This window comes from Fringilla coelebs (assembly GCF_963513975.1).
Source record: "Fringilla coelebs genome assembly, chromosome: 7".
In the NCBI taxonomy this organism is placed as follows: domain Eukaryota; kingdom Metazoa; phylum Chordata; class Aves; order Passeriformes; family Fringillidae; genus Fringilla; species Fringilla coelebs.
In genome coordinates, this window is record NC_140035.1 from 26162296 (window position 1) to 26295004 (window position 132709).

The 132709-nt window shown below is 43.6% G+C and overlaps 4 protein-coding genes across 5 annotated transcripts in view; 1 reads left to right on the plus strand and 3 right to left on the minus strand.

Moving 5' to 3' along the window:
- Positions 1-7816: 7816 nt before the first annotated feature.
- METTL21A (methyltransferase 21A, HSPA lysine) lies at positions 7817-10915 on the minus strand. Its single transcript, XM_084209025.1, has 3 exons — positions 10617-10915; positions 9297-9408; positions 7817-8292 (listed from the first exon to the last, which is right to left on the minus strand). Exons 1-3 carry the CDS (start codon positions 10761-10763, stop codon positions 7895-7897), a joined length of 657 nt encoding a protein of 218 aa, XP_084065151.1. The 5' UTR covers positions 10764-10915; the 3' UTR covers positions 7817-7894.
- Positions 10916-20876: 9961 nt separating this feature from the next.
- CCNYL1 (cyclin Y like 1) lies at positions 20877-57719 on the plus strand. The gene is made up of 10 exons (XM_084208960.1): positions 20877-21178; positions 33158-33232; positions 35459-35493; positions 37133-37233; positions 42127-42162; positions 42886-42937; positions 46306-46425; positions 48439-48605; positions 53028-53190; positions 55978-57719. Exons 1-10 carry the CDS (start codon positions 20935-20937, stop codon positions 56092-56094), a joined length of 1110 nt encoding a protein of 369 aa, XP_084065086.1. The 5' UTR covers positions 20877-20934; the 3' UTR covers positions 56095-57719.
- Positions 57720-63681: 5962 nt separating this feature from the next.
- Positions 63682-65412, minus strand: FZD5 (frizzled class receptor 5; the record flags this gene model as incomplete). The annotated part of the gene is made up of 1 exon (XM_084209229.1): positions 63682-65412. The coding sequence occupies one exon, from the start codon at positions 65410-65412 to the stop codon at positions 63682-63684; it is 1731 nt and encodes a 576-aa protein (XP_084065355.1).
- Positions 65413-85972: 20560 nt separating this feature from the next.
- Positions 85973-132709, minus strand: part of PLEKHM3 (pleckstrin homology domain containing M3) — a 72399-nt gene continuing 25662 nt past the window's right edge. For both annotated transcript variants that reach the window (XM_084208952.1, XM_084208953.1), the window contains 5 exons: positions 130184-130329; positions 125354-125547; positions 114148-114211; positions 97165-97322; positions 85973-87480 (listed from right to left, as the gene is read on the minus strand). In XM_084208952.1, coding sequence (XP_084065078.1) covers positions 87303-87480; positions 97165-97322; positions 114148-114211; positions 125354-125547; positions 130184-130329 — 740 coding nt within the window. In that variant the 3' untranslated portion in view covers positions 85973-87302. The remainder of the gene's footprint in view (positions 87481-97164; positions 97323-114147; positions 114212-125353; positions 125548-130183; positions 130330-132709) is intronic.

Consider the following 132709-nt stretch of genomic DNA (forward strand, 5'->3'; position numbering starts at 1 on the left):
CTCCAAGTGGCCTGTAGCGGTTTTAGCCTAGACTTCATTAGCAAATAAAGTTCCACTAAGAAAAGGAATGTAATTCAAAGTACATAGGGGTCTGCAAGAATCTTTATCTTTATTTATGCTGCACTGAGGATTATGGGACACAGATTTATTTAATGAAAATTATAGATTACAATAAGAAAAAATGTATTAGACCAAGTACAGGGCTGGCTAGGCTACCCATACATGCTTTACTATTCATACTGACCCAAAAAGGGAAAGAATATGACACAGGAATCCGTTCCTATGTTATTTACCAAGTAGTGAGGTTGGGGTGATAAGCTTCTATAAACTAAGGTCATTTGGAAGTAGGATGGAAATGATGCTGACAAGGGGGAGGGAGGATTAGTTTTATATCTCACAGTTGTGAGTTTTCAAGAACTGATAGACTCTTTTACCTGAAGAGAGGGTTAGAAAGGGCTAGATCCGTTATGTTCATAATAAACAAGAATTGGTTTGAAATATAATTTTTGTAATGTCATTATTTTGCAAAACAATAGCACCAATCAGGCAGTTAAGATATTGTCAAAGGTGCTCTTTTAATTTAGATATTCTTGGAAAATACATATGTATAATATATGTACATATATATATATACACACAGTATATAATCTACAGCTCTGAGAGCTTTTAAGTCAGGAATGCTGAGTATTATAGTATATGGAGGTCAGAAAAAGAATTTTTACTTTTCTGTGTGTCTGGGTGTGTGTGGATGTGCGTGTGTGTGTGAAAGCTTCCCCTCACCCCAGTAGCTCTGGGCTGCGTTATTCTAGCGCTTAATTACTGATTTGTTTTGTGCTGTCTCTCAGTTATCCATTTTCAAGAATTTTATTTCATCTTTCGTGGCTTTTGTGAAGTTTGTTTTATATTGATGAAGATTTTTGAAATTACGTAAACAGTTGTTTTACAACCACCACCACCCAGAGTAATTCACTTCTGTGCTTTTTTTTCTCTTTGGCAGCTATATATCAAAGGCAAAACATTTGGAAAGGTTGTTAAGGTGTTATTTTCTAAAGGAACCACTGGTAAGACTTCTGTTTTCCTCCTGGGGTAGTGGTGATGCATTCTTCCTTAGGCAGCAATTTCACCAGCACTGGGTAGTTGCCGGCACCGTTGCTTGTATTTGAAAGCACAATTTTAGCCTGTTGTGCTCGTCAGGACTGCTCAGACACCTGTAGTTCTGGCTAGCCTGGAGCTGGCATTTGCATTGGAGATCACTGTCTTCTCTGGTACTTGTACATTGGTCAGAAAATTGGTGGGGTGTTTGGAATCATTAAGAGGCTCAGGAAAAAAAAAGATTTAATAAGGAAAAACAGCCCTAATAGTTTCTGACCTAAATTTGTACCACAGGTTGCTTTTTTTAAATCTGGGCTTCCAGTAAACTGCAGCAGCAACTAGTCATCTGTTAGTGAAAACTGGCACCTGCTTTTTTATTTTGTTTTTTCATTTATGGCAGACAGTGCTTTTTGTGGCTTAAAGACAAATCCACCCATCAAAGCAAGTTTGATATCAGTGGTTGTAAATCTATGATAGTTCATAGAGGATTTAATTGATTTTGTAAGACCTTGTTTTTGTAATTTTTTTACCCTGGAGCCTGGTTAATGATGTAACATTTGCCAATGATCCAACCAAAAGGTCATGTATTTATTTTTGTTACGCTATGTTCTTTGTAAATGTTTAATTAAAATGTGCACTTTTAAAGAAAAAAAAAAACAACAAAACATAGAGAAAAAAAAAAAGAAGGTAAATTTGGTTTGCTTGAGAAGATTTCTGGCATAATTATTGTGGTCCTGCTGCCTGCACACAATTCACTCCTCCACAGCAGTTGACTCCTTGGCTAATTGAACTTGCAGATCAGCACCTGGTGCCCAGCAGGCATTGCTTCAGGAGGGCAGGAGAGCTGAAGGGGCAGGAATCAAGCGTGTGGTGTCTGGAGCAGTATGTAGAGGATGGCTGTGAAATTATTTTTAGAGTAGAACTAGTTCAGTGATCCCATGTGGGAAAGGGAGGTTAATTTGGAAGGAAGGCTGAACTATTTTTCTGCCACTTTATTCCCCTTTTCTTAATTTGAGATTTGTCTGCAGATTTGACAAGCTGCATTCCAAGAAAATAAATCGAAAGGCTTTCCAGTAATTTGGCACCAGGAAGTAAAGGTACATTGACAATGTGTCACCTTGCTTGAAAAGAAAAACACAGCACAACCACCTTTCTTTAGCAGGAATGATCACAATTTAACCCTGAAGTCTGTCATTGTGAGCAGGTTTTAAGAAGCATACAGTGCATTGATGGTTCTCTGTTGTCTGCCTGGGAACTCGTTTTTCTGAGCTGTGTCATTTGCTAGCTGGTTTTACGAAAGCCTGAAGCTCAGTTGGTCTGGAAGGAGCCAGACTGGTGAAGAGAGGGTGCTGAAATCCACCTTCTGTGTGCTTGTGACAGGTTCAGGTCTGTGGATAGATAGACTTAAGTGTGAATCTTTGGGGAAAAGGGACCAGATCCAGGTGGTGTAAAGAGGGTTTGCATTTCAAGTGTTTTGCCTTGGAATGTGTTTTTAAAATGTATTTAAGCTGTGGCCTGCAGAGGGATGTGCTTGGGCTAGTTGGCATAGCACAAATTGAAGAGAGTGACCTGTTTGCTTTCTGGCACTGCAGGTGCAGGTTTGTGACTTGCTCTGTGGTGAGTTCAGGGCTGCTTTCAGCAGCAGAGGCAGGAGCAGTCAGCTGTCCTCAGGAGCTGCGTGCTGGCAGGGAAAGGGCCAGGGCAGGCTGGAATGACCCAGGGCTGGCACACTCCGTAAGCTGAGCATTCACTGCACTCAGGACTCGAGCAGTTCACTCAGCCTCAGCTGCATGTTCCTCTAAATTAGGGGATAGCTGAGTGAGAGCATGGGGATGGCAGGCCTTGAGCCAGTTGCTTATCTGGAAATGGCCACTCTTAGGAACTAAGGATGTTTGGGTGCTCTCCACAAGTTGTGTTTTATCCAGGTGCCACTCCATTTTTTGTGTGTTTAATTACATTTATTTATATTAAAACATTAACTTTAAAACGTTCTACAACTTCAAGTTTATACGAGATTTGCAACTGTGCTGCTTATAATGGACTTCTTGGGATGGGAACAGGACAGGAAGAGGTGCTAGTTGGCAGCCAACCCCTTCACAGACTTTTTTCCACAGATTGGTTGTTCGCTTCAGAAATGAGTTGTTTCTACTCTGGATTTATAATTTGAAATTGTTTTGAAACAATGTTTTTCAGGGAAGCTTCCAGAGCGAGGGTATTATTCTCCCTTTGTAGTGTAAGCTGGAAAGAGTATGTTCACCTCATCTGCATTTCTGATTCTTTACCCAAACCATGTCAGCACAGAACAGGGTATTTGAGCTTCACTCCCACATACTTGTGGAAGTTAAAAGACTAAATGAAAATCCATCATTGGGGGAAAATAAAGGCTTTTTTACATCTCCCCAAAAATCTAGAAACATCCCTGTTGTGTTTTTTTTCTTTTTTTTGTTCTTTTTTTTTTTTTTGTGCTTTATCTGTGTTTAAAAGGAATTGTACTGGGTTATAATGCATTTTATTAACACTATGTACATATTAGCTGCTTTGTGTTTCAGAATGGTAGTAATTGCTTTGTATATTAAAGTGATTCTTGTGAATTTGTGAATTATTGTCATAAAAAAGTGCTTTTTCTTACTGTAACCTTTGTGGTATAAACTGTCATAACTCCCTTTTTACACAAACATTTATGTGCAGTCACATAAACATGCTTTAAAAAACTCTACAAAGTCTCTTTTTTGAGCAGGGTGTTCCATTTACACTAATTTAATTTAGTGGCAAATGGCAACTAGAAGAATATGGGAAAAGGTGTATTTTGAGCAGTGTATGGTATCATCTCAATCGGTGCCCTGCCCTAAGTATTCATAAAGTATTCTCCCCAAAGAGAAGGCTCTTTTTAATCTTAATTGAATTAGATTTAGTTAGAGGTTAAGTCCTGAAAAACAAAGTTTCTCTTCCTCCTGATATTTTAAAACCTGCTTTCCAGTACCCATTCTGGTGGCAGTTCTGTTGTTTAATAATGTTGGAAAGGCTTATGCCATTCACAGTTTAAATATGCTGCATGTCTCACTTTTAGGCATTCCTGTAAACCATGTACTACTGGTCTTCAGAACAGAACAGAAACAGAAGGCAGCAAACACTGCAAGGATCGCAGCCCTATTATGTAATCTGCTAGGCTGGATCCAAACACTGGGATGGAAGCCAGGAGAACAAATTAAGCACCGAGGTAAACACACCTCCAGTGAAATCAAGGGGAAGCAGTAAGGTCAGCTCATTACGGCTGGGATTTTCTAGTTTTTATAACGCCATTGACATTCTTGCTCAGAAAAATCTACAGTAATAAGAGAGAATCCAAACAGGGTTAGTCCCTGAGATAAAAATGCAGTTTGGCTTGAATTTTGCACTGAAAAGAAGTGGGTAACACAGATCCCTGTGTAGTCAGCTATGTATCTTAATATCACTCAAACATTACCTTGGCTGCAATGACATTTCAGGAAAGCTTTTTCTCTTGCACGTGTTTCAGGGATGGTTTCTCAGTGTCACAGCATGGCTGTGTCTTAATTGGTCGTTCCCCTGTGGCTGAGACCCACTCCCTAGAGCGAGTGAATTTCTCAGGAGACTATTTGTGCATTGTCCCACCACTCAGGGATGCATGCCAAACACATCCTTCTACAGATGAGTCCAGATCACCTGTTACAAAAGAGAATCAGTGCAATGGAACCACCCAAAGGAGTGGGATTCTCTAGTGCTGGGATGAACAGGGTGACAGAAAGTGCTTGGGCAGGGTATTGGTATAATTGCCAAACAGCTGCTGGCAACAGCTGTTGTCATGCATCATCTTGTAGTAGATCAGGAGCTCCCGTGGGACCCGTGGGCTAGGACACCCGAGTTTGCAGGTGTCACTGCAGAGGGCTGCTCCCTCTGCTCCTCGCCAGCACTTACACTCTGCTGCTTGTCCTGCACGCCTGGCATGATTCACTTGCAGCCTGACTCACTCCTAACCTCTCCCTGAAGGTAAGTAGGTGGGAATACAAGACACTTGAGAAGCCAACCTGGGACAACAGAAGGCAGCACTCACTGCCTGGTGCACGTGGGTGTCAGCCCTGCCCGGGGGGATGGACTGCGGCTTTCAGCTGAGCTACGTTCTCACAGCTGATGGCTGCTCCTAAACACTGTAGCTTTAAATGCACACGGTTGTGGCCTAACTGCGGTATTCCTGCCTCTGGCCTCCTGAGTCTAACAGGACATGCACCCCAGTGGCAGTCAGAGGAGCAGGTGTCCCCTTGAGGGATGCCACTTGCTGGGCTGGGGAGGGGCCACAAGAGCTCTGCAGGTCAGGGGCAAGGCACTCACCTGAGCTGCCAGTGCCAGCTCGTGCTTTTCTCCAGTTATTTATGGGCAGTAGCATCGCTTTAGCCTTCAAACACACTCCCTTGGGTGTGCATGCAGCTGCTGTGTAACAGCAGCACGGAGAAGGAAGCCAAGCCTGGTCTCCACTGGCACATGCCTGCTCTGGCAGGATGGCTGTGGGCTGTAACAGCAGCAATGGGAAATCTGACACTGAACAACTGTCAGAACAATTGACAATTAGATGGAATTAAACTGCATTGGTTTAAAAGTACAAAACTGTTTGTATCATCAAAGCAAGGCCTGCGGCAAAACCCCCTTCTTAGAAGTGTGCAGGTTGCTGCACCAGCCTTTATTCTGTGCTTTATTCTCTGCTATTTGGAGATTTCTGCAACTTGAAGCAGTTTCAAAAATTAGCAGAATTTTTAGCATGTTCCTGCTATGGCAACAGTGCAAGCTGCCATGGCTGTCAGTGCTGCAAGCTCCAGCCTCTTGCAAGGGCCGAGTGCTGCCAGGCTTTTCCCACAGGGAAGTTCCCCCGGGCACTCAGGAGCCCAGGCACAGCACCCTGCTTTCTGCCAGCTCCAGCCCAAGGGGAGCCTGAGCTACACATGAGCCTAATGCTTCATCCCAGGTGAGTCTGGAGACAAAGGTACACCAGTGGGGAGGAAAAGGGAGAGGAGAGGTGAGAACTTACAGCCACACTCCCAAAACTAGAGCCACAGAGAGGGGGGAGAGCTCATAATTCTTTTCATCCACTGCTCACCCAGCTGATAGGACAGAAGGAGCTACACCTGACACATGAGAGCTCATCTCATGATCTGTTTTCAATTAAAGGTGCTGTCTTCCTTCCCCCAAACTGACTCCAACTCGTTTCAGGCTGCGAATTCCCAGCCAGCTGCCTAAGCACTGTTTTAGTGACACCATGTGGCTTCTGAGGATACTGTTACAGCAAGTGTTCCAGAGCAGCAACTCCCCGAAGGTCCGAAGCCAAGCAAGGAAATTCGCTGAAAACATCCGAGAGATGTGCCAGGGATGAATCCCAGACCTTAATGACAAATGTGTCATTTCCACATTACAGTCAGCACAGCACTTCTGGACCACTGACCAGGAAGTATGATGGAAGGAAAAGTGACAAAAACTTCCAAAATGCCCATGGCCCAAAGCTGCTTTGTTCTGCAAAGCTGTTTGCTGTTGCCAGTGTCAAATACATACACATGGCTCAAAGTCTGAGCCTGACCTGAGGCTTTTTGAGTTTAAATTTAAAGCAAAAAAAAGTTCCACATCCACACACAAAAAAAAGGGTACTAAAGCAATTCCTGCGTTTAGAGGTGTAGCTGTCTTCTGTTAGACCATTGTTTTCATCAGTTTCATTCTTCCACCACTAGAAAGAGAAGGAAGTCTGCTGCTGGTGTGAGATGGATTCCCAGATCTTTTGGGATAAATACACAGATGTGTTTTACAAGCTCAAGGTATGCAATCTGTTACTTGGAGCAGTGTCTTAACTACCACTGTGCACTGAAAGCACACTGAAACCTAGATGCTGCCCCAAGGTCCCAAGCAATGCAAGAGTAAGTACTTCCCCTGCTGCAAAGACTTTACAGGGCACCCTCCTGTCCTAAGTAACAGCTCTCAGAGACAGAGGGAGCACAAACAAAGGCACAAAGCAGAACATTATCTAGTGGTACTTTGAGAGTCAAGGGCTGATTTGATATTTTAAGAACAGCTTGAGTTTCCTTGTTGCACTTTCCCAGCGGCACATGTGCACATTTTTCTCCTCCAAGGAGCCTTGATCTGTGTGAGGCAGACTTGTTAGGGACAACTCAGAAACCACAACTGCTTCAGTACTGCAGGTGTAGCCCACTCACTTGCAAATCAGGTTAAAATAACACTGATTTCTAAGCTGGCTTACTTGGTAATCCCTGTTCCCAGTGCCCCTCCAGATTTTGTTCTTTGTTTCGCTGTGCCTCCTCAATGCAGCAGTGACAGCAATTTTATAGCATCTGCCTTTGGTTCTTTTTGCCTTTTAAGTGGTTTCTTTTATTGCAACTTCTAAGATGCAGAAGTCCTGAAGAGTTAAAGCATTTAGAGCTGGAGCATTAGCTTTTATTTCACCCACTCTCCTACTTTTCTAGAGTTAAGGAAGCGATAAAGTGAAAAAACCCCATTGTAATATCTTTAAGTTTCCCCCAGAAGTTAAAAGTGGTTTGATTTCAGACAACAGACCTTTTGATATAACAGTTTTGATGTTGGATATGACTCTATTCAGATATGAAGCAGAGGTTCAGTATGCAGAACAGAAGTACAATCCTTGCTGTATCAGACCCAGTGACCAGACAAGACCATCAGAACAAGAAGCCAGTGAAATAACACAACTGCAACTTCATGCTTAGGAACAAGTGTATTGAGTAGAAACAAAGGGGAGAATTGAACAGCATCAGTGGCTTATTAACAAAGCAGAGAGTCACAAGTCATCCTTGCGACTACCCCTCTGTGCTTTGTAGATATGAACATCCTTGCTGGAGTCATAGTGCACCTCGGACACAGAGAAGCGCTCTCTCAGCATCCTCAAGAACTTGAGGTCGCGCTCGTAGCGGATGCGGCAGGAAAGGAGAATCACCGTTTGCTCCGAGCACAGGTGCTCCAGCGTCTGAAGCAGTTCTGCAAATGTTTCTTCCAGATAAACAATGTCTGCACCCAGGATTAAGTCAAATGCTCCTGGAGAGAAGTTGTCCAGGTCTTTTCCCCACGTCAGTTCCTTCACCACAGCTCTGGGACGTAGTTCAGGGGGTAAGTTCGCCTGCACGTTTGACTCCAGGAGCTCCAGTGCAGCCGCCCTGTCTGTGAGGGTAACATGGGCACCTAAGGGGACAGAAGGACATGGCTCACACTCACAATCCACATCCCTCAATACAGCATGTGGAATACAATGCTTAACTCCAGCAGGCTCCTTAGTTCCTGTTAAACATTATCAGCTCCCCTGAGCTGCCTGATTAAAAACAAACAAACAAACAGAAGAACAAAACAAGCTAAACTCTCCTGTCTACAGACATCCTACCTTTCATCAGTCACTTAAGAATATAAAGTGTATTCTACGTGAAGATTAAGTTGGGTAGGGAAAAAAACATCTTTTCTGGTACTTTCTCTTAATGCATAAAAGTCAAGGAGTTACTTTTGGCCTTTCCATATGCAACAAAAGAATAAATTACAGGAGGCGTTACAATTAGCCTGCTCCAATTCCATATTTTTCTGTAGGAGAGAGGCAACCAGAGAGCCTCTGTCACAGGTCAGACAAAAGTTATGCCTGTATGATTTTTCATGGCATGACTGTATTTTGTCTAACTGGTTTCTATTATTTCAATAGGCACCTTTCACAGCTACTAGAGCTTTGAATTACGAAGTTAACCTGGGAAAGATTGCACAAATTTAGTACCCAGTTCCTGCTTCAGCCACAGACAGATCAGCAGCAAATCACTTCATTTCTCCATGCCCTGTCTGCAAGATGAAAGGCTTATGCAAGCTCAGAAAGTGGTTTCTGTCTGTAGCTTTATCTGCATCGGAGGACAAGGGGAAGAGGGGAAGCACAGCTCTTGTCCCTGGAGGGGAATGCTGCAGAGCTGCCTGCCATGGCAACAGGCAGAGCCTCAACAGGGTCCCGCCACAAAGTAAACTGCAGGGGCACCATAGCTACAACAAATACCACAGCAGGCTCTGAGTCTAACGAGGAAGGAAGATGACTCAGAGAACCATCACAGTCACACATGCAGCTTTGGGGCTCAATTCTACACCAGGCATGTACATGTAAAAGAGCTAAGTTTTACTACAGTTGGGATTTGCTTTGAACAAGGCAATGAAAAAGCCCTTACCTAGTAACGTGACCACTATTCCCAGCAATCCAGTTCCAGCTCCCAGCTCAATCACAGACCGATCCCTGAGATCAATGCCTTCCATCTCCAGATAAGCACACAGAACAACAGCCTAAGCCAAGAGACAAGGGCACAGGGTTTCAGTCATACTGAACACAGGGCTTCTGGTTTAACCTGAGGGAGAAGGTTATGGGAAGGGTCAGGTGCCTCAGGTCTGCAGCAAACTTTGTTCAGCACTTCTCCATCCACCTCCTGTGTGCACCTGTAGTCTTTTTATGCTTTATGGAAGTTTTTTATGGAAGAGTTTTATGGAAGACTCCTACTGACAAAAGGAAAAAAGAACCACAGAGGTTACAACTTGGATGTGATAACTGCTCCACGAATCCCCAAACAGGAGGTAGAAAGAGTTGTACTTTGGAAAGGAAAGTTGTATTGGAAAGGAAATACAATAATTGTATCTGGAAAAAATTTCCTCAAAGAAAATTTGAGAGGTTATCAAACACTAGTGAATGAACCCCGTATTGCAAAAGTCCAGAATAAGGTTTCATAGTACCTTGTATGGTATTTCAAAAGGTTTCTGCACAACACTGGTATGCCCTCGGGAAGGACAAAGGGAAAGTAAACCAATGACACTTTTAGCTGGTTGTATATAGTATGTTATATGTTATATAGATCTTGATAAGGATCTCTCCCACAGCAAGTTCTGTCAAAGCTGATGTCCAGAATGATCAGCAACCCTGTACACCAATTCATTTGGGAAGTTTGCTAAAAATGCTACACTTCTTCTTTTAAACTAGAGGTAAAAGTGCAATCTGTGTGTGCACTGAAATCCACCCTGATGGGAAGCCCTTGGATTCCTGCAGTGATGCTGTGAGCAACTGCACTGTGGCCTTAGACCACCACAAACCCCTCTGTTTTGGACGGTTCTTATCCCCAAGACAAAGTCTATCGGCAGTCCTGCTGGAGGCTACAAGCAGTGGGATCTATGCTGTGCTCTGAAGGGTGCCAAGCTAACATCACCAGGCACTGTAAAGAAAGAGGTGAGAGTTATCCGGAATATTTCTAGTATTGGGCACGGCTGTGCAGGGTTTGGGTGGTGCATCTCTCTTGCATTCCTGCAGGATCTCTTATGGGGGAAGAGGGACAAGTAAAGCACAATTTAACATATTCTTTCCTAACATGAAAAAAAAAAAAAGCTATTTAAAAGCCTTCCCTTTACAATTCTACGGTAAATAATTTTCTACGGTGAATCCGAAAGCTCGGCAAGAGCCACAGGAAGCCAGCGAGTGCAGAAAGGCTGCGCTTGCCATGAACACCTACCGCGTCCCAGACCACGGCCGCCACCCCCAGCCGCCGCCAGTCCTGCTGGAGGCGGATGGTGCGGCTGGCGAAGTGGAAGGTGGCCGAAGGGCTGTGCAGCTGCCGCGCTGTCCAGCCGCCTCCCTCCTCGTAGGGCACCAAGGCCATCCCGCCGCCGGCGACCGCAGCCCCAGGCCCCGGCTCAGCGCGGCCCCGGGCAGGCCCTGCCCGAGCCGGCGCTGCCCCTTGCCGCGGCAGGAGAGCCCCGGGGCCGCGGCGGGGACAGGCCCGGCCCCTCGCCCGGGCCCGGCCCGCCCGCTCCGCCCGCGCCGCGGCCCCGCGGCCGCCTCTGCGCAGCGCCCGAGCGGGAAGGGCTGCGCTCAGCCGCCGAGGCAGCGCGGTCGCTGCTCGGGTACGCGGGGCTGGGCTGGGCTGGAAGGTCCGCGGAGCGGTGCTGCCCCCCGGCCGCCGCGGGAGCGGGGAACAAGGAGGCGGGGAGGCTGTGCCGGGGCCGGCGGCGCGGTGAGGGCCCCGGGGCGGCCCGAGGGGAGAAGCGCCGCGCTGCCTCCGGCGGGAGGCCGGGGCCCGCAGGGGCTCCTCGCCCGCTCACAGCCGCACGGAAAGGCACGGGGGGAAAGGTCCCACGCCTTTGGGGCATTGTCAGGTGTCCCCGCAGCCTCCCTGCGGTTCCAGCCTTGAGCTTTTGCTTCGGGGGGTTGGAAGGCAGTGCCCGGGAAAGGCATTTGTGCAGCGCAGCGAGCCCCGTCCTCCATTGCCGGCACGGTGTCTCCGCAAGGGCTCGTCCCGGCCTGGAAGCGCTCCCTCAGTGGCTGGGTACCCAGCGCAGACACAGCAGTTCTGCATCTCAGTCGAGCACCGACCAAGGCAGCACGGCCAGGGCTGCTCTCGGCCGGCCGTGTGGCAGGAACGCTCCCCGGCGCTGTTTGTGCAGCGGTGTTTCTTCACCTTTGGCTCCATTTAATCTCTTGTTTGGTAAAACAACACAGTGCTCCTCTCCTGTGTTACTTGAACTAGCTCCAAAGACTGCCAAAGGCCATGGGAGAGGCGGGGAAGTGTCCTGGCAGCTCTCCGCTCTGGCTGCCTGGAGGCACTGCTGCAGGACCCCCACAGAAAGGCGCAGTGCCTGCGGCCGCCTCCTGAGCCCCGAGAGCAGCACGGGCCAGCAGAGGCACGGCACACATCTCCTCTGCCCCATCTCCAGTGGCTCTGTGCCCTGACAGCTCCCGGTGACACCACCGATGAGGCAAGGCCGGCCCCTCGAAGGTGGGACTGTAACCAGCTCCAGAAAGCATCCCCTCTCTTTCCCACAGGGACCGGCAAATCTGTCTGGCAGTCAAAGCCAAATGTGGTTACATCTAAAAGCTGTCAATTTCAACAGAGTGGCTCAAGATTCGTGAAAACCTCTCTGAACGATCATTACAGGTTGCACGGGGTAACAGTGAGTAAAGCTTGTTTTCAGGGTTCTGCTTCTGTAGGAGAATGGAACCCACAATTTCACTTGCCCCAAACCAGTCCATACTTGTCTAACAGCAACTCAGACTTCTCCCTATAAACATGCCAGAACACGTGTGATGATTCAGTTTTCTGTGGTTTTATGTCCTAAAGTGCTGGTCCCTTGCCACTATTCCTGCTTTTTGAGAGTTTGAAATTGCTTGTGCTATTATCTCGATTATTTTTAAAATTATTTATATAGGCAGTATGGGGAAAAAAGTAATGAGAGTCATTACATTTGAAACAAGAACTCTGCTTGAATGACTTTTTGTGTCACCTACATTCTGCCTAAACTACATCAGCAGGCAAATAGAGGGAAACTCCCATATGCCAGCCCTGGGATCTCCAACCAGAATATGGAGAAGTGTGGCAGGGCTCCGGTGCTCCCAACTGCCCCCTTTCTATCCCCAGATGAGTTTTCTTCCCCTGCAGTATTTCATAAGACCAAGTGTCTGGCTGAATAGCAACTAGAGTAAAAAAAGGCTGCATGTGAAAATGTATTGTTCCTGAAGATCATAATGCAGTGAGTGCTTTTATCCCAATAATGTGATTTTATTAGTCAGATATCCCTGAATATCTCAGGAGCGCAGCAGGCTCTCTACCAATCCTGCCCTGCTTCCCAGAAATATTTCCCCTTCTTCCCTGATAAAGCTGCTCTGGCACTGATTTCCATGAGCCTTAGACAGAAGATCAGAAATGACTTTCTGGATCATAACTGGTTAGTGAAGCTATTAAGAGAGAAGCAAGTCCACTAGAAGTTCAGTAAGGGCCCTGATTCCCCGTATTCATTCTGAGCCTACGTTTATCTTCTCTTTCCTTTCCACATCCATTTTCTAAGAAAATGGAGTACCTGGGTATTAAAGTGGCAGAGAGACACACTTGGTTTCTTCTACCTTTCCTGACGGTAAAAGGATAAGAAAAACACAACAACACGGACTTGTGGCTAAAACAGATGTCCGGAGCTGGCGTGCCTTTCTCCCGGCAGGGCTAAAGCTCAGCACAGCAGTGCAGTGGTGAGAACGTAGCCTGGTTTGGCTTTTGAGCACTGCAGAGGGCTGTAAGGACACCTAAGCTGCAGGTAATCTTGTCAAATAGGAAACAGCTGGTTTTAAGGGAAGAAGAATGATTTAAAGTATGAAGAAACACCAAGTCCATTCTTACCTCATTCAACCACTTGATAAAGCAGGCATAATGTAGCCAATTATGAGTAAATCCCACCACCTCGGATTTGGGTAAGCTGCTCGGGGTGATTAACAAAAAGTGTTTAAGCGCAATGGTCCTTGAAATACTTAAAAGATCAAAGAACAAAGTAGGCAAGATAGAAATTACTACAAATTATTTTGAATCTATGCTAATGTAACTCTCTTACTGCAATCTTCTCTTTGCTGCTTAGTATATAAAATCCTCTCTTAGAAATGAATGTGCCAGTTCTTGTGATGGCTCTGCAGACACTGGGTGCACTGCATGTCTGCGCATGGATTTTGGAGACATCCACGATGGGAAAATACTGCATCCCTCACACAGTCTCTGGTTACCAAGGCAAAGGCAGATATAAATAGAAACAATCTGATTTTTTTTAAACTCTATCTAGAAACCTGTGTTGTTGATAACCCTCTGACAGCAACGCCTTATTCCAAATGGTTCTGTTCTGCATTTGTGTGGAAACTTCTGGCTTAATCCTTTCCTCCCGAAATAAACAGCAGCTACTTCTGGTTGTCATTCCACTGAAATATGAAAATTGTCTTGGAAGTAAAGTTTGGACAAATATCTGTTTTGCTAAGAGCTTTCATCAACCAAGTGAACAAGAGCTAACACAAAGCATGGAGGAAAACCCAGAAAAGAAAGCAGTCTTTCTCCCTATGTATCACTGTAAGTAGCCATTCAAATTACTAGCACTGAAATGATTTAACAAGTTTTACATTTTCATCTTCACCAGTAGAAGAATCTTCCAGATTCTCCACACCAGTAAAATAGATGGGGTGGTGAATCACTTGCTGTTAAATACAAAGGGAATAAAGCAGAGATTAATTTGGTTGATGACAGCTTGCAGTTGCAGAATCAAGACAGCCTCAGCTTGAAGTGATTTGGACCATCTTTGAAACTGTTGGGGTGAATTAAAATGAAAATTTCTGTTTCTGCAGAAACTGGTGGGTTATCAGTAGACCTTAGAACTTGCTGCTTCTGCAAGATCCTTGCAAAAGAAGTGAAATCTTGAAATAAATGTAAAATCCAATCTAGCATTTCATTTCCTTTACACACAGAGTTACATTAAACAGTGGAAGTAATGATCAAAAATATGAAGATGTATCACTTCATAAGTGCTTGAGCTGAAACACAGGAAGTTTCTGAAAACTCTGAAGAGGGAATTGTTCCTATCAGTAATAGTACATTTATGCCTTCAACCTTGCCTCTTGATAAACTGCTATATATAATTGCCACATTTATTTAAATGTCTTGTTGCAGAAGGATCACTTAGCTTTTAGTAAATTATGTGAGTGAGTTCTCGAAGGCCTTGCAGGTCTGAAAGCTGACATTGTTCTGAAGTTTTAGTTAAGGAACAAAAAGCAAACTGAGTAAACTCTTCTTCACAACTAACCACTAGATTTCCAGCTGCACTTCATTTGCTGGAAACCTCCTCCCACTTTCAGATGTTCACAGACCTACAGCCTTACCTACATCTCCAGCTGCTGAACTTCCAGGCCACGAGATGCCAGTGTTGGGTCTTGGGAAGGGAGAGTCCATAACCCACAGAGCAAGACTGACACGTGAGCAGACATGGGGAAGGCTGCTCCAGCAGCCCTCCAGGGGCACAGGGCTGTGGTGGGGAAGTGGAACAGACATGGGGTAGGGAAAATGCTGCAAAAACCTTCCTTTTGTGGAGTCTGAGTAAGGATCCAGAGGCTTAACATTAGGTGGAAAAATTTATTATATGCTCTATAGGTGCAGTGTTTTGCAATTTGAGAGGAAATTACAGTGCAAGCAATGCACTGTATTAATTTAAAACTAGTAGCAACAACTGATTTTAAACAATTTAAAAACAATTATATGGACAGGCAGACAACAGCTATAACATTCATATAGATGCAAAGGCATTTCTCTCAGTGCAGCTGTTACCCTTTTAAAAGAAGGAAGAATCCAAGCATATGAAAGATGTGGGGGATTTAGTGTCATTTCTAATGGTATTGTCAGTGTTTCTCTTCTTGAGTCCTTAGAAAGAAAATCCATCAGATGACAGAGAAGATGGAAGAGTTGAGTCTAAGCAATTTCAGGTACCTTAAAACTAACAGGGAAGGTCCCTTAGCACCACTGTCCAGGCTTTGGTGGCCCAGAGTTGGAATTAGAACTGCAGAAGGTTACCCTAAATAAGCTCGCTGCAGGACTTACACGTGCACAGTTAGACTTTTCTGAGAAAAACTATTAGTGTTAAAGTTTGTGTTAAAATACTGAAAAGCATTTTTCTTTTCCACAGAAGAAATCTGTATCCCTGACCTGCAGCAACAGCTATTTCTAATTTCTAATATGTGTTGGTTCTGCCAGCCCAAAGTACAGCTTTGCAGGCCTCTGTCTTGGCTCCAGCACATCTTAAATTTTCTTCTCAGGTACTAAGCCTCCATTAACATGAACTTAGTCTTTAGTAACTGTCAAGCTGGTTTTATTTTACCTGAAGACAAAACAGGTAGGAGCAGAAGAGAGAAGCTAAGATAAAGAAAGGTTTACTCCCACATGCCTGTGCTGTTGGTATCCCTGCAGCGATCCAGATGCTCGCATACCAGCCAAGCAGCTTCTGCATTGCCTGTAATGACATCTTAGATTGCAGCAAAGGCAAAAGGAGGGATTTAATCAATGACAGCAGCACTGCAGTCTGTCCTTATGCTATCAAACACAGCTCCCCAGCCCTGGTTTGCTTGTATTCACTGCTAGCCAAGGTAGTACAGGAGATTTAATAGTGTGTGAAACATTAGGGCTACTAAAAATCCACCTTGGGTGTTCTGAATAACCTCCCTGGTTACTTTTCTCCCCCAAACATTGGAATATTCTATTTCCCTAACTACTGTTTAGCTCAGGGATTTTTCCCTTAAATGGCTGTAGTCTTAGGTTACTTGTCAGCTTCAAAAGACATCACATGTGCAACATTTTTGTCCTGTCAGCTGGTAGTGGTTTTCAAAACAGGATGCCTATTTTTCCCCCGATTATTTCCAAGTGAGACACAGAAGTCTGAGCTTTTGTTTTCAGTTGGTTATACAGGTTCAACCTGGTGATTCATTCTTCCTGCAGCTACATTTCCAGGAAAAGACAAAGCCCTGGCTCTTCTCCAAGTTACCCAAGTAAGATCAGAAAGCACTCCTCCCCCAGCTGTGACACTTTCTAAGAAGGGAGAAATTGAACAAAACACATCCCAGAGTTGGTGTCATCACCCTGCAGATAGGCAAGGAGCTGCATGACCTTGGAAAGGCATGTGCAGTACCCAATCAGGGTGAAGATAACAGCAGTTTACTGGATTTAAGATTCTCGGCCCTGTAAAGCACAACCAAGTGTGTGCAACGAGCCTATTCTCTATTTCTGGGACTGATGGTGACTGTGAAGCTAGATGGTTTACAGGAAATTCTGCAATTTCATTTCAAGCCTTTTAGAAGACTTTCATCTTCTTGTTTGCAGTTGGTGTGGACAAGAACATATGCTTGGAGTTGGGAATTTTTCAAGAGTTATAAAGAAGCTGGTAACTTTGGCTTCAGACATCTCCTCTTAGGGATACTGCTGCTTACAGATGAAGGGAAGCCTGGTTTTGCATAATGAGGCAAAGGACGACAGGATTGTGTGGTTGTGAATGCAAGTGCTGAGATTTCAGAGAGGGACTTAAATAAAAACCTGCACCACTCTGCCTACAGGGAAATGTAAAGACTTGTCTGAGAAGTGCAAGCAGACAGCAGCTCCCATGTACTCAGCAAATGGGCCAAGTAAAGAGACAGAATTACCTCCCCTTGTAAGCCCACAAGCCAAAACACAGCTGGTAGCACTAATATTAGTTGTGTCAAGCCTGGTAGTCTTCATTTATTATGCACCCTGCAAATAATTATACATATATTTAAGTTTATAGCTCAGAAGCTGCATTTAGTGGTTGGCAGGGTGTGCTCCTCACTTGGAGTAGTTGGCAGGGTATTGCTTCTCTGACCTCATTAGACTAACATGAGGAGCAAGTCTAGTCCTTTGTATATTCAGAATAAACCACAGGTCTTTCTAATCTCTGCATATTAGTAGCAAAGGTCACTACTCCTTTGGCTGTCATCACAATCTGATTTAGGGTTTGTTTCAAGATGCTGTCTGGCCTTTCTTAAAGGCTGTGTGGAGCTCTGAAGTTTGCAGCAACTTCCCGAGAGGGCTTAAATTAGGATTTGTTTCCCACATTTTTGAAAATTAGTTTGCTTTCCCTTTTGTGAAAATTAAAGCACCTGAGGGTTTCTGCCCACTGGGTGCCCTGCTCAGAGACAAGGGGTGGTAATTGGGAGACCCATGGCACACACATCTCTTTCTGGAGCAGGAGGAAAAAAGGTTGAATCCCAACAGTCTGTAGTAAGCTATTTTCAGCTCAGGCATTCATTATTGCCACAATCCACCACCCAAAAAGCCTGCTTATGCAAAATGTGGATCTAGGTACGTGCTGCCCATTGTACATCAAAGTAACTGATTTTTTTAGTAATGGAAATCTGATGATTCACTGGGGTAAATCAAACAGAACAGTAGAAAGATGAGACAGAAAATAGGAAGAGGACCAGGAGCAGTAGTAAATCATGATAGATTTAGAGGGTATTCAGTGTATTACCATAGCAGTAAGTCAATAGAATGTTAAACTGAATAAGAAGCTGAATGTTAAGCTGAATGTTATCTAAATAAAAGATAATGTGTTTCATTTCTGCAGGGTGTTGCTCAGACTACACCTATTAACAGGATCACCTGGTTCTACAGAAAATACACACAGCAACAGGTTTTGTCATATTAACCTGGTAAGTCAGATCTGAGTTAAGTCTTTAAGAGTTACTTTGCCAAAATAGAGCAGGAAATTATTATTCCTCATCACTGCAGCTAAATGAAAACATGCACAGATATGGAAAATTACTCTTTACTGTTGTACAGAGGTATGTGGAAGCGGAAGCTCAACTTCTCCTGGAATGACAAGGAGGTGGGACAGTTTGCTGTTTCTGTGACTTCCAGGGATTAAATTCAGCTTCCTCTTGTTTAAGACCTACATGAATAAGTCCTCACATGGAAACAGACTACTGATTTCTTTCCTCCCTCTGCATGTTTGTATAAATCCTGATCCTTTACCACAGCAGTAGCACAGGGGAAGAGCAGCCTTCATCTCTCCCCCTTTGCAGAATTACACACTGAGAACAAGTATGAAACCCATGGGAAACTTCAGCCTCTGTGAGGCAGAGGAACCAAAACCTTCACACCCAAATAGCAGTGAGGCACATCACATACTCCAGCCACTCTGAGTTCCCAGCATTTTTCACCTATTGGCACAGGTATGTGGGGTTTTGGCTCTTGGCCCCAAAGGCTGGGTCCTGGTGCTCAGCTGCCCAGTGAGCCACTCCTGCTCACTTCCTCACCCTTGAACAAGGATTTTCCACTGCCCAAACCCACAGCTTTCACAAAGGATTTCCTTGAGGCTGCTCCAAAGCTGAGAGTTAGTAGAGGTCCCAGCTTGCTGCTGGGATGCCCTGAGGCACTTGCTGCAGCTGCAGCTCCCTTTCTTTGCTGAAGCCAGGCAGCCCCACAGCCCAGGGCTGCAAGGAGCAGACAGACTTGGCTTTAGGCACAGACACTGGCCATGGCTGCTGTCCGGCTGAGGTGTGCACATTTGCCTGTGCCTTCTAGCACTGCTCTGGATGGAGCAGCTCACCTCCACTGGCATGGAGCCCCTGGAGGGGGCCCAGCAGTGCAGCAGGAGTGCAGCTTGCTCAGCCTCTCCAGCTTCTTAAAATAGTCAGCCAGGTGCAAAGAGTGAGGGAAGGTACTGCTCTTCTCGTGCAAGAGGAAATTATGCCAGTTTTCATATTAAATAGTGCAGATGCAAGCCAACTCTTATTCTTGCTTGAGAATCAATTACTTCAATAAGTCACGGCAACCCTCTAGCTTCTTCTTTTTCCCCACCATGCTCACAAAAAAACACTGGGTGCAATGCCAGAGGGAAGAAAACACCAATCTCTCAATGGCTATTTTGCATGAAGCCCCTTCTTCTCTCCCAGGTCAGTCTCCTGTTCCACCCAATGGTTATCGCCTGGCCTTTCCTAGGACTGGGAGCAGGACTGGCTGGCCTACAGCTTTCCGAGCAGACTGCAGAGGCTGCAGAGGGACTTCAGTTGACCTGAAGAGGTTCAAGAAGAGCTGAAAGCAAATCTTCCCCAAGGCCCTGGTGTAATCCACAGCAAGGTCAGATTCCTCTGGAGTAACAAGGCTTTGCTAACTGTCAGTAGCATGTAGACAGGCTTAGCTAACACAGTTTAGAGAAATTGCTGGTAAGTGAAAAGGTATCATTCATCAGTCTGAGGGAATAATCCTCATGTAAGACTATAAATCATTTGGTTTATCACTTTATTGTGCCTGGGATTAAGCTGTACAAATTCTGGAAACACAGCATCTCTGACTTCCTCTCTTCAAAGAAACTACACATGGTTTGCCCAAAAACTCCATGTTTGTCATCACATGGGAGAGCCAACATGAGGATTTGTCCTACAAAACAGAGTAAAACCCTGAGCCTGCTTATCTTTGGAATAACTGCCAGCATGATAGCAGAGTTTTGTAATACTTTTGTGTGTTCTTAAGTCTTCTGCAGAGCCATTCTTCTTATCAGGGGCCAGAGTTAAATTTTTGTAGCGATAGCGGGTCATTTCATTGCGGAACAACGCATGTTTGCCTTTATCAGGGCCTCTTACTGCTGTGGGTATCTCGCCCTCCAATCCATCTTCCCTGGAGTGTATTTGAACATTCCAGTCCCCTGAGGAGATCTCAGGTAGCTGAAACTCATCAAGCAAATACGCAGCTGCTGGGGACTTTCAGGGCTCCCTGGGGATGCAGTGTCCCCGTGCAGTGTTGCTTTCCCGGACTGCCGGCAGGCACCGCGCACGGCAGCGAGCTGAGCGCCCGGCGAGCGGCTCCCCCGGGACGGGAGCCCTTCAGCCCTCGGGAGGGAGGGGAGAGGCCGGCCACGAGCTGCTCCAGCTCGCAGGAGCTGCGGCGGGGCAGCGCTGGCGTTGTGGCTCGTGTTCCTGCGAGTGGCTGTCCCCCGGCTGTCCCCCATTCCCGCACGGCCGCTCCCGCCGCGCCCGTGGCACGTGCACGCCGGGCCAGCGCGAGCCCCCCGGGGGCGGGGCCGAGCGCACGGCGCCGAGCGGGCGTGGCCATGGGGGCGCGTCCGAGGCCTCGCGGCCGGCGGTGCGTGTGCGCGTGCGCGCGTGCGCGTGGGGAAGGCGAGGGGAGGGAAGGGCGGAGACGCGGGCCAGGGGAGGGCGCGGCGGCGGGCGCGTGACGAACCCCGCGCCCATTGGCGGAGCGGCCGTCACGCGGCGCCGCGGCGGGAGGCGATTGGGCGGTGGCGGGGCGGGGCCCGGGCTCCCCCCGGCGGGCTCTCGCGCGAGACCTGTGCTCGCCGCGTGCAGGAGGCGGCGGGGCGGTCGCGCGGCCGTGGGGGCGGGCGGGGCCGCGCGCGGCCGGGGCGGGGGCGGAGGCGCTGAGCCCGCCCCGCGCTCCGACCCGCCCTGCGCCCGCCTCCCCTCCCCCGGCCCAGCCCGGAGCCGCGCAGCCGGGGCCCGGCGGGGGAGCTCCGAGCTCCATGGGCAACACCGTCACCTGCTGCGTATCCCCGGACGCCAGCCCCAAGCTCAGCCGGGCTCGCGGCGGCGGCGGAGGGGCAGCGCCGGGGCCCGATCGCTGGGCGGACGCGTACCAGGCGGCGGCAGCGGGCGGCGGCGGCGGCGGCGGCTCGGGGTCGGCGGAGGCCGAGTCGGGGGACTCGGATCCCGGCGGCGGCGGCGGCCCCCACCTCCAGCACATCAGCGACCGGGAGTTCCCGGATGGTGAGCGGCGGGCGGGCGGGGAGCGCCGGGCACCGCATCCCTGTGCCCTCGGTGCCCCCGCTCCGCCCGGGTGGGCACTCGGGGGGCACCGGCGGCCCGAGGCGCGGCCCCTTTGTCCGGCGGCGGGGGCAGCGCGGTCCCGCCGGCCCCGCGGGGCTCGGCCCGCGCCGCGCCCCAGCCAAAGTTCCCCGCGGCTGTCAGGGCGCCGGCACAGCCCCGGCGGGTCCGGCTGCGGGCCGGGACCTCCGCCCGCGGGACAAGCCTGGGGCCGCTCGGCGAGTCCCCGCCCGGGCCAGGAGCGCCTCCCCTGCCGGGCAGCGCCCGGCCCTGCCCGGATCCCGGAGAGAGGGTCGGGGAACGAGCAGAGAACGTGGCAGAGCCCCCGGCTGCTCCTGGCTGAAGCGGAGAAGTCTGGCTGCTCCTTTCTCTCTAACTATGGAGTCGTGACTCGGTCGTAGTGTTCGGGCAGATCGCAAAAGCTGCTGCATTTCCAGTCTCTGTTGAACAGGAGGAAGGAAGAGGGTGTGTGGGGAGTAAGGGAATTAAGAATTACAAAGATTGTGTGCATATGACATCACCGTGGCTGGACGTGAGTAATTTATACTCTGGCTGTGCAGGGTTGTAACTGTGGACTCATGACACCGGCGTTCCTTGTCGCGTAGCTCTCGGTGTTCCCAATTTGCTTTCCTTGGCCTCATGGGAAGAAGGTACGTGTGTGCTGCTCAGATTGCTTGCAGTGGCGCCCGGAGCGCTGGTACCTCACAGAGCCGCTCGGTAAGGCATCTCCTCCCGGGCCGGGAGAGCCGCCGGGCTGTGCTGCCGGGAGGGAGCTCCCCGGACATGTAACAGGTTCGGGGTGCTCCTGCCTGCCTGCCCGGGCGCTCACGTGGTGCTGCTGCTGCTGCAGCCGCACGGCGCAGCCTAGCACCTCATGATATTCAAAACTTAGTTTAATTAACAAACATCTTGCTGTTCCTCTTCGCAATTCTAACCACACCTATGGGAAATATATTCGCTTGGAAAAAGATAGTCTGCCTGACATCTTTAATGTACGGTGCTTACAATAACAATAATCACTGTAATCCATACTCTTCTTGAACTTAAGAAAAAAATTTTTGCTGTCAGACTCGTTGCAGAAGAGCGTGAGGAGACCTTCAGAAATGGAATTATTCAACTTGCAGGGTTCTGCACAGCACCATATGGTGCAGCTGTTCCAGAAATGAGATGGAGCAGTCAGCCCCTTGGATCTCCTCTGAGACAGCTGTGCGGGAGTAGAAATTATGTTTGCTGCCTAGGAGAAATAAACCTTTATTTTTGCAGGAAGATTATTACAGAACTCTCTCAACTCATTAGGGGAGGAGGAGCTAAACTCCCTAAAGATTCTAATAAGCCATGCAAAAATGCCTAAGCTGAACAAATCTCCTCAGGAGTAAGGGTTGTATTTGTTTGAGTCTTTAGTATGTGATCATGTCAGCTGTGCTAAGTAACAGATTTAATTGTGAATTCATCCATGTTTCAGGACTGGCCTTGAAGTAGAGGAGTATTAATTTTTTTTTTTTAAATTTGCAAGCCTGAATAAAAGTGTATGGTCCAAGAATAAGATACTAGCTGTCTGTTACAAATTTTACTTTTGTAGTTATAGAAACCTGAGCCTTCATTAGAACTGCATAAGTGGTATACGTTTAAGATGATTTTAAAGATCACTTTTACAGTGGTTCGCTATAGCCCTCCAAAGTTGATCTGCTGCAAGTGATAGATGACATTTGAAGTTTTCTGATGGATACAACTCTTCAGAGGTGCAGAAAGTATCAAATTTTGATTCCTTTATTAAAATAAATTCAGGGTAGTCAATCTTAAAAGTAAAACTTCTTGTGTTGATTTTTGAATGTTGCAAAGCGCTCCCTGGATAGAATTGAAGAAGTTATGTTCAAAATGTAAAGCACTATTTGTGAAGGCTGAAATCCAGTGTTATGATCCAGGCTTTATGAAGAAGTTAGAAGTGAGACAGCTATTTGTTCAATTTAATACCTTCTATGAAAGAATAAATCTGTAATAGGCCAGATAGCTATGCTTATTCCTCTTAAACTCTAGGATGTTGGCATACCCAAACCATGCAGACAGCCTGCATGTGTCTGTGATCTTGACTACTAGAAAGTATTGGTTTCATGTGGGGGATAAAGCATATTTCTGTAATAGATTATTGTATAATATCATGGGCTAGCTAAGATGCATACTTACTCTGTAATGGGAGGCTGAGAACCTACTGATTGCCCTTTTCTTGAATCCTTTGGCAGGGAGAAAGGAGAAAGCTGCAAGGAAAAAAGACAAGATCATTTTGGCTATTTTTGTTCCACACTGTTCAGTTCTAGGAGTTTCTAAGAAAATTGCTAAATATATCAGAAAGCTAGCATCCAAATGGGATGGAGATGCTTCATTCCTTAAATTTCTACCTCCATGTTGTTTGTTGTTCTACAGTCTGTCTTAAGTACCTTTGCACTTGTTTTGCTAAAATTGAATGTTTTGGTTGTATCAGGAATGCAGAAGTTACCAACTGAGCTTTGGACTTTTTGTTTTATATTGTTTCGTAGCTTCGTGTTGCTCTTCCATAGCAAGTGGAATGTGTTCCTCGCAGGTCTGTGCTCTTAAGTGAGGATTATTCTGTAGCTTCTTCAGCACTCTCCTTAACAGGCACTGCTTTCCAGCCAGCACTGCTTGGATTGTCTGTATCAGATCAGAAGGAAACAAGAAAATTCTCACTCTTTAAAATGGACAAATTGCAATGTGGTATTTATGTATGACAAAAAATCAGTGGTAGGTGGAATGGAGGTAAAACACACTGTAAAACCGAAAGACTCATGTTTCAACAAAGGTTAATTCAAACAGGAAAGGTTTGTCAGATCCTCTTCTAAGAGAATTTAAAGCATGACCTTGTATTTTATGGCTCTCAAGATCCTGAGCCGTAACCTGTTTGGTGCACGCTTTCTCCAAATGAGAAATAAGCCTGTATTTGTGGTTTGATATGCTAGGGCAAGTTGGATTAAGTAAGCAGGGAATAAACATAACTTTGAAAGCAGAAGTTTTTTCCAGATAGGTTCATGCCTACTGCTAATATTAAATATCAAAGTCTGCCATGAATCTGAAGCAGCTAGTTGACTTTTCAGCTGAGCATTAAGTGTTCCTTAAATCAACAGTTCAACACAGTTTGCATTGACCAAAAAGGCTTTCCTATCTAGTTTTAGTGATGGTAGCTCTTTGATCTTAGTGTGCCATTTAGTGGGCTGTGGTGATTGGTTTGGTGTTTAGTGTGGTTGTTTGGGTTTGTTTGGTTGTTTGGGTTCCCCCCCCCCAAATGAGTGTCTGCTAATCTTTATTTTGGGCTTCCTTTTTTTTGTTTTCCCTGAGATTTTTTTTTCTTGTTATTTAGGGGAAGAACTTACAGCTGACACTTTCTTGCTAGATCCCTATGTTTAAACATAGATCTACTTCAAAAATTCTTTGATCCTTGGATAAAAGAATGAGACCTTGCTTAGCAGATGTTTCTCACTTGTACTTGAAATCATCTCCCTGCACTGCTGCTGTTCACTGAGTTTGAGCAGAGGTTTGCCTGATTCCCTTGAACCAAGGGGAAGAGTACTGCCCTACTGAAGTGGTGGGACAAAGTGATCTGGTACCCTCAGCTGAATAACTGGGGCATGGAGAATGACAAGGGAAAAGGCAGGGATAAGAGGGAACAGCAAATGGGATCAGGAGAGGAGCTGATTGGGATGTGATCATCACACACTGGTTAGATGGGAAGGCAAATGGAAGAGAACTTTGAAGAGGGATGTAGTGAGTGACGTTTACCTGGCTAGTGCCTAGAGTAACTCTTGAAAGCTTCAGGTTGTCTGCATGCTGAAATTACTAAACAGTGTTGAAGGTGAACAGACATTTGGATATATTGATTGTCTGTGATCTGGTTGTCTCTATCAGTTTGTCTGTAAATCTCCTTGCAGAAGGTCTAAATACTGTTCATTTGTTTCTCTTATATAATTTCATCTTATTTCAGGCATGTGGGTGGAGGTTTTTTCCTGGTTGTTTTTTTTTTTTTTTAGTTTGGTGTTGGTTTGTTGTTGGGTGTTTTTTTAAATCCTAGTTAAAATGTTAGTTAAGTTAAAACATTTTGGTGCAAAGAATAGCTTTTTGATGCCAGCAGTTTTATCACAGGGAAGGCTTAACCATCTTGTGTTGGTTTTTGTGCCTCTCTGTTTGAAGATCTATAGCTGCATAGGTTGATAAATACTGTTGTCTATGTGGACAAACATGAAGCCAGAGCTAAAAACCAAATTATGCTCTGGTGCCTTTTCTTAGTATTCCCTCTCCTTTTTTCCTTGTAGTCACCGAGTTTTTCACCTTACTTAGACTGACTTTTGGTTCCCCATAACTGTGTTTGTAGCAGCTGCAGATAGTCTGTGATCTTGACAAATATGAAGTATTGCACTTTCTGTAAGCCTGAAACACCTTCCACGTTGTTACCTTAAGAAGCTTGATGCCATGGCTTCTAGAAACAATCTGTGAAGTACCTGTAGTGGAAATCACTGAATCATAAAGTCATCCAGGAACAGCAATAAAATTTACCTATAAAATTGGGAATTTGCTATAAAATAATTTGTTGTGGCACTATAATATTTGTATTTCTATATTTATGCTTGGATGCTGCTGGCAACTAAAGAATCCTCTATCCTTTTTTTTTCTCTTCAGTAAGTCTTGGAGACTTTCACAGCAGGCAAGTAAACCTTAGGTTTTTAAGAATAGTTGATATAGACCATATGTACATGAAGCTCATGTGGAGAGAGACTGATTTTGTTTCTGGTGTGTTTCTTCAGGCTTTCAGCATAACAGCTATTGAAAAGAAATATATAATCAGAGAGGTTTGATGAGACTTTTAGAACTAAGGAAACTGAATTCATTTTAATCTGAACTTTTTTTTTTTTTTTAAACTGATTCTGTGTGACTTACCTCTGGCATCCTTATCCTCTGCTGGCTTTCTTTAGGAGATTTGCTGTTTTCCCTCCTACCTGCAGGGTAGATGTTGAACAGCAGAAGTTCAGTGGCTAGAAGTATGTGCTCTCTCAAGTGTGATCATTGTGGTGAGGTCATACCAAAAAGCTGACTAACAGGGGAATGAACTCTTGCACAGCCAACAAAACACAAAACCCTACTCCTCCCAGATTCATATTGCACATTAAATTAACATTTCTAGCTGTGTTTCTTCCATATGCAGGGAGAAGGAAGAAATTACTATGGGAGGCGGGAGGAAAGTTCTACCAAACATGAAAAACCCAGACCTTGCATCTGTAGATCCTTGCCAGCAAGTTTATGTTGAGATTTCTAAACCTATCTGTTTTTTTCTTTATTACATCTAGAGTTTGAGTGTGCACTTTTATTTCACACTTTAGAAAAATAATGTTTTCAGAAGAAAATTCTGAATGCTTTGATTTCAAGAGATAAGTGAGGATGGTACTGAGTTTAAAAAAATTTGGTGCTATTTATTTAAACATGTAGTAAAGCCAGATGAATAAAATTGAATATCTTCCTTGCAGGTGATATGAATATCAGGATTACCTTGACAGCTTACACAAAAATCCCCCTGTCAGCCAGGTAGCATTCTACAGTGTTTGATGAGCAGTGTGTGTATAGCACAGCTTTGCTTCTCTTTGGACTTCTGAAAGGGTCTGGAATCATTGCAATAATCAAACATTGTTGATTTTTTTCCAGTTTAGTGAAAACTAACACTGGCTTGTTATGAAATGTGTCAGTCAGGCTCAGATAGTAAAATGCTGAATGCCAGTATATTTCAAAGACTAAAACAAGCTTTCCTGTAAAGCTCTTGGACATGTTTTGTTATGTGAGTAGTTATTTTTCTTTTACAGAACAAACTGCAGGTAAGGTCCAGGCTTCATTTGAAGTTTGCAAATGCAAGCAACTGGAAGAGGTGAAAAACGTACCACGTGCCAGTCCTTCAGGTGGCATGTGACACCAGCAAACACTGCAGTGTGTCTTGCTTTGGTCACCTGCAGACACAACCTGAGACTGGAATTTCTGGTACTCGCCTGTTCTGCTTTCTGAACCATGGCTGGAAGTCAGGCAGAGAAGGTGTGAGGAATGTTATGGGAAGGCTTTCCTTAGGCCTGCTGTTGTCAGCATAGATCTAAGAGTGTAAAATTTGGTTACTCTATATATAACTCTATATATGTTAAAATATACCAAAATAGGTTTTTTTGGTATGGTTTGGTGGTTTTTGTGGGTTTTTTTTTGTTTGTTTGTTTTTAGTTTGGTTTTATTTGGTTTTTTGTTTTGTTTTGTTTCATTTTTCATTTGGTTTTTTTGGGAGGACATTTGGTTTTTTGTTTTGGTTTGGTTTTGAGTTTTTTTGTTTTGGCTTATCAGTTAGAAAATTAGAGCTGTGGACTTCCACTTTAACCTCTGGTGATAGTGAGTTGTGTTATGTGTGAAGGTTGGTGTGGGGAATAAAAAGTGACAGCATAGAACGAATTCTTTCTCCTTGTCCTTTAAATGATCCTAAATTAAATGCAGTGCAGGAACACATCCCTAACAAAACATTAGTTACTTCTACAATCTAGCTTGTGAGCTACTGTTTTCCTTCCAGTCCAAAGATAAAATCTTAAGGGCATCTTGTTTACCACTGTTTTAACTCGTCCTGCTTTTGCTGTGGAATTTGGGGCACTCCTGATAACCTGCCTTGGCTAAAATCTGTAGAAATGCTTATAACCCTGGCAGGTACATCAGGAAACGTGTGGAAGCCTCCTGGCTCCGTTCGGTCCCAGAAAGGGAGGGTGGGTGTGGTGGTGTGTTGTGTGGAACAAATATGTATTGGTAATGGTATAACTGTTTCTGTAGTAGTGCCATAAAAATTAACTGACAGCTATTAAATAGCTTTAAAATATCCCTCTGTGTCTATTGTGTAAATTCACAATCTTTCTAAATAATCTTTTAACAATCTTTCAAGAAGGGGAGTTGCAAATAGAAAGCAACCTATGCATGTTGGGCTCTCTGGTGCAGTTGGAGTGGCTGGGACAAATAAACAAAGCAGGTTAAATGTAGAAACCAGAGTTGTAACTTTCCTAAAAGGTTTGGGGAAAAGAATTAGAGTAACATAATTTGAAGGAGAAATAATTTTATATGAAATTATTGTTAGGAATAACAGACTTTCTGAAATGGATTGGCAGATTTGCTCATCTAATTTGTTATCATTTTTACATTTTTACTGGGAGTGTTAAGGGGCTTGCATCTTTCCAGCACAAGGTAATACAAGGGAAACTCAAGCATTAGTCACAGCTAGTAAATCATTGAGCAAGTGACAAAACACAATTTACAGCAAAGAGATTATTGTATTATTTAATGCTTTAAAGTTGTGCTGTATCAAAATGTTGCTGCTGTCTAGTGAAGCAAAGGATGGGACTAAAACTGTTGAAGAAAATGCAGTAGTTTATTGTTCTGAAGTAGTGAAATTGTCAAAGGGCTGCTACTTAGTGTCATCTTTGACTGTCAGCTTTATTCACAGGATAATACATGTAGCAGGATGCAATGTGTAAAACGTGTTTGTAATAATTAGGAGTCACCCGTGGAGGTGTGTAAACCATAGATAAGTAGCTAGCCTAATAAATTCCTAAAACCTACACAGTCTTACATGGCATGGATAAAAGTGAAGTCTTCATGTGGATTTTGTGTTGTGGAAAGGATGCAAGATTTTGAGCTAGGGCAGAGGATTGCCTTTAAAGTTGATGTGATCTGCCCTGCAGGGGACTGTGTGCACAGCAGCAGCAGCAGCAGAGGTTGCTGAGATTGTCTGGAGTGCAAGTGAGCTGCAAGGGATTCCTCAAAGGGGGAGCAGTGGCAGAGGGAAGCCAGTTCAAGCTTCTCTCTGCTCCACCTGGAGGCAGGGTTGATCTGACAAGCTTGCTAGTGCACATGAGTAAATGTCTCTGAGAGATGCAGAGAAATAAGGGGGAAGGTTGTTTTTAACTCCCAGTTCTCAGATTGGTGAATGGCCCTTGTGTAGCAGCATTATTGTCCTGTTCTCATGGACCTGATTTCTGGTGGGAATCTTCCCTTCTCACCTCTTTATCACTAAGTGTGAGGGTCTGATAGAAATTGTTTTGATTTCTATTGAGTTTATAGCCTCTAGAACAAAAATATTCTGGAGCTGTTTTCTTGCTTTTTATATCATCCTTTTGTTCCTCTCATTTCTCTCATTCTTGTTTCTGCATGTTTTAATTTCCAATATTCCTGTTTATCCTGTGCCATACATGCTTTCTTTTTCTGTTAGCTTAGTGTGAAGCTTGAGTTTTCTGTCATACAACTTCTGATGCAGCTCCTACTCACCCTTACCCTTACCTTCAGGGCTTGTATCTTGGCTTTGGACTCCTAAGTGCTGCCAGGATGAAGTATTAGGAGTTGTGCTTGGTCGTGAGTCAAATTGTTTGCAGACAGATTTATCTCTTCCTCTGCCTTTTCTTTTGCTGTTTCCCATTATATTTTACCTCTGCTCATGCCCTTATCTGCCTCTTGCCTTATGTTTCCTTCAGCTGTATTGCTGTTGCTTTTTGGTATTTCATGAGCAACATTGGCAGTTCAGGACAAGCAAATCACATGATTGTTTTTTCCATTGCTTAGAAAAAAGCATCGTCCAGGGAAAATGGCACAGGCAGGATGGTTAAAGTTCTCTGGCAGCTTCTAAGGGGAAGGCTACAGGAAGGTGGTCTGTTAAATGCATCTTTCTTTGCAGTCTCTTGCCAGACCAAAGCAGGTACACTGTGTCTGCTCGGGCCATGGTACCTGGAATAACAAACCCAGCTACGCTTGGTCTTGGTGGTTTCTGGTGGGATTTTGTACTGGGAGCTGTGTGATGTGTCTTGGACTATTAGTACCTTAACTCTGGTTGTATAATCTGTGTGGTGGGTTTAATGTGCTGTGGCTGCTGATACACCTGGCTTCTTCCAGCAGAAAGTGTCTGGCAGAGCCAGTATGGAACTGGTGCCAGTGAAGTCTATGATCCTTTCAGTTCTGATCCTCTCCTTAAAAGTGTGAGTCTGCTTGGCTCAGGGGTTGATTCCTGTGGCCTTGTCAATTTTGTGTCACTCAGTGCATGCTGCAGTGCTGTGGATCTTCTTGCCTGGAATGACAGGAAGACATTGCAGATGCTTCTTGTCTGGGATGAAAGTTGGTTATGTTCATTCTTGTGCTTTTATCCTAGACCTGATTTCTAACATGTGAGAGGCATGGATATAGGGACTGGCAGAGCAGGAGGAGAGGCAGAAACAGTGTAAGAAGTGAGCATTAACAAGTCACATGGTTTCAAAGTAAATCAAAACCACAGGGAAGTCGAGATAGTAGTGTATTATTTTAATGAGGTGAGGGAGGATGGATGTTATCCTGTATTGTCTCTTCCCTGGGAGAAAAAGCATCTGTCCTGCTTAATATTTATCAGTGACCTGGAGGAGGTGACAGAGGATGCCCAAATTGCAGATGACAGCCAACAGTCAGTGTGCTGGAGGCTGCTTATTCAGAGGGACCTGGACACTGGGCCAACACCAACCCTATGAAATTCAGCAAGAAGAAACATGGAGTCCTGTGTTAGGAGTTACTGACTTCAGTGCCCTTTTCCTTCAGTTTTCCTATGTTTTTTCCTCCCCAGTTTTCCTTGCTGTTTTTCCCTGAATATGGCCCAAGACTTGTACAGTCCTACAAGCTCTTCCCTCCCATTCCATAGGGAGTCTCATAGCCCTGTAGGCATTAGTCCCCCAGATGGAAAGGTGATCTAGGCTCTATGGACCCTCATTGGAAGTTTTCAAGGCTCAGCTCAGTAAAACCTTGAGCAGCCTCATGTTCTCCTAAAAGCTGTTTCTGTTTTCAGCAAGAGGTTGAACTGGAGACCTCTGAGATCCATTCTAGCCTGACTTACCCAGTTATTCAAAAAGTTGCTGCTGAACTGTAAGTCAATTCTCGGTCATTTGCTCTGTTTGCGCCATAACTTGCTGATAATAGTCTGTATTTTAAGTCTGCATATTGCAGTCTTGATTGGCCTGTTGATGATACTTCAGTTACTTACAGGCTGGCAAAATACTTCCACTTCTGAATCACTGTTTGTGTTGAGTTTGTTAATGCAGTGCTAGCATTAGAAGCTGTATACTGTCTCTTAAATGTGATTTTGTTTAATCAGTGTTAGAAACTTGTCAGACTTGTGGACAAGTTTTAAACAAGTTATACTATTTTGTTAAGATGCTACAACTGGTACTTAAAATGTGGCAGTATGGCATGCTATTGCATGCTGGGTTTTTTATTTTTTCAGAGAATTAACTGTGTATCAGAAGTACTTGAGGTATGTGAGGCAAATTCCACTCTAGGGCATCTAAGACAGGACTTCTTAGAATTTACTGCATGAATAAATTCAGCTATCTGTTCACTGTGTGCTGTGAATGAGCACAGTAAGGTGACAATGGAAATACTGGTTTTGTAAATTAACTTTTTAGAACTTTACAAGATTGTCTGCTTTCAGGCTGACTCTGGTCTTTTTGAGAGGAGGGGGGAATTCCCTTTTGAACAGTCTTGGTGTGCCTAAACAGATGTTGGCTACTTAAACAGTAGAGATCCAGAATTACAGTGGTCCACATCCTGGACCAGTGCCAGAGCAAGGGCTGGACTAAGATCAGCAGTGTTGTAAAGCCCAGTACCTGGCAAATGTGGCTGTCTGGACAGCAGTGTTGTGCATTGCCAGTGGGAACCTGGAATGAGGAGTTCTGGGGACTCTGCAGTTCTGCAGTTCCATTCCCTTGCTGGTACATGGGGCTGGGGCTGTGTTGTGGGGAGGTGCAGTAGCACAAACATTCACACAGTTCATCTTCAGCACCCAGCCAGTTTGTGGTCTGGCAGAGTTCTCTTGGTTGGGTGCATAAAAGATTATGGTTTTTTTAAATTAAAAGTTGATGGTGATTCTTAGATGGCTTTTTTTTTTTAGGGGTGTGGCAGCTGTGCTGGTGTCCCAACTTAAACACTTCAGAGTGCAAGTGCTTATGCAAGTGTGTGTGCTTGTATGGCTGGCATGGCATAAGAGTGACAACTGTATATGGATGCAAAATTGCTCTTCCCAGGACTTAGAGGATCACAGTCCTGGATTATTCTGTTCATGTGTTCCATAAGTCACTGTGTCTGTAGCATGACTTCCTCAGAACAGCTGCTTCTTCTGTCAAAAGCTAAGGCAGCTCAGAATTTCATCATGATGGTCGCAATTTCATCAACAAACTTTTGTGATCACCTCCATCTTAATCTAAGGGAGTAATAGATCCTCTTCTAAAGCCATCACTGCTCTGTTGTGGCAAAGGATGAAAGCAGTCATTTGGTTCTTCAGTGACTTCATTTTAGGTTTACGTGGTTTTATTTGAAATTCCAAAAGAACTGAATAGTGTAAGCTCCATGTTTTGATATTTATCAGCACTGTAAGTGTTACTTATTAGGTTCTTTTGCAAGACTACAGAGATTGTTTCCTGCTGTATTTGGTACATAAAGCACACAGGGAAAGACCACAGAGGGAAAGACCAGCAGTGATAATTTTTTGTTGTTTTGGTATGATTTTTTAAAATTATCCTCTTGATAAAGTTCTAGCTTTCTGCTCACTACTGAGCACATGCCCCACAGCCAGCTACCCTACCATGCAGGGGCACAGATTGACTTCTGAAGATTGATTTTTGAGATCTCCCTGTCAAGTTGGTTTTTTTTTCTCAGAGGGAAAAATGTAAAATTTTTATTCATCTTGGCAAAAGTGCAATTCTGTTTCAGAGAGACAGCCCATTCTACATGGGTTTGGTCATGTTTCCATCACTGTGCTTGAGCACTTTGAGGATGGGTGGGAATTGTTGCAGTTATCATTTTTATTAAAGGTATCTCCTTTTTTTTTTTTTTTTTTTTTTGTCCTTCCTATTTCAGATTTAGCCTTGGAATCTAATCCATCTGATCATCCCAGAGCAAGCACAATTTTCCTGAGCAAGTCACAAACAGATGGTAAGCTAAGGGTTTTTTCCAATTTAACAAAAAACAGGAAAAAATTGGAAAAGTAACCAAAAGTAATAGCTCAAGAACAGTGCTTCAATTCTTTCAAAGCCTAGGGATTAGTAATTTATGTATTTACACAGAAACTTGTTTGTAGACCATTTTACTTAACACTTAAAATCACTTGATCTTTAAAATGCTTAAGTATCAGATTTCAGAGTGCAGATCCTAGTAGTCTGAAGGAGCAAGGCTCTCTTCATTAGTGTAATTCAAGTTTCAAGCAATGGTCGGTTTTTTAATGACCAAGGACTGTTTCAAAAATTGTTTTAAAGTAATAAAGTTGTAGTTGAAAAAAACCTAATTTTTCTGTAATAAATAATAAGCCTGAGCCATTAGTCTATATCAGTTGCTTTGGGATATGTTGTTTTAAACTGTTTTAATAGTTTCAGAGGATACATATTCTCCAATCCCAGCTTTAATTATATAGATGTATTGGGATGCTCAATTTCTTTGCAGATTCTGTATTTAAGTAATAACTCAATTTTCAATTTCTTTGCAGATCCTGTGTTTACCTCATAACTCAGTTTTGAAACAATTGCTGTAGCTTGTGCATTCCAAAAGACTGTTAAAAAGTGGAGGCATTTCTATATTGCAGATATAAAAATCCTGTTGTCAAATCCTGACAATAGGACATTTTGAAGTTGCAACTGAAACAAAGTCTAAGATAATATTTTTTTAAATGCTTCTGTTTCTTTTATGGCTGGTTCTTGTTTGAAGCAGTTTTGCTAAGAAAGTGATGCACTCGAGGTTGGATGTGTTGATGGAAAGCTGCAGTGTGTCTTTTAACTTGGCACAGCTTTGCCACAGGAAAGAATTATTTTGACAGGTCTGTCAGTTGCTGTCCTGCTGTTCAGTCTTGTGGCAAGTGGTAGAATTGTCAGTTGTATCAACTTTGCGGTGCTCAGATAATCTGTGAGCAGTGGGAACTAGCATCTCTGCAGAAGAGATGATACCAAAGAGATGTGAAGACCTCTTTTTTGGGGCCTCTGAGGTCAGTCTTCAAACAGCCAGAGGGCCTGACCTGCTCATTTCAGACACCTCTGGGACGAGCAGTGCTGGAGGTGGAGCTCACACGCTGACAGAGTTCATGAACAGGCACTGTGCAGCCTTCCAGCCTTGCTCTGAAATGCTCCAGCAGCCTTCTTGGGGCTAGTATTGCTTCTGAATGGCATCTGGATTTCTTCCAGGGAAATGTATTGAATTGTGTAGACTTGTGTTCGTGTAGAAAAAGGCTTCTCTAGCTGAGGTAGAAACTATTAAACTATTCTCTGAAGTTTGTATTAAATTAGTTAATTCTTGTGGAGAAGTCAGGCAGAATAATTTATTTTCTAATGTCCCTTGTTCTACTTCAGTTGACCCTCCATAGAATTAGCAGAATTAATATCTATAAGTTCTCTCTCAGTGAGATGTTATCAGGATTATGAGTTTTGATTTATGAAAAAAGTCTAAAAAATGTGGATATTCTTTTCCAATTGTGAGTTTTTCTAAAAATGTAAGAGAATGTGTCCTGCTAAAGAGTGGTAATGATCTGGGGTTAGCACTTTGGAGAGGTGCCTGTCCATGCTGGTCACATTTGTATACTTTGTGCACGTGGGCAGCTCTCCCCAGCACACTGTTGTATTGCTGCTGTCACAGCTGGAAGTTTAACCTTGCAGTCTCTTTTGAAAGACTAACACAGTTTAAAATTATCAAATAACATGGTTGCAATTATCTGATTAATAGGTGCACAGCTTGTGCCAGCATCTTCTGTACAGTGAAATACCCTTTTACCTTCTGCTAATGGGAGGAGGGAGAGCACCTAAATAATGCTGGGCACCTCACTTCCTCCTGGTGTGCTGCTTTTGCTGCTGTTGGATGTTGGACACTGGTTGTTTGAACTATCTGAAATCATCCTGGTTTTCATGATACACAGCATGTTTTCAAAGCTGAGACCTTTCTCCCCTTAGTGTTTTGGGAAGTAGTTGTTCCTAAATGTACATGTGGGTAGACAGAAGGAGTATGTAGCTTACTAGCTTGATAAAACATGGGATTTTTTCTTCAAACTACTTTTCCAGACACCTAAAAGAAAATTTAAAACTTTTAATACTTCCATACTTTAGAAAACTAGGTTAATAGAATTACTTTATTGAATGTAAATTGTGAAACCTTTCAGTTCACATTACTTTTCCTTCTTTCTAGTGCGAGAGAAGAGGAAGAGTAACCATATAAATCATGTAAGTAAACCATATGTATGTATGTAAATATGTAAATAATATTAGGGTATTGGAACAAAGACACATTCAAGGAAACAACTGTAGTAGTTCTAGGTATATAGTCTTACACATGTTCCAAATCTTCCTTAGAAGGGGAAAACTGAATTATCTTTGCCTGTCTCTAAGCAATAGCAGGCCCAATATCACAAAGCATAGAATGGCTGATGTCAGCCAGAAGAATAAAAGAATAAAAAATGAATTTTTTTGTTGTCAGTTTTAAGTATTTCAGAACAGTAAGAAAGAAAATATAAGCCAACCTGTCTGTATTTTTTTTAAACAAAAAATAAAACTGCATTAATTTCTCGGCCGAGATGGCAAGTCTTGAATGACTCTCTGATTGAGTATTGCTACAGGACTTATTTTAAAAAGTGTATCCAGTGTGAAAAGAGAACAATGAACAAATATCATCAGTATGATAAACAAGTGATTCTCTGTGCTCTGAGCTTCTTCCACAAATATTAGTTGGTTTGGATACTTCACTTACCAAAAAAACAGCCAAAACAAAAAAACAAAAAAGCAATGTCATTAATAGGTGGATAAAAAAATCATTGACTAGTGAAAGTAAGAATGGAAGTTAGTAACAAAGCTTAAAAATATCAAGTGTCTACTGATAAAGTACTGATAAGATAATTGTCTCTTATTTTGCATGATTATGCAAGTAGTGGGGGTGATTCTTTTCCTTTTTTCTCTCTCTCTTTTTGTTATAATTCCAGCTTTGCTCTGCCAGTACCAAGGTGAAGTGTGATTGGAGTGTTTTTGCTGGCAAACTTCAGCTGGAATGGGAGATATTCCCAGGCAGCTGTTGAGTTTTGAAGGGTGTCAGCATTTTCATATTTAAGACTTTCAAGTTTTAGACAAGGAATTAAAAAAAAATCTGGTGAAAACTAGTGAATCTTGAATTGTTTTATTAAAATTCTTCACTCAATTATGATGTCTTATCTCTAGTGCAAGGCATTCTCTGAAAATGCTCAGGGAAGCCTGGGTAGGGTTATATTGGAAGATTTCTTACAGTACAGAATGGACAGGATTAGAATGGATGGTGGAGCATATTGCTAGCTCTAAATAATAATAATAATAGTAAAAGTAAGGGTAATAGCAGTACTCTGCTTCCAGACTCCAGATGCTAAACAAGATGTGTGTGAAGGGAGCCATGTCAGGAAAAGGTTTCTTTTTTTTTTTTGAAACTGTAACATGACAAACCCCAAATGTTAAACTGGATAACCAGAAACTGGAAAGGTATAGGGTGTAAAAGAAGGGAGAAGGTGATTATGGAGTCACAGGGAAATCTACTAGAGTATGTCACAGAGAGGGAAGACTGGGACACAAACTGAGAAGAATGGAATGGGAAAGAACTGGAAATCAGGACTTGCTGCTTTAGCTCAGCTCTTTCTGGTGTAAATTATCTAAATTCACGTTGTGTATTATAAGGGATGGTTTATAAATTTATCATACACAAAGGAGCTAGATGGCTGCAGGGTAGCTTACATTGCAGCAGCAACCACTTGAGGTGTAAAGCCAGTGTTCAGTGTTCTAAACAAAAGCTAACAGAATCCCTCTTCTTGAATGTATTTCAGTTCTTTTTTTCTTTTTTTCTCCCAAGGTTTCTCCTGGGCAGCTTACGAAAAAATACAGCTCATGCTCAACAATATTTATAGATGACAGCACCGTCAGTCAGCCTAACCTTAGAAGCACAATAAAGTGGTAAGGACCCTTGTCATCAACGAGGGCTTGTAAGAGTGGCATTGCAAGGGTTATTTGGGATTCTCTGGGGTCTTGTCACTTCCAAAGCCAGCTGCACCCTTGAAATGAGAGAAGCACAGCACTGCTTCTGCAGGTTGGTCATGGAAGAGCTCTGGGTAATTGACTGCTGGAGGGAGCTCTTGTTTCAGTCACAGAGCTCACGGACTGTCCTGTTTCAAAGCTGTTCTCATTGTGCACTTGAGGCAGTGCAGAAGTGTGTCGGAACTGTGGTGTGGGGGTCACAGGTGTGGGTTTCTCTGGGTCTGGATTGAAGGCACTTGAGATGGCAGTTCATGTTCGGACTCAAGTGTTTATTATTTCTTATCAGTAAAACAGTCTCATCACTGTGAGTTTGGCAGCTTTTCATCAGAAGGCACAAAATGGCCAACAATCTCTTGTTACAAGGTCTTTTAAGACTAAACTATCCAATTAAGAACTGACACCTAGATTATTTTCCCTTTTAACCCAATAACTGATCCCACAGAGCCCACAGTGCAGACTTTTCTGCCCAATTACAAAATGCCACCCAAACCCATGGAGAAGGAGGAAGAAGAAGCATGAAGAAGAAACCCGGGACGACACCCTGTGTCCTCCATCTTGCTTCCATCCACAACATACTAAAAATCTCCATACCTAAATTTCTCACCAAGTGATACACCTACACTACTTTCTATAAGCTATTTCACACTTTTGTGGATTCTAGTCTATATTGAAGTCTAGGAAATTTTCTCCATGAATGAGGGTCAAAGTCAGTGCTCCCCTGTGGGTCAGGGCACCCCAGAGCAGACAGAGAAATATTCCTGGTGCCCTGGGTTTCCACATGTCCCTCTTCTCTTTGAACCAAAAACACTCCTTTGACAGCCTCATCCATCATCCATCAGATACACTAAAGTAGACATTGTACAAATGTAAAAAGGACTGTGACACCAATCAGTACATACACACCTTTCTTCAAAAATTGTCTCCATGCTGGTGCAAGATGAAATCACCTGAACACACTGTCCAGCCATGACCCATTCTCTTCCCCAAGTTTGGCCACTCCATCTGTTGTATGCTTTCATGAATAGATTTGGAATGATCAGACAAATTCATGCAACACATTCTTTCACATTCCTCACATCCATGTCCATGCACTAACAAAAGATAATCAGTTGCCACTCTGTTTTGCAGAGTCGCCTGTCTCACACCTTGAACATCCGCTAATAAATTGCTCAGTGCCAGAGAGGGAGCACAAGAGTGCTTACTCAACAACCCCCCCTTTGATCCAATTGCTTCAAGGCCACTCCTGCAGCTGCCTGTGGCAGAAGCAGAGCTGTTACAAATTTCTGGCCTTTTTTTCATGTATTAACATTGTCATCACAATTGGGGTTGTATCAACTGACAGATCTTTTGTCCCTCTCTGTCTTTGTTCTCTTACCATTGTCATGTTGGATGTCAGTAAAGAAAATCTCCCAGTGCTGCATGGACCACCTTTGACACTGGATGGGATGGTGGGCCAAATTCTGTCCCCTCAAATGAAAAAGAGTCCTTGTGGTGACTGCAGTGGAACCTTGTTGGATGGTGTGGTCATCCATGCTGTGAAATTGCACCAAGATGTTGCATTTCTATATATTATGTGATTTGGAGTCATATCTGTTATTTTGTCCTTATTTGGTTTTGACCCAGGGAGACTGAATACTATGCAGAAGTCCATCTTCACTGAGCCAAGAATTTCTAGTTCTTGAGGTTCATAAAGAGCCTCTGGGAGAAATTTGGTCCACACTCCCCTTCTTGTTTGAACCATAAACACTGCATTGACAACTTTGTCAACCATCTGTCAGACACACATTTGACCACAACCCATATTTTGCTTAAGCTGTCATCTAACAAAAATCCTACAACATCACTGATTCCCACACCCATGAAGAAACCCGAAGTCCACAATCTTCTGTGGGCAAAGCACAAGGGTTGGAATCTCTGTGCAGTCCACATCTGTGTGTCTTCTTCCCTGCTTGTGGAGTGGTCAGCATTTTCTTGCACTTGATAGTTTCACATTCTTCTCTGAAATCCACCTGGTCTTTGTACCTGTTAAAACACAAACAAATCCACATCCCTGCAGGGACTGGAGGATTTTCTCAAAATCCTGGAGGTGAAGAATGAGTCCTGATGTGAAAATAAAACATTGATCAGTTCTGTTTTGCAAAATTGCATAGAGATAAGATATCAACATAAGTTGCTATTACTAACATTCTTTGGTCATGAACAGGAGACAACATCAAGAGCAAAACCATGCATGTAGTAAAGAAGAAACTAGCAGCAATTAGGAATCAATCAGATAATACACATAATCAATAACACATGTGAAATCATACAGTTACCAAGCACTACAACACTGAACTGTCATCCCAGAGTCTGTGACAGCTGATAAACCTTAAAACAACAGAAAATGGGAGACATTATGTCCAGAGTCGTGTTTCTCCAAACTCCCTCTGAAAATAGGCTCAGCTGTCATATATAGTCAAATTGCCAAGCCAAAAGGGCTTGAATACTTTGATGCAGAAAACATCTGAGTTGATTATTAATCACTCCATCCAAGTAGAGCTAGAGCTTGGCCAGAGCCTGAACTCTAATTGGTGGGTATCACTTAGCACATTTTAAAACAAGACTCTTAAAAATAACAGTTATGTATAAGAAACCTTGGGGTTAAAAACCAGTCAAACCATCAAGTAATTGAATCCCTCCAAAGTTTCTGTCAGGATAGAGATTTTTCAAACACAGCAAATCTCTTCTTCAGAGATGTGAATTTGATTACAGTTGGGACTGGGAGCCTGGATCTGGACACTGAGAGTGGAGGAAGTGCAGCTGAATGAAAGACTGATTGCCTAGTACGAAACTGAATCTCAAATAAAAGAAGTTAATGTTACATCTGAGCTCTCTGCTGGAGTACTTCTGTAATAATAACTGAAGAAAACCATGAAACTGGCAATCTGGATAAAAAAACCAAACATGAGTAGTTAAGAAACAAACAGGCAGGATCCTGAAGAGACACGTGTCTTGTAGGTGATCACACAAAGAGATAGTAAAACACATAAAAGCTGACTGCAAATATTACAACAATACCTTAATAATAATTCTTATCACAAAAATCTGAGTATAATCAACTTATCAACAGGAAGTGTTTGAAGGGGTTAAGACAACTTTTTTAAAGCATTCATATAACATTAACCACAATCACTATTTATCAGTATTACTTAGAAAAACCAAAAATAACAAAGGTTACAAACTTAATACCAACAATCCCTAGAACTCTGAACCATTGGGGAATCAGCTGATGACCCCACATTTCCCAAATGCTCTGTCTTCAGAGATATTTTGGGTAATTGAATCATTACTAATACTTTTATCTTCACATGGTGGTTTCCCTCCCTGGGAAGCATTTTTCACAATAGAAGATTTCCATCTATATCATATTTGAAATAACATCGATTTGCATAGTGTTCCCTTCTTTCTACATCTTGGGCAAAGGCCTGGCACTTTCACACTTTCCACTGGTTCTGGACACTTCTTTTTCACGTGTCCATATCTTCTGCATCTGAGGCATGGTCCTCAGGCAAATGCTGCTGCCCTCACTGCTGTGCAGCCGGCCTGTTGGAGAGCTGGACGCAGCGCCTCGAGCGCTTCGAGAATTCTTCGCGCTGCTCTTGAAGGATTTTTCTGGCCGGTTCCGTCCAAACGCCCTGGGTTTCCACGTGTGGGTTAGAAAGTGTGCATTGAGATGGCGAGGTGAGGTCACACTGAAAGCCAAATCAAGAAATTCTTGACCTGGGAAAACTTGAACTGGATTTTGTGTGGAGTTGTAGGAAAAGTTGTAGGGCTGTGTTTGGTACTTTCCAGTGATATTAGTCTGCCCTCTAGCTGTGGAAAATCAGCATGTTGCTGACTTAGGGTTTAGCTCTGGCCTTTCTGCCTTTTCTTCACGTACTTGTTCTTTTAGGTAGGTGATAATTATGCTCTGCAATGTAAATGGCTGCTGGAGCTATACCGGAAAGTCAATTATTTGCACTTAGATGATACCAGCTGAGAATTGAGAAGAGAGTTTTATCAAGTAGATTGAGGCCCAGAAGGCTTTACAGATTTAATAGTGTAGTAGAGTTTGGAAGTGTCTAAGTTGATTTGTTACTTTAAAATTAGGTTTCAGACAAAGGTGTGCAGCATGTCACGTCTCCTTTTCTAGAGAAAAACAAAACAAAAGCCTAAAAAATTATGCTTGTACTATTCTGAAGTGACAGTGTACAGTGATTTTGTGCAGCTGACAGCAGATCACAACAGTTCATGATAGGCTCCTGTGATGGCAGTGTTCCTGTTACCACCACAAGTAAAGAATCCGAAATTTTCCGAGTGAAACCTATTGCCTCACTTAGCAGAGACTGAAATCTGTTCTTGTCCACTTCTTGGATTCTGCTGGTATAATACTATCTTTATTATTCTCTTTTTTAGACAGTTTCTAAGTTAGACAACTAGACAGGGTTAAAACATCTGCAGAATCTCTGCAATGGTATATGTAACACCAAGGAGAACTTACATTTTGGTTGGGAATAGTCTACATTTGCACTAAATATCACTTAATCAGGAAATTAAGGTATATGTTGAAAATGTCACTTAACACTTATTTTGTTACACAAGTATCTATACAGTGAATGTCAAAGTAGTTTGGCAAACAGTTAAACATCAGAAATGAGATGTGTAGTGCATGGGATGGAAGAGGAGGTCACTGCAAAACAGATTTGTAATATTCCACTGAATGACAGCTTTTGCAGTGGAATAGTGTGCATGGAAAATGCTTTGTTAAATCATTTTTTCTTTTCTTTTTTTCAGTGTAACATTAGCAATATTCTACCATATAAAGAACAGGTGAGTGAACGAACTACCTTTGCTGAAATAGAATTACTTTCTTTTGAAAGCAGGGATATAAAATCATAGAATCACTAAGACTAGGGAAAAACTCTTAAGATCATAGAGTCAAATATGGTCTTGGTCACTTCAGTGACAGGAGGTGAAAACTCTGGCATTGTATGCTGCATCTGTTTTCTCTTTGTACCCCCTCTTGAGCAGCTGTGGAAGGGTCAGTAATGCACCCATCCAATGGCACATAAAACTCCAAAACAGGGAGGGAGGAAAACACACTTAACTCATCACAAATCAGCCTTTGGGCTTTGTTCAGCTTTTCCTGAGTACAGAGGTATGGATTAGTTTTGATGGGTGAAGGAACACTCTGTCCATGTGCAAATCACTCTTGCCATTACAGCTGGTTCCAGCATATGCTTCTGAATTACAGTTGACCTTTTGAAGTAATGCTATTAATGAGTTCCACCTAGTTCACACTTTGGGGAGAACTTTAGTAAGCATAATACAAGAGCATGAAGAGCTATTAATTGTTTAGCATCTTAAATATTTAATTGTAAGGACTCATCATTAAATGCTTTGTAAAAATACAAGGTAGCTCCATACCATATTCTAGGAAAAGCTGAACAATAAAATATGTCCCTTGATTCTTTTTAATGAACAAGGAATTTTAGTAGAGCATAGTATTGCCAATTAAGTCTTATTGCTAAACCAGAGACTTTTGTTTTGTAGAGATTCTGACAGATCATTGGATATTTTTGATGAAAAATCTCACCCTCTCACAGTAAGTATTTTTTTTGTCCTCTGAGTGTATATCAGTAACATCTTGATTTATATGGTGTAAGTCTTAAAAATGTATTAGCACCAGGCCACAATCAAATTGATCTTAAATTGTGTCTTTATACATAATACAAAGTGCAAACAATGACTTTTGAGATCAGTTAGATCATGAATAGATCCCAGTCTAAATGTTACAAACTATGTTTGATTTTTATGCTTTGACTATAAACAGAAACAATCATGTGCCCGATTCTTTTGTATTCCATGTCTGAAGTTTCTTGTCTGTCTCTTTTCTCCCCCTCTTTAATAACTGCTTTATTAGAAGTGCTTTCTGTTTCTTTAGGAAGACATGGTTAGTAGGTATGTGCCTAACATTTCAAATGACTGCAGGAGAATATAATACATGAAGCATCTCACTAAGCAGGCAACAGTGAATTTGGCCTTTAAAAAACTGGAAAAGCAACATTTTACAGCAACTGTGCTTGCAGTAACAGCAAGGAGCATTCAGGATGTGATTTTCATGTGACTGGTCCTGGTACCCCTTTTTAGACACTCTTAAAGATGCAAAACCTCATAGTACAGGGAAGCTCAAGAGTAGAGTGTGTGCTTTTCACATCCAGTTTGAGCACCTCTGGCTTAATGCCTGTCCTACAGAACCACTTTCTTTGTTTTTCATGTGAAATCAATTTAGCAAAGATCCAGCAGCTTTAAAAATTGAATTTGCTCTGGGACTTACCTGAGTGAATGCAGGATAACCTATTTTGTGGATCTCAATTGTTAATAAACAGATTTTAATAAACAAGTTAGTATTTTAAGTTTGTTAAATTTTCGTCCTTAAATAGGACTGACTGTGATAGGAATTGTACAGTGCAATAGAAATAAATACAACTCTTTATTCAATTCAAAAAAACAAAGAACTTCAGGACAAGAGCTATATACAAGATTTCTTGTATGGATTGTAACACTTCAGAGAAAAAAATGTGGACCAAAACTGTTTAATGTCATGGTTGAGACAGTCACAATACAAAGCAACACTCCATTTTCAGAAGGCTTCAAATCCTTTTTTATTCTAACATACATGCTTTTTATACAGTCTTAAAAGGCTCCTAAGTTTACACTTTACTCATTGGTCAGAAGAGACAAACAGAGTGATTATTGGAATAGAGAGCTGCAGGTTTCTCTTACTTATCCTTCTCTCTTTCTTGGTGTCTATGTCAACGACCTTGGTAGGAAATTCTTTCAGGGATAAACATGGATCCTCTTACCAAATTTCTCTCTAGCTCAGAGAAGTCGCTGTAGAACCTCTTCCACAATTTTAAATGCCTGAATCTGTTGTTTTGCATTCCAAATTATTTTTGTAAGATGAACTCCATCAAACAATTTCTTTATTTAACAACCTGACATCCTTTGATCCTTTCATATAGCCTCCCTCCTATTAAATGAGAAGAAAATCATTGTGCTCTCTGGGGAACACTTAGAGGTCTCTTCTAAGTTACTGCAGCATACAGACAGAAATAGAGTTAGGGCTGATTGTCACACTTCTGAGGGGAAGACACACATGGCTTGTTAGTTTCTATAGCAATGGTGTTTTGCCTGGGTACCTACTGTTCCTTCAGAAAGGTTAATTAGCAGGAAGGAATCTCTGAACACCTTGTCTTCTAAAGATGCAGTCACAAGGAGTCCAAACCTGGCTCTGTTGACCCTAATGGGACCCAGGTACCAGTATCATGGATTTAGTCACAAGCACCAGTCTTGGTGCTTCCTTTCTCACTTCCAGTGTCTTGGTTTAAGACAATTTAAAAGGAGAACACTCTGGAATAAGTTGCCTCCATGTATAGATAGCTTCAACCAATCCCCTTCCACCAATAAGGAATGAACACAAGTAGATGTAAGTGAAAAAATAACAGTTTACTAACAAAAAAACAGACAAAAACTAGCAGTAAATGACTGCTAAATACCAAACTGCTGACTCTCACGTCCTGGGGGACCAAGGAGAGACCCAAAATGCCAGAAATACCCTTCCCAAGATGAGAAAGCCACTAACAGCAGTCTCTCTGAGACCAGGAAAAAAACATCAGAAAGAGAACCCAAAATGGGCAAATCCTGTGCTCAAGGCAAGGCCAAGCAGCTGGCAAAGCCAAGACCACACAGCAGCTGGGCCCAGCTGCCTTCCAGAGCCAAGTTTAAAAGCGCCTGGGATAGCACCACCCATCCCCAGCTTCCCACAGCAGGGTCCTAAAGACACAGTGACAGTTTTTGGGCACAAATGGATGAGGAATACAATACCATTTTGGTTATCTCAGGACATCCAGTCAGCATAATGTACTTGAGATGTGATTTGTACCACCTGTAGCACAGAAGTGAGCAGTGTTCCTGCTCACGCTGTTCCTAATGTTGCATTGCCCCCCTGCAGAGGTAACCTCTGTTGGTTAGTGGTGTTTAGAATGCTGTGTGGGCAGTGCTAAGTTAACTTACCTCTGCACTTTACTTGACAATGCTCCCCAGCTAATTTAAACTACCAAACCACAGGAAAACGCTGCTTTGCTTACCTTACAACTGCTAGCTTGGTGTCAAGCAGCCATGCCGTTCTCAGCTGCTGTCCTGGCCATACTGGAGGTCTAACTTGGACTGTAGACAGAATTCTATTCAGTATCAGTCTTGTAGAACCAGTGTACTGAGTTGGAGCTCTTGAAGTTTCATCCCTCCAGAAAAAGTGCTAAACATCAGAACATATCTCAAACACTTACTTTAGGATTGCTTTTACAGACTGTTTATTTCTGAGCTTTTCTTCTCCCCTGTGTTTAGAAACAGTTTAGCACTGTGTCAGAGTTAAATCTAGTTGTTCATTAGCTTTGTTGTCTTTCTGGAGTCTCTCAAGAATGAGTCCTATGAAGGCAGTGTAAATTACCTTCTAGTTCTGCCTGTGACAGAATTGTTGCCATGTTTTCTTCAGTGCTTCCTCAGCTGGAAGAGGAATCTCATGAAGTCTGTTAATTTTGCCTTTTGAAGAACCGTTGTTTCCCTGGTGTGTATATACCTGTGATTTTCTTGCAGGGAGAAGCTTTTTTTTTTTAACATCTCTTTCAGTCTGAAGAATGTTCCATGGACAATGGTTAGCACATAGCACTGAGGATGGTAGTTCATGCTCTTTCCTGTTGGCCCTGCAGATCAAGCAAGTGTTCACAAGAGAGATACCAGCTAAAGCTCCCGTGTTTTGTTTGGAATGTTTGCAATATTGCAAGGCTGCTTCTCTCAGGGTATAAATCTGTGACAGGAAAGGGCTGTGTACACCTCGGTGAGAAGAAACAACCTGTGCTTTAGAGTCATTGTTAAGTAGGCAGCTTTTCAGTAATTCCAAGAACTTTCTTGCAGCGGGAGGAGGTCCCAGATGACTACTACAAGCACGACCCTGACCACAAGCACATCTACCGCTTTGTTCGGACGCTCTTCAGCGCGGCGCAGCTGACAGCAGAATGTGCAATAGTCACACTGGTAAGGGCGCTGCTGCAGCTCCTGCCTCTGCAGGGCTTTCTCCTCTCCTCCTTCTGAGATCCAGGCTGAGCTGGCATTGAAATAGTTCAGAGTATCTCATGAAACCCTATTAATGACAGCACAGTACAAGTGAGTTCATTATAGATTTCTAAGTAGTCACAGAAGTGATTAAATAAAAGGGCAATTCCCTTTTCTCAGTATAAATATGTAATGCTTAATTACTTCCTCAATAAAACCCTTCTTGTCATAATACATAACTCACTGAAGAAGCTTGAGAAGAGCAGAGCACTGGGATGCTGTAAACAGTGGGGTGTGATTAGATCATACACAAAGACATTTTTTATTTCAGCTATGTGCATGGGAAGGTGTTCATTTTGAGTTCATATTAACCACAACTGTCTCAAGGGACCAAGAGTCAATCCTATAGGAACTCTAGGAGAGGATCTTTCTCATTATTAGGTCCTTCAGTCATTGCCATCTTTTTACCAAACTTTTTTTTTATTAAGCCAAAGAAACTATAACTTTTTTCCCCAGGTGACATGGAGGTACTTAGAATTTAAGAACAATATTAAGATAAAAATCTCATTACAGTTCACTGTTTGATTTCGGAAAGCATGATGGATTTAAAAATTCATGAATGACAATGATTTTTTTTACAAACTATTACATATATATATATATTTGTGTGTGTGCATATATGTATATGAAAGGAAATCTAAGTACCACAACATGTATAATTGCTACTTTAGACTGTCTCTCAAACCACACTTTGTTGCACACTAAACTTCAGTCTTCATTGTGGCTTCTTTCTGAAAAACAGTGTGAAAGGAGAACAGAACTGTCACCAAAAGGCAGTATAGCAATTAAGCAAACTTCGCTTGAAAGACTCTCTTTAATAAAGAAATAAGTAATTTAAAAAGCTGAATATTTACAAGCTGTTGAAACTCTGAAAGTAGTTGGAGGTCTTTGCTTTTTCAAAGGCAGGCAAGCAATTTTGACAGAACAAGATGACAGGTAACCCTGGGCAAGCTATGTGAAGTGTTTACAAAAAATGGAGTTAGTTTTTAAAGTGAATTTTACCACTAGATGGCCCTGTTATTAAAGGAACTTTAGGCTCATTGAAGGCTACAAGCCGCGGATGGGAAGAAAGCATGGAGAGAACTCAGTGACAAAGATCAATCCTTGCCTTAGACCTTAATAGATGGAGCTTCCCTTACCCACTAATTTAACTGAAGCTACGTTAGAAATTTGGATTTAGATGAGGGAATATAAAATGAAAAACAATTTATATTCAAATTTGAAAGTGTATATTTCTTAGTACATGGGTCATTATAGGAGAGTGAATAGTAGAGAACTTTCAAGGAAGAGAAAGATTCAAGATCCATGAGATCTCATGGGAGGAAAAGACCAAGGCACATCTTTGGACTTGGGCATGTCTCACTGCCTAAGCAGTTGGTGATGGAAATGAGGGCATTGAAGTCTGTTCTGCCCGGTAAGACAGAAATAGCACTAAAGGCCTTTCACTGTGGAAAGACGGTGATTAACACATCTTTGTCCCATCACCAGAGATCAAATGCAGGGTTTAGCACTTCCTGTTAAGCTACAAGTGCTGAACCTTGACCAGGATGAAAGGCTAATGTGCTGTGCAGTGATCTGCTAGCCAGGTAGGCCCTAATGAGGACCTGCCAGTGATGTGTGACTGGGTGACAGAGCTGTAGCAGTGTCTCCCCAAAGCAGCAGCGCTCATTGCTCAGAAATCTCACCTCACTAGCTGTTGTGTACCCTGGTGGTCCAGCTCTTGGGGGAAAATAAAAAATGGAACCTGTAGCTCCTGAAAATTTGGATTCCTAAGTGTAAGTAGTACTGACTGATACTTACATTGACACACTTAACAGTAATAAATGGTCCTATTGGACTGGCATGTTTGCTGCTCAACTCTGCTCCAGGTCTTAATTACACACATATAATTGTGGGGTTTTGTTGTTTGGTTATTTTCCCTTCTTCTTTCTATAGGTTTATTTGGAAAGGCTTTTAACCTATGCAGAGATTGATATATGCCCTAGTAACTGGAAGAGGATAGTCCTAGGAGCTATTCTGCTGGCTTCTAAAGTCTGGGATGATCAAGCTGTGTGGAATGTGGATTATTGCCAAATACTGAAGGACATTACTGTTGAGGACATGTAAGTTGCAAGGTTTGGGTAGTCTACAGTGGTGGGGTTTTGGGGGTTTTTTTTTTGTATGTGATTTTTTTGTTGTTTGTTTATGGTTTTTTTTAATAGCACATGATTATGCTGAAAAAACCTCTCTCTGTTGCTATTATATATATATAATATATATATTATTTATATATATATATGGCCTCATTCTCTTTTTTACCTCAAGAAACTTTGGATAATTACCCTACTTTGAGACAAATCTCTATTAATAATTTTAATGACTTGCGTGAGTGACTTCAAAGTTAGTTTTCTTTACCTTCTTAATCTCAGTGATGAGCCATGGAACTAAACTGCCCAATTTATAGTCTTATCAAAAGGTTTTTAAGAAGGAAAAAAAAAAGTGAACTAAAATTGTCCCCTGGCTTTTCTGTTTTAGAATTTGAAGAATTGCAAGGTAAACTGTAACTTGGGCCTGTCATGTGTGCTTGTGTATCCAGTCAAGGCCCAAACATCTCAGGGTCTGAGCTCTAGTGCTGCTGCTGGCCAGCAGGTGTTGTGTGGGTAGCTGTGGTTGCCTGTGTTACACACAGCTACTGCTACAGCTTATTCTCTCTGGGTAGGTTCTTAGGTGTCCTTACAGTGCTGAAAACAAAGTCCTCAATCTTATTACTGCTTGTTTTTGTAAGGCTGTTCCTTAGATGTATTTTTGTCTTAGACATCTGTTTCAGTTTTTCAGAAATTTTGAATCTGCTGTCTTTTCTTGCTGCACTCAGCTTTAAGCCAGATTCTGCAGTGTGGGAAGGCATTCATCCTCAGACTCCAGGCTCATACTTTGGGCTGGAGGTGTGTTTATGTGAACTGTAGTTGGCCCATTAGGTTTTCTGTTAAATTCCTTCTCACAAAGTTCTATCTCAGAGCTTTGACACGTCAATATTTTTGTTTTAATTCTGTTTGCTAGCTTGTTCTCCTACTTCTCTTATTATCACAGGTACAAATTATACAAGTCCAACTTAAAAACACCAGGCTTTCTGGCCTTGCTTTCATGAGATGCTTTGTGTGTTTGAGTTTAATCACAGTGCTCTGCCCTGAGCACGTGTGCAGGCCTGTGCAGTGACAGCCAGTTCTAGCACAGGAGCAGACCGAGCTGGCAGAGCTCTGCACACTGGGAGGCTGCCTGTGTCATGGGGCAGTGTTCTTGCCCCAAGCTCTCTTCCCTGGATTCAGCCCAAACTAGTGTTTCAAATACAGTAGGTAATTATTCATTTGGGACTCTTTAGGAGGAGGAATATCTCCTTCTCTTCCTTTTAGGTGGGGGGCTGTATTTCTAAAAATGAGGGAGTTTTCTGCACCAAAACAATTTTTATTATTCAAATTACTTCACATCTCAAACAGCAACCACTGTTACTTGTTTTATAGATACCCCTTGCCTGGGAATTCTTTGTCTCAAAATGCAGGACACTGCCAGCCCTGCTTTCAGGAGAGCATAATTAGTGATTTTATACAATGTACATCTCCACTTAGCCTGGCCCCGAGTACTCATCTGTCTGAGGAACATACTTTAAAAAGCATTGCTGCAAATAACTCTGAGATGGCTGAAGTGGGGTCAGCAAAGCCTGAAGTGCTGGAGTGTACATCTTGCTCTTTTTGATGTCTCTTCTTCTAGCCCTGTTTGGGACAAATCAAATTGATAGCACAGAAAATACCTTTAACAAGCAGGATGTTTATGCTCTATTGCCAATGCTGGGTCTCTTGAAATTGTCAGTACTTGCATTTTCAAAGCAGTGATGGTGGTAAGGAAAATAGATGGAATTTAGGCTTTTTTCCCCCTCCAATTTGAGGATGGGATTTTTGTAATTCCCATCTCATTTGAGATTATTAGACCTTTGAATTTAGGTATGGGCAGACACTGTACTACCCCCTTCCTGACAGTGGCACAGAGTGGTCATCCCAGGCTCTGCAACTGGGCAGACTTCAGCACTCCTTGGCTGGATAACATCGCCATTATAGGGACCTTGGAAAATTGCTTCTAATACTTGGCAAAGTTGTTTTAAGTTTACAAGCCTACTTTCAGTTCATGGCTGGTACATAGTTATTGTGAGTTTTAGTAGTTGCAGTATTTTTAAACCAGTCATTTAATAATGAGTATTCCAAGTACAAGTGTTAGTGAGAAAATAATTGGCAAAGGATTTCAGCCACAGATGCATTCTAATGTTGGGGATGGCTGGTGATGCTGCCAAAAAATCCACCCAAAATCCCAGCAGCTCTGCAGCTAAAGACAGCTTGGCAGGAGTCTACCAGGTGTTGCTCCCTGGGTGGGCCATCCCTGAGCAGGAACAGCCCATCTACAGGAGCTGGTGGCAAGTTCTGTTTGTGAGCTCCTGAACTCTCCTCTTGGCTGTCTCTATCTAGAATGGTCTCACTAACCTGACAGATCCTCTTGTTGAACCACTGCAAGCCAGGCACAGGGCTGCACCACTCTGGAACTGGCAGAAGGTTTTATGTCTGATTTAGTTCACCAGTTTGCAAATCTGTGTGTATGTGTGTGCTTACAAGCCAGGCACCCCCTGTGAAGGCAGCATGGGTGCATCTCCTCCCCACCAAACTCTCCCCACTGCTCAGAGTTGTGCTGGCAGTGCCCCCAACAGCTTTGGGCTTTTTTAGGAGCTGGGGGCTCCCAGATTCTGAAGGGATACAAGATCCAGGCCTGGCAACTGCCACATGTGGTCATTTGCCTTTGCCTCATCCCGCTCAACATAGCTGAAGTGTTTATCTTAATTTTTATATCACAAGCCCTTTTCTATTTGCCCGAGGCAAAGGTGGAGTTTTTTAATGAAAGACATTTTTCTTTTGGGTTTTGGGAGATAGTTTTTTGTTTTGTTTTACTTATTTCTAATGGGAAAAAAATCAAAGGAAATTCAGTTGACATTTGGAAGTCATCCTTTGTCAGAACTTGCTAGCTTTGATGAGACCGAATCCATAATTGCTGAAAAATTAACAGTACAGCTGCTAATCTTGCCATGATTGTTTGTAAAGGGGACACATGCTGTTCATTCTTTAGGCTACATATATTTGTAAATAAGGCGCAGAAAAAACATGGGCATTATCCTTTCCCAGGTTTTAAACCACTGTTAATAGACTTGTTAATCCAAGGAAGAATTGTATTTTTACAGAATTAAAATGTATTAGCCTAGTGAGTACAAAAGGGGCAGTGAAGAGCATTTACTCACAGCGTAAATCAAGCTCTGATCAGCTGATCATCAAAACATTATCTGATTTACATTTCTATAGCCTTATGACCATATGAACAGGAAATTAATTTTGGCACTAGGTTCAATGATACTCGAGTCTGCTATGCTAGAAGGAAACACAAAGCTGCTATTCATACTGGGACCCACCACCCAAGACAGGACAACACAGATGATTCCTTGATTTATTTGCCCCCGCACTGATAGGTAAAGCATCCATTTTAAAAGCTCCCAAAAAAGCAGTAACAACCTTGGCACTGACTTGGTGCAGCTCATCCTCTGGTGTATTCACAGTTGGCCTGCACAGCTGCTAAATTCTGTTGGAACAGATTTGCTACCTGTAGGGGCTGTTGTTGAGTTGTCGTTGAAGTGAATTGCTGGGTTTGAGTACCACCAGTTTCTTTTTAGGTTAATTTGTAAAACATTGTTTCTCCTCTGTAGAACATCTCTGCTTTAGCTGACCACATTACAGTAGCTGAAGCCATTTTTTTCATGTCACGGCACTTTCCACACTTTCCTCCAAGTATTTTGCCCAGTGAAAACAGACAAGAGTAAAAACTGGACAGTGCCCTTTGACATAGTACTTTGTTATCCTGCCTAATGCTATTGAGGAGAAAATTCCTTCTCCCACCTAATGCTGCTTATTTATTTATTTATTGGAGATGAATCCATGTTGCTTCAAGAGGCTTTTTTCTGTGAGATAATAGCAGCAGCTCTTCATAGATCCATTTGTTGCCGTGGTGATCTGCCTACTCCTTTTGTTAGTCCGCCTCTGCTTCAATAAACCCCCTTCCTGTTATCAGCCTGGTGAAAATGTCTGCAAGTTCTTCAGAGCTAATAAACAGCATACATCATTCCTTTCATCTGATCACTATAGCGTGGGGCCGTATGAGAGTGAGAATGGCACATGAATTGTACAGCTGCACTAATGGAACTCGGAAGAATGAATCTCCCCACTCAGGCGGGCGGGTGCACGACAGGGCACTGCCTTCCGAGCCGAGCCGGAGGTGCCAGGACTCAAAAGCTGCACCTTGTTTGGAGCACCAGGGAATGACCTGTCTCTCGAAACTAATAATGCAGAGCTCTCCGTGACCTGTTTCAAAGTTGCTGGGTTTAAAACAAGCTTGAGGTCTCTTCAGTGTTTTCAGCTAGCTAAAACAATCTTTTTTTTCCTTTGTCTCCTGTCCCTTACGCCTCCTAGGAACGAGATGGAAAGACACTTCTTGGAGCTACTGCAGTTTAATATCAATGTTCCTGCCAGTGTTTACGCCAAATACTACTTTGATCTTCGCTCCCTAGCAGATGACAATAACCTGAGCTTTCTGCTGGAGCCTCTCAGTAAAGAGAGAGCACAGAAGCTGGAGGTAAATGGTCTGAGAGTGGCTGAGCAGGGGACTCCTGCGTCTTGTACGAGTAGTAAGAGCATCTGTTGCTAATCATGTTAAGTGGCAGTTAGAAAAACTAAAAAGCTTTTAGATTAGTGTATTACAGGGTAATTTAACCCTTTTTATAAATACAGTTAGCACTTCTAAAACCATGCATAGGCTAAGCTAGAATTCTGAGGAAAGGAAGGGTTTTGGAAGAGATTACAAAAGCCTAGCAGATAGCAAAATAAAATGGATGTTATTTTGGGAATCACAGTTCAGCTCGGCTACTTAAGATTGAAAGGATTAGTGTCATATGTAATGGATTGTCTGTCCTTCCCTGGTCACAGTCTGTATTCCAAGCACCTAGAGACAGTCACACTCAGACCCTTCTAAATACTACCAGCTGAAGGTTTCCCACTGCATCCCACTGCACAGCTGCTTTTAGATTTAGAGGGAGCACTCTTACTGCTCTCATGGTTTAATAAACAATTTGTCCAGGGGCAGCTGCAGAAATAAGTTGTGGCTTCCCACCTTTACAAAGAAACGCTGCTTTAAGATAAACTTTTGGAATAGCCCCTTGTTGGGAACCCTTCAGAATGCCCAGAGGAGTGCAGATTACTGTCCCTTTCTGCTCCATGGAAAGGCTGCCCTTGTGGAGAGGCCCCACAGCCTTCCTGGCACAAAGGCTGATTTTAAAAAGCTTTAACTTCTGCAGAGTCAGTCTTCCTAGTTGCTGGAGATATGTAAGACTTTTTGAAAATACACAAATTACCTGGGTTCCCAGGGAAATTTCTTGTTGGATCAATGCAACTTTTCATCTGTCCAGGTTTAATTGATGAACTCTGCATATTGTTTTGTTGACCTTTCAACAAAAGCATTACCACAGGCCCTGTACACACTGATACCACAGTCCCTTTCAGAGAGGGGTGTGCTGCAGATTCTTGGCTTATATTGCTCCATTGTCCACCCCCAATAATTCTGCCAAGGGCTAGGGATTTTATTTTGTCCCATAAGTGCCTGAACTTCAGGAGTAAGTGGGATCCCTCCTGGTCCTTTGGAATGAGAAGTATGATATGCCTATGAATTCCTCTATTTAAAGTTAAGCAAGGCAGCTCTTCTGCTTTGTCTCACCCTTGTTACTTGCACTTTAAGCTAACACTGTCACTAATTGTAAATGTGGTTGTAGGGCAGTTCATAGTCCACAGGAAATTGTTTACTGAACTGCTCAGTGCCAGGGCATAAGTGGATGATTTACAGATTGTGAGCCTGTTTTGTTTCTTCTTTCCTAGTATTTGGGGGCTTGGTATTTAAAACCAGAGTAATTTTCAGACCACTATGTAATTTGCTATCATGCACTTACTAATGCATGAAAAAATAATTGGACATTTTGGGGTTTAATTCTAAAATGTGATAAATATTTAGACTGTTTGCTAAAATTTTTAATTCTACTTTTCGTTTAGAAGCATATAAGCAGCTGATAGGAGCCTGTATAAAGCAGTGAATTAGTGAATTCCAGAAACTGAAAACTGATTTACACCATATGGGCAACTGGGGCTAAATATGTCAACACAGGTTGCTGTGTGATTGATGTGCTAGCATTAAAGCAGGATGGAGAGTCTGTCTGGTCTTGCACCAGGAGCTCATGCCGCCAGTGTCTCAAAGAATGCCACTCTTGAGCCAAATGCATGCCTCCAGAAGGTCAGCAGAAATAAATGTAAATAATTATTTTAAAATACACTTAGAACTTTATTCATGCTCAGAGTGCTTTTCACCTTTTGAACTTGCAGAACACTGGGCTGTGCTGAATGGGTGCTGCCTTAAAGGGAAGCTGTAGGCTTGTAGCTGATCACAGGACTCTGAAAGTTCATCTGGTGATAGGTGGTAAATTATTAATGGAAGTAAATGTTCAGGGCTGAAATTCAGTTTGACTTTTTTATTACAGGTATCCTTATTAATTTACATTGATAACGCCTGAAGGCTCCAATCAGAAAAAGGCCTTGCAGGGGAGGAGACACTGTATTTTTCTGACAATTGTGTTATTAGGATTTAAATAATTAGGCTTGTTACTAGAATAGCTAGATAAGCAGGGCAAAGGCAAGCCAATAAGTGGATGAAAAAGCAGTTCAACACTAGATTGTCTACATGTGCTAATATTTAATTGCTGTAATAAAATACCATGGCTGCCCTCCCATCTCAGATCATGGGGTGATCCTGGTAAGAGAGAATATGTTGGGAGTGAGGGCGTAGAGAAGGTAAAGGCAAAACAGACATCCTAGTAGAAATTCATTTCCTTGGCTTGCTTGCCCTGAGTGGCCAAGGGTACGATGCCCAAGGGAGCACAGAAACCTTTTCTGTCAGAGAAATGCCTGTGTGCATTTTTGCACTGTTGAAATAAAATTTTTGTGCTGCTGTGTGCACCAGACCCAGCTACTGGGGTGATTTTCAACATAACTTCCACAAACTTAAGTCTGAAATGAATCCAAGTTTTTCATTAGATAGTGAGACTAGTAAAATAAAGAAGATACTTGCATGTGGAAACCCCTCACCTTCTTTAGGTCTACCTTTCTGATGGCTCGTGTTTACCTGGGGACAGATCCCATTACTCTCTTCCCTCCAGGGTAGTCCTTATCTATTGGCGTTCTAGATGAAAGCCAGAAGTGTCACTGCTGCAGAGCACCTGTGCTGTTGGAATTGCACGTGTAAAACCTCCCTTGGAACGTTCAGACTTTGCTAATGCGGACTTTGCATTTTGTGTCTGTCTGTCTGTCTGTCTGTGGTGTCCAGGCAATCTCCCGGCTGTGTGAAGACAAATACAAAGACTTGTCCAAAGCTGCTATGAGACGATCTTTCAGTGCTGATAACTTAGTTGGTATCCGCCGTTCTAATGCCATCCTCTCCTGAGGAGAGAGCGAGGTGCAGCACCAGGAGCAGCATCCCCAGGAGCCGCAGGAATCACCACTCCATGCACGCCAGCCAGCCGGGATGGTGTCTGCCAGCAAGGGGAAGAGAGAGAGTCAGCCAGCCAAGGGAGCCCAGGCTTGAGGAACAGACTTGGTGCAAAAGACAAGACCTTTGTCAAATCAACTCTCTCCTCCTTCTAATGTATCCAGAGGTGCAAAAACAAACTTATCTCCTTCTCGCCCCCCACAGATGTTTGCTTACTATGTAGGCCTATAGCTGTGAACTCTTGAGGTTTTTAATAATAAGTAGTTTTAAATTTTAGAATTTAAACACTAACCACATGACTATAGTTACAATGTTCTTCCCTCCTCTCCCCTGTCATCCAGAGTCTTCGCTGCATTTGTATTTCAGGTCAATGCAGTGTTAACGAAAACAACACATGGGACTCTTAAAGTATAAAGCCACTCTGGAGCTGGAAACAGTAGCATAGACACGTGTTGATGGCTTTTCCCTGGTTTGGCTACTAAAAGCTGCTATTATTGGTGATGTGTTCATACCAAGAAGCTGCCCAGCAGGAAGGAATTCCATCTCTGCACCCACAACTTCACTCCAGTAAAGATTGTCAAAAGACTTTGAATGTTTTGACTGGGGGCAGAGATGTGGTTTTATGTATTGTTAAATTGTATAGGGTCCATGCTGCATTTCTTGTGAATTATGGTGCTTCTCTCATTTTCTAATACTTATATTGCTCTGGAAGAGATGTAATCTGTGTATTTTTCTGAGGCATTGAATGAAAAAGTTGGTCTGGAAACATCATCACCATCCCAAACAGTGTAGCAATCCAGTGGTGAATGGCGTGTGTGCAGCACTGCTTCTCTGAGTTCTACTGCAGATCTCTTGTGCTATATACAGTGAGTTCCTAAAGCTGATATTGTGCATCCATCTGGCTCTCCTTGGGTTTCAGTTTCCTGGGAGGAAGTTACATTCATAATGAGACAATAATGAGTTTGAGAATCCTGGACTACCTATCAAGGTAGATGGAAAAATATTGTGTTCAACTGAGAATTATCAAAAAGCTTTCTATAAACTTTTTTTTTTTTCCCCAAAGTGAATTTTATCTTGTGCAACTGCTCTAGAGGCTTGGGGTTTGCTCTTTCTGAGACTTTAGAACAGAGCTTACTTTCAAGCTCTGAAACTGAACTTTAAACAGGATAAGTATTATTGTAGACTCTTCCTGTTACAAGTCTTTGTAGTATCTTCCCTTCTTGGATCCAGATAGGTTCTAGGCAGTGTCCTAGGAGCAGATCTCCCTCCGAATGACACGGGTTTTGTGCACTTCCTCTTACGGCCAAGGCCCAGAAACTTACACTGAACAACAAGTCCATCTGCCTTTGGGAGTGGGGCTGTGTGAGTGCCATCATCAGTGTGGCTGCACTCAGCTGTTCAAGTGTTCAAGTGATGCATACAGCCTTTTGCAGTATGCAAATGTGCCAGCCCCTGGCTCCCAAACCCACGGGACTTGGCACTTCAGGTATTGATCACAGTTCAATACTGAAAATAACACTACATCTTCAGGTGGTTTTCCTTTCTCATGTTTGTATTAAAAGAAAAGCTAATAAACTCTATTTTAATTAAAGTTGAAGGTGAAGGGTGTGTTCTGTACAGCTGTTGGATTCCACTGTCCCTCAAAAAAGGAGGGGAAAAAAAAAGAGAAACGCCAGTGGTGTGTGTGAAGGCCTCTCCATTGCCCACAGCAGCCTATCACCGTCATTTGGTCCCCATGGGCTGGCAATGTCTGGGAGCAGGCAGCAGACTCCTGGGAAGGGTGCAGCCCTGCATGGCTGCCCAGATCTTCCCACATGGTCTTTGGATTTAGACTTGACTCGGGCTGCTCAAATAAAAGCACTCACTGACAGTTTCTTTGCACTTCAATGGGCTTTAATGCATGGGCCGGGCTCTCTGGAGGCGATTTGGTGGTTTTTAAGTCCTCCCTTGAGGAGCACTAAATTGGAAGCTACAAGTGACCAGCTCCTGGATTGACTTGTGACCTAATTGCTAACGAGCTTTGCTTCCCTCAGCACGGCCAGGTGCCTTCAGCTGTGTGGGATCAGTCTGGTGCACTCTGCTGTGGGGCTGCTCCAAAAGCAGCCACTCACTGGGAGCTGCTCAACAGAGACTGGGGCCACTCATTTCCCTTTTTTCCCTTCTCCCTCCAAGAGATGGAGACTCTTCCTGCTGATCTGGATGGCAGGTGAATGACATCTTAAGCTGATGGCTGCTTCTGCAATACATCCTGCAGTTGACAGCTGCTATTAACCGAATTTTGCTTTGAATATGACCTGGCTTTAGTTTTACTGTAGCCCAAAGCACATTATCAATGGGATTTTGATCTGTTCAGCAGATACTAAGCAGGCTTGAACTCCAGCTCAGCTTCTTAAGAGGAAAAAATAGCAATTCTGTATACCATTCTGGTACCCCCTAAAAGAGTTATATTCTGGAAAACAAAACTCTAGTGCATTTCTTAGCTAAATAATAAAAAGTAAACCATACAGCTCCCTTTTGAAGTGCTGGGCAGTAATAGTGTTTCAGAAGGAATTGCATAGAGGTGGTTCTGCTGGACAATGAACTGTGAAGGGGAAATACCCTCCAATTTGCACTACTCTGTATGCTGCCAACACTTTTCTCAAAGAGGCAAAAGAAAAACTACAGTCATGGTCAGAATATTGAAATTAGAGAGACTGTTACCAATCTCTGCTCCCAGGGAAGAGCAACTGGCTGTGGGATCAATGTACCTTGTTTTTCTTAATCCAATAGCTGAATAATATTTAATCTATGTTGAGGTGACCTCTGTCTGCTTTCAGTTCCAGGGTAGCACTCCCCATCTGGCAGTAAATGCTGTTTGCAGAGACAAGAGCTGTGTTATGGCCCAGCAAGAGTGATGTGAGCACCAGCCAGACTAGGAGGAGCAGCGTGTGTTAGCAGGGGCAGGAGGCCATGGAGGTGTTTGTGGGCTACAACCCTAACCCTTCCCTTTGTGTACAGGGACCGTGTGTTTTGTTTCCAAGGGGATTTTATGAGAACTACTTCAGTGTGGGTTTGGCAGTTAAGAGGACAGGCACTTGAGGATGGAATAAATGTCAAGACCACTGCTCCTGGATAAGAGTATGGGTGTCAAGCATACCCTGAGCAAGCAGAATTGGACAGAAGAGCCATTGAGGCAAGAGCTTGCACAGGAGGTTGGCAGGAGTGCTCAGGCAGGGTGAGCTGCTCTGTTCACAGCTCAGCCCTGGGCAGGCTGCAGCCCCCATCCTGTCCTGGGATTTCCCACAGCACCATAGTGCAGGACTGTGACACAGAACTGGTATTCCATATCATTACCTGGGAAAACTATCCTTGCACCAAACAAGCTGTTTGCCAGCATAGAGTGAATTACAGAGTGCTGCCAAAGTGACTGTAGTGCCCTTACTAACACCCACCCCCCAATGGACTGGCAAAAGAGCACTTAAATGGCAGAGCATGGGCCTGTCTGTCTTAGCATGAGGAAAGTCTCAGGCTGCCTTCACAGCCAAGGCATTTTCTAGGTGAAATAACCACTTTGGATTCTGATCAATATTAAAACCTATTTGAAGAGCCACATGGTCCCCATGCCATCAGACCCTGTCATTCCCCACACCACCCAGCCTGAACTTGTGCTGCATTTGCACCGTTCAGCCCCAGGGAAGTCGGTGACTGCCTCGAAGCAAAAAGTTGACCAAGTGGAACCTGGAGAGCACCGGAGCAGAAGCATTAGGCCAGCTGTGAGGGATCACGTGTGTGCTCAGGGGACACAGTCCTGCAGGTGATTCACACACTGCCTGCAGGAGAGGCCCTTCCCTTGCTCGGAATCAGTGGCTTGAGGTAGGCGGTGGATGGCAGTGCTGCCAAACTCCTGTTTACCGAGGAGCTGAGGACACAACAGCTTCCTGGCAGGCAAGAATGACAACAAGGCTGCCAGCAAGGTGCTGGAGTTACTTCTGGGAGCAGGCAGTGAGTGTCCACAGCTCCTTGAGAAGAACCTGATGCTGAAATGGTTCACGTCCCCTCCACACCCCAAAACTGCTGCCCTTCAAGCGATAGGATCAGCCCCAATTGTGTGTTTTGCCTGTACTTGAGCATGGGGGGCAGATCCCTGCAGAATCAGGTGAGTCAGGCTGTGGGACTGTCAGGTTTATCACTGGGTGCTGGAATGCTGCTTCCAGGTAAGAGATCCTATCTGGTGGGACCTGGTGTGTGCCTACACACCTAACTAGATAGCAGAGTCCTGCACCATTAGTCATCACAGAGCCAGCCTTAACCCCTTGCTGTCCCTCCCCCAAGTGCTCCTCGCAGATGGAAATACAGGTGGCCGACGTGCAGCATCCTGCTTGGCTAGGAGCTGTCATCTGCTTGGCCTTAGGAGTACCAAAGGACACCTCCTCAGGGCCTGATCTCAGCACAGGGCAAGGGACAGTACTGTGCAAACTGCAGAACGCCAATAAAAGTTGATAGTTAACCCTCTCTTAGCAGCGAGGCGTGACCTTGGCCCGTCAGGGAAGTCGCTGTCAGCGCGGTCACGGGCACAGGCAGCACGGCCACCCCCGAGCACAGAACCCGGCTCAGGGCAGAGCCTGGCACTGAGGGCACGGATGTGTGGCATCCTCTGTGCCAGGGGCAGCGCTGCGTGGGGTTTGGGCACATGGAACGTGCTATTCCTGTGCCACGCAAGTGCAGTTAGTTGCCTCACCAGTTCCCCACGATCCCCAGCGATAAGAGCCCGGCTCGGCCCTCCAGCACACGCCTCCCCCGACAGGTAAGCTTTTAATAAACACTCTAACAGAAGCAGAAGTAAAGAAAACGACACACACTACTTTTTATCCTCATAAATAACTAATCTTAATACTTCTCTTTGAATAAAATTTCTTCAGCTTTTCACATAATATAGTACAGTTATTTAAGCAACATTGAACAGTATCGGTAATGGAAGAGGCAAAACCCAACATGTAAATTGGCTACAGCAGACAGGGCACACGGCAATGGCTCCTTCCCCCCTCCTGCCACTTGTTGCTGAGAAGCCAGGCTCAAACACGAGTTGATTGTATTACCCTACCATTACATCAAAGCTGAAAATGCTCTCGCATTTTTCAATAGGCAACGGTTTGTAGCTAATCTTGGACTTCTTTACACAGTCGGTTGCACTTTAGAAAAAACAAAAACAGCAAAATACCACCTTTGACATGGTTTTGTTCATTGTATTGCATGATGTGTGTTTAGCTGTATCTACAAAAGGCACTAGAGAGAGAGAGGAGTCCAACAAGGTGTGGACTGGAGGAGGTTGGAATCATTTAATGCCCTGGATTACAGCACGAGACTACCCACGGTGTCTCTGTGCCTGACCTGCCTCACTGCTGAGAACACACCTGTCCCTAATCTGTATCAAAGGTCACTACATAAGGCTTCTTTACGTACAAATTAGGCTATAATACAACTATTTACAGTGTGTAACACAACATGGTGCAATTCTGTCCACAATAAAGCACTCCAACATGCGGGAGGGGGTGAGCCCTATTGCAAGAATGCAGATGGGTGCAGCTGAACAGTCCCTGGTGAGCCCTCCATCCTTGCACCTCAGTCTCCTCTATCCAGGACTCCCCAGAGACACTCATTCAGTACCTTTATCCGGTGATGGGCCACTTGAGAGTTCCCTCACTTCCCAGGTTTTGGTTTTAAAATGAGGTGGAAACGTTTTTGCCTGAAGTGGTCCAAAGGTGTTAAGAACAACCTCAGATCCTTGAAGTCCTGCAGGAGCAAAGCCAGCAGTTGTTCTCCAGTGCTTGAACAGCTGGGTCACAGTGCCACGCTTGAAGGAGGGCAAAAAGCACTCCTGTAATGGCTGGGTAGTTTCATACATCACTGCTTAGGGCAGGCGGAAAAAAAAAATTAAAACCCAGGTGCTTTCACAAGTGGCCAGAGGCAGCCAGCCTCGTCCCACGCCACAGCTGGAGCCCCTTGCCCTGGCTGCATTTAGTGACTTTGACAACAGGCCCCCCCACCATTATTCTACTTACTGAAACCCAGCTGTCACCACTGCTTAACGCCAGGCAGTGCTGCTCTGTCAGTGCTCAGCTGCTGTCTGATCCAGGGAAGTGAAAAAGACTTGGGAAGTTGGAGGAAAAGAGGTATGAGTGCTCAGCTAAGTTTTCCTAAATTAACTGCTCCCTCTCAAACCTGGTACTCTCTCTAGCAGAGGCAGAGCTTTGAGAAAAGCAGCAACACGTATTGAAGCCGACTGACTGGAAAACCCAGCTGCTGCTCTGGAGAGACAGCCTGCCACCTGGCTGGGACACCCCCGTGCAGTCACCGCTCACGGCAGGGGTGCAACCACCCTTTTAGGGTTGGTTGTGCCACGCTCAGCTGCTGTGCCACATGCCACAGCTGGCGGGCAGGACACAGGGTCTGCCTCCCTCGCCCCAGGTAACCCACACGGGACAAGGGGGACCGAGGCACTCGCCCCGCTGCAGAGGCACGAGCGGCACCGCCCCTTCCCAGGGCAGCTCGGGAGAGCCCGGCTGTCGGTGCCAGAGCCAGCGGTGCCAGGGCTCCCTGCAAGCCCCGAGCTGGGCTGGCAGCCTCACACCTGAGGGCCCCTTGTGCAGCCCCCGGGCTGAGTGGCTCCATGGGCAGTGCAGCTGGCTGCCCATCGCAGAGCAGGGAGCCGGTGCCACCCAGCTGAGCCCACCGAGCCAGCTCCTGCCCGGTCTGAGCCCCTAACCGAAGGGAGCCACAAGTGCTTGCCCAGGGCAGAAGGGACTGCAGGGGATCACCTGGTTCCTGCCTGCCCTACAGACAGCTGGGACCCTGTCCCTGTGCCAGATCCTCTCCACGGCCCCTTCCTCCTGCACTGCCACCACCCATGAAGCCCCCCACCTGCACAGCTCCTCCCCTCCTGCTCCGTGTGCTGCTGCCTGAGCATGGCCAGCAGCTGCTTCACACCAGGGCCCCCAGGCTTCTCCTCCTCAATATGTGGTGTGTCTGGGGGCACTGAGGGCAGCCTCCTGCTCTGCCCAGGGCACCCAGGGAAGCAGCACCCCCTGCCAGCTCTCCCTGACCCACTCTCTGGGCTTTAGTGAGGGGCTCAGTGGCAGTGCCACCTGGGGTTGGGAGCCACCATCTGCCCTGTCTGTTACAGCTCTGCCTTTCACCCTGGCACCAGCAAGACCTGCCCAGAGACTCGTTGTGGGACACAAATCAGTGCTTGAAGGCCTACTGCCACCTGACTGGCCCACAGGCAGCAGCATCCCAGGACCCCAGCCAGGATGCAGGACCCCAAATGGGGCATACATGGCAGTGCCAGGCTCCAGACCACCCCGTCCTTCTGCCCCCACATAATTGGCAGCACCTCCTCCTGCCCTGCCTGGGGCTGCAGCTGCTCTGTGCCCGTGGTCCCAGGCAGCACCACCACGGTGGGGCTGAAGATGCCAGGCGTGGCCCAGCTGTCACCCCCTCTTCTGTGGCCCAGGGTCTTCGCAACCCTCTCCTCCTTGTGGCTGGGGTCACCGAGGCTCCCTCTGGTCACACATGGGACAGTGGGACCTGCTTGTGGTAGGAGGCCATGCTGGGCAGTACCGTCCTGCCCACCAGCGCCGGGCTGGCCTCACCGTACACAGAGGCGCCCGCAGGCTTCCTGGCCCGGCAGCAGCGGGTGCTGAAGCGCCTCCAGGACTCGAGCGTCTTGCCAGACCAGATCCAAACGCCGGAGGTGATCCCCACCACAAGGCACATGAAGTACTTGAGCATGAAGACAGCATAGTCAGGCTTGGGGCGGTGAGGGTCCCCCGGGCAGGAGCAGTTCTGTGCCTGCTCCCAGGCCTCCCGGTTGTGCTGCTCGTAGATGTAGCAGGCGATGACGATGGTGGCGGGCACGGTGTACAGCACGGTGAAGATGCCGATGCGGATCATCAGCTTCTCCAGCTTGTCAGTTTTGGTGCCGCCCTGCTTGATCACGCTGCGGATGCGAAAGAGCGAGATGAAGCCAGCCAGCAGGAAGAGGCTGCCGGTGAAGAGATAAACCACTAGTGGTGCCAGCACAAAGCCCCGCAGATTCTCCAGACTCTGGTTGCCCACATAGCAAACCCCAGCCACTGGGTCACCATCAACAGAGCTCAGTGCCAGTACAGCAATGGATTTGGCACTAGGGATGAGCCAGGCAGCCAGGTGGAAGTACTGCGAGTAGCTGGCAATGGCCTCATTGCCCCACTTCATGCCAGCAGCCAAGAACCAGGTGAGGGACAGGATGACCCACCAGATGGAGCTGGCCATGCCAAAGAAGTAGAGGAGAAGGAAAACCACGGTGCAGAGAGCAGGGCCTGTGGTCTCGTAATGGATATGGTGGTGCTCCGGGTTGCAAGCCACATTGGCATGCCCTGCCACCAGCCGCACGATGTAGCCCAGGGAGACGAAGAGGTAGCAGGCAGAGAGGAAGATGATGGGGCGCTCAGGGTACTTGAAGCGCTCCATGTCAATGAGGAAGGTGGCCACTGTGGTCGAGGTGGAAAGGAAGCAGAGGATGGACCAGAGGCCAATCCAAAAGGTAGCGAAGGTCTTCTCATCCTGGGTAAAGTAGGGCTGGTAGCAGGGGATGGCACAGTTGAGTACCTTCCCAGTCCTGATGCGGTTGTACAGCGGATGGGACTCCTTGGAGATGGGGATCAGGGGCGCTTTGCACTTGCAAGTCTGACCACAGTCCAGCCCTGAGAGGCGCTGCCCATCGAGTGGCGTCAGGTTTTTAGCCATGTCCTTGGCAGGGCGCGTGGGCTTCCCGAAGAAAGGAGGCAGGGTGGTGGCTTCCGTGTGGTTGTATCCCATGCAAAGCACCTCGGAGTCCCCCAGCACCGGCAGGTTGTCACAGCTCATCCTCTCGGGCCAGGCAAAGCCGTACTGCTGCATGATGGGCGAACAGCCGGCCTTGGCCCGCTCGCAGACGGAGCGGCAGGGGGGCAGCGGCTTCGTGTAGTCGGACAGGCAGATGGGGGTGTACATGCTGCAGAGGAAGAAGCGCAGGTCCGGGGAGCACTGGATCTCCACCAGCGGCCAGAACTGGTGCACCTCCAGCCCAGCCTCATCCTGCGTGTCGTGGTTGAACTGGTTGGGCATGTAGGTGAGGTTGTAGCCGATGCCCTTGCACATCGGAACCGTGATCTCCTGGCACACCAGCGCCTTGGAGGCGGCGCGCCCCGCCGCCGGCAGCCCCAGCAGCAGCGGCAGCCCCAGCAGCAGCGGCACCGGCAGCCCCCGGCCGCCCATCGCCGCCGCGCGTCCTAACGCCGCCGCATGTCCCGGGCACCTGCCGCCTCCGCGCCGGGAGCGGGGCCCCGCCGGCTGCGAGAGCGGGATCCCGACCGCCGCCGCCGCCGCCACCTGCGCTCTGGGGCGGGCGGGCGCCCCCGCTCCGCGCCGCGCCCGCGCCCCGCCCCGCGCCCGCCCGCGGCCCCGCCCCCGCCGCTAGCCCCGCCCCGCCGGGGCTCCCCGCGGCCGCCCCCGCGCCGGGCACCGGGTCCCGCTGGGCGAAACGCCGCGCTGGCCCGGGCCCCGCTGCCGGAGGCGTCCCGCTGGGTCCCCGTGCGCCGGCGCTCGGAGTCCCGCGGCGGCCCGGGGGCAGACGGCGAAGTGAGAAGATGACGGTGCTGCCAAAACACGGACTGCTCCGCATCTGTGCATCGCCTTCCCCTCTTGCCCGCCGGGCCCCTCCCGAGACCCGGCACCCTCCGCCCCCCCAGCGCTGCGAAGGCCCGGCCCGGCTTCCCCGGCTGGGCGCGAAGAGCCAAGCGCCTGGAGGAGGTGGGCAGGCGGTGCCCGCGGCGCTGCTGCCGCTTCTCCCCTTCCTCCTCGGGCCCTTCAGCTCCTCTTCGCGGGAAGGGGCCGGGGCCTCGCCCGCCGGAACGGGACTGGGACGAACGGGGAAACCCTGGGTAGGGGAAGGGAACACGTGGAAGGGGTCCTGACCGGCTCTGCCTTGCTCCGGCCATGGCACATCAGCCAGGGTACAAGGGGCACTGTAGCATCTACCGGCGCTGCCCGCGCCCAAGCTGCCCGGCGGGGCAGCGCTCTGACTCCCGGAACGCTGAGCCTCGGCGGGAAGGGAAGCCGCCCCTGCCCGAGTGCAGACAGCTGTGCTACCACATTCCTGCCCCGGATTCCGGTCGCCATCCGCTCCGCCAGCCCTTTTCTTCCCGCGGGTGGCAGGCGCTGCAGCGCAGCGCGAACCAACGGCGAGACCGTGCCGGGGCAGAGGGCTCTGCCCAGCGCCCTGGGACCGCGGGCTCCTGCCAGAGCCACCGAGTCGGTCACGCTCAGTTGCCAGGAACTCAAATCCTCCAGTCCATGCATTCGTAAACACCGAAATTGCCAAACGGATTTTCAAGCGCTTCCCTGAAAGCCCTAAAGCCCAAGGCATTTTCAGGGCACACAGGGGAACAGACCTGCTTCAGAAGCCAGATTCGAGGGTCCAGACTGCAGCTGCTATGGCAGAGCCTTATTCTGCCCAAGGCAGAAGGCCTTGCACAGGAGCTATTCACTCCACCTCAGTGGATGTGTGTGGAAGGGCATTTTAGACCAGAATACTTGCATCCAGCCCTGGATCTACAGTCAAGATACACCCACAGCACATCACAGATAAAGACATGTTGCATTCAAGGTCTGGTGCTGGGGAACAGAAGCACCCAAAATACCCCTGACTGCACCCAGAGCCCACAAAGCAAATACTCAAACCATGACTTAGCTCCTGCCTTCCTCTCAGAAGTAAAAGCTGGCTTGCTTATTGCTCTGAAGCCAGTGGCTGATGTACTCACAGGTAGAGCGCTGACTCCTAATGAGCAAAGTCATCAGTCATTTAAAGGCGAGAGACCTCAGGACAACCTCTGAAATCCACATCCACCCAGACTAGGCATGCATATTACGTGGCACTGTCAACTTTGATGCGTAACTTTTTTTTTTTTTTAGGAAAAAAATAAACCTCACATCCCTATACCTCTTTGCTTTATGCTGTAAATTTTCCCTGTAATAGAGCTATACAGAAGAAAATTGTAAGTCACATGTTCCACTGGAAGACAGTGGCATATCCTTGTAGCAGGAGTCATAACTTTTAATTCTCCTCAACAATGAGTTTCTGTGAACTAGCAGCCCAGCAGAAAGCAATCACAGACAGTTTCATTATGGCTGTCAGTTGATTATCCAAATTATAGCTGAGAGAAGAGGGCAGCCTTTTTATTATCATCATTGCTGTACAATTAGAAAATGCTGATGAAGCTCCATAAGAGCAGAAATTGTCTTTTTTTGTTGGCATTTTTCATTTTTATAAGCATTCTCTTGGGCAACATCTTAGTTTGATTTGACACACAATGGGGAATGGGTACATAAGTGGGAAGGGGAAAGATAAGAAGGGGAAAATGGGGCAGCTCTTCATTTCAGTTATTCTATCAACTCTCTCGTAGCCTGGTTCAGGTTTTGCCACTCCTCCAGATGTATCTAATTCTTAGAGCCTGGCTGTAAATAATGCTGTATTTGCTACACTGGGGACACATAAAATCCAATTAAGAGCCAGGTAGACATCTGTTGGCTTGCTCTGTGCTTCTGTTTCCTTTTTGTTTTTTATGAATATGTAGCAGAACAACCAGAGCAGGATTAAATATGGGGTAAGTGCAAGTGCAGTTGATAGGGCTGTTACTCATCTCTCAGTAAAGGATGAGAGTGCAGTGCTTTATGTGCATCCAGCACATAAACAGAAGAAGTGTCTGCACAAAATTTACTGTGTCAAACCCTACAGACAAAAAAGGAAGTGTTTCCTGGCCCTAAGAAAATGCTTTTGTAGTTAAAAAATTCTTAAATTATTAAAAATCACTTTACCTTTTATCCATGTGCAAAGTGTCCATGAAGCTCCACCATGCTAGACAGGTCTGCTTGGGAGTACATCTAATCCCTGCTCCTGGCTCCAGCCCAGAGGATTCAGGCATGGACTGGCAATATGTGTCCTCACAGACATACCTTCCACCCACTGAGGAGTTTTCAGCTGGGATGAAGTGGTTCCTGGTAGAAGCAGAAAGTAAAAAGGTGATAAATATTTCTGTATTTGGTTCTTTCACTGCTGACTGTCAGCGTACACTGTTTACCTGGACAAATTGCTTTTGTGAAGGATACCGTGACTTTTAAAAGACTTTAGAAAAGGACAAAGTGAGTTTCCTTTGTAAAGACTGGCTATTGCCCTTGCCCTTGTTAGAGGACTCAGCAGACTTTTGCAAAGAGCTTTTCAGCCCAGGCTTTGGGCAGGGACAAAGCCAGAGAGCACTGATCTCACTCTTGGCTTTGCCGGCACCAAAGCAGGGCAGGAACCTCCTGCCCCTCTTGTCACAGGATCAGCACATCACCCCTTGGCCCTCGACCCTTCTTGCTTGAAGCAGCAAATCCTGGTTTTGTCTGCACTGCTGACAAGTCTCCAGCTCCCAGGAAGGCAGCAGTGGGGGCCCAGCGCAGGTGACTCCGGTCTCCCGGTGCTGGTGGGCAGCCTGCCAGTCACCCCAGCTGGAGGCTGTGCTGGCTCAGGCATTGCTCAAATTAGCAGTGACCCCTGATAACAAACTGCTTGAGTGAGGGGGTGCTGGGGACCTTAAGGTGGTTTGCAATAGCACAAGACGGTGCTTTCCTGCCTGTCGGGAGTGCAGGAACAGACATCACTTCTGGCATCGCGGCGCAGCCCCCAGGCAGCAGCGGCACAGCAGACCACTGTGTGCTGGTACAAAAGGATATCAGTGTTTGCCCCACACTGAGGACACGGCTACATGCTGCACCAAGGCAGGTGTGCTTCTGCTTCCACCCCTGGGAAGTGTTTGCCTTCCCATCTGAGAGCTGCAGCTCCAGGCTGCCTGTGCTGCAAACCCCAAGCACCAAGACTGACCTTGTGCAACAGCACCTGGAGCAGGGTGCTGCTAAATTAGACCGAGGCTCTTGCTGCACTGCAGGTCGGAAGGACCTGACAGGCAGGGAGACGAGGGACTCTTGGCCCTTTGCAAGCAGGCAGAGCAGAGTGAGAATCACTGCCAGCGTTTGCAGAGGGATCCTGGCACCCAAACCCTACTGAAGTGCAATAGCAGCGGGGTGAACACTTCTCATGTGCCCAGATGAATTAAAGGCTGTGGCCTGAGGACAGGAATTCAGATTTAAATCACTTGAATGCTTTTCACCATGCCTTGCTGAAATTCCCTTAAAAATCCTAGCTTACATCAATACAATTTGGTTTTATATACACCTGTGCAATTACACACCTTAGCATATTGCAGGAAAACAAAACCATGCCAAACTGTAGCCATATCCAAAGTTACAGGGAACTTGAAAACTTCTGAGTTAATTAATCCAAAACTTAATTTCTAACAGTGACACAGACTTTAGCAACACTCAACTAACACAAGTGCTGCAGTTGGAAAAATGCCACCAGAAGTTCAGGTAAGAAAGACCAAAATAAAATCAGGAAGAGTGGCTGCACATAAAACTAACCTTACCAAACTCATCACTTATTAATTAACTATACTTATACATATAAGTGCACATAAAACGTATGCAATAAGCTTTCTTTGGTCTCCCCAGGCACTGGGAACCTTCCCATGAGCCACAATTGGAATATTGAAGGGATGTTCCTGTCCTGAGGTGCCACTACCACAGCATGCAGAGGTAGGATCAGGGCCCTGGCCCAGAGCTGCAGGAGGGTTGGTGGTGATGAGGATGGGCCTCTGCCATGCCACAGCCATGGCTGGTCTTCAAATCTCCTTGCTGTGACTCACAACGCTGAGATAAAGAGGAAGCAGTGAAGTTCCTTACATCTAATTTTCTTGGGGGGGTATAGTGCAGCCTGAAACATCTGAAACTTTTCAGATATGTAGTTTTTGAAACACAGCACATTATGCTTTTTTTTTTTTCTTTTTCTCTCAAAAGAAAACAGTCCCCATAGTGAAGTTGACATGATAAATTAGTATGGCCCTGGCAAAGCCCTCACTCTTCATTTGGCAAATACTTATTTATGGACTTTCAATTTGTGGCTTATGTAACAACAGGGTGAGTGACTTTCAAAAAAAGCTCCACCATGTATTGACCTGATACAGGCTAATGGGTCCTTCAGAGCAATTAGGATTTATTGTGTTAGCGTCTATTGTGTATAGAAACCATTTTAAAAACATGTGTTATTTACCCAGAAAGCAGTAATGACTGTTTAAATACTGTGAGATTGTTTCTTAAACTCTTGCTGCTCTATACATTGCAAAGAAGTTACTCCAAATATTTTTCAGTTAAATACTTTGCTCCAGTGGGATTTCCAAGCTGGATTATTGTATGGCACATATATCTGTATGCCTATAGCTGTAAGTGAACTGAGCTCTCAGGAAAGCTGCAAAATGAGCAGCCTTGAAGCATGGAATCTGAGATTTTTTTCTCAACCAAGGGCCAGTGCTTACCACTCTAGTGGTCTGAGAAGCTCAGGCCTTTTCCTAATTTAGAGAGCAAAGCATTTCCCGTGAACCAAACAAGATTTGCCCTGTCTGATCTGAAAGTCCAGCAAAAGTGACCTTATGAGCCATGAAGCTGTGGTTTGCATCATAGCACATCTAACCCTCTACCATGCACACGAGGTGGGGCCATCACCACTTCCCTGTAACCTCCTGGGGCCAGCATGCAAGAACACAAGTGCTGGTCTCTGCAGACCAGTGCAGCTGTGAGAAGCCAAACCCCTGGCTAGGCCTCTCCGCAGGCTTGAAGGAGCCCAGCTTTGTAGCCCAGCAAAGATCAGCACTGGCTTAACCAACTCTGACTGCGACCACAGAGTAAAACAAACCCCCAGCTCATCCATGGGAGCCATCAAGTGCCTCTATGAAACAATAAAAATATAGACTAATTACTGCTTGACTCATCTTCAGACCAATGGTGTTTTAATCAGCACTATCTCAAAAATAGTTCTTTCCTTTTCTCCCTTTTTCCTGCCTCCTCCTTTGCTGTGTGAAGCCTTCAGGGTGAAACTGCTCAAAACAGTTCTTTGACAAAATGCTTTGCCTGCCCTGCTTCAGACCACAGCCTTTGGAGACTTGTTTCTATCTGCTTGTTTTACACCAAAATTGATATATTATCTGTTATAGATGCAGAGACAGAAGTACTAAGTAGTTTTTTTATTCCAGCAAAAAAAGGGACAGGTTTTTGTCTGAAAAATTTGTGGCAAGTATTTCAGAGTTAGGATGCAAGTTTGTAATGGCCAATCCTCTGGAGAACAGTCAGGCAGCCTAGACTGAAGCTGGCTATAACTTATGATTTCTGTTTTGTGGAAAATTCCAACATTAAAAAACAATGTAAAACAGACCAGTTTGTTCCAAACGGGGCAAGCTGCCCATACTTCTGAGCAATCCTGCAGCATCAGGAAAAGCTAGAAGGCTTCCTCTCAAAACATGGAGAATTCCTAGAAGCCCCCTGCCCAGGAAAGCCTTAGGAGCAAAGGATGGGGGAGGACCTGGAGTGGAGGACATGGAAATCCTGGAGAGAGGATCTTGCTGGCCAACTGGGCAGACTTCAGGCAGGAATCTGCCTGGTGAGCATTTGCCTCTTAGGTCCTGCCTGATTTTCAGAGAAAGTTGGTCAGAGAAAACAGATACGTTTCCAAGAAATTTTCTGGCTTTGCCGAACTGACACTTTACAAAGAAACTGCTCTCAGTATGAGCAGCTGCAATTATGGGTGGTCTCTCCTGGCCTTAAAATTCTATGAATTGGTGCAAAACATATGATAACAACTGTTGCTGTTAAAAGCAACTTCAGTCTGTGTTCAGAATAGTTCAAGTTCAGTCTGTCCTTTCCTGAAAATACAGAGTTTATTTAAAATAGATTTCAAACATGTAAGCCAGTTTGACTGCATTTCTTCACTAACAACTCAAGATGCTGTGATCAAGACCTTCCAGATGCAGTGATTCTGGACTCTCTTGAGGCAACCTTAAGGGATTGTTATTTCCAGAAACTGGACTCCTTTACAACATTCCATATTGCTCACTTAAGATAAGAAGCAATCAAAAATTATGCATTTGAAAGCTTTATCCAGTATGTGTACTTATGTACATCACCCTAGAAGGAGAACACTCACATTTTGTGTTTCTATGACCAGAAAGTATCAAAGCCAGAGACCTCCTGAAACAATGTCTTCTACCTGACCTTTTAGGCATTCTTGCTAAGATCAGGCACTTCAGATTTTCCCTATCTGCTTTTGACATCCTTGAAGTGCTTGACACAGAGCTAGAGAATATTGGAACTAAGATTTAGTGAGTCGTGTCATTCACACCACGTGAATGAAACTATGTTGAAATACAGATTTAAATCCCTGCATAATCAACATTTATTGGACACAATAAAAAGAGCCAGAAACAGATGAGAAGGCAATTAGCACTAGCTAGAACTATACACATTTTGATTACTTCCTTCTGCAAGTCATTCACGGCATAATATAATACACAGGTCAAAGCAATTTTGGAAAGGATGTTGCTAGCAACCTTCCATTCAGGTATTAGTCAGATGTGAAGGATTAACACATGCAAGTGACATTTACATGCTGTAGTGGAATGGAAACAGGGAGCAGAGTCTGCAGCAGGAGCCAGAATGGTCTTTTTCCAGCTCAAGGCTGAGTGGTTGATTTTCCAGCTCTCTGTGGCCATAAGGGCAGGGACTAATGTTAACAGAATTGAAGCAATCCAGGAAATTTGCTGGGCAAAAGAAAGAATCCATTCTCTAAATCCTGCACCTCACTGCCATGTACAGCAACACTGAGCATGCAATTATGGTATCCAGCTTGGGATATGACCTGGTGATGCAAGAAAGTGCTCCGAAATATTCCACAAGTGCTAGCAAAGAGTTGCCAAAAATATTGATGACAAGGTTGTGTAGTCCTCTTACAAGGCTTTTTTTTTTACTGAACTGATACAATCAAACTGATTTTGTAAAAACAACAAGCTGGCACAAAAGGAAGCACAATTGCTGCAAAAATGGGGCTCATGTAGGTCAGCATCTTCCTTATGGCATGAAAACACTGAAGTAGCTTGGTTCAGCTTTTAGCTCAGAAAAGTCTGTCCGACTGCAGGAGAATTCATGCTGGATATGCTGGTGAATTAACTGTCCCACTATTTGTGACAAAGGAGAAGCTGAGCCCTTCTCTATGTCTCCTTCAGGCTGGCAGTGCCAGACCCCCAACCATTACACCATCACAAGGCAGACAGGATTCTACTGGGTACACTCACAGAAATTCCTGTGCAAGCTTCCAGCTGTGCCAGGTGCTGACTATACTGGCAGTTCAAACTGCTCTTGGGCTAAGTAGATAGGGAACACAAAAAAACAGGAGAAAGGAAAGGTAATTCTCCTTGTTTTTGCAGACACAAAAGGTTTATGGTTTGTCTCTATGGCCAGAGAGAGCTGTGAAATCAACCCCACAGTGCTAAGCTGGAAAAATACCGTTGTGGCTCCTGCTGCAGATGCTGTTTCCCTCTCTGTTCCACTAGAGCACACGAGACTGAGAACCTCTGCTCTGTGCTGCAGGGAGGCAAGGCTGCACCTCCCTTCAGTCAGGGCCAGGCTTACAGTCCTGAAGACAAAATCCATCATCTGGTAGATGAGCAGTCTGGAGGGAAACAAGGCAGATTCCTTACCTGGGCCAGCCAACTGCATCCTAACAGGAGCAAACATCCCTCTTTCGGGGAGGAAGGGACAGAGCAAGGTGAGAAGACAGTGTAATCCTTTCAGCTGAGACTTTGCCAAGGATGTTGCTAATTAGCAGAGAGGATGTACTGTGGCTGGTGAGAGACAGACACATTCTGTGTTGTGAGACAGTGCCTCCAACCAGCTCTATCTGTGAGACAGTGAGCTCCCTGATTGTGTTTGTACTGCAGGAGCCATCCCAGCAACACCAGCTGAGCCCTTGATGCCCGCTGTGCTGCCCACAGCCTCATATGAAACCCTTGATGGGATTCCTGACAGACAAAAAGTCTTAGTTGTAAATCTTATTTTCACCGTTCTAATATAACCAAACCTATTTTGTATAGACACACAGAGTGGCTGTGGCTTCCAGGTCATGGAAAAAGACTGGTACTGGAGCAGCATCTGTGTTTCCTAGGCTTACTTGGATACCTAGGAGACAGGAGAGTGTTGTAACTACCAGAGGAAACAGGGAGACATTTTCAATCTCTACCAGTACTGAGATGGTGGTCCAGAACTGTGTGTGTGTGTATCTCATACACTGCAGTTTGGAAACATTTCCAGCTGAAACTACTAAATTTGGTCAGTTGGTGTCTGGTCTAACCACACTGAGCTTAATCTGCAAGAGCCCAGTTTAAACTCGTGGGACTGTGTGTAGCTGTGCTTGAGATGAGCACCTGTTCCAGCAGCTCTGTATTCAAGGATAACTGAAGCATACATCCATTAGCTAAGAAGAGCCACTAAACTAACCATCAGATCCCACATATTTCTTCCACAGATTATATTTAGATTCCGTGACAACATAAAAGGAATTATTCTTAATTTTGTGCCTCTGTGTACTTTCCATGGGGGCTAAGATGCCCTGAATTTCTCCTCAATACTTAACCACATTTACTTACATAGGGTCAAACCTGCCTTGTGGCTCTTTTGATCTGGCATGTTACCAAGACACAGCTAACTGTGTTGGACACATAGGCTCCTGACTAAACCTAGTACAAGAAGTTCGGGAGATGAGCTGAGACTGATAACAGCAGCCTGATCTCTACAGAAGTAGGGATTAAACATACTCAGCTGCACCCTAATGCAGCTGCCTAAGACAATCCCAAGGTGTGCTGGGCCAAAATGTTCTTTAGGAACTTCTGTATGTACTGATGAAGGCCTCAGTGTGACTGAGAGCTGGCATAGATAGGAGAGATCTGAGGGCAGAGAGGTGGAGGCAAGTGCTGTTTGCACTGTGCAGACTTTTAAAAGGACGGGCAAGGTTTGGTCTTCAGCCTGAGCATATTCCTCACCTCTACTAAGCTGACTGAGGTGTTATCAGGCCTTTCCCTAAATAGATCATAAGAATCGCCCGTGCAGGTGATTATTTTATGAACAAAGGGGAGAAACAAAAGAAGCAAAACAACAGCAGTGGCCTGCAAGTCTCTGCTGGGGAAAGAGGGACAGGCCACAGGCAAAGAGCCGAGCCTCAAGGTGTGCTGTGGCAGGCTGCAGAAGGGACGGGGCTGTTGAAAGGTCCTCGACACGGGCACGGCGCTGACTCTGAAACCATCCCCCCTGCCCCGGCTGCAAAGTACCTCCTGTAACTGGCTCTGAGCTTTAGAGAATGAAATCCAATTTACCTGCCACAAAGAAGAGCTTGGTGAGGCCTCCCCAGAGCCGGTGGGTAAAGGAGGGCTGCCAGTTCCCACCCCCGAGCTGCCCCCCTCCCAGGCGGACCGGAGGGAAGGGGGAAGGGGCAGCTCTGGCAGTAAGTGCAGGAACAATTCACTGGAGAGCCACGGTGCGCTTTGCAGTTTGCCCACTAATTACTATTAAGCCCCGGTTCCTTTTTGTGTTCCAAGGGGCGTCTTCAATGTGGCACTGCTTCTTGGGCCTTTCATGCGGCTGGGCTAACCCCTGAATAGCGGGCTCCCCCCGCCCCTCCTCGCTACCTCTCCCTTTTTCTTCCCCCCCTTTTGCTTTTCTGATAGTATTTTCTGTCCGTGTTGTGTAAGGCCCTAAATGAATCTTGACTGCCCCTACAGCCGACTGGAGACGCACAAAAGCGGCCCATTCCAGTGGCCACAGCGCCATTGTGTGCCCTAACAATGCACTAATTGGCGGCGACAATTGTGCGGCCGGGGAAGAAGAGGGGGCCGCGGGGGGGTGGGGTGGAACACGGGACGTGGGTCCTTTCCAATCACTGAGGCGGGTCAAGAAAAAAAGAAAAGTGTGAGGAGCGAGAAACGCGCTCTGCCCCGCGTCTCTCCCGCGGGCACGTCCGTGCCCGTCCCAGGCAGCTTGCTCCAAGGGCCCCCCCGCATTCCTACATGGAAGTGTAAGGCGAAAAATTGTAACGCGTGGCTATGCAGAGCAAGAGATGTGCAATCTGAAAGGGCCGTCACAGTCTCCCAGGCGGTCTCACCGTGCCAGAGGCTGGAGAACTCATGTGACGAGGACACCACTGAGATATTCATGCGAAAAGGTCACACACAGAGCCAGGATGCTGGTGCTGGGGCACTCTGCCCTGGGTACACATGGGAGACTGCTCACCTCTTTCTAAACTGAGCTTAACGTATTTTGCACCAGGACGGTGGGATGCAAGGACAGGGTGTCCTACAGCACTCTGCTGGGCTAGGTGCTGGTCCTGTGGAGTAGGAGCCTGTGGTGCTGTTGGGACTAGAGGAGTGAATCTGGGCCACGTCTCCAGCACCAGCGAAGCTGAGGGCTGGAGGGATGAAAGGGACAGTAGGCCTGCCGTGGGACTGAAGCTGCTTATTGCCACTGTGACACCACCCAGGACTCAGGAGGGACTAACTCAGTCTCACACTGAAATATGGCAGGAATGAACCCATGGACTTTGAAAGCTGTCCCAATATGAAGTTAGGCCTGGAGTTTTAAAGCTGATGAAGCTGACAAGTGAGGGACAGATTTCAGCTCTATTCATTAGTTTTAAGATAAAATATGAGACAGGAAATGGCATGGCCAATGCTTTTGAGAAAGACGTATGTAAGGTTCATCCAGTTGCATTGGCTCAAAATTAATTCAGACAGTTGAGAGACATGGGGTCAGATGCTGAAGTGTTCAACACCTACCCATCTGTTTTCCAAACAGCTCCTATCAGGTCCCTCAGAGAACAGTGAAGACCAGCAGGTGTGGAGCACTGTGGTTCCTGACAGAGAAAGCAAGGCTGGCAGCAATACTCAAGTTTATGAAGGACTTAGAAATATCTTCTGGGCAAAGATGTTTCTCTTATTTGAAGCTGACTGACCTTTGAGATGCATTGTCCACAGCGGGGTCAGGAAGCAGGTAATTCTCTTATCCCTCTCAGGACAGCTGTGGGACTGCTGTGGTGGGGGAAACTTCTACTAGATGTTTTGATAAAGAAGAATTACTTCCTGCATCTGCAAAGAAGCAAGAAAACACCGTCCCATACAGTGGCATCTAAACAGGGAACAACTCCATAGGAACCATCTCTAGTGGAAGGGCAATACTTTTCTAGTAAGTCCCATGTATCAGTATGGGAAAACAATCTTGCCATAACCTCACAAAGGGCAGACACAACAAGCAGGGAGGACAAACTGGAGCTACAGACCCATGGACAGGCAGGCACCATGCCTGGATCTAAACTCCCTGGTGCTCTGACTGATTTGGACTGGCGTTTCAGTTTGGTCCACTACATATAAACACTAAATTCAGATGAGAAGTCTGGTCCTGCAGCCAAAACGCTGAGGGGAAGCCTACTGTGAGCCCAGTGTGAGTAGCAGAGTTGCAACAGCCTAGAGCTGGAAGTGTGCAGAGTCCAGGGTACGCTGTGTAGAAACCCCGGGACACTGGACTCTTGCCCTTTTCACCCCATGGCCACAGTAGTTCTCTTATTGTAATCTCTCAGATTTGATGGTTCAGCATTTCTATGAAAAACCAAAGGACATCCCTGCTGCCAGGAGGAACCCTAATCTCTTCACTTATTGCAAGGTAGATTTATAAGCTGTGTTAACTCCTAGCATTTGGTGGTGGCAACATCCTCCCCGAGACAAAATCATTAGTTACCTGCTCTAAACATAGTAAATGTGCTTCTGCTTGCCCTCCCCTAGCAGGCCTCCACACAACTCCTGCTGACAACTATGGAAACATTCCCATGGATTACCACAGATGCAGGAGGAGGGCCTTATATAGTGAGACTTCTCTGCCTCCCCTTTGCCCTAAGCCCTTCACAGAAGTACTTTATTGTTTTATGACAGTACAGTTAACACTTGACATAAATCTCTAAGCGCAGCTAACAATGTTGATACTGTGTAAATACCTACAGTAGAGACCTGCATTTTATTATGCTTTTGCCCTCTTTTACCTGCTATCAGCCAGGGTTAGCTCTGTGCTAGATGCACTTGTATTTCACAAGGAACCTGCCAATTTTATACGCTGCTACAGCTCCTGTCTTTAAATACTGAGAGCCCAGCCCTGTTTCTTTGACAAACTGCAGTTTTCATTGGAGCCAGCAGGTCTTGGATCTGCTTCAAGGATCAAACTTGCTGTCTGTCAAATCCAGAACAAGTGTCCTTCAGAAGTGCAGAGTCCAAGGCAGAACAGGACATTTTGCAATATGTACACAAGAAAGTATCCACCAATGTCACAAGCCACTGCGTGACAACGTCTGATGACAGGATGGTGCTGGCATTTGTTTTCCACCCTAGCCTTGCTTTCGTGGGCATTTGTACCCCTGCTCTCAGAAATCATTGCAGGGGAAGGTACAAACTGAGGGAGAGACAGAATCACAGACTAAGCTGAGTTGAAAGGGACCCCCAAGAACTAGGGAGTTGAACTCCTGGCCCTGCACAGCACCATCCCCAGGAGTCACACCCTGTGCCTGAGAGCATTGTCCAAAGACTTCTTGAACTCTGCCAGGCTTGGTGCTGTGACCACTTCCTCGGGGACCCCATTCCAGCCCAACTACCCTTTCCCTAGTACCCAACCTAAATTTCTCCTGATATAATTTCAGGCCATTTCCTCAGGTTCTGTTGCTGGCACCACAGAGATCAATGCTTGCCTCTCCTCTTCCCCTCACAAGGAAGTTGTAACTGCAGTGAGGTCTCCCCTCAGTGTCCTCTTCTCCAGACTGAACAGACCAAAAGACCTCAGCTGCTCCTCATATGGCTTCCCCTCAAGGCCCTTCACCATCTTTGCTGCCCTTCTCTTGGATGCTCTCTAACAGCCTAACCTCTTACTTGTATTGTGGTGCCCAAAACTGCACGCTCCTTGTGTTTCATAACTTTGTTGCTGCACTTCAGGTATTTGCCTGCAGTGTCAGCCAGAAATGAGATTAATTTATAATCTTAAATGCTAGGAAAGCACTTTGGACTGAACTGCTCCATGCATGCTGATTACATCTATTACTTTCTTACACTGATTTAGTAATTTGCACTTTCTTATTTTTAAACAGTACCTAACTTTAATAATAATTCCTTCTTATTTACCTCTAAATGCATCATGTTGTACCTACATGATAAACACCTGAGAATTTTCAAGTAAATGAGAGTTCAGTCCTTTAACACAAGCTCTTATCTGATTTGTCTTGCTTTCCAGATGAGCCTCACATTGTGTACTGCCAACATCTTCGTTTTTAATATGTAAATGAATGCTAATGCCTTGAAACTAAATTATAGGAAATTGAAAGTCACTTACTATAAACAATGGACTGACTTTTTTAAAGCTTGTTTGCAGCTTCAATGCCAAGTTTTATATTTGTCTATGCTTAAAATGGATGGAATTTAGTCCTGCTTGCCTTGGAGACTTTTGTCTGGTTTTAACTGTGACACTTGATTATCTGAGATGCTTTTCACCACCTTCTCATAGTGGTAATACTCAGGCCTTTAAATGGGACCACTACTTTGGAGAGTATTTAGTTAAACAAGAACTCTTTTAACAAGACAGTCCAGAGCTATGTACACACACTCCCAGAATATTTTCATTTGCCCTCAGTGTGCTTTCACTGAAAAGGTACAGTAAGCCTCACAGCCAGAAGGGCCCTCTCAGTCCCTAAGGAAAGGAGGAGGTTGCTAGCTCCACTCTTTCAGAAAACCAGTCAACTTCACATATTAACCCAAATATTCTTCATTTTGATCTGAGAGCTAGAAGGGTAGCTCTTTTAAAATTAATTATCCTGACTTTTTTAAAAGAAGAGCTAGAGCTTGGATTGGCATGCTCTTCCCAGGGCTCCACAGAGTCTCTGCTCTGCGTGGATGCTTTTTCACATCACCTCCTACATGGTGAAGTGAGGAGGGGAGGTGGCAGTGAAAGGGGAAGGAGATGTCATAACAGAATTTGCTCACCTTGTAAAGCAAATAAGGAGGAAGAGAAGGTCTTGCACATGGTTTCCTTGTGCAGCTTGTGTGGTCCTGGTCAAACATTAACTCACTGCTTGTAGCTGATTTCATCACAAGGATGAAGTCCAAAGGTTCCTGCAGGAGAGAGGATTGACATTCCTGATGGACTTCTGGTTTTTCTGAGGAGGGGCAGGAAGACAGTGAAGGAGGGGATATATCCTTCTCTTTGAAAGCTGCCAGAGCATAGGGCTGGGTGTGGAATGCTCTGGGGAGTCTCAGGCAGGGGTTTTAGGCCCATGAGCTCCACCACAGCTCTGTGCTGCAATCTTTAGTCATCAAATCCAGATTCAAGGAGCTGCAGAAACTCCTTAGCTAGTGCACTGGAAGAAACAACCAAGAAGAACAAGAATCTTACCTGCTCCTACATCTATAGGATGTGAGAACCCTCCTAACATGGGCAAAATCCTGCCCTTCCAGCCCCTCAGTGGTCCCCTCAGTCCACCTGGGAGATGCCTCCCTTACTTAGAGTTCAAGGCCCTGACCTTGGACCCTGCTGGCAGAGGACATGTGGCAGCCACACAGTAAGCAGCTGCCTGCTGCAAGCCTCCCAGGAGCTCTGTTTCCAAGCATGCCTCAAAGCCACAGTAAGCTCCCAGGAGCTTGTGGCAGGGGTCAGCACCATTAAAAATCTAGGAATTTGTGGCTTTCCAAAACCACTAGATGTAACTGGGAATCCAAACCCCCAGAGCCTGATGCAGACATCAGCAGTACTTCCAGAGGCCCTCCTGGCTGAGATCTAGGAACAGTAAGTATGATACTTTCTTAGTTTCAGAAGAGTTTAACCAGCAGACAAGCATTTTTAAGAAAACTATCACTCTTTCACAGCCTGCCCTACCCATGGTACAGTACCCACCAGAAGGCAAATTAAAAAGGACGAGTAACATTTTTTTAGTGTTTATTGAGAGTTGCCTTTACACAGGAGGGACTGGTGCTCTGATGCAGTCACAAGTGAACCCAAATAAACCCTGTTCAAGTGTCAACAAGCAATTCAACTCAGTGGATTTAAATTATAACATCATTACACATCAAAAATAAATTAAGACTATTGCCCAGTAGTTGCAGATAATTTAAAAAATATCCTTGTCAAAAGTAAAAAAACCAAACCAACAATGTAAACAATGAAACATACATAACAATGTTGCAAATAAGTTAACACAGTAGCACACACACAAAAGGGTATTCCAAAAACTCAGGGTGCACTGCCAGCAATGCTAAAATTCACTGTAATGGTGCAGGTGAGCTGGTGCTCTGGCAGGAAGGAAAGCCCAGGCTGCCAGGGACCACATCAGCCACTGTGCTCTGCTGCTCACACCTGGCTTTCAACTGCCTTGACTGAGCTAAAGTTGATTTGGAAGCTGCCTTTATCACTTAATACCTATGAAACACATTTTGCCCATGAATTTACTTTTGCTTACCTCAAGTATAGCAGGGTCTCTTGTAAGGTAACTTGGTATCACAGGTATTAATTAAAAATCAAAACTGAAAGCACAGTTTAGTTTAAGCAAAATCAACTTGGGAGACAAGTGCATAAGCAAAACTGAAACAAATCCTTTTTCCACCAAAATAATGCTGCCTATTCAAGGATTCATAATGGTTTAAGACGTGGATTAGATTAGACAGGAATAAATAAACAATTGAGCCGCAGACACCTGTTCACAAAGTCTAATACACTTTGGTCCTAGACAGCTGATAGCTCTCCAGACCTAGACATCTCTGATGCTGACCACAAGTGGCATGTTTGCAATTTGCATTAATGGTTACCCTAAGGAATTTGGGTGAAATTGGTATTTTAACATATGACTCAAGCCATCATGGGCACACCAGGGTTTTCAAGTAAAGAAGGATTTTGCACATTATTATCCAGGCTGTCTCCTCACTGTACTGCTAAAATGCAGTAACAGCACTGCTGCTATTAAGGGGATTCCTGCTATTGGTGCCAAATGTGGACTTACAAAATCACAGTTAGTATGGACTTGTGCCCTAGGCTGACACCTGCCACATACTTTAGCAAATAATGCTAAAATTTCCACGGGTTAACCCTCTCTCTAAGTTAAGGCTGACTAAACCCCCACTGGGTCAGCTTCCAGGGAGCCAGGCTGCATTAAAATTGAGCTTTGAGAAAACACCTTCACTCCCACAGCACTGGACCCAGCTGTGCAAGCGAGCAGGGGGCTTGGTATGGGAGTCCCTGGCCAGGGGTTCCAGGAGGAGCAAAACTGCATGTGACCTGACCCTGTTTGAATTCTCTGTACCTGACATTATTATATACGCACGGCTTCTGAAGGTCTTGAACAACTGCATCTCAGGCTAAGCAGCCCAGCAAGTCTCAAAAACACACATAATAAGAACCAATAGCATCTCCACGCCATCCTCTCTCATAATGCCCTCACAAAGCATAGACAGTAAACAAATTTTATGGTTACCATTCCTAGCATGATGGAAACTGTCACGAGCAAGGGTTTTAAGCTCTGATGCCAAACACATTGCATCATGGCAGAGCATTTCTAAAAAAATCATTCACTTCTCAAAATTTAAGGCACCAAAAGGAGCAAAAGTGAGGAGTTCCCACACAGCTTGGTGTCTTCAGAGCGGGTATATGAAGCCTGTAGAGCTGACTTCATGAGGGCAGAACAAGCAAACTGACTTACTCAGCTGCTCCTGCCAAAGAGCACGCCCAGCCATAGGAGCATTTCAGTTTAAGTCTACAAGTTAATAAAACAGCAGATGCAACCAGGAAATCCAAAACAGGAAGAGAGACACTAATATACTGTACTGTAAGGCACTCCTACTGGGAAGGGAAAATTGGAAGGCAAATTACAAAGGAGAGAATGACTGGACTCAACTGGTTCAAAAGCAACACAATGACCTACGAAGCTCCAAGCCTGGCTACAGGCTCAGCACTGTGAGTAAGGAGAGGGACAGAGACAGTGGAGAGAGAGGGGAGACTGGCTTGCAATTCAGTGGCAGGAAAAAAAAATTAGAAGATTATGATGATGATTCAATTAATTATTTTTATACAGATCAACAGTCAGCTGCAATCCAGGCAGTGAACTTTGGGAAACTTAGGAAACTCGGTGGCTTCTGTTGCTACAGGGAAAAAGCAAAATTCAACTGGGCAGCTTCCCCATTTCATTGTAAACAGACATCCTCTGCTCTTTTAAAAAATCTTTCACTACATTATTAGCAATCTATTGTAATACACACACTATCCTAATAATAAGAGAAGCTTTGACAAGAGGAGCTCTAGAGATACCCTGATGATTCCCTCCTAACAGGGCCATCAGAGCCTGTGCAGTACTGCAAAAAACTTAAGTTCCTCTCAAAAGAGTACCTTTCCCTCATACCTACCAATTCCTATGGATCCCAGCAGTGAGCCCATTATTGGTATGTGCCAGCCAGGATATTTTGTCACATCACAAACCCATCATTTTCCACCACATAAGACAGACAAAAAACAAGAAAAGCAATAGGAGGATTCCTACACAAGAAATACAAATTTCTCTTTTTATAGATTGATAATACAAAAAGAGCTGCAGTTTGCATCTCCTAAATAGGCCCATCTTCCCATTAAAGGGAAGGTAGATGGTTAGGGTAAGGAGAAAAAGAGACTTTAAATCAGGATCTCGATAGTGTCCTAGATTAAAATAATATCAGACTAACTGTAAGTACCTGTAGAGAGTGAAGCTATGGTCCACTGCAGTTAAGCATCCTGTTTTTACACTGATGACAAGTTCTGTACAAAGCAAAAGCAGTAACTGGATTACAGATCAATTCGTTCTCAGTCAGTTATGAAAGCATCTTCTCTTTGAAGGAGACAAACAGCATATTTTATTCTTGATTCACAATGAAATGGCATAGTTCAAATTTATTTAATGTGTGGGTAGGACAGGTCTGAAGTATTAATGCATAATTTCACCCGGGGTGGGGGGAGGGTGTGGGCAGAGTCATGCAACCTGCAAAGTCCCCAGGAACTTTACCAGCTGATGCCCATCCAGAAGTCTGCAGAGCAGAGCCACGTGCAGGCTGTGGGCTGCAGAATGGGCAGACAGTAGCAGTGGGGACCGGCACGGAGCACTGGTAGTACAGCAGAGACAACCATGCAAGGGTACAGAGCTGTCTGAAACACAAACCACCTGCAGAACCTCAGGCTGAGGCTCCTGCTTGCAGATGGCTCCTGCAAGAAAATCAACTGAGGGCAGGATTAAGCCTTTCATTACGCTTACAAAAATTGGTTTCAGAATACTTCATCTGACCCATTCATAAGGAATAACTGCTTTTGGATAGGAGCTAGGCATCCCTGAGAGGACATCATCTTTCACATTACAGCCTGCTCCTAGAGCTACTGTGAAGCTGTATCACCTTTCCAAAGTAGAAATGAATGTCTATTCATTTTAGCAACTAGCTGGTTTACAACAACACTGGATTTTAAAGCAAACAGCATGATCTGTATTGTACAGTATCCTTCAACATAAAGCTCTGGGCCCTGACAGAATATCATAACATGCTCTTGCTCTATGTCATTTGTAATGGCAATGGTTTCAGACCCATGACTAATTTCAGCAGTTTTGCCAACATCATACTTTTTTTATCCTTTAAATCTCTGTTAGCAAAGAAACTGTTCTGTAGTACATGCACAAACCCAGAGCAACTCCCATGCTGTCTATATTGTTATTCCAGCATTCAATTCCAATATCTAACCATCCACATGACTGGTACTTTGGAGATAGGACATCTGTCAAAGTAACTAATATTTTGCAATGTCTGAACCTTGATTCCTTGACTCCACATGGTTTTTGACAGTGCACTCAAGCAGCCTTCTCCAAACTGAGCTGGACATGAACAAGCACTGTGAAGTATTATAAACACCAGAGCATGATGATATGAAAAACACCACCATTTTTTCTTTAATGACCTAACATTGTGTCTACAGATAATTCAAAATAGTACCTGCCAGATGCTGACAGTTTCAGAGCTACTGGCTTTGCCACAGCAGTAATTGTAGTGACACAAGCTGAAAAACATGGGAGCGTTCTGTTTATTCAGCCAGTACCAGGGCAGTTCCTGTTTGCCTGACTAATTCCACAATACTTCCCCAGTGTTTGCATTTCTGAACACACAGGGAATTCTTTGCATGGGAATGGATTTGCAAGGAACATTATACCTTTAAGGGTGATAGCCAAAAGCAACTCATTTCACATGAGGAACAGTGAGCTGAGACAGAGACACCATTGTGTATGGGAAGTATTAATTTTAGTGACAAAGGTGCATGATTCACCAGGTTTATTAAGTATGGGAATCCCTACAGCACTTTGCCAAGAACACGGAAAAACCCTCACTTCCTTCTAAAGAATCCCACTGAAAGAAGTATTTCTGCAAAAGAAAGGCACTGGTTGTCTAATGTACAGAGATATAAACATGCTTCTGTAAATATATATATACAGTAGTTGCACTCAGATTTGAGAAAGCTACTTTTTTCTTTGACTGGAGGCTGGAAAAGGTAACCACTTACATTCCAGTACAAGGCAACTCATTGTAGCATTCTACCTTTTAATGTAAGCATGATGTACCCTGTTCTTTCATTAAAAATACTTCAGCAATTAGTGAGATGCTTCAACAACCAAAACTGCTTTCTGCCTTGAATACAACAGTCGGTAGATTATATAGAAAGCAAAAATCAGTATTCCATATTTTTACAAACCTATGTGAGAGGAGGGAAAAAAAACACATGCAACTGGCATTATTCTCCTGAAACCATATTTACTTTCTATATATAGATTGTGTGTGTGTGTGTGTGTGTATATATATATATATATGAATGCTTTCATAGGTATGTAATACACATATGACTGCAGGGTGTGGAAAAGAGTCAGGAATGTGAAATGGAAGGAAGACAATCTAACTGCTCATTGGAAGTGAACTTGCCATGAATTAAACATACTGCCAGTAATGACACATACCTCCCCAGTTAAATCCATCAGGTACTTCCCTTTACAGAATAATTCACTGTGGTTTATACTTCCTTGTGTTCCAGGTGTGTGAAGCAGAATCATACCTTGAGGAACTTCACTGTCCACCATGGAAGTCATTACGGAACTATAAATGCCTCGGAGCTCAGAGAGAATGCAGGACACAAGTTGCATATGAAAACAGCAAAGTAGTGTTTCACAATTTTGGAGGTAAATGGGCAAGACCACTTTCCTGACTATCAGTTTAACAGGTTCAGATTAGAAAAAGATTTGAAGTAAACTTCAGGAAATGAAAAGAAAACCAACGTGAACACTTAAAATGCCCTAAAGTTTCAGACTGGAAGGAGAACCAACATCATGTTACTACAGACAAGGACACAGCCTCCCATGAATCAAGAGTAACCAGCACAAATCTCAAAGGACTTCAGTGACAGAGCTTAACTGATATTTCCAGCCTGAACAAAAAGAGTAGGTTATCTGAATATGGAGTAGTTCACTGGGGGGGTTATAAATATATAAACATAACTGAAGGAATTATTCTGTGTCTTATGCTTGCAAGCACCCCGAATAAGGTTTAAGGGAGATCCTTTAAGATAGTTCTCTGAAAACATAAGGAAATGAAACCACATGTCTATATCAGAAGGAGACAGTGGACTTAAAATAATTCCTGCTCTACTGGGTTCTGTGAAACACCTCACCAGAACCCCCGCCAAGGCTACTAATAAATAAATAATACACATAAATAAGTAGATGATTCATCAACTCTAAATGAACAACATAAAAAATAATGCAGTCATGGCAGTAAATATTTTCTGCCTTGAGATAAAGTGTTCTCCAGAGGTGGAAAAGAAAGTTGGGTACTTAATTAGCTAGACCTAAAGCATTTCTCGTAAACCACATTTTGTATGAGAGCCAAAGGCTGGACTTCAATGCAGTTTAGCCATTGGTATTTCAAAGCCAACAAGGCTTTATGGCCACTTTGGCAGCTCTTATTTCACAGATGAAGAAGGTCAGGTAATATTTTTCAACACAATTTCTGCCTGTCTAAGCAGAGAATTTGCTTGAGCTGGCAGCTGGGAGAAGGATTCTCTTCAGGCTGGCCACTGCCTTAAGGACCTCATGTGGTCTGATACGACAATTCAAACATGTTGCAAGACTCTTCAAAGTTCTCGTCCATATTCAGTTGCCTCCAGAAGGATTTCTGCTTCTTCTGCAATTCTTTACGCACACACCTGGGGCATGGTACAGCCTTCACTTTGCACTCAGAGTGGAAGACAGCACCACAGCTTTCACACCTGCAAACACAAATTAGTGTCAAAATTGAATCACAACATAGGACCAGAGCATGCAACGGGCTTCACGTGGGCTGTGGGCAGTAGGTATTCCTTGACACCGTTCTGGGAGCTCAGAGAGCATTATGCTTCATCAGAGTGCATTGTAAAAGACACTGGTATGGCCCCGCCTCTGCTGGTGTAAAGCTACTCAGGAACACTAAAATAAATTGACTTGCATTCATTTTGCAGTTGCTGAGAAACTGTCCCAGCACTTCTGCTTCACAGACAAGTTTTTAGAAGGATTAATACTTATCTTCTTAGCATCTAGCATTCAGGTACATCACTGAAAAGACATCCACTCTGTTTTACAAAAGACAAGTCTTGCTTTGTTTGTAAATAAGGCGTGGCTATAATATTTTCCAATAAGGTATATTTAGGCATTTGCAGAAACAGATTCTGTGATTTGTAACAGCCATGATGCGACATATTTCTCATTGAAGTTCCAGTGGTCAGCTGTTCTGGAAAGAGTAAAGAACAGTCCACTTCAACAGCAGAAGTTGTCATTTCAGAAGTAAAAATGAAACAAAGGTAAGTGATGTTGTCTGCCCTGTGTCCTGTGGAAGACTAGACTAGATGAACAACTGATCTATGTTGATCAATTGATCAGTACATTGAGCTATGCTTCTGGCATTCAAAGCTGTGTTATTCTGTTCTCAAATGCGACATTAGGACTTCAAACAAATCAACTGCTCAAACAAGATGACTGGTTTACTTTTGGGGCATTGTGAGGCAATGAACTTAATGTCACAGCAGATCAAGCCCCAGTTGCAGAGGATGTCGAGCAATGAAACATCTGGCAATCATGAGTGGGCTACAACTCAACAGTTGGACATTCTCAGCCTTTCAATGCAAATATCTCTCTGTAGTGATGAGTTGTCACTACAGCTTTGTAACCAAAGGAAAAAGTAAAAGGAGGACTGTCAGAGGTAAAAAGTCTTAGATTTCAGTTGGATAATCAAATAATAAAAGCAACAAATATGAAACTTTAGAATAATCCTGAAATACAAACAACCGGTGTTGGTCACCCTTGGTGATTCTGTAGGACATCTTGAAATGCCTTGCACTTTTCTTTTCTTTTCTTGTAAATATTTAGTGAAATGACTATGTAAGAATCCAAGTGCCCATTATTATAACTTTAGTGGGGTTTTTTGTTGGTTTGCTTTGAACCTGATTTTCATAGAAATAAGGTTCTTGTCTTCAAGCCTGTGAAGAAAAATTAAAAACGTGAAGAAAGAAAACCCCCAAAAAGTGAGAAGCCATAAGGCATGTGGTCTGACAATACTGAGAGAAGTCCATAAGCTAACACAACCTGTTAGCTATATTGGCTGCATCTCATCTGTAACTTTTTAAAAAAACTGTTCCTGTCTGGCTGCACTTGAAGTTTTATGCATGGCTCCAAACATGGTGTAAATTTTAATAACTGCAGAGCTTTAAGAAGGCTGTGCAAAGATTTAAGGAGGCACATTTCTAACTAGTATTAACTGATAAAACTTAAATATGAATAAGAAAAGATAGGTGAACAAGACTAAGTATAAAGCAGTACATCTACTGGCTTCCATGCTATCTTGCAATAAAACCTGGATTTCTCAGCCTAGATACAGGCTAAATCTGGTTTTGAGTCACGAAACTGGCTCATGCAGAGATATTTACAATTTCTGTGCTCAGAGAGTGTGTTATGGCCCTTATCCGGTGAAGCACATGCACACATGCTTAGGACTCATATCCCACTGATTTCTTTCTGCCTTCCATTAAGTGTGCTTACGTGCTTTGCTGGGTTGGGATCTCCACAAACAGACCCACTAATGGGCAAAGAAGAGACAGAAGACAGCAGTGTCTTTAAAACTTTACACCACTCTGAACTGACACTAATGGTGATTTTATCAAGCTAATTCTCCCTTGTTAGTCAGCAGTTTACAGTGCCCTGGAAGTTGCTAGAGGGTAATGATTGATGAGGAGTGTAATTTTGTGCTCTCATATCACCACCCCCTACGCTAGCCCAATACTTCTCTACAGCATGCATGGAAATGACAAAACCTATCAGAAATTACTGCTGAAGTGGATTGAGCAGGATGAGAGAGGAGCCAGCACACCTGGTCTCTCAAGTCAAAAGGCCATCAGCAGAGCAAACAAAGACTGATGGTGTTCAAATTAATATGAATTCATTTTTCAGAAATAAGGCCAGTGGAAAAGATCAACAAACATTTTTCCCATCACTTGGAATCAAAACAGAGAGAAAAACTGAACTGTTATTCATTAGAGCTGGTGCAGTAGCTGAAGCTGTGCCCAGGACCCCACACTGTCAGGCACTAAGCAGAGGCAGAGCAAACAGCCAGCCCTCATCTCACAGTCCCTGCAGTGGCACCCACTGCTGCCATCGTGGGTCCATTCTGGTGCCCCCTGACTGCTGCTCTGAAGATCTATTTTCTGCCTTCTCTTGTGAAGGTTGAGCCCAACCAAGGGGTCCAGATGACAACAAAGCAGCAGCCTAGAGGAAGGGTGCTCTGAGTTGGAGAACAAAGCTGCCTCTAGCTCTGCACAGGAACAAGTAGAGAGGACACCCATTTCAGCCTTCACTGCATGCTTGTGTCTTCCTCACTGACAAAGTCACCAGGGCAGGGGGGCAATGCTGATCTTGCTTTGCTGCCGTGCAACTGGCAAGTCACTCCTTTTAAAGTGGAGCTATACTACCCCAAGCTACCTACACAGCTCTGCTTTTCCTCATATCAAATACAATCAATCTTAACTGGCCCTGGAATGCCAACTGGTTGACCATTTCTAACCTCACGGTGAGGGATTCTCCAGTGATACCAAAAACTCCAACATTACATTATTTTATAGAATATTACAAGCAGATTGCTTCCTACTTAATTCTGAGACCTAATTTTATCTCCACATGTGAATTTCACAGGGTCTTTTGTTGTTTTCAAGCCTCAGTATATCAAAATTATTTTATTTCTCTGGAGAAATAAAATATATTTTGTAGCCTATAAAAGACTCACTTAATAGTTCACTACACCTACTTATCTTTCCCTTAACCCTTGTCGTTGTCATAGGTAATTCACAGTTCAGGTGCTATTTCTGAATCTTGACTTACCCTTTGTCTAGAGGCCAAAAAGTCCCTACATCCTTTGTGAGAATGCTATTCACCACTGATAATAAGCTGATGAGCCCATAGCCATTCAGGCCTTTCATGTTTCCTTCTTTAATGAATGATATTGTGACACTGCACATTAATAGCATCTTTCTATTTTTCAAACAGTATTTGAAGACTTAGTGAACACTGCATGTTGTTTGCACACAGACTTGCAGTCTTCTAAGAAGGCAGCTGAAATAGCTTCCTCTCTATTTTGGTGTTTTCTTTTTTTTTTTTTTTTTCTTTCCTGACCTAACTCAATTTCTGTTGAGACTTTAGGGGGTGTTTTATGTTTTAAGGATGTTTTACTTGTATGGAGCAAAAAAAATGCAGAGAATAATTCAGTCCTCTAAATAATTTCTATTGCACTGGAAAGTGTAAGAGAAAGGGCAAAGCTCTCCACAGCCAGAGAGGCATTATAATGCTCTTATTATTATCATCACTAGTTACAAAAGAAAAGGCTTTCTACATTAAAAGCATATAATCATTCCTTGTATGCTGAGGAAATGCCAAAGTTAGTATCTCCCACTAGGTCTGGGCATTTGAAACACAGCAATATTTAGTAAATTGTAAATTCTGGCATGTTCTTTTCATGCTTCCCATCTATTTTTCCCAGGATTATAGCTCAAGTAATTCTAGATGCACAACCAATTGATTATGCTTATATTTATTCTTTGTACTGGACCACCATTAAGTGCCCCTGAGCAGAATGAGGTGCCTGAAGTGGGGGATGCAACACAAAGAGGCCTCAAAGACCTTTCACCTTAAACAGACAAAATGAAGCAGGGATGATCAACAGGTGGCCCAGGATGTCATCTGAAAGCCAGGTTTTTGGCTCGTAGGAACCTTACTGGTTGACAGACTTACCAATGTGACTGGTACGAAGGTGGGATGAAGCTGCTGGAACCAACAAGGTTTATTAGGATACCTTCAGTCCATGCACAGGGGCTGGCTGTACAGATAGAGCACCATTCCCACCTCACAGCAGGAAGTGAGAGGTGAACTGGCTTGCTCAAGGTCAGCCAGGGGCTCCTAGCAGAGCTGAGAAGGGCAAAGAGCTCCCCTGTCTCACTGCAGTGCCATATTTACCCACCACACTTTCTTTGTAATTTTATATATTAGCTTTCTTTTTTTCATTTCAAAAACTCACTTCCTTTGTGCCAGACCTTGCACACCTTTGGTCAAGTGAGTAATCCCTTGGAAGAAATTTCAGCAAGGATTTGATTTAGGGCTGAACCGTTCACGACTAAACTCTTCAGTTTCTTCTTTCCTGCCATACAGAGTAAAAGCAGGATTAAATGGGATCATTCATTATATTTTCCTTAGATGATGCTAAACATTCACCAAGCACCCAAACCACTAAACCACCTGTAACTTGGCTATTAAAAACCCCAAAGAACAAACCACAGTGGCTGAAGTAAGCCTTGCCTGGGGATTCCAGCATGATCACCAACCCACACTTTGCACATGTGCCTGTCTGCAAGCATTTCTGAATTGCTCAGCTGTGAATATCATAGACAGGCCCTTCAAACTCTGAGTCTTTAGCAGAACACAAAGAAAAGGAAAAAGGACTAGCCTGTGTTCACTTACAATACAAAAAAGCCCCAAAGGCAATCAATGCCTGACACACACGTGCAGCAATATTATTCCAGTTGCCTAGGAACCAATGCAAGTAGCCTTCCTAGGGAGGGATGCCCACATGGTAAATGAATAGAAGAAAGTTGGCACTAATATGACATTGATTGAACATTCTAGTTAAAAACCACTGTGACACGAGGCAAGTAAAACCAACCTCTAAAGCTAATTCAGTTGTAAAAGACAATACTTGATGAAAAAGCTGGTATACTTTATTGTTTTCTGTTTACATCTTTCAGATAATATTACTGTGCTACTCTGCACAAACAAAAATAAGACAATCTAGGCCAGAAGATTTTGATCAGTTTTGACAAATTCAGGTGAAATTAAATTACCAAGAGAATTTAACATCTACTTAGGTGCCTACATTTCCTCGAAGAAGTGCTGAGCAGATCACTTCAGAGTGCTTTGAACTAGCTATCAGCATCTGATAACCCAAGCCCTTTCAAAAATTAGGTACTAAACTACTGGCACAACTCAGGTGAGCCGGGCCTGGGGAAAGGCTTTCTAGCAAAACACAAACCAATCAAAGCAAGAGGGAAAATTATGTACTTTGAGTGATGCCTTTGACCTGTGCCAAGGTACTTCCTGCAAATACTGTGTACTGCATATTTCAGTCTCACCACCTAACATCTCTCTTGAACATTCTCCTAAATGCTCTAAGTTGCATTTGTCCAGCGACACAGCATCCATAACACAAAGCTGTGACTTTGCACAGACTTCAGCATGCACAGCCCCAGAGCCTTTAGTAGGCCTTGTCACTATGTGCAAAGTACATTCACAGGTCTTATCAGAATGGTGGCCAAAGATTATGGAGGCATCCAAGCTGGTTGATATAGTCAAGTCTGTTCTGTGGCACGTCTATTTTAAACTTGTGCCTTCTGGTTTGTATCTTAAAAGGTCTACATGTCTTAACTGATCAGCAGAACAAATTAACTTAACAAAGTGAAAACAGTTTAGCCTTGATAAATGAATATGAACAAAAAAGAGCAACTCTCCATGGTTCACATACATCTACAGTCAGCACATAAAAGGAAAGGAATGGATTAAATTGTTCTTAACAAGCAAGTAACTTTACCAGCAAACACAACAAATTTAATTGCCTGTGAAAGTAATCATTAGGATGCTGACAGGCAAGACCAAAACTTTATTAAATGGGTAACACAATCTTAATCATAACCATAATTGCTTAATTATCTGATGGGACAGAAAACATGTTTTTATAAATTCTATTCTCATTCCAAAGGTAATTTTCTTAGTAGTCCTTAAGATTTAAAAATTGTTAACAATTGTTCTAAGTTATAAAACAAATACAGCCACTACTACAGACAACAGTGTCACTACCCAGACTTCACTTCTGTTGTTTGCTTGCTGGGTCTTTTTTTAATTTTAGTAGAAAGAAACAAAACCTCTTCCCCACATTAGTGAAGAACAAGCAAAATCAGAGCAACTTGAGGGGAAGTGCCTGCTTACTAATGGGCAAGGATAGCTCTAACAAGCCAATTTACAGTCAAGGATATTTAAAGTCATTGCACAACACCTGTAAATATGAAATAAGTGATATAATGTGATAATTGTATATGTTTACTCACTAAATTTTAGCCCAGGTCAAATTTAGCCCACGAAATAAAATAGGAGGTAGATGTTCAGTTTATTTAAGTTGACAGAACTCCAGCAAAAGCAGAGCTTAGAGAGTTTATATTAGCTGAAAATTTGGTCCATGAAATGTCCCTTCAAAAGGATGGGACAATTTTTAAGAAATTGTTTAACTACTGAATCACAGCTTTCATTAAGATCTGTGCAGAATGGCCACCTCCCAAGAATAGCCAGAGAAAGGATGTATCATTAGAAAGCTTATGACTTTGTGAGCCCACCCTTCCATTCAAGGCAGCAAACTGTTGCTCTGCATTGTTGAGCAGGATGTAAAGAGCCTGCCAAGCACAGCCCACAGACCCGCTAATTAAGTGAACTGATTGTGTTTGTTTTGGAACCGTTTGCCAACAAAGGAATGTGTCACACTGATTAGTGAGAGAAGGGTATGCAATATATGTGTATTCAAACCCTGAGGAGTGCATAACCCAGGTATTCACTCTGTTTGCCCAAGGACTGACAAAAATGACTCTCAAGCAAACAACCAGAGCAAAGAGAAACTCCAGCCCTCAAGAGGGGCCCTCTTTTTCTCTCAGCTGTATCTATCTAAAGAATACCCATCCTTCATAAATTCCTACTGAACACTGTGCCAGAAACTGCTGAGAATATTTTGGAGAGAAACAATCTCTTCACCTCAAAGCTAAGAGATCATGAGGATGGTAAGTTAACAGGCAACTGAGAACCACCTTGGAATTGTAATGGCCACACTGACAGCTGTCACTCTTCTCTCAAAACAGCAAGAAAGGTCAGGGAGGTAGCCAAAAATCCAAATGCCAGCTCAACACAGACACACAGACACAGACACACACACAAAAGCAGGCTTCACTTTTCAAACACGCAGCAAAGAACTGAAGTTTGCAAAAGATGTAATGCACCCACTTTTGAATATTTCTAATCTAACAGCCCAGTTTGCTGGTAGAGTTGACAGCTCAAAAGTGAACAAACATTCAAATGCAGAAAGAAAAAGATGGTCTTAAGAGTTCAGCAGCTCGCTCCTCCTCACCTCACCAGCTTCAGCCAGGGTACCTGGCAGTCCACTGTTGTGTACAAAATATGAGTACTGTGCTGTAGATAGCAATTCCAGAAAACCAGGATGGAGAAAAGGGAGTTGTAGTCAATTATCTCTGTACACTGTTTTACTCAGAGCTCTGTATGACAACTACAAGGAAATTCTGAACACATCATCAGAATTTTCAGGTATAATTCCAAGTCTTCACATGGACCTTTTAGGACTTGCAATTCCATTTGCCACGGGTTACTCTGTACATCCCTCTACTTCTAACTAGCCTCCTCACCTTACCTTGTCTTGTAGTGGTCAGTACACCTACTTCAGAAACCTCTCTCATCTTCAAGAGATGGAAACAAACACAAAATCCCTCCACCTGGCCTCCCTCACTGCTTTGGAGCTGACAGAGCTGCACAATCGCTTTACTGTACAAGCTCCTCTGTTGGCATAACTTGCCTCAAGAGCAAAAATATGGAACTGAAATAATCTGGTTAGTTCCACATAGGTGCATGTGTAGTAATGAGTTGACAAAACTAACTAGGAAGGGAATCAGAAAATGCTGGGGATAAAAACAAGGTTTAGTTATAAGGAATACAAAAGGAATAAGCAGAATGATGAGATAAGAAAGAGAAATCTTGGAGAACCTTTCATGCTGATTGTGTTTTAATTAAAACCATTAACAAAGACTGCTGTCTTTGGCATGACATCAACCATAACTTCACATTTGTGAAACATGAACACAAGTCCTTTCTGGCTTCTAACTCACACAAACACAGGAGCTAGAGCAGCGTCTGTTGGCTTGAATTGCTGACAAATTCTATTTGATTCCAGAGGGTTTTGAACTCTGTAATTGCAAGGTATGTCTGATCTCAGCTGAAGGGCAGGGAAACAATATACACCCAATAATGGTTTTGTGACCAGAAATTCCCCAGACAAATCAAATTTTAACATAAACTTGTATTCCCAAATGTTCCTTCATGTTCTCATTAATCTTTTGGGAATATCTTCAATCACCTATTATGCAGTCTCCACGACATCTTATGTTTTATGCCATCTTAGTTTGTCTTTTAACTCAGGCTTATCTCACCATGCACCCTAGATGCATTCTTTCTTAAAAACTGTTTATAAACTCAGCCACATACCTTGTTTAGCTTTTATCCACTGCTTTGTCAATACATTTTTTAGAAAAAGACTCTGGAAAAACAATGTGCAAACAACCTTTGAAACTCAGATCAGACTGAAAATCCCTTAAGAGTAGTACTTGTAATTTAACATCTTTGTGCATGCAAGGGAACCAGATTCTTAACAAACCCTTTTAATTAGCTGGTCCTGACTGTTTCCAAAGGTGGGTCCTTGAATTTTTCCACTTTCAAATGAACAATTTGGAGAACAAATTACAATGATTGTATTTGAAACAGCCATAAAAATACTTATCTGTGGATGTCAGATATATTGTCTTTCTGTTAAGGGTGGAAGAAAGTGTATCTCCTTTATTCAAAATCCAAGACACTACTGAAAAAGCATAGTAATACTGCTGTGTTGCCAAGTCTGCTTTGGTTCCCTCCATTTTGCTTCTAGGTTTCCCATGTGACTCCTGTCCCTGACCTGGCATCCAGTACTCTACATGATCTGAAATAAAGCATTTTTCCCTTAGTTTAGGACTCACATACACTTACATTTACTTTGTTGCCACCTGAGAATAGCAATATCATTTTTAAAAAAATAAAAATCTTGCATACACAGGCACAGAGGAATAAGCAGACAGAGCAGTGAACTAGCCATAACATTTCATGGGGAAGACACTTCAGAATGGAGGGCTGCTGTTTTATAATGGATGATCCCTGTACTTCATGGGCCCAGTGATACCAAAGAACAGAAAGATGTCTGTGATCACTCCAGAAAAGTCATCTGGCTTTTCAGGACACTCTGCAAGCTCAGAAGAGCTTTGGATAAATCACACTGTGTGATGATACTGGGGGCTTTTCCCTTTTTTTAACACCTCTTCTAAGACTTAGAGAACCTTGGGAAGTAGCACTTGTCATTTGCTTCCACATTTGCTCATGGTGGCCTCCCTGGAGCAGTGATCTACTGTAGCTCCCCAGAAATGTGGATTAGTGGAATCTAGTCCCAAATTATTTAAATAAAAGGTCATAAGGCTGAGAATCCTCAAGGCTTGAACACTCATATCAAATGTATGACTGACATTATCACATTGGAGTACCTGCTTGTAGAAATGTCCTCAAAGGGGTAAAGGATTTCTCCATTGTTGCAAATCTCACAGATGAAACCCTTTTGGCTACACAGGCTGCAGCTATACACATGAGAGGTGGCAAACTTGATCACCTTCCCCAAGAAAGGAGCCAGCTTTCCTTCAATAACCTGGAATGAGAAGGCAATATTGAATGAACCCCGCAGAAATAACCAGAATGACCTGAAAGACTGAGACAATACTTATTAGTACAGAAATGTAGGTACATGCTGTTGGTTAAAACAATAGGAAAGTTACTTCCCAACAATTAGAGCTTCATGAAAACACAAGTGATAATAGTGATAATAGAAGCAGCAATGATCTGAACATGAAAACTAATTTACTATCTCTTTGTAAATCTGTACATGGCAATAACAAAATATTAGTAGTCATTTTAAATACAACAATGCATTCATACAATAAGGTACAAAGAAGTAAATAGGAAACGAGTTTAAGGGTTCCACATTATCTACAACAGCTATGACTACTGCCTTACAATTTTCACTACTTCTTACTTTTTATGCACATATCACAGTTTTGGTTGTTTTTTTTTTCTTTCAAAGTACAAGTTTTTGCATGTATTTTGTGAACAGAGTCCTGGCTTTAGTCCTTTTAGTAGGACTGTATTTCCCACTGAAAACCATTCAAATACAACGTTCTGCTCCTTGCCAAAATGAATAACTTCTTAGGCAAAGTCTTGAAGAGGAACTTGGTATTTTATTTTTCCCTTTAGCATCCAGCTCTCAAATCAAGAGGTCCCAGAGAATCCTGCTAGATCATGAGAAGTGACTAGCACTCCTCGTGTTGGCGTGGAAAAAATGACCAAACCTTAAACTGCTAACCACAACACTCATCTAAATTTGTGACTTGGAGACAATGCCTCAATAAGGGGTACTATTCAGGCAAAATACTTTCCATTCAGATCAAACTTCTAGAGACTTTAAGGAATTCTGCTGCTGTAGGGAAGAATGAAAATGGAATAAGGCCCTAAGTATATTCTTCTCTTCAGGGCTTCCTGTGGTCTGAATGGCAGTTTGCCAGATTAGTGATAGAAATGTGTCATGGGATTTGACAGCAACCTCCTGTAAAAAGGAAAAAGAATGCAGTAATTGCTGACTGAAGAGTTGCACGGGGCTGTGCCCTGGAACCCAAGAGTGGGGAGTTTTACACTTAAATGAGTGTCACACTCGGTTCAGGCACCCCTTCGCTAAATATGGTAACATACCGCTTGTAATTTGGGTTAGGAGTAACCAAATCTAGAGAAAGCAGAGATACCAATGCAAAGAAGAACAACAGAGAAGCAAAGGCCAGGTAGTAAGGAAATAAATTTGTGTTCCAGGGCAACTTCCTGCCCACTAGCCAAGAAAGCCACTACTAACAAATACAACTAGAAAAGGAGGTGCATGGGGAGTGCTGGTGTTGATGGCAGCGAACGGCATGGGCAGAAATGTGCCCCTTCCTTGCCTTCAGCTCCAGCCTGCTGACAACACCTGCAACAACAGGAAGCAGCAATGTTATTGCTACTACTGCAGAGAGGACATCTGCTCATGTCAGAGGAAAAATGACGTTCCTATTGCATCCTGGTATAGGAAGATCCCCTTCAACCACAATGTAAACAACGCAGAGAAGCTGCTGCATGAAATACGAAAATGAAGCCATAGTTCAAGGCAGTGATACTGCTAACCTTCTAACAGATGGTCAGAAGCTAATTTAGCTCCCCTAGGCTAGAGTTTGTTTTGCATTTTGAAGGAAGAAATATTTTGCTTGCAGACTCCACAGTTACAGAGGGGAGACACGGAAGTTGACAATATTCAATAAACAGAAAGAAAGAAACAGTGAAGCCACCCAGCTAGTGACAATGCTACAGTCTCCCTCCAAAAACCCACTTAGGCACTAACAGAAGAAATGCACATACAAAGATAATAAATAAATCACAATGCATACAAATTTTCCAGAGAATTTTCATGCTATAGCAGTCACCTCAGGCCACAACTGCCCAGCTTAAAATGCCAGGCTAAAGACACAGTAAAAACAAACTCTCTAAATCTGAACTGTCAGCAACAATTTAAAAGTTAAATATCTGAACTGAAGTAACATTTTATATAATGTAATAAACACAATTATCATAACCTATTACCTTCCTAAGCACTGGGAGTGAATTTAAAACTACAAGGAACAAAAACTTTCCTGTGCTGAAGAGATCACAACCTAAGCAAGAGACATCGAGTGGGCAGCTGCCCTGAGGAGATGGTGTTATTTGTCCCTCTTTATTTATTTATTTGTATGGCTTGTTGCAGCACTGTAGTGGGTGGCTTGTTACTCTGGCCACTGCAGACATACAAGGAAGATGATATCTTCAAAGAGCCATGCATGCCAATTTTGCAATGTGAATTACAGGCCATTTTACTGTATTATAGAAGGAAGACAAAGTGCAGCATCAAATTGATGTTATCACTGGTTTTAGCATCTGTAAATTTTGTGTTATTTTGTTTCATCAGAGACCTCAAGGCTGTGCACAGGATGATTTTTCCTTGCAGCCTTCTCATTCCTGTTTGTAGCTAATAAGAATAAAATCCTCATCTCCATTTCTGCTAGGCAAGCAGAAAGGAAGATTCCTACTTGCTGTCCCAAATCTATTTGGCTGTCTGCTCACTGTTTTGTGGCAACAGTTTCACAGTGAATGCTTTATGGCTTGGGAAAAGGAGCACAGAACATGTCATCAAAGGTTTTAAAACTTCTCCTGTGATTGCCAGAGGTTCAGAGTTGGTCAATTTAGACATCCCAGAACCATGACAGAAGAGTCTCAGGGTCTTCTCCCAGTTGTTGCTAGAATCTGATTCTGAGTTTCAAGGAAACATAAGTGATAGAAGAATAGAAGTGTGATAGTCAAATGTAATGCATTATCCAGATATCATGGAAATTACGGGAGGAAAAGAAAGACCTCAAGAGGCTGTCTTGGCAGAGCCACCAATATTTACATCACTCTTTACAGCTGTATCTGTTCCTAAAGCCTTTCAGTGACAAAGACTTCACAGTCCCCAAGCAGTCTAATCCAGCACACCTCTGTTCTCACTGCTGGAGTCACTCCTAAGCTTTGACCTGAACCTTTCCTAAGAACATTTCAGTTTACAAAATAAGTTTACAAAACAGAGAAACTGTGAAATCACACACTACAAGCTGCAGAAAAGTACATCACATTTCAGAAGTGTGGGAGATTAGCATAAAACTAAGTTAAGAGTATGCCAAAGGAACAGAAACTGAAATTTTCACCCTTGACTTATCTCTTCAACATAGGGGATGTCTCAGCATACACCTGGCAAAGGATTAAAAATACATGCCTGTCTCTTAAAAAGAAAACAACATCAAGCTCAAATTAAAATTTTGCTGAGTTCAGATTCTCTTCTACTTACAGCACACATAAAGAGCAAGGTCTGTTTCTAATTCAAACTCTTTGCAGAGCAAGCAATTGTTTAATTGGTCAAAACTATGGGTGAGAGGTGGTTAATAAATGGCATCGCAGTCAGCAAATGGCAGAGGGTACAATGCAGTTTTTTCTTCCTTAACTGGCCAAGGAATCCATCCCACCATCACTGTGGACACAGGGCCATGCTTATCACTGCTGTACCTGGAATACATTGGGGTACACTACTTGCTAACAACAGAAGGAAAACAGTTGTGTCCAGAAGTCCAAAGCAAGCTGTGTCTCTGAATAGCCCCAGTGTTCAGATCAGATTCACTATTCATCTCTCTGGATCAGAAAAAACATTTCTCTAAGCTTTGCACACAGCTCCTGCGTGTGTCACATTAGGAACTGTATAAAAATACACACCCACATGTACATACATAAAAGCCAGGCCCTGCCCTCAAAGCACTTACAATTTAAACCAGCAAAGCAAACACTGCTTTTTACAGCAACTGCTATATATCTTCCACCTGAAATGGGACAAGCTGTGTTTTGGAGGAGCCCCCCATACAGGCTCCCTGCCCATACTGCAGACTGTCCCTCTGGACAGAGTTTGGCCGCAGGTGCCAGGGCTGCCAGGAAGAGAGGAGAAACCAGGAAATCCAGTAGGAGCAGCTACCTGCCCCACTGCCCAGCCTCCTGAACCTAGCTTAGGAAAGCTCAAGCTGTACCGAAAAGCAGGAGGGGAAGGCAGAAACTTGTCTGCAGCAATGGGAGAAACAAAAGGGTACAAGTATATGAACACATGCTGAAAGGGTGATGGTACAATTATTTTAGATCACTTCTGAAACAGAGGCCTCTCAAAGAAGTCAATATTATGAATAAAGGTAAATCAAACCTTCTTCTTGGTATATCCTTGTGTTCAGCTGAGGAGCAGTACAATTCTGAAGAAACAAATGCACAGAATAAGTGAGGTGAGGGGGAAATGCAGGGACTGCCAAGCACCGGCAGACAAGCCAACGCTGGCAAAGGCTGCCAGTCTGTGCAGTGGGAAGGCAGGACCCATGCACTGGGTTATGTGTTTCCTGATGCACCAGGAAGACAGGAGATAAAAGGCAGCAGTGGCTGTGCTACAAGTTGAAGTCCCTTTGGATACATCACATTAATATAAATATGAGGGCAATGTGGGATCAGTCAAAGTTTAACTATTTGTCAGGAGGGCTGCTTGCCCCCAGAGGTTTCCTGATCCTCCTATTCAAAGACTGGAAGTTGCTCATAGTTCCGTCGCTCTATCAAGGTGATGTTTTCACAAACAAGCACGCAGCCAGCTGTCCCCAGAGAACAACATCTGCAAAGGCCATAGACCAGAGCATCCCCCAAGCCAGAGTGGCCCACGATGTGCAGAACAGGGCTATTGCTCACAGACAACTTTCACAAGCAGCAGGTATTGCCCAGGAGCCTGTGACCAGAGTCCCTGTGTCTGACCTTCACAAAGCACTTCTGAGCCCACAGCACAGTAAGAGAGGCAGTCCCCTCATCTCTGGCACATGCTGAGTTCCAGCTCTGTCTGGACTCCATCCCTCATCCTGGCTCCCTGGGCTGAGCACAGGGCTGGCAGAAGCCCACCTCTGAAGGCCCCACAGCCCAGACCCAGCTGTGCCTCTATGCAGCACACAGCCCCAGCCCCCATTACACACAGCAGAGAAGTCAAGTCACTTCGTCTTCTCTGTTCGGTCAACAAAAACTCCTTGTATGAGAACCTACTTACCAGCATGAAGGAGGGTTGCACAAACCAGTCCCATGGGAGAGCAATGTAGTGAACATGGTGTTGCAATATATGTTTTCATATTAAAAACCAAACTAGAAAAGTGGCCAAGGGAACAGTGGCAGAACTTCTCAAGTCTATTGAGAGTTTTGACCCAGAGATGGTAACCTAAACTCATGACTTGCAATAACTTTGTTTGGGAAACAGAGCAAGACCAAAAACCAGGCATGAAAAAACCCTATTACAGAACTCGAGTTTGTTCCTGAGAGCTGTTCAAATTACAAACTACATTAATAGAAGCCTCTGGCTGGGACTAACTGAAAAGCAATCACATATTCATCAGACAAGGAAAGTATGGAAGACCCCTCCTAACTCAGACTGTTATTTCCACAGATGTAATAACCTAACAACTTTAGCAGGAACTAGGGGAGAGATGTGTAGAAACAGAAGGACAAATGAGTTCGCTGTAATCCACCAGCGCTTCAAGTAACACCTGCAACAGCCTTCCACCCACCCAGGAGATCAGGGCCACAGAAATACCCAAACTTTGCATCGTGGCCACATAAATCAGCACTGAAGTCTATCAGATGTGATGGACTTTCTGGACAGGAAAGAAAAAACAGCACAGTTTTCAGACATTTCTGAGGTCAGTGAGTGTTTGTTTTGAGGGCAGGACTCTTGTCAGCATTGCTAGATAAGAAGCAAAAGGTACTGAGTAAGACCTCCATCCCTGCAGGAGTCTATGTTATGAATTTGAGTGAGAGTCATCAAAACTCCTACCCTGTCTGTGCATTTTTACCAACTTCTAGAAGTGCAGTAGATGTTTACATGGAATGGAGATCATAAATACCTTTGATCACCTACATTAGGACTGTCAGAACAGACAGTAAAGGGAATACAGCTTGCTTAGCTTTCAGATACACCATTTTGCTCAATGTGAGAAACTGCAAAGGTTAAGAAGTCTAGATTCTCAACAGTGTCATGGTTTATTACAGCCACATAAAGTGTTTCTGAATTAAAATACATTTTAAATTAAATTTGCCACTCAGAGTAATTCCTACCATATGATAATAAAAGAAAAATCTGACACAGTCGAAACAAAAAAAATCTCTTATTAAGATCAAGATAATGGACAATCAACAGATGAGGGATATTTTAACAGAAGCTATCCAGAATCTAAGAGTAGAAAGATAAACCTACACACATCTTTGGGTAGATATTCTGCCAGCTCTGGCACAAGGGGCAATCAACCAGAGGCATCATGTAACAGTGTGCCTGTAAACACTGTCAGTTCACTGTGGCTAAGTGATCAGGGAATAAACACTGAGATGGGAACTTGTGACACATCTCCAGTGCTCCTGAATCCTCAGATTGAGACCTGCAATTTCCTCAGGTATCAGAAGCACTGGAGGAAACTCTGATTATTATCCTCTTTAAGGAGAACCTGCTGCTATTGGTCTGCCTAGGAGCCTGGCCACCAGAGTTAATTATTCAAGGTAAAGTGGTAAAAATACTGTAAAACTCAGGTTCTGTATTCCTGCCACTGTGAGACAAGCTAAATTTGCCAAATGGCTTTGTGACCCCACCCTTGTAAATCAGCTTGTTAATCATTATCGTCATAGAGGCGATAAAGTTGTTTTATGAGCCAACACTGAAGCAGTAACATTAACTACTTATGCAGAGACTGGTGTATTTCTCTGCAGATAACATTTATTAGAAGGCACTCTCTTTAAAGACACAGCTTTGCTTCATAACCTTCTTTTGAAGCACTGAGCAATCTGTTGCTCTTATACCACCAGTCTGATCTACATGTCAGACACAAGTGATGCCTGGAGGGTATGGGTTAAATGATATGAAATCCCTGAAACACCTTGAACTACAGGTTCAAATCTAAACTGGATTGTCCTGGCCTCTTCTCCTGACAGAAGAAAATTTATGATTATTTCTCAAGGCCAGACACACACTTGGCTCTATCTAAGAGACAGACATAGAATTTGCCAGGAGGCAGTGACGCAATGCAGAAGAGACATGAAAGGCCAAGAGGCACTGAGAAAATAGAAGGGGTGGTGGACATGAAACTCATTCATGATCCACAATTACATAAATTGAAGAGATATAAAGTACTTTAATTCACAGAAATAATGTCACAGGCATGTCTGGCAGAAGGAACCTACCTGAAGGAGCAGTCAACAATTGTGCACAGCTTTCCACCATCCTCTACAGAAAAGGTTTCTGCCCCCATTGGTTGTTTGCTTTCTACCTCTCCAGAAACAGCTTATCTGAATCATGCCTTTTCCTAACAAATTCAGAGGTAAGCTCCAGCTCTGCCTGGACTTTAAAGCACCACAGAGAATATGCTTCCTGGACTGAATGAAAGGCAGATAAAATATCCCAAAGAGATTGTCTTCAATTCACCACTTGGATGCTCACTACCCTCCAAATTCCACCAGTGGAAGTTTTGTGGAGGAGGACTAAACATTCAATAATCTTTCTTCACCTCCAAGATAGATAAGAAATACACTTTTAAAGGAGCTACCAATGATACAAGAAAACGGATGTAGAAAAAACACCTTTAGAAATATCCAGTTTGTTCCTCACCCTCCAGCACAACCAAAATTACTGTCTGACTTCCTTAAAAACTTCTCACCAGAGAGATACCACAACAGTCCAGTGCTCAGAACTGCAAAGTTGTTCCTAATGCCTGCCTCGGATCTTTTGCTGCAGTCAGGATCTTTACTTTACACTCTACCTCCTATCCTTACATGACAACACCTAGTTCAGAAAACATTTTCTGACAAACTCTCTTATCTGTCACAGGTAATCGTAGTCACAAGTAAGGACAAGCAAAAGTGGACTGGGGGCGTAGGAAAAAGACAATGATTGCCTTTCGCTGTTTGTTTACTGGATAACAAGCAGGTATTTTCTGCATTCATTAAACATGCAAGTTGGGCATTAAAGCTGAAATGGTAAATTTAAGTTCTGCCCCATGAAGGTTTCAGTGGGGTCAGGACTTCTGTGATAAAAACACAGACTTGGAAACAAGCGTGCTACAATATGCTTAGCTAAGGATAATACAAGTTGCAGAGAAAATAAAGGGAAAACATTCTCTGGCTGGGAAGTTCCCAGTCATTTATATCTGGGGAACAGACAATGCTTGTGGACTGCTAATTTCCTTGAGGATTTTTTCTCTTCCGTTGGTCAGATTCTTAACGCCACAAATTCTCGTTATAATTTCAATGCACAATTAATCTTTAGTTCAGAGGAAAAGGAAATGGAAGGAGGAAGGATGATCATGAGGTAAAAGTTGCAGAGAGGCAGATATCAGATCTTTAGTGCAATATACTAATCAGCTGGCTTTCTTTGCTCCATTTTGACTCCCAGTCCTCTCTTTCAGACTGCCTGTCTTGTTTATTTAAATTACAGGTGATTTAAGGGAAGAATGATCTCCTACTATTTGTGTGCATGCACACTACAGTCAGTCATTGTGCACTGCTATACAAGAAATTAAAAAAGACTACAGCAGTAACTTCAGTTGCGACGGGCACGCTACAGGCCACAATCCCAGCTCCCAACAGCAAGAGTGATACCACCCCACCCTCTCCCTCTTCTTCCCTTTACACCTTCCACAGGTCCCTCTCTGTCCCAAAAGCCTGTTCAGCCTGTGGTACAGGTGACAGCAGGGTGTGCAGGAGCAGGTGAGCCAGGGACTCTGTTCACCCACTGCTAACACCGGCCCGCATTGTGCTGCATTAACTCATCACACAGGGCAGAGAGCAACCCGAAAGGAAACCCTGCAATAAACACTGCAAAGAACAAAAAGAACCCCACAAAAACCAACTGCCAAATAAATCAAACTAAAGCAGAGGAAACCAAAGGGGTGAGATTTGAATAAACAGAAATCAGAAGCCCCCTTTGACTTGTTTGCATCAGGCAGTCTGCGCTGATGGCAGAGCCATTTGCTGTTCACAGTCCTTCCAGAGTAAACCCCTAAATATGTTTCACTTTAATTTCCTATTAGAGAGATACTCCACAAATTAGCCCCAAACTAAAATAGGCACTGGGAAGAGGAAGAATTACAAGGTCAAGAGCAAACACTGCTAATCTCTGACAAGCACACATAGGCAGGGGGCAAGGTGAAGATGGAGTTTTACATTGGCTGGGGGAGAGGAAAAACAAACTGGTGACAGTTCAAGTCAATTTATAGCAGGAGACAGAGAGGATGACAAGGTTCCTCCAAGCCCTCCCCCACTCTTCTCATTGAAAGGAAGAAATGCCAGAAATTTCAGCAAGTCTCTGGATGCAAGCTGACACAAGTGAAGAGGAGATGGAATTGTCTCAGTATAAAAAACAGGCCTGGAAATCACCTGTGCCAGCTCCCCCACCAGCTCTGCAACAAGACTCACACTCACTGTGTTTCAATTGTCTTTCCTCCTTTCTCCTTCCCTCAAGGTTTCCAGGCAGCTACATGTCAATTTTGTCACACCCCAAGTTCTCCTGATCTTGTTGCTGGGATGAATTATAGGTTGTTTTAAGGAAAAGGTATTCAAGCAAAGGTTAAAGGCTGTTTTAATCAAACAAGGTTGAAAGAGTACCAGGAATTTGGCTGGTAGAAAACAGAAAGCACATTACTGAGCTTAAAAACATATGTGACTCTAAATACAGAAGCAAATATGCATTCAGGCAGAGAGTATATATACACTTTTTTTTTAAAGATTAAGCAAGCAATTGCATGCAGAGATATTAACTGACTCTACATGCCCACTGAGCAAGATGCTATTTCATGAGTGATAGCACAATATTAGAAACTTTCCTGGCTTGCATAGGACTGGATCTGGGCATTTTAAGGAGGAGTTCTCTGAAGGATTCTGGAACAAGAAAGCAACATACCAAGAAAAAGGCTAGGGCTACTCTGAAAAAAACCTCTGTGAGTACAAAGTATATCTCAAAGCAAAATTTTTAAAAAATGTTCTTCTCTCATCCAAGCAGGTAGCCCTAAGACACTATTTTATTTCTTGGGAAATCTGTTTTTTCAGGATGTTAGTCCTGAAGGAACACCCAGCTGGCTCTCCCAAATCATCATTTTAAGTGAAGCAGAGCAATGAGTTCAGAGCCCAATCTTTCACACTGCTAACCTGCATCTCCAGTACTGGGCTTTTCATTCTGCACAGCAGAAAATAACAGAAGAAACCTGTTCAGCACAAGGCAGCAGAAAAAGGATAACTTATATTACTGCTGCTGCTTCTACAGGCTGAAAAAAATTAAAATATCTCTCAAGATCTCAACTCAAAAGCTCCTGTGAATCCCTGAGACCACCACTGGGTCATTTAGAATGAAACAGAGTTCATTCTAAAAAGCCACACTTAGCCCAAGAGGCCTAGATTACATATTCACCAGGAAAAGGACTACAAGTACTTCAAAAGGAATACAAGTATTTAATAAACCCTGTTAAAAAATCTGGTTTCATGAAGTGCTGGAACCAGTCCTGCTATTAAAAACATCTACTAACAATCTTGCTGGATCTCTAGACTTGCCTGCAATACCTAGTTCAGATGAACTTGTCTTCCTGACAGCCACCTGCCAAAATGCTCCTAACCAGCTCTTCATGCCCTAGCCTGGCTGGCTCTGCCATGCTCTCTGCCTGAGAGCCGCTGTGAATGACAGCAACTCCCTGCCCCGGCAGGGCTGAGGGAAAAAGGAAGCACCAGTACGATCACTGCCATTACCACTGATTGTAACCAGAGCTGTCAGCACTTTGAGAATTACACACACACAGGAATATCAGCTAACCTGAAGCTTCCTGTTCTGCTGAAAGGCAGCTCAGCGCTAGCAACCTCCAGGGAGTGACAAAAATAAATGATGTGCCAGGTGCTTTAGGATGACCCTGTTTGAGCAGGGAGGTTGGACCAGATGACACACTGTGGTGTTACCAACCTCACCCATTCTGTGATTCAGTGATAAAGGAGCCACAGCCACAGGAAAGTAGACAAGCTGTTTAACTGCTGCTTTGCTATCAGATCTTTTAATATTGATGAAGACAGATAGTGTGTGTTTTTCCCATCTTAGGACTATTTCCATATTCCTCTGCTAATATACTTGGTTTAGAACACTGTCAATCAGGCACAGCTCATAAAGACAGCTATTAACATTATGCCATTGTGGTCTAAGATGTATCCTCACACAGTTCATGTAAACAACTATCTGGTATTATTACACTTGTAGTAACACACTGCAGGACTTACACTTCTGTCACACATGCTGTGTCAACCCTTGTCTGGGAGGCTGGAGCTGTGAATCAATGTTTTCCCAACAGTGCTGAACTCTGAACTGTGGCTGCTATGGCACAGATGAAGTGCCTGGCATTTTGCTGCCCTTGTTGAGCACAGTCAGTTCCCACAGAGAACTGTGACAGAAAAAGTCTTCAGTCATCTCAGCATAGCCAGGCCTGCCCAAAACCTAATTCTTCTTCTCATTTTCCACCTTCTGCCCCTTAAGCAGAAAAAGGGCTTGCCTAAAATAAAAAGAATTTGCTGGTACAGCTACATAGGTAAACCTCTTTGGCAAATAGAAGCTTAAGATGATACAGCTTATACTGAATTACTGAATGACACAAATGACAGCAACAGACTCTCTCATTGATATAACTCAGTTTGCACTCATGATTTCACAGCTACATACACCAAGAGCAGGAGGGCATTTGTCATGTACCTAATTCAGTAATACTTCTGAAACTACAGCAAGCCCAAAGTATATTAGCCACACACCATTTTTTTCCATCAATACAGCCACATGCACAGGCTCTATGTGGGTTAGATGCTACATTCTATCCTTTTACTCTATCAATAAAAAGGAACTGCTGGGCAGGGACACCACCAGTGATGGGCTTGGAATTCATCAGGCTGTATGTTACAAATCTATACTAAGCCTCTATCAGCAATGGTATGAGGACTGAGTTGTCAGAAAAGAAGTTTACTTCTGAAAAAAACAGCAAGTAAAAGGCAAAAGAAGTCCACATCTTGCATTCTTTGCTATTGTTGGGACTGATGAAACAATTTGTCTAAATCAACCTAAGGCTTTGCATGTGTAAAAATAGTAGAAAGAGCATGTCTGATCAACTCCTTCAGTTCTGTCTAGGAGGTGCAATGAAAGTACAGTGTGGGTTAAAAGCCTGGAGGAGTGAAGGAGATCTAATGATTTCTTTGCTCTTCTAAGACTTTCTTATCCTAATCTAATAATATATTGGGCTCAAATCAGGTAGAACTTTCGTTTCACTGAAGCTCATTTTTATTCCCCACACTCTTGTTAGGGAGCCTTATATGCAGAAAAGCTTGACCAGAAACATTAAGATTTCCCAGTGAGGAATGCTTCTGTGAGACCAACAGTCCAGCAAACCCAAAATGCTCCCAGGAGCTGTAATCAGTGCTGTGTGTAATCAGTGTTCCAAACGTCAGAGGAAGATGAAATCATTGATCTGTCAGTAGGGGAGACATCTTCCTAATCCCTTCAGTATAGTATGTCTAGTCTGAAATCCTATAATCCCTTTATTTTATGTACTGTAACTGTGGATATTCTCATTATGGATACTTAATCCTCTCAAAGATGATACATTTCTGGCCTCAGTGACACTATTGTGGCATTAAACTCCTCATACTCACTGTGTTTTGCAAAGAAGCATTTCCATTAAGGATTCCATTGGACTTTTATGCATCCCTCATACTCACTGTGTGATCTGTGCCATATTATTGTGAGAACAGGGCTCTCCTGTTCATCCTTTCTCTGCACTGCTCTTCACATTATTTGTAGGTTCATCTACAGTAGTCAGGAAAGTTGATCTGAAGTCCATAATGTTTTAACTAAATTTCAACAGATTAGTTTATCTACAATGTTAAAATGGACAAATTATACTACATTAAATCCCTGTATGGACATACACATTCAGAATGAAAATGGCCTTAATGCAATTTATGTCACTTTGCTTCCAAAGCAAATGGAGATAAACCAAATGAAAGCCACTTATATTTTGAATAACAGTATTTACACAGTGATTTAAAGTAATTCAACTCATCTTTTTAAATTCCCATATTTTGTCACTTCATTATTTTCTCCTGAGTGTTCCTGTATAAACAAGTCTTCAAATTATCATCTTTTTAAATCTCCCATGTTGCTCACAATTTCAATCCTTGGCATCCAGTAATTTTTGCCCTTATGTGGATCCTTTTCATTTTACTGTATCTTTTAGAGTTGGTATAACCAGGATGAAATAATTGGCACAATTTTCTACAGTATAGACCATCAGAGAATCACAGAATGTGTAAGGCTGAAAGAGCCCACAGTGGGTCATCTGGACCAACCTCCCTGCTCAAGCAGGGTTATCCCAGAGCACGTGGCAGTTCTTGAATATCTCCAGAGAGGGAAAACTCCACAACCTGTGGCAACAGGTTCCCGTGCATGGTCACTGCACAATGAAGTTCTTCCTCATGTTCAGGTGGAATTTTCCTGTGCATCACTGCAATAAGTTTTGTGCACTTGTGTATCTCGCTATTTAACATTTTAAAAAGGCAAGACATTAGTTAACTCTCTATGGATGAGCCATCTGAATTTGGAAATCACTACAATAGTGCCTTCTAGTCCTTTACTTCAAAAGCTTCCATCAACATGTTATGTAGTGTAAGGAGCCAAAATTACTTTTCATAAGAAATACAAGACTCTTGCCTGAGTCAACTTTGGTCCAAACCAATATTTAACAGCGTAAAAATTGTCAGTTTCAATACAATGAGACCCATAATCACATCTGTAAAATCTAAATGGACAGTTTTTAACTCCTGTTGCATGAATTCTGTCCATTTATGCACAAAAGTATTAGTAATGTCAGCAGAGAGGAGTTCACACCTCCAGCAGGTTTAGGATGAAAATATCTTGAACTGTAACAGCACATCACAGTCTATAAAATGAATCAATTTTTCCAGTATACTATGTCTGCTAACACCAGCAAATTCAGGAGTGAATACTTGCTTCCTAGCAAGTGGAGATCTCTCTCTTGAAAGCTTTAATTGACTGGAATAACCCTGGATAAACTGCCTAACAGAGATGCAGAGGGTTATGGGTGATGCAGGGCAGACGACACGAGGCTGCAAAGACAACCAAGTGCAGCCAATGAGGCAGAACAGGCAAGCTGTGGGGTTTGTGCCTGTTAAATCACACTTGGTGTGTCTGCCTATTCAGTCTGAACACACCTCATCAGTTATCTTGTCTGCTGACACCAGCATTCTAAGAACATCTACCCCACAGGAATGCCCACAGACAGACTTCTGTAAACTTTAATGTAGTCCCTGGGGCCCTGGGCTCCCTTCTGGAGTCCATATATGCATTTGTGTGTACATACAAATAAAGTCTGTCACTTGCTGCCTCTTTGGTTACTCTCATCTGCACTACAAGGATTTGTTAGCAATACAAGTACTAGCAAAAACCACTGCCTCACCAGGATTTGGGAAATTTCCAAAAGTAAAGCCACTTCGTTCCAATTTTTTTTTTCACCCTGCTTTTAACCTCACAGTAAAGTCTTCCCCACTAGAGCCCTATCCAAATGGATCCAAGTGACAACCATACCCAGACCAGCAGATGGCCAAAGTATATACTCTGCTAGACTCATAATATCTATGTCCTGTTAGGCTTGGAAAGAGATTGATACTGGATTTTATTTTAGAGTAGTATTATAAGCTGCTTCATCTACTGGCAACAGGCATTTCAACCTTTTCGCATCGAAGAACAGACCCTCAAACCCCATTTCTGAAACTCAGCTGCTAGGTAGGAAACAACCATGGATCTTGGATCTTTAAAGGAAACTTGGCCAGGAAGCAAATCAGAATTGAGCTGGGACTAACCAGGGTAAAGGTTGCTTATATCTGCAGACTACCCCTCTCTGCTTTTCTAATTCACTCACCATGCCTTATCTTTCCATTAATCTTTAATAAACCTTTTAGTTAATTCCCCAAACACATGCAATCTACATGACAGCAGGAAACAGTGCAAAAGCAGTCCATGGATATGAGGAAATAGGCAGCAGAGGAATCAAAAGGAGGAAAAACTTTCAGGATTAAAACTACCCAAACTGCAGGTCAGAGGAAAATGATGAGCAACTGGGAGAAGCAGCAGTAAGGGGCAAAGCAGACAGAAGGGAGGGGCTGTTAAGGGTATTAGTATTTATCTGACCATTGAATTCATTCTCATTGGGCCCTCCTCTCTTTTCCACTCTGGATCCACTTTGACAAAAACAGGCAATCAAATTTCAAACTTGGAGCCTCTGAAATGTGGAAAACCCTCTCCATGCTCACAACAAGGATATAGCTAGATTAAAAGGTAAATGTAATTTAACCCACCCCAGCAGAAATTATAATCAAATTATATTGCCTCTAAATATGATAAGTTTGGGACTGGGTGCCTCAGGGGAAGAGAAAGTGTCTTGCAAACACAAACACAAAGAAACATGTTATAGGAAAGTGCTAAATCAATGCATGAATTATGACTTCTACCCTCCTTCTCTCCCCCAGGGTGCTTGATAAGCTGCTGCTTGCTTCTAAAATATCTACTACCAATGTTAGGAACTGATTAAGCAGCTTACAAAGCACTGGGGGCTAATATACAGGCCCACCAGGGAGACTGCAGCTCTGGAGTTAAGTAGCTTGCTTTTTCATGGCTTGATTATTAAAGATGAGATAGCAGAACATGCTGAAAAGATGTGGAAAGTTTCAGACCTCAGGCAACTGGCCTTTTTATTTTATATATGGAATCATTTCTAGCCTGTGATTTTACCAGCCAACAAAAGCCACGTTTCCTGTTGTTCTGTAGTCCCCAGCTCTGAGGGGCATCTGAACTACCTCAACCTAATGTGTCAACTGAGCATCCAGAGCTGACTATGCCACTCTTATCCTGCAAAAAAAGGCACCACTAGAGAAGGGAACCATAGGTGAAAGAAACTTAAAATACTATTTTAGACACCACTGGCACCAGCATTAGTGTGAACACAGAGGTGCCCAGGTCAGCTAGCACACCTCACCTCATTGCTTCCTCCACTGTGCATCTGAGCTTTGCAGCACACTCACTTAGATTCCCTATTCTCCCCCTTTCAGCTCTTTTTTCCAATTTCTTCTTGTTTAATCAGTTACATAATAAAATTCTGCTGTTCAGGAAAATGTATTTCAAGGTTCTTGCTTAGTTGAATCAGTAACAATGCAAAGACAAATTCTGCTGCCACATGACCTCTTCCATGGTCACATCTGTCATGGTAACACTGCATGGCTCAGCTCTGTGTAGTAGGCTGGCTTAGGTTTGGGGGGAAGGCAGGGTGGGGGTTAGGTTCCACCCTACCCCCTCCTCATGGCCATGCTCAGCAGATTTGTAAATAATCATGTTGCATTAGGGACTTTACAAACTTCAAAATTCCTGAACAACTACTCTTTCAAGCAAAGAAATAAATGCTACTTGTCAACTATGGGCTGAGACTGATGAGAATTTATTGAGCAGATGAAAATTTTCTCATAGCAAAGTTCTCTTTACAGACTACAGTTTTCTTTCACAGTCTCTTTCCATCCCTATTTGAACAGTGATGCTCTAGGCTTTCATCCCTAATCGATGCCATTGTTAACCCATTTTTATACTGAACTACAAACCATAAAGCACAGCTTGGAAGTATGGGTATTTATGCTATGAATAGCTAGAAGGGAAATGTACAATTAGCTCTGAAGGTGAGAACAGGCTCCATGTGTAACAGGTAGAATAAACCAAAGACACTTACCTGCTGAAGGTCTGCCAGAGAATAAAGATGGATTTGTTGAAGAAGATACTCTCTGGGAAAGATCCTGAAAAGAGACAAATGGGTATGTGTCACATCTTTTTGACTGGGAAACTCCTAAGGTTATTCTCCCCACCAAATAACAGTGGAACAGTGATGTTAGAGAGAAAGAAACCAGAATTATATCACCCTCTAAGCACCACCTATTTTTATGGTTTTCTGCATGGGCATGATAGTCCCACAATAAGAATAATTTCTGTGCCAGTGTCATTCTCATTTTGTCAGGTCAATACTGAGACATTAATTGCCACCGAAAGCTCTTTCTGATCACAGACGATGATTCTTTAAACAATTAATGCAGCAATAAAAATAAATAATGCAAACAACACATTAGAAGTATTTCTTATGTCTGAGACAAGATTCTGGTCTGCTACAAAGCTGCAACACTTAGTCTCACATGTGATTTATGGTTTTGTAACTGAAATAACTATATTGGGGAACAAGGCCATGCAGATACTGTTCTTCCAACATCAAGCTGACTGATATCAATTCCCCTTTCCATACAGAAATATATGTATTGTACAGACTCTATAATGACTTACTTAAGAAAGCAATATTTACCTTACATAAGCCAAGGTTTCAGGGAAGGCCATTGCTTATGTACTGACAGACCTGATAAGTAAAGCTAAATTACAGGAAACTGAACAGAGAAGAGATGCCCTAATTAGACTGATAGGCAGTAAAATGAAAAACTGGGTTAATATAACATCACAGAGGAAAAAAAAGGACATTGGAGCGTTAAGTGGATATTAACTAAAAATGTTTATGAAAATATATGTATCTGCTATAAAGATGTCAGGAACAGAAAAAGAACACTATCTTTGTGTGCATGCACAGAGAAGCTGCAACAACATAACCAGCTAAACCACAGATCAAGAGAATAAGACTGCCAAAAGCAATCTTTCCACAGAACATGGATTCTAAGAAGTAATTAAAATACCTCTGTTTCTGATATTCTATTAGTTGTCTTAAACAACAGCCTTATACTGATAGTTTTCAAAGCTGTACGTACTGAAGGGGCTAAGACCTCTCGCTGCTGCTAAGGTGGGCAGTACAAATAATTCATAATTCCTTTTGTACTTTTGAAAAAAATTTAAGATTTATTGGGGTAGGAGGAGAAGAGTTTTGCAAGCAAGGCACTGACAACTGCAGACCACCCATCTTATGGCACTCTGCTGGAGCAGGACTGTACTACTGCTCCTTCTCACCAAGCATATCCACTCTACCCAACCAATTCTCAGCTGCCACCTCACTAGGGCATTGCCAATTTCCCCTTTCAGCTCTGTAGGTTGTACTAGTGCTCCTTTTTCAGGGGACTGTGTTTCCAGTGGCTCTGCTGCATCACACCTTCAGAATACATTTGGCACAATGTCAAAGACCACTGGAAAACAGTCAAAATCCAGACATCAGACAACATATGAGACTGGAATTGCTCCTCTGTACATAGCAGACTTATTAAAAGAAAAGGAGCCAACTCTCAACAGCATTTTGAAGCATTGTATTTTTTCAGCTCAGATAGAATTTCTTTCATTTAAATTTACCATCATTCTCCCCGATCATACAGGCAGGCACTAAACAGCTTTGCCAGAAACTGTATTATCTGCTGATGCCCTTAGAGCCCTGCTAGGGAAAACAATTAGCTAATGAAACATTTCTTGTTCAGGAAATAGCATGAATAGCCCATAATGCAAAAACTGTAAATGACTAGTATTGATGACTAACATCCCCTGCCTTCAAGGATGGCATTTTATTTCCTTATTTCCTGCAAGTTCTAACTCCTAGTAAAAAGTGTGCAGGTGAAAAGCAAACTCATAATCAACCAAATTCCTTTGTCAGGCAAGTCTCATCCAGCACAAACCCCGGTGACAAATCTTATGCCTCTACCTGTCCCCTTCCTTAAAACATGCTGATTTGCAGCAATAGCTCTGCAGAGCTGGTATCCAATGCACCTCCTCCCTTCCAAATGTACTTCCAGGAAAAAAAAAAAAAAAGTAGGCATTAGCCTCCCAGTTTTCTGCAAAACATGTATATACATACATACATGTATATACACACACACATGCACACACACACATATACTCAGCTCTCAAGGGAGGGGAGTGATTATTTCCATTGCTACAGGAACTGAGGCATTAAAAAAGCCCCAGTAAGTAAGGCTGGTCCAGTTTCAGATGTGCAGTCCTTCTATTGACTTGAACAATTAGAATTGGTTCTCTGTGGTAGGGCACAGAGGAACAGCCGGCAGCCAAAGCTCACAAACGCAACAGCATTTACAGAAGCCATGAAGTAACCAGGCCAGTCCCTGCATGATTCCAAATAAATGCAGAGGTGCAAAACACTCCTCCAACATTTGCTCACACCACCAAAGGTGGAAACCATAGAGCCCCATGGCTGTGAAACCCTGAAAATGCCTAGAAGGAGGCAGCTCAGCCTCCACTCATATAAATGAAGTGCTTTCACCACACCTGTGGCAAGCTGAGCAACTCTACAAAAACAGGTCTTGCTGTGCTGCATGTCTGCAATTCAGTTCATCTCCAGAAAATTCCTATTAGTCCTGTTTGGAAAGAAAAACCCAAAGCTCAACAGCTACCTGAATGTAACTGGTGAAGCCACCTCCCAAAAATGTGTCTGTTCACTGCCAGTTTTTGTCAGCCTCTAGTGGGTGAGGAACAAGAGTATAACAGGCACCAAAATACCAAACCCAAATACATTTTCAAAAAAACTCATAAAATGCAAGCAAATCAGTTGGGGCAGGAAATCCATACAGACCAAGTCATCCAGTGAGCAAGAAAATGACTGATGGCCAGTTTCCAACCATTTGCTTGTCTGTGCTTGTCTGCACAGGTTCTCTGAGCCTAATGAGGTCATGGCTGATATAAAGTCCTTTTCAGTAGGAGGCACACAGGACTAATTCAGAGCCTCTTGCTTCCCAACATGGAGGCCTTCTCCCATGCAGTCAGTAGGAAAGTAGTGTCTATGCTATCTCTGTCCCTCTGTCACCTACAACTGAAATTGTTCAAAGGAAACCAAAGTCAGTAGAGATCAGCAGGTGAGATGGGGCTCACACAAACATCACACCATGGCATTAGCATCCGGACAAAGCACTACAAGGCATCCAGATCAACCTAAAATCACACTCATGTCCAAAAATCTCACGGAGACCCAGAGCAGGCTAAGATAATGACACTTAGGAACACTTCACTAGAAAATATGTGTTTTGTTTCTGCACAAGGTTACATCAGGAGTTTTGAGCATGCTTAGATTAATAGAAGGCCTTGATACAAAAAGACCAAAACACACCTGAGTATTACTCTTCCCCTAATAGAAAAGTCTTTTATAAAAACCATATGAGAAATCTCTGATTAGTCATTTGAAAACAAAATAAAATATGTCAGTTTTGTAGATCTTTTGATTGATGTGGTACAACTAACTAGATTTTTTTTTAATTGGTCAATTAAGAGCATTCAATAAACTGTGGCCTTTCAGTCAAATCCTAACACAGAAAAGAAACTGGAGTGAACCAGACAGAGGTCAAACGCAAGATGTTAAGACTCATCACAATAAAAACTCAAACCTCTGCAGCTTCAGAATGTGACCTGTGACCCTTGAGAGGCAAATGGTATTAAGTGCACGTCCCACTAAAAGCACCTCCCAAGCTTTCCCAGCTTGGAAACTCCCGGACCAGTTTCACCACTGATGAGTCACAGGACTGCTGTGCTGTAAACCCTGGCTACCAGTCAGGGTCTAACCTGCAATGAACAAACCACGTTCAATGCTAACCAGCCTCTAGCTTTGCCAGTTACTGTGAACAATGAAAACCAAAGTCCTGTTGGTTAAAGGTCTCTAAATTGCTTTATTGTTATGTCCTAGATATAAACAGAATCAATGCAAGCAGAAAAGAAACACACCATCCAGGACTTTTTGATCCAACTAAAAGAAAGAAATGAGCATTCTCAGTTTCTGATTATTATTCTTTTTTGCTTGATACTTTGTAATCTGAAGTACAACCTTCAGGCAAGATAGAAATTTCATCTGCTCCTTCTAGGATGATCTTATCAGGTAAGTATTTGCACAAACAAAGGTTATCTTTTAGTGTCCTCCTGCAAACAGAACCACTGATAAGAGTTTGCTTTTTGCATTTGGATAAAGTGTGTAGTCATGGTGCTTTGTTAGCACTAAGTAATTGCTCTGCATTTAAAGCCTGTTTATCACCAGCCTAGGTAATTTTTCTTCAATGGGTTAAATACCCTGACAGCTCTGCTAAAGCTAAAACCAATTAATCTGCCTATGCCTGACACTATAACCAAAGTACAAACGTGATAAGCAGGGGGAACTCTTCTTTTTATAGTGCAATCAAAAGAAATCAAGTTAGGTGGCAGGTGGGCACAACCAAGTCTCCTTTATACCAAAAAGCCCCTTAAAACCTAGGATGTGAGGGAGGAAGGTGGCACCAGGGCTTCATGTGCCAGCCAGGAGTGTCTGGTTTGACCAGGCTGAGAACTGTATGACTGAGCTGTGACTCACAGGGGACGCAGATGACCCGGTCCAGCACAGCACTGCATTCAGCCTCCTCTCCACCCCTGTGCAGGAAGCTGCCACACCCACAGCTGGCACAGCACCAGGGTACCAAGTCCGCTTCCTCATGCAGCACGGCTCCTACCCTGGCACTGCAACTTCCACCTTTGGAGCTGCTGCACTGCACTGCACAGTAAGGCAGCTGAAGGCCAGCACGTGCTGATGAGCACTGTTCCCGTGGGTTTTTGGCCCTGAACAAGGGGCAAGAGCCCTCTTTGGTCCTCACCCCGCGGCCATGCACCAGCACCAGCTGCAGCCACGTGTGAGGCAGACGGGCAGACCTGTGCAGCTTGATCTCACTGGGAGCAGCTCCAATTTTGCAGACTTACTATTTGGTTCTAAAAGTACAGAGGGGTATCAGTGAGTTGCTAGTTATCCCAAATACACACAGCAAGGTAAATAACACTTCTTGGTGGGTTTTCTCTTGCAATTCATTTGATATGGACATTGTCAATTTAAGGTAAAGAACAGCATCAAAAGTGAGGGAGGAAGGCAGGATTTTTTCCAGTGTTGCTAATTCTTATGGCTTTCCTCAGGCTTTTGATTTTGTATTTCCTTGGAAGTCTTAGCTCCTGTAAGTTTGCTGGGAGAGAAGAACCCAAACTTTCCAGCCAACTAAAGTTACCCAGAAAAGTAGGGCTTTGGGAACTTAGTGATTTTAAAGTCAAAAGGTAAAAATAAATGAATGAATTTTAACCAAACCAAAACACTACTTATTCATTTAGTTCTTGTGGCATTATACCAGATTTTTTTTTCTAATTCTATGAGCTTATGCAAAAAAGCTTTTGTGAATCATTTCACAGTCATGAGGTATGAACACTTCTGGTTATGTTCTGGGAACTGTCACTCCCACATATCTTCAGCCCACACTAAGTGCTAGATTTATTAGCAAGCATGTCCAGGTAAGGTATTATTTTATATTGTTATGAAATTCCCCACGAGCACCCCTATGTTAAAACAGTTACTCTTATCATCCATCAGCAATCCTGAACCAGTTTATAAACTTCCTACTAAAATGCAGTACACCAACTCCCTCTCCTTTGTGGTTCCTTGAGCAAGGTTACGGTAACATTGTGAAAGACAAGAATTACTACAGATCTAACTCATGAATCAAGTAGCACTGTTACTAAAAACAGAACAGAGAATTAGAGACATAGTTTCATTTTGAAATCAAAATAATTTAGAGCCCAAATTAACTTGAAATTAAGAATAAGAAAATGGTCTCTGCTTTTGTCAGGTACTCTTGAACCTTTGCAATTTGCTGCTGGAAGTTTGGATATAAAAATACAGGGATAAAAATGGCACAAGTCATATTTAACATGGTGTCCACATGTAACAGGAACTTGTTTTTAAATCATTGGTTTTTTGAAAGCGACCTGGTCTCAAAAGGTGAATGGAAATTACCATTGTGAAAGTGATGTCATATCACTCATCTCTTTGACAAGGAGATACAGGTGTGCCCTCTAGACCATAAAACGCTAACGAGAACTGAAAGACCCACCTGTCTTCTGGAAGACTTAGCATGGAAAGCTCTGGCAGGTTCCTCAGCTGGAGGCTTACCATGGCAGAGCATTAGCATGTGCTTTTGACCTTCCCTTGACACGAAGAGACAGCACCACTGCCTCCACCCTGGCTGCTCTGGCGCACATATCAATGTTTGTTACCTCTAGTTGAAATGAAAGCTCAAATTCCACCTTAACATCACCCCCTCAGTTTTAGCCAAACACTTTTTAAGATGCTAATTTGCAAGATCCTGCATGCACGGTTACCTCTTCCAAAAGAGAGAAGAGTTGAAGCAAAGAGGTGAAGGTAGTCTGTTCTATCAGCTCCATCAACAGGCAATTCTGTTTCAGCTACTGCAATGACTAAAGGCATGCAGGATCTAAATAAAACAACAAATGCTTTCTAATGCAACAAAGTGCATACTTCTCTGCATTCATTTTCTCGCCTTTCCTCACTTTGGGTTGTTGTTTGGTCTTAACACTTGTTCCTCTAAGAATATGTAGATATACTCTTTGAATAATTTTCTCTCTCACCCTCTTTCCAACCAGCCATGCAACAAATTTTCTTCTTCTGTTGGTCTTGCCATTATCTCAGAGCCCCGAAACCACATCCTTCTGTTTCTTCCCTGCTCAAACTTTCTTTTTGCAGTTTACTGCTTTCAGAATCTGTATCTTTGTTCTCCTGCTTTGGAATTTTCCACTCCCTAAATGGCCTAAACATTGCAAAGAAAATGGAGAGTCTCCTTTGACAGTCTGAAGGTGACTTAATGAACTTCTGTTGTCCTTGGTCTGAAAGATGACACAGCCCCAGCTTCACATACATGAGGTATTTGGAGGTATAGTGATTGCATTAGATCAATCAGTATTCCTGTGATGTGTTTAGACAGGTTTCCCAATTGCCACACAAATATTTTGAAAGTAATCTATTCCTGTGTCAGAAGTGTTATGTCTAAGGCCTCAGTGTAGGAAGTGACAGGACTCTATTGTTCAGCATAACTGAATCTGGGCTTGTTCCACCCTGTGCTGACAGACCAGCAGGCTCGGCCAAGACCACACGTCTGCAGCACTGGAGGTGTACCTTTAACCTCCTGCTGCTATACAGAAAGACCAAACTAGAGCCTGCTAAGTGATGCATCTAGCACTGGATGGGGTAAAACTGATGTACTGCTGTTCTGGAAAGACAGACAAATGGTATCAGACTGAGATGAGTAACAAGAGGGAAGTTTTTCCATATAGTTTCTCACCACCATTCAGATTTACTTAGAGAACCAGGGCACTACAACAAGCACTAATGCATAGGGGAAGGTCCTGCAAAACATTTACCTTGTCTCACTGCCATCTGTCTCAAGTATCTGGGCTAGCAGCACCTGAACTGTAAGTTTAGATGTACAACTGAGAGAGCAGAGAGCCCAGAGGGCTCCCCAGATGGAGCTACAAGGTTGGCCTAGGTTACTCTACCCTACAGTAAATATGCAGGCATCTGAACATTACCACAAAAATCATTCTGCCAGTTCCTTGATTTGACTTCAATCATGACAAGACCAAAGCAAACCCAGAACAGAACTTGCATCACTCAGCACAGTTTCATAGAATATCCTAATTATTTAATGGACTCAGAGATTGTGTTTCCTTCCCAGCCATCCATTTTACTGACTCCATGTTGGTTTGTCTGGGCCATTCATTCCCCATCTGCAGGCGGTGGTGGGATCTGTACAGCTCCACTTGCACTAGTTGTATCTTGGCTCTAGCTTTCAGTCCTGTATGCCTCTGCCTGAACAGCATCCACATGAGCAAGGCAACAAAAACAAGCAAGAACTTGTTCAGTAAAGACATTTTAGTCAAATGACGTGTTGCAATACTGACAGTTACAGCTAACTAGGCATAACAACATCCCTTGTAAAACAGGGAGCTCAGCAACAGGCTGGGAATCTCATCTGGCTAATATCACAGGAACACTGCTCATACGTGCTGGTGGAGGGCCTTATTTTACCCCCCAGACAAGTCCATGTTCCTTTTTTTCCCCTCCCCTGCAAATATAAAAGTGTAGAATCCAGTGGAGCAATAGGTGAGAATAAATCACTATAATTGACAAAGACCATTTTTACTGGGAGCCTTCTAGCTACTATAATTAAGGATTTCTTCTGTCTTTTCCTTCCTTTTTTTCTTCCTTTCTTTCTACTTTGTCACTTGCATCTTCAAGGTTCACAACTTGGTTTCAATCCTGAGTTCCCTGCTAGATGCCAAGTTTCAAAGTTCCAAAGTACCTATCTAGGCACACCAAACATTATAAATAACATTTCCACATTTAAGCTAACTGGATCCTGAGCTAACCTGGTTTATAGCCATCTGGAATTCTTCACAAAAAAGTGACTGTAAGCATTGTAAACAGTTTTGTCTTCACAGAGGACACCAAGAGTTTCCAACTTCATTGCCATCTTCATTTTGTGATCTGGGTTGAAGAGCAAGGTATAGATTTAAAGTAGATGATAATGCAAATAGTATTAATAAAAGAAACCTCAGAGTGATCTGCCTTTCCCTAATAAGGCAGGCTCTATCAGTGTCCCAGAGGCAGCAAGGTGCCAATACAATTAATCAGTCTGTTTTTAGTTCTCTGTAGACAGCAATATTAACAGTTTGTTTCACTCTGTTTATATGGGCCTGACAGGTCTTCAAGATGCTGTGTTCACTCTCTTGTGATTAATAGTCATTCACATACTAAGGTGAAGACCAAGCAGAAAAAGAATGTTTCTAGAGGAGGACAGATAACTGGATTCTCTCTCTCCATCTTTCACTTTTAATTAGGAAACTGTACTAAATTTAGGAATGCTGTCTCACCATATTGTTTAAAATCCTCCTTTTCTTGCAACTTGCCCCTGGGATGAGCCAAAGGAAAATTTAAAATCACGTATTTTCTTTGTTTACTTTTCAGTTGTGCTCTATAAAGTCATCACATTGGTAGTGAACATCTGCACACTGGGATATTAGATGAAGGCAGCAAAGCCATTGGGAGCATATTGTGCAAGGAATACATCCTTATGGGAAAAGAACTTCCTTCTTCTCATCTCTGCACACCTCTTAGGTGACATCTGAGGGAACAACTGAGCACCAAAATCACCTAAATGGAGACTTCACAAACCAAGGAGCCAGACTCTAAGGTGTGTATTGTGCATTCCTTCAGGAGCTTTTACACTTGTAGCAAGTCCTATTGAACTGGAGATGCTTTCCCAGTACAAAACCAACCTTTCCTGGGCTGGGGCCCTTCTCTTCACCACACAGCTTTAACTGGAGATGGTGTGAAGAATAAGAAAAAGGAACATCAGGAGCATTGTTTCCCAGTTTCTCCTTCTAGACATTTCATTTTGACACAGGGATGTCTTCTCTTGCACGCTCACATTTCTGTGATAAATTTTGTCCACTCTCTCTCCTATTTCCTTAGCAATTGTCATCTCTCCATTTTAGAGGCAGATTTTGGGTTATTCCTCTTTTGTCCTGATTTCTTCATTAACATAATTTCCTGAGATTTCTTCCTTGTTTGAAACTCCTTCTCCTGGCTTTCCCTCATCCCTTTTTTACCTCTAGTCAATTGATTGCTATGCTAGGCCTCCTTTGAACTCTCTTCTTTTACTATCTTACCCCAGTCCATTGAATTCCTTGCCTCCTTCTGCCTATTTTAATAAGATAATTACTTTTTTCAATACTAATCAGAAAGCATCATTTTCTTTCTTCTATTTTTCTGAACAACCTTCAAAAATCTTCTTTTCCCTTCAGTTTTATTGAAGAGGATGGCATAGAAAACCAGCTCTGCAAGAAAATGTCATCCTCTGGAATAAAAGAAAACCATCCTAATTTTTAAAATGCTGTAAAGCTGCCCTAGCAAATGGGAACTGAGTAGTAACACACAAAAACATATTAACCCACAGTGCAATGCTCTCCATAAACCTGTTGCTATATCCTTCTACTTGTTCTAAGTAGTTCATCAAAGCAATGACACAGGTTATGTACCCAACAGCAGACCAGCTCTCCTTACCTGGGATAAAGACACCAGTGCAGCCTCCTCTCCCTTCCAAAGAATGCAGGTCCCTAGAACACCGTGTTCAAAATACAGTCACTGATGTCATCTGCTTCCTTGCCCTTTGGCAGCTCACCATTTCAAAGCAGTGGCTTTCCTACTTGAAGTCTTGTCTTAAAAACTGGGGCACACAAATGCTTACAGATCCATCAGGTCAGCTGCATGTGCCCAGAGCCACTCACTTCACAGTATGGCATGGGCAGACACATCTTCCCATCTCTTTTGGAGATCCACACCAAGAACTACTTGGCCTTTTTAAGAACACAACAGTGGCTTGACAGTTTTAAGAAAATTGTTCATTTTTAACTTGTTAGAAAAATGCAGTAGCAGCTGAATGGATTAAGATACAGCGCTTCTAAAATGAAGTTCACTTTTTTATAAGACTCTTGTTTTCACACAGAAAACTCCATATGAAACACCTTTTGCTGTGCTGTGACCATGTATTCACCAATAAACAAAACATCCAGTGCAGCCATCTCATGGATGCTGGCTGAGCAAGAGACCAGCATAAATCATGTGCTGGGTCACCTGCCAGGGCACTATATCTGACCTCTGCCTTTGGCTGAGGGCATACCACAGAGGAGAGCAGAAGTGCTGGTGGTTGACTCCGGCCCCCCTCATGCCTGGCCACACTGTGAGGTGTTTCAAAGGTCCCAGCAGTGGCTTCCTCACTGTGATGCCACAGCAGGGGGCAGGAGGTAGCAGATCTGACTGAAAATACACACAGCCAGAAAGCCTGAGGAGGAGTAAAAGATGCTCACCACAATGTGTGATGCCCCGGGGCTAACAGCTGTCAAGAACAACTTCAGATATTCAGACCCTAAAACATCATTTTCTTTGGCAGAGGGTAGCCCAGCTTCCCAGGGAAGTCAGATACAGCACATCTTTCTAAATGGGTAATGCCTTCAGAACCAGAGTGTGAGAGAAAACAAAACAGGTAGCAGAAGAGGCAACATGCCAAGGAAGCTCCATCCTCGTGCTGCAGTCTGGCTGTGGCTCTTACCTTCTACGCAGATCTTCAGCCACCGCTGCCCTGCAGCTGAACAAGTAGGCTCGCAGGGATTTCAGCTGCTGTCTCAGGCGGACAACAGTTGCCAGAGGTTCAACATGATTGTACAACATGGGATTTTCCTGCTGGATGTCAATTAATGGCTCCTCATAAACATATTCCAGGAACTCTTTGGCTTGTTTTGACACCTAAAAAATAAAGCAGTTTAGTTAGGCTTTTCTCCAAACTCTTTATAAGTAGATCTCCCCCTCTGAGATCTGTCAGCTATTCTACACATCTGAAAACTTATTCTGTTACAAATTAAAAATGGAGACAGACTTGAGAGAGATCCAGCTTTCTCTGCTTATAGCCAAGTCAAACTTCACCAAGCCCTTCAAAACTGAATGTATGAGATAGCTATTTACCCAAAGTACGGTGATATCTGCAGTCACATACGCTTTTGCTGCACAGTAACACAGCTTACTAGATTTTTTTTACAGTCTAAAATCTGAATAACCAGTTTCCTCACTGGTAATATTTTTCTGTTTGTTCACTGCTTTCTTTTTGGCAAAAGGCAAGTTGTTGCGCTTTTTAAAATACAGAAAAATAAAACTGAATCTTATTGGTATTACTCCCAAAGTTCCATCTGCAAGAAGTTTTTCATGCATTTTTCACGATAGTGCCCTGTTTTATCTCCACCTGCAAAAAGCTACTGTAATCTCGATAAATGAACAGGACTCTTGTTCCTTAAGTGAAAAGGCCAAATTCCCTCTCACTCCTGATTTCTGCATTTTATCACAGCTGGAAAAGAGAAGATGGGATTACAGGAAATAAGCTTCAAATCACCTGAAGCTCTACTACAGAAATATTACCGGTTTCCCGACTCAATTAGTCCTCCTGGACCTCTAAGTCAATGTTTACACTGAGACAAGGGAGGGATGAGTTAGGCTAACAAAAGTAGAAAGGGCACACATGCTACAGCCTCTTGAGATTTAGGAAGTTCTTTCCCTTCTGGGGCTGTAGGTAAGAACAGTACACATCCTTATAAATAGCACCACTTCCAAAACCAGAACGAGTAACTAGCTACTGACAGGGGAAGCTAGCCCCAGATGTAACCTTTCTACAACATTTAATACAAATCTAAGAAATATGCCAAGGCCAGCCTTCCACTAATAACTACACAGATAACAAGATGTGCCATTTTAAATATAGCAGACCATAATTCCACAGGTTTCCCAGGTCCTGAAGCTGTATTAAATATCCCACCTATTTACATTAAACACCCCACTAGTTTCTTCACAGTACAAAGAACTGTGTCATCTGAGTGGAATCAGAGCTAACATTGCAACACAAGCACCTCAGATTTTGTAGAACAAAATTTTATGAACTCCAAATCTATCAAGTTTTTTAACACTAGCAACACTGATATTTTATTATACTTATTGCAGTGCATTAAAAAAGTGAAGTTAAACAACCTGCTTTTACAATCATTAGCCAATGACTGCAATATATCAGCAATCCCTTGGCAACTTCCATATCTATAGTAATTATTAGTCCTCTTCCACCAATGAGCAAATGAAAGCACGTATTCCACGATTCCTGAGGAGGGGTGTGAATGCCTGGCACAGTGACCAGCTCCTCCCACCAGGAGGATCAGGTGCTCAGTTCTGTCTTTGTCTATCTCCTTGCTTTAAGCCTCTGTCAAGGTGATGGGCTCCTCATCCACCTGCGCTGCTGTCTTGGAGACTGGGGGGTGGTTCCTGTCCAAGTACTGCACTCACACCTGTGCACACCTGAACCCCACGGTGGGCATCTCTCCTGAAGCATCAGGGGCATAGAAACAAAGAGATGCCACAACTGAGGTCCCTTGAGTGACTCTGCCATAGGCACATACCATGGTGACCAAGCACTGCTGTGGTGCTGCATGGTCTGAATGCAGCCTTTAAGGAGAGAAGGGCAAAGCAAACCTTTCCCTCTCCTTACCAATAAAATGCACCCATGGAGTGCTGATTGCAGGAAAAGCAGCTTTGCCCAGCATCACTGGCTAACAGATAGGTGTCAGTCCACTCTGCACGGCTGACACAGGCACACACATCTTGTAAAACATTAACTCACATTGCCAAACACAGCAGTGTTAGAAGAGGCTGAAACATAGTCTTGAAACAGGAAGGGCTGGGCAGTCACAGTAATTCAATATTTTATATACATCCTAGCATACTCACAGTCTCCCAGTTTTACAGGGCAGTAAAACAATCCTATCAAATCAGCCAGGAGTGAGAAGATGCAAAGTGCAATAGGGTTTCTGCTTTAAATGTCATAAAAGGATGGATGATAACATTTCCAGACCTTTCCTTTCTAAAGCCTGCAAACTTACAGTACAAAATTCAATTTACTATAAGACAGCTTGTCCTGATACCTTCTGGCACAGAGAGTTCATTTCCTACTGTGTTTGTCTGGCATTTTGTGCAGGCTGAAAGCTACCTGAAACAAACTCCAATATTTAGTGGGCTTTACATGCAAACAGGGAAAACACTTGGCCTAAGCAAAAGGAAGAAAGAGCATTCACAAAACTGCCTCTTTTCTTTTGCCTTCACACAAACACATGAAAAATACAAATATGAAAGCAGTAGGAGATATGGGGAAAAAGCAAACCTGGGAACTGAGCTGCAGCTTTGGTTTGACAGAAGAAACATGTCTAACTGCTAAGTCCTTTCAAAGAGCTTCTACTATAGTAAAGAATATTTTTCTTTTCCTACCCACGTGCTACCAGATGTTAAGTGCATTGTTGTTTTTGAGGATCCTGGGTATGGGAAGAGACAGCTCTAGAGAGGTTTCATTCATTCTGATTTTCATGACCTGTCTTGCCAAAAGCAGACAAGGACCTCTCAATTTCCAAACTTAATTGATCCCACAGCTTATTTTACAGCTGCTGAGCTCATGTAACATAAAAAGAGAACCATGTACAGCTACACTGTAAAAGCTCATGTCCTACAGTACTTTTTGGTGCTTGCTTTACCAGAAACAGGACAGACCCCAGAAACACCTGAGGAGGTGGGGAATAGGCAACAGTGGAAAGGAATGCAGGTTTGCAAACTCTTTATGCAATTTTGCTTCTGATTTGGTGGACTGACAGACACATTTCAGACTGTGTAAAACAAAGAAGCTTTTGAATCCTGGAGCCCTGTCTCACTCCTGACCATCAAATATGGCATGTGCTTATTTCCTGCAGGACCTCTTTGGGGTATGCAGCCACAAGTACAGCCAGGAGCACATCCCCCTCTGCAGAAGCTCCACTTTCAGGCAGTGCTGTGCTACCTACAAGGGGCAGGGCAGTGTGCTTATCTTCACCTTCCCTCCCTGCCTTAGTTCCTGCTCTAATAGTTGGGGATGATGTTAGTTTTTCCTACCTGAGGGGTTGTGTTCCTTTCTTAATTCACCTCTCTGAGCACTTTCCCACAAAGACAGGTAAAGCAGCTGCACAGAATTTGCTTGTGTTCCCAAGGCACCTCATACCTGCTCTGTCTACAAAAAGTGCAAAACTAAATTTCTCACTATTACAGTGAGATGACAATAGCTTAAGATTTCAATGAACGCTTAAGCTTTAAAGTCCTGCTTCTTTTTGTGCCACAGCTAACTATACCACAGGAAACAGACTAGAGCATAGTTTTTATGCTGCAGGTTTAGGAAAAAACCCAGCTAATTTTCTTGGCAGTATGACTGACAGCTTGATACGAGGTCTTTGCCTTACCATCCACTAGCCCCAGATCAGGTCTGCTTTTACTACCATGTGGTAGCAAGTTTAGTCTTTGGTAAAAGCATCCAAAAAAAGAACTTTTAAATATTCCTAACTTCTAGGCACAGGAGGGCTTTTTGTCTCTACACCTTGGAGCTTTACAACTTTGAAGAATCTTGCATTTCACAGAGCAAGACTATAATTTTCCTGATAGCAGGCTCTGGCTACCTTTTAATAATCTCCCCATCTGACAAATTTTCTTCAAGAGACCTGCTTTTCCCCTAATAGGGCATTTACTGGTTATTTTTTTCCTTTTCAAATAGCACATAATAATAATATTTGCAGACACAAAACATCAAACAGCCTCTCCTAACAGTGGCTGCTACGTCTGAAGCTCTAGCATGGTCTGGATTCCTTATGAGTTTGTTATTCTTTCAGCATATACTGCCTGAAATGGCAAAACAACACTGTTACTGTGTTTGCTGGTAAAATGCTTTGAGGCATGTAATCAGTGCCCCTATCTAGCAACCAGCCACTGAGGCAGCAGCAAATAGCAGATTATAAAAGTTTAGGAAAAGCTCTCGTGTGGCAAGTGAACAACTGTAGAATTTTCTTGTTATGTTACTTTCATCTGTAATCAAGTGCTGCAGCAATGTCCTTCTAGTGTCCTCAAAATGCTCATGCCAAGAGACAGGACATACTGGGCCTCACAAACATTGCATTTGGTAAGACAGTTAGTTTCCTATAGGCATTTCCACAATTTAGCATCCATCAGTAAACTGTGCCAATCCTTTGTCCCTGGTACTCCTCAAGGCTCCAGTAACTGCAAGAATTAGAGCTGTTGTTGTGTGCTGCCTCTCCCTGTCCCCTGAACAGCCAGATAAGCAATGATGAAAAAGACACCACCAAGAAGGAGGAGCATGGCTGCTCCTGTGGAGAAACATCTTAGATCGGCCAAGGAAACTGTAATGAAAGCATGTCTTGTTGAGAGAGGGAGGCTCATTTTGTCAAGAGGGAGAAGGGCAACAGTATTAGCAGTCAATGCCTGCAACCTTCGGGCTGTATCAGCAATCCAATTCACTTGCTGGCACTCCAGCCTGCAGGGAGATTACCTTGTATTTGGAAGTGTCCCAGTTATGAACCAGCCGTGCAGGGATAAGGAAGCTGTCATCCACATGGCAGGTGCTGCAGTAATACCATCCACTGTAGCTGCACACCTTGGCTTTCCCATTGGACAAACCTATGGAGCGTTGACAGCCTAGAGAAAAGAGAAGAGCAAAAGTCTGGGTTTGTACACCAAGCCAGACATACACATTCAGGATGGAGTCAGAAAAGTATTCCTCCATTTGAGATCCTTTTAATATTTTATTTATTTTACCCTAGAGACATTTCTCATTCCATTAAAAAAATTGAGAAATAAATATCAGTATTCTTGGACTAGCACTGAAAAAACACTTGGGCATCTGTGACAAAGAGTTCAAACGGCAGTCAAAAGATACTTAGCACTTCTCAAGAAACAAAGGCAGAAGACTTGCTTGTGAGATGCTGGGCATTTAAAAGCCATGGCAATCTGAAAACCATGGCCTGAAGCTTAGACAGGCCACATTCTACTGTATGCTTGCTCCAGAGAGCTCACATTTTCCCCACAAGAGAATGGGCCAGCACTGCCTGCCTGCAGGAGTGCAAGCCAGCTCCTGCTGACAACCAGAAGGGATGCTGACTTGGCAGGTAAGACTCAGCCACAGAATTAGCACAGCCAAGGCAAACCACAGTCAGATCATGAATAATAACTGAGCAGCAGACACACTGAGAATGAGTAGTTCTTGACTAGCAGTAGTGACACAGCTCAGCTCCCAGCAGGGTTTTTTTTTCCCTTAGAATTGCATTACTCTGTGTCTTACAAGGTCTGAGGTCTGCCTGACACTTTTTTCACAGCTAGATCCCTTGCCTCTTCCCATGCCCTCTTGCGTGGAGTCCCTGGGGAAAAACAATGTATTCAAAAGCTGCTGCTTTAGTTGGAAAGAACTAATGCAGAGATCTCCTTCACCTGACCACCTCTTTTCACAAAACACATAAAAACTCAACGTACTTGACACTTCTGTCTTTCAATGGTGACTAAAATAAGCCAAAAGGTTCATATGATATTAGAGTGGATGGCTGAAGACAGACAGCACAGTCACATTAAACAACCTGCTCAGGAAGTGAGGCTAAAACTGTTTGGGTAAGGTACACCAAGATGTCTGTGGTTGTTAACAACACCTCTAGACACAGCTCACATGACAGAATTTCTGCTTGTCCTTCAAACGCCAGTGTGCCCACATGACATCTGCAGTTTCAGCCAGAGCACCAGAGCTCCACTCTGGCACGTGCTGCATGCTCAGATGGTCTCTGCTGCAGCCGGTTAGAAACACTGAGGAGCAGAATCTTTGTACATCACTTTTATTGCAAAAGAATTGATTAAACAGAGTTTTTCAGCTAGAAGTCAACTGACCGATCGCTTTTGTCAATATAATTAATTTCATTTAGTGTAATTATGTAACTTCTCCAGCTGAAAGCATCTTTTCTGCCCAGTAGAAGTTACATTGATTTGAGGAAAGATTACACGTCAGCTATTCTAGGCATAAACTGAGCTCCTCCTTTCCCACATCAAATGATGTCACCATGTCCCCCTCTGCTCTAATAAAAATCATTAGAATAACCTAACCAACACAATTAGCTCATTTCTGCCTCTTTCACACTCCACAAGCCATTTGCCACTGATTCTCGGCAATACACACTACCAAGTGAATCAGTACAAGACATGTCCTGTTTCCATCTGCTCCTTCCCCTGCCCACTTGGAAGAAGTAAACATATAAAGTTGAAAGTTTATATATATAAAGTTGATAAAGAGATAATTATATAAAGAGATAATTATATAAAGTTGATAAAAGTGATAATTATGTTCATATCTTCTCCTTTATTCTTCATAAGACCAGAGCATAAGTATAATGAGTTCTAGTGATAAAGCTGTGTCTGAATGCAAATAGTCTCCCGAGTCAATGTCATTGAAACCTTCTAAACATTCCCCACTACCCAACACTTACTTGTCTGGGAATGAGGATGGGACAGGACATACTGATTTCACCTAACTAGCACCATGCATTCCACTGGCTGCTACCTTGTCTTAATGCCGTACCTCCTGTCTGTCAGACTGAAGGTAAGAATAAGCAAAAGTCCAATTTGAACTGCCAAAATTCCAGATTAAAACGTTTGCAGTTGAGAATTAACCACTTTAGGCCTAATTTCTTGCAGCCTCCTAGAGCCAGAAACTCATTCCAGTCCATGGAAACAGTTTTCTCAGGAGAGGAGTGAGAAAGCACAGAAATGCTGGGGGGCTTCTCTCCTCTTCCCTATATCCAACCCCTAAGAACTGAAGTCTCCTCTCAGGGTGAGGAGAGTCTCAGCAAGCAATCTTGGATGCCCTTCATCTTCAGAAAGGGTGGTTTTATGAAGAGGAGGAAGTGGAAGAAATTTGTACCCAAGCAGTATGCATTGCTTTCTCCCTTGTTACAACCCTTTCCTGAGCCTGCATTTCCTCTTTACACCTAGTATTTTTCATTCCTCTTCATATCCTCAAGAAAATATGTTCTGCAAAGCT

Excerpts from the sequence above, each read along its gene's own strand:
- METTL21A (XM_084209025.1), bottom strand. The coding sequence starts at position 10,763 with ATGGCCTTGGTGCCCTACGAGGAGGGAGGCGGCTGGACAGCGCGGCAG. Across the intron at positions 9,409-10,616 it reads CGGCCGTGGTCTGGGACGCG|GCTGTTGTTCTGTGTGCTTA; the intron begins GTAGGTGTTCAT and ends CTCTTGGCTTAG. Across the intron at positions 8,293-9,296 it reads AATAGTGGTCACGTTACTAG|GTGCCCATGTTACCCTCACA; the intron begins GTAAGGGCTTTT and ends CTGTCCCCTTAG.
- CCNYL1 (XM_084208960.1), top strand. The coding sequence starts at position 20,935 with ATGGGCAACACCGTCACCTGCTGCGTATCCCCGGACGCCAGCCCCAAG. Across the intron at positions 42,163-42,885 it reads TTCTACCATATAAAGAACAG|AGATTCTGACAGATCATTGG; the intron begins GTGAGTGAACGA and ends TTTGTTTTGTAG. Across the intron at positions 53,191-55,977 it reads AGAGAGCACAGAAGCTGGAG|GCAATCTCCCGGCTGTGTGA; the intron begins GTAAATGGTCTG and ends TGTGGTGTCCAG.